A 140,199-nucleotide genomic window follows, 5' to 3' on the forward strand; every position below is an offset into this window, starting at 1 on the left:
AAGTCATTCTTCAGAATTTATACAAAATAATGATTCGCACATGCAAAAATCAGAAATTAAAAAATTTATAAATTTTTTTTAAAAAGGGTTTCCACTGAAAACATAATTAATAACACTAATAGCTAATAACATAGTGTAATAACATTATTCGTATAACTTTTTAAAAAATTATTGAAGGCAAATATTATTCGTGTATAGATTAGAAAGATGGGCTTACACAACTCTTCTCTATGTGTACAACACTTATCCACGTGTCGTAACATTTTTGGTCAAATAGTATCTTCCAGCATCGATGGAGTAGGTCCAGACCCAGTTAAACACTTGATTTCGAATTCTACATTATTTCTATTTGGAAATCACCACCACTCATAAGTATATCGAAATATATAGTAATTCAGTTTTAAATAAAAAATAAAACTAAGTAGAAATAACGTAAATAGTTTATATTTTCGAAAATATTTAAAATAATTGTATATTTTTTTTGAAATTTTAATTAAAAATTACCTTCATTTAAATTGATTTAAATTCATGATGTATTATGAAATATGATAAATCATACTATTAAACATAATATTCATATTTATTCTCAACATATATTTGAGTTAGTATTTTATGTCCACATAATATTATATCAATTCTAAATAATAATTAGATTCTCATTTTTTTCCAAATAATTTCAAAAACTTTTTCTAATTTTTATTTTAATCCGACATCTTCTGTAACTATTAAAAATAGTTTATATGGCCTTGATGCGTGTGCCATGAGAGACAAACAAAGCCCACGATCACAAATAATTGCACTCCTTTATAACATACAAAAATAATTGATACTCCGTCGTTCCTTAAATTTTGTCGCATTTTTCCATTTCCATTCATCTCACAAAATATTTTATATTTTAATTTATCATTTTTTTTATAGTGGATCTCATATTCTATTAACTCATTCTAATTCACATTTTATTACTCCCTCCTTCCACAAAAAATAGAACACATTCATTTATGGAAAATTTTCAATAAATAATAACCCTACACATCATTCCACTAACACTACTTCTCACTTACTTTTTCTCATTCATTCTTACTTTTTTCTCTTCTATCTTACTTTACCAATTCTACATTAAAATCCGTATCATATACAAATGACTCTATTTTTTTGTTGACGAAGGGAGTATAAAACTAATACTACTATACTATATAAAAGTAGGATTTGCTCTCCACTAACCTTTTCAACTCAATTTTCATTATATTTTAAAAAAAATGTGAATAGTTAATGACAAAATTTAAAGGATTGAAAGAAGTATCAGGATAAATTCGGACACAATTACAAATAGGAAGAACAATACAACAATATCAAAATCAATACATGCATCGAAACTTCGATGACCAATGGTTTATTTCTCTCAATCTATATTATGAAAATAAAATATCGGAGTTTATTAGGCGTAGATTTATTTAATTAAAAGTCAAAATATAGTTAAAAAGAAATAAGTTAGCGCCATAAACTGTTAATTGGAAATCGAGGTCCACTCATTTTCCCACCATACATATAAAATCAATCCAAATCACCAACCGCCAATTTTTGGGCTTCACAGAGCTCTCATCTGCAACTCACTGATTATTCACTTTCCTTTTCCGGAACTCATCAAAATTAGGTATGGTATCTCTGATCAATCGACGTGTGTTTTCATAGTGATTTTGATTGTAATTGGTTGTTTTTTGTTTTAGAGATATGTCTTCGATAGTGAAAGACATATTGATAAGATCGACAGCAGCGAGTGATCAGGTGCATGCACGGAACAAAATTAAAGAGAAATTGGGGGCTCGGATTCAGCTCAGGCCGCACCCTCGTCCCATCCGATGGGCTCGATCTGCCCGGTGCCATGGTTCGAGCATCGAGCCAGCTGGTTCCTCGCCCGGATCAAGATTACGGGCTGAGGCTCTTCTAACTCCTGTTTCGGACCCCACCTCGACTACTAATAAGGTTCGCATAGATGCACCCTATGTGTGTGTATTAGTGTGTGTATTATATGTGCATGTACAACTATACCTATTTCCAATATTAATTCACGCTAACGAATTATTCTAGTAGTAATAAAAAGCGTAACGAAATGAAACAATTTGGAGCTTTGAAATACTCAAAGTTACACTTACCTATGCAGACCATTCTTCTATCTAGCTAACGACAGCACAAAATGCATAGGACAAATTTGGTTTTTATTTTCTCTAAAATGATAAAAAAAAATTGTTATTTTTGATGGATAGATTCTAAATAAATGGATATAAAAAGATGATAGGTACAAATACGTGTTACTAAAAGCAACCTTATTTGTCCCCTCTCTCTCAAAAAGTATTAAAAAATCAACCTTATTTATTTAGCTCACAAACAATGATACATAGAAGTAATTCAGATGCATTTTAATTTGTGCAATTATCAAGTTAAAATTAAGTATGAGAGGTGAATTTATAAGGATGAGAACAAAGCAAGTCGTAGGAATAGGACAAAGATGTTAGAATCTATTGACGCTATATTTAAGACTAAATCACTTGGAAAATTTCGGCCATTTTCAACTAAATCTACGTCAAGACATAATATACACGTGGCTTCATGTCAATTAATTCTGTCACACTTGTTACCATACCACCTATATAATCACATATCAAATTGCATCCTTCCCAATCTCCATTTTGCCTTTGATCAATTCCCTTCTGCTTCACTTAATTGATCTCAGCCATCATGGTGCAGGTGCTTGCTTACACTCATTCTTGTTTATATATTTCTCTGTGATATTTGGGGTTTGATTTTAATGTGAGAATGAATATATGCTGATGAAATTTCATTTTTTATTATCAGAGGGTGTTCACTTTCGGCAAGGGAAGGAGTGAAGGAAACAAGGGTATGAAATCCTTGGTAAGTCTGTATAAATCATTCAAATGTATTTTCTTCATATATATATGTATTCATTCATGCTCCAAGCTATGTTTTTCTCTTTCCTAAGATAATCATGTTTTGTTATATATCATGATGGATGAAATATAGTACTTAGTATTTTGTTAATGGTGTGATCAGATGATTGTAGTAATAAATTACTCCTATTAATCATGAATTTAGTAAAAATGTATTGGTGTTGCTTGAATTGGTTGCTTTACATCATAGTCTGTGGATATAGCTGGATGAATTAGTAGTATTGTGTTAATTGTGAGATGAAAATGAATAGAAAATGATGGGATGGTGTTGTATCAGTTGGGGGGAAAGGGTGCAAACCTTGCTGAGATGGCGAGTATCGGGCTATCTGTGCCCCCGGGCCTCACCATCTCTACTGAGGCGTGCCAAGAGTATCAACAGGTAGGCAAGAAGCTGCCACCGGGGCTGTGGGAAGAGATAATGCAGGGCTTGAAGATAGTAGAGGCCGACATGGGAGCTTTCCTTGGTGACCCCTCCAGGCCTCTTCTCCTCTCCGTTAGATCTGGAGCCGCGGTAATTGCTTGTGAAAATGCAATTTTCCATGCTTTGAATGAGTGTTATAGGCTGCAAATTGACTGTTTTCACAGATCTCCATGCCTGGGATGATGGACACTGTGCTGAACCTCGGGCTCAATGATGAAGTAGTGGAGGGTTTGGCTGCAAAGAGCGGAGAGCGCTTTGCATACGACTCGTTTAGGCGTTTTCTTGACATGTTTGGAGATGTGGTAAGCTTTTAGGATGACTATCTCACTTTAGCTTTGTTTGCTTAAGAAATATGTATTTTGCTGATTGTTGGATTTTGGTTGAAGGTGATGGGCATTCCTCATGCACTATTCGAGGAAAAACTCGAATACATGAAAAGTGCCAAAGGCTACAAGCTCGACACTGAGCTAACCGCATCTGATCTCAAAGAGCTTGTTGAGGAATACAAGTCTGTATATGTCCAAACCAAGGGAGAGAAGTTTCCGTCAGGTACACTACTTTTGAACTTGCTTTCGTGTGGCGTTTTAGCATATAATGCTTTATTTGTCCATATACAGATCCAACGAAGCAGTTGGAGTTGGCTGTCAAGGCAGTTTTCGATTCTTGGGACAGCCCGAGGGCGAACAAGTATAGGAGCATAAACCAGATAACAGGACTCAAGGGAACTGCTGTCAACATCCAATGTATGGTGTTTGGAAACATGGGAAACACTTCTGGAACGGGCGTCCTCTTCACCAGGAACCCGAGCACTGGAGAGAAGAAGCTCTATGGGGAGTTTCTCATCAATGCTCAGGTCTTAATTATTTCTCAATATCCAAGTTGATTATGCACGTTTTCGTGGAGAATTTCCTAGCTCAATACTGTTTGTCACGTCTCTATTTAGGGAGAAGACGTCGTTGCTGGAATCAGAACGCCAGAGGATATCCAACTTATGGAGACTCATTTGCCAGAAGCTTACAAGGAGCTGGTGGAGAACTGTGAGATATTAGAGAGACACTACAAAGACATGATGGTTAGTAAATAATTATTCAAATTTATGTTGTAATGTTATGTAATTTTGTCCAACAAATCTGCATCCTCGTATGCAGGATATTGAGTTCACCGTGCAAGACAAAAGGCTGTGGATGTTGCAGTGTCGGGCAGGGAAGCGTACGGGCAAGGGTGCTGTGAAGATCGCGACAGAGATGGTGAAGGAGGGGCTTGTTGATACCCGACAGGCAATCAAGATGGTCGAGCCTCAGCATCTCGACCAGCTTCTTCATCCACAGGTGCATTAAGTTCCATTTTCTCTGTTACTACTTACAAGGATTGTGTGTTGTAATTTTTTTTTCTTGTAGTTCGAGGATGTGTCATTGTACAAGGGCAGTGTGATAGCCAAGGGGCTGCCTGCATCTCCGGGTGCAGCGGTTGGACAGGTCGTGTTCAGTGCTGAGGATGCTGAGACCTGGCATGCTCAAGGAAAGAGTGCCATTTTGGTAAGAACTGAAACGAGTCCAGAGGACGTGGGGGGCATGCACGCGGCTGTTGGAATTCTGACTGCTCGAGGTGGCATGACATCACACGCAGCTGTGGTAGCCCGTGGCTGGGGGAAATGCTGCGTCTCTGGCTGCTCAGATATACGTGTCAATGATTCTGAGAAGGTAGCAGAACTGGAAACTCATATGGTTGCATTTGGTAGGAAAATCTTACTTAAGTCTTGCTTATTGCTGATGCAGTTTGTCTCGGTCGGAGACAAAATAGTACGGGAAGGAGAGTGGATATCGCTTAATGGCTCCACAGGTGAGGTGATCTTGGGTAAGCAGCCGCTTGCTCCCCCAGCCCTGACCGGGGATTTGGAGACGTTCATGGCCTGGGCAGACGAGATCAGGCGTATCAAGGTGCCTTGGTTGATTTTTAATTGAAAAAGATATTATTGTTCTTCACTGATTTCTGTTATGAAACTGAAATAGGTCATGGCGAATGCGGACACACCGGAAGATGCACAAACAGCTCGGAACAATGGCGCTCAAGGGATCGGCTTATGTAGGACCGAGCACATGGTAAGTTGTGTACATGCTTGTATATTCTCAAATCTGTTTGTGACATTCTGTTTGTGTTGGTGTTAGTTCTTTGCCTCTGATGAGAGGATCAGGGCTGTCAGAAAGATGATAATGGCAGTGACAACTGAGGAGAGGAAGAATGCTCTTGACTTGTTGTTGCCTTACCAAAGAGCTGATTTCGAGGGTATTTTCCGTGCAATGGACGGTATGTTGATTAAACGTGCATTGGTGTTAGTCAAGCATTGTTCAGAACACTCATTTTGTGCAGTTCCATTTCTCAGGTCTGCCGGTCACAATCAGACTCCTTGACCCTCCGCTCCACGAGTTCCTTCCTGATGGCGATCTAGAGCAGATTGTTAGCGAGCTAACTTTTGACACAGGCACAACTGAGGAACAAGTCTACGCGAGGATTGAAAAGTTGTCTGAAGTGAACCCCATGCTTGGGTTCCGTGGATGCAGGCTTGGCATATCCTATCCCGAGCTATCAGAAATGCAAGTCCGCGCAATACTTCAGGCTGCTATCTCTTTGACAAACCAGGGTGTCACAGTGTTCCCGGAGATCATGGTGCCTCTAGTCGGAACACCTCAGGCATGCACACCGTGTTTACATTTCCACTTTTCTCTGTTTACGAACAATGTAGTTATAAAACAAGGCGTTTGCGTTGCAGGAATTAGGGCATCAGGTGCGTCTGATACGCGCTGTTGCAAAGACCGTGTTCTTGGAGATGGGGACGTCGGTGAACTACAAAGTAGGCACCATGATTGAAGTCCCTAGAGCTGCTCTGGTAGCAGATGAGGTATGTAACAAAACCAGAATTAGCTAGTGCGATCTTTTGTTGATTTTTCGACTCATTACTTGGTGGTTTTGGTGTTCAGATTGCCAAGGAAGCAGAGTTCTTCTCCTTTGGGACGAATGATCTTACTCAGATGACATTCGGGTATAGCAGAGACGACGTGGGCAAGTTCCTCCCTGTCTACTTGTCCAAGGGAATCCTCCAACACGATCCATTCGAGGTTTGTTGCTTTCTTTTGTAAGGCTGAGTTTGATCTCTTGTCTTCTGTGCTGAGGTGCTTCGTGTCGTGATATCAGGTGCTCGACCAGAAGGGCGTTGGCCAGCTTGTGAAGATGGCTACAGAGAGAGGCCGTGCTGCTAGGCCGAGCCTCAAGGTAATATCTATCTACCTAACCCTGAATGGGGACCTCTTTCTTAGACTAACGGACTAAAATGACAGATCGGGATATGTGGAGAGCACGGTGGGGAGCCTTCGTCCGTGGCCTTCTTTGCAGAGGCCGGACTAGACTATGTCTCCTGTTCGCCTTTCAGGTACACCATTTTCCAACTCTAACAAGAGCTTTGTTGTTTCCTGCTAAATTCTTAATGGAGAAATATTTATGAAATTTTGTATCCATTGCCATTGAAGGGTGCCTATTGCAAGGTTAGCTGCAGCTCAAGTTGTTGCTTGAGACAAGAATGTTTGAAGGAGGCAATCTTCTAGCATTTCCAGTTTAAATTGTGTATAAATAAAACTAGTGCTTTTTCAAAGTTTAATATTACATAATTATTTCCTCTCTATTTAGGAGAGGAAGCACATTCAAAGAAGGGAAAAAAGAAAGGTTCGATTGTACATGTAATCTCATAGTAACTTGTTTGCAAATAAAAGATGTAACTTGTTTGCAAATAAAAAATATACTAACTTGTTTGCAAATAAGAAAATAGTAGTACTATATGGTAGTATTTCTTCTTTACATGATCATATGTGGTATTGCTTCTTTACATGATCACTGTTTTAAGAATATTTATATTTTTCCAAGATCCTATTTTTCTTGTTTTACTGTAAATTCAGCAGGAGTTTTTGTGCAATATAGATTTAATAAATTGATCTTGCAGCAATATTGAAAGTTATAAAAGAGAATGGATTTGGCTTTTGGCTGTTTTTTTCTACTGAGCTGCTGTACTTTAATTTACAGTAAATTTTTTTTTTTTTACTTTAATATTGACAAAATATATTAACATTTGTTAAAGTATAATTGACTTAATTTTAACATCCATAAAAGCGTAAGATTCATTTTTTTAACACTGAAAAATAAGAGCCTGAATTACATAAATAAATTAACTACAGTGAAAGTAAAGTAAAGGGGAATTATTTTTTAGTCATGTTGTATTCTCTCTTTCACTAACAAGTTTTATAGTAGCACTAACTAATGAAATTGAAAACGATTTCAATTAAGAGGTTTGTGAGAATATCTACTTCTTTCTATCCAAAAAAGTGGCTACGAGATGTAATGAAAACGAGTTTCTTGAAATTGTTCTAGCACAGTAAGAAGTAGGATGGATTTGAAATTTGAATTAACGAGTAAAATTAACGAGATAGTTTACATCAAACCAGAAATCCACATTTTCCTATCAAAAAAGTAAAATAAAATAAAAAATTAAAACCATAAATCAGAAATCCACACGAACACACATAGGTTTACATGATTAAGACATGATGTGTTATGCTTGAGCAACTTGAGTTGGAGCTTGACTGTAAGGATAGCCTATTCCATGTCTGTTATTCGGAAACATAACAAAAACAGCAGTGGAGACGGCGCCTATGACAGGCGGCATTGCCATGAGCAGGGCCTTCTGCGTGGACTCGAACGACGGGTAGAAGCACTCGACCGTGTTAGGATCGAGCAGCGACACCACGGCAAACACCACCAACGAGAAAAATCCGTGCACAAAGTCTCCGAAACCGAGCTTGTATGAGGACAAGTCGACCGAGGAGTCAGGGGAGGGCCAGAGGCCGCTGGTGGTGGCGACGCCATAGTGCACGTTGCCCTCGCTGTCCGTGTAGCTATCGGTGAAGGAGGCGAAGCAGCAGGAGGCCCCACAGGCGGCGATGAGGAAGCTGGTGAGGTACTTGTGGATGAGGTGGCATTGGCCGTTGTTGGTGAGGACCGGGTTGAGGAATTGGAAGGCGAAGACCGTGCCCGTTGGGAGGAGCTTGATGAGGTTTCCGAAGCCGGCCAGGGTGGCTTGTGCGGTGGTTCTAGGGATGGTTGACATGGTGGTGTTCAAATGTTTGTTTTGTTGATGTTTTTGGATTGTGGAGAGTGGGGTTTATTTATATAGAACAAGTGTGTGTTTGTGGTTTGTGGAGTTGCTTGTACGTAAGATTAAGAAGTGATGAGCTTAAGCCATAAGTAGGGATTTTTGTTTTGTGTATGTTTTGCGTTTACTCTTCGGAAGGGTGATGATGAATGCTTCAAGGTTTATATGAGTTTCATCATCATGTGTTTGAAGAAGCTTTCAACTCATTTTTTTTTTCATTATTCAAACACTACTTAAATTGGATAATGCTACGGCGTAGAAGTAAAGTTTACAATAATAAAATTTGTTTTGAGAAATCTTTATAGACTAATTCTTGATCTTGTCTCTAAAATATACCGCACATGGATATAAAATAGTATAGAGAAGAGAGATGGGCTAGTACGACAAGCATAATAAAATTATACTAAAGTCATTCGAATTAGGGGACATTTGAATTCGTAATTATTAAGTACTCCATTCATTAATCCTATTTTAGGAATGGTTAAATTGACACACCATTCTATAAAACGTAGTACACAAAATGAAGTCGGATGGAGAGATGCAACTAATTGTAGTTATAATCTTTTTTATTCATCACTGATCATGGAGAAGTGGGAAACGGTTATTTGTTGGAAGAAGGAGACGTTTCTTGATAATGAAAATGGTGGATTGTCGGTTTTATTTAATCATGGAGAGAGTGGCAACTGCAGTCATTATTAGTGTACTAGTAATTATCATTTTCTCTACTATAAATTAACGATACCGTTGTTAAGTTGTTGAGGAGGTTAACATCGTTTATAGTATGAATTTAATTGAAAGGAAAATATCAATTATACGACTTTGGTATTTTTTTGGTTTGTCTCTAATATCGTGCACTTAATTTTGTAAATTGCACTCCAAGAAATAGAATAATCGTTCGTTGTAATATACTACTACACCCGTTTTATTACCTTATATAAAAGTTCAGTAAAAATATGATCAAACCTATTTTTGTCCATTTGCTTTATTTTTTTCTCAACGTTGTACACGTTCACTTCATTTGTCTTCCTTCTTGTATTAGTTTTTCGATTTGGGCTTACATATCTTAGATCAATTAATCCAGATTAAAATTTCGTATGTAAATCAACCAATTGCCAGTTTTATTGCGGGCTCAGTCACTGGGCTCTTTTGTCCCTGTATTTTTATTTTTTTGGAATTGCTTGTGTACTTGCTCATATTAATAAAGTACGCCATCCGTTTCATAGTAGTAGAATCATTTTGTAGTAGAGTCATTTTACTATTTTGGTACATTCCATGTAATGAAGTCTTTTTTCATTTTAGTAAAAATCAACACATTTCGTCTCACTTACTTTTCCCTCTCTCTTACTTTATTCTATCTGCTTTTTCCTCCTAATACTTTATTATATTTTTATCAAATATACATTAAACACTTTTTTCTTAATCTTCGCTAAAAAAAATGTCTCAACTACTATGGAACGGAGGGAGTACTAGTATGTTGCCAAAAAAGATTATACAATTAAGTAAAATTAACTATAGTATAATTATCGCCTCTTAACGTAATCATATTTATAACATTACCTTATTTCTAAAAAAAACATTATCATATTTAAGATAATATCCAATCGATCCTTGAATCTACTAATGCACTTATTAGTAATTAAATGTAAGCACGGATACCGAATCATTAGGACTAACTATTAAGGTCATCCACAATAGGGCGAATGATGCGGCGGACGAGGCGACGGACGATGCATCGTCCGTCCCTTAGTCCGCCATTGCAGCACCCCGCCCTAAGCCCACTCCTTAGTCCGCGGACTATGAACACATTTTTGCATTGTCCGGCCTATAGTCCGTCCTATAGTCCGTCCCATTGCAGGGAGGACGGACTATAGACTGGACTATGCACACATTTTTCATTTTTTTTTTGTATTTTCTTCTATATATATCACCAATTTTTTTACTTCATTTCACACCTTTCACTCCACTCTCTTCCCCATCTCAATTTCTCTCTAAATTCAATAATGAATTCCGACGATTTCCATATTTGCAAGCATAAAATATAAAAAATTAATACTGACAATAGGATATGTCTTTAATTTGTGGTGTTTTTATTTTTATTCTTGCTAATAATTGATATTATTTGCAAATGTAAAAAATAGGATTAATGAATTTTTGTAGTGTTTAAATATTCAAATAATAAATAAAATGCTTAGGGCGGGTTATAGTCCGCCCCATTGCAAGTGGAAGGGGCGGAAAATAAAATGCTAATGTAGCGGTGCATAGGGCGGGACTTAGGGCGTTGTATAGTCCGCCCCATTATGGATGCCCTTAGTTAGGAAAAATATTCAATAGGAACGGCTTTAGAAAATTCAATGCGACTTGAAAATATCCCAAATTCCAATTGATTTATAAGAGCATCTCCAATGCAAATAGGCCAGCCATAGGCCAGCCATTCTCTCTCCCTGCCACGTCAGCAGCACTAAAAATCCACCTGCCACATCAGATTTAGGCCAGCCATAGGCTAGCCGCAATAAAAATAATTCAAAAAAATACTACATTTACGGAATTAAAATTACGATTAAATTACAGAATTAAATTTACGAGACATATACGAGAAAATTCATTAATTGCATTAAAAAAGGTACATAGATAAAAAAAATTACATAATAAAGAAAAAAAACTATCGCTGTGTAGTCCTCCGTGCCCACAACTCTTCAATTATATCATTTTGGAGTTGAATATGAGCATCCACTTGGCGCATGTCGGCAATTTCCTTGAGGCGGTCGGCTTCATCGAGAGGTACCCCACGTCGTACGCTAGGGGTGGCCGTTCCGTGGCTTGGACCGGCTTCATCGTCATTGGCCCAACTAGTCAGTTGTACGCCTTCGTCTTCGACGATCATGTTGTGCAGGATAATGCAGGCGTACATTATTTGGGAAACGCATGTGACATCCCACAAATGCGTTGGACCCTTAATTGCCGCCCATCGAGACTGGAGCACACCAAATGCGCGCTCCACGTCCTTGCGCGCCGACTCTTGTCGTTCCGCAAAGTAGGCCTTCCTTTCATCACTTGCGTGCCTGATCGTCTTCACAAAGGCAGGCCACCTAGGGTATATCCCATCCGCCAAGTAGTAGCCAATATCATGCCGGTTGTCGTTGGCCACAAACGAGACGGCTGGACCGATGCCCTGACACTTCTCGTTGAAGAGGGGAGACGAGTTCAGGACGTTGAGGTCGTTGTTCGACCCGGCTACCCCAAAATACGCATGCCAGATCCACAGCCGGTAATCAGCTACGGCCTCGAGGATCATCGTGGGATTCTTTGACTTGTAGTCGGTCGTGTAGGCCCCCTTCCAGGTAGTCGGACAATTCTTCCACTCTCAATGCATACAGTCTATGCTGCCTAACATCCCGGAGAACCCATGCTTCTCCCCGTGCATCTGCATCAAATTCTGACAATCTTCGGGAGTAGGGCTTCGAAGGTACTGCTCACCGAAAATGTTCATCACGCCCTCACAGAAATACTTCAGACATTCCAGGGCTGTCGACTCACCGATGTGGAGGTACTCATTCCACATGTCTGTCGCGCCTCCGTAGGCCAACTGCCTGATTGCCGCCGTGCACTTTTGAATAGGGGTGTGGCTGGGTCTGCCAGCCGCATCGTGCCTGAAGCGGAAACACAGATATCGACGCTCTAAAGCGCCAACGATACGCATAAACAACTCCCTGCGCATTCTAAAACGCCGCCGGAACATGTTTGCGGGAAACCGCGGTTTCTCTGAAAAGTAGTTGTCGTACAGCCGCTGATGTGCAGCTACGTGATCCCGATCAATCACTGCTCGGCGGTGGATAACCCGTGGAGGGCGAGGTATCGCCTGCTGTTCCACCCTACGCATGTACCGCTCCATCTCGCGGTTCATGTAGGCATTCATAGCCTCGTTCATCCTCCGTTCGTACTCCTCAGCATCCCCACCACTACCGCCCGCGTTACTCATCGCTCGATGATGCTCTTGTACAGAAAGTTAGAGAGAGAGAAAACTCGTTAAAACAAGCTGTGCAAATGAAAATGAAACTAAAATCGCGTTTATATAGGTTTTAAAAAAAATAAAAAAAATTAAAAATCGTCGCTGGCCGATCGGGCCGCCACAATGGCGGCCAGCGCATCGGCTAGCCTGCTTCAATGGTTTGGCTAGCCGACCGGCTAGCCACGTGAATCGGCTAGCCGGTCGCTAGCCTACTATTGGAGATGCTTTAAGCAACGGTGACGACTGGTGAGGGGTGAACGAATCATATTAGCAAAGCAATAGGGCAGTACTGAATTTATTGTGCTTTCGTGTTTTCTTCACCTCTCCCAAAAGCATCATTCTTCAGTTTCTTCGACTTAAAAATTTAACTATTAAAATCAGGTTTAAAAAGCATATATGATCAAACTTCTTCTAGTTAAAGATTTAATTTGATAGTATAAGGTTTTTTTTGTAGAAGAACACATAAAATGAAGCAGAAAAGAGGGAGAAATACATAAGACATGATTTTTATTTATACTAAACCTAAAAAAGCAAACTAATTACTCTTATTACAGAAAAAGGGAAAAAAGAAAAAAGTAAGAAATATTACAGCTGAGCTAAAGCAATAGTAGCATTGAGCACAAATACATAACTTACCCAGATTCTTACAAACACACCCCAATTCTGCAAATTCCTCCAGATTTCAGCTAAGAATGATTTTTTTCTCAAAGAAGTCATAATCGTTAATCTCACTTTATTATATCTAAGTACATAACATAAATAGATTACATATTAATGATTAGGACCCAACCCCAAGAAAAACAAAAGATTTTTACGAAAACCCTAGAGATTTGATATTAATTAATCCATCCAATTCATCACCAAATCGCTTAAATTCTTTCAATCCAGATCGATCTAGAAAACCCCTTCGCCCGTATTGTGAAAAATATCTACGGGAGGATGAAGAAGAAATTCCGGCGGATTATCGATTTCAATCAAGACGAAGCAATCGGCGCAGATCCCTGGTGGCTGGATCATCGGAAGGATTGAGATTCTTGTTGAAAAAAGAAGGTAAAGGTAGAGATCGAGGAGATGGCGACAGCGAAAACGCAGATCCGGCATAAACTTCGAGAAGCGGCAGCGGCATCCTTTCCGGCCTCATCCGTCCCACCGTCATATCATCTGCCGCCGGCGGAGAAACAGATCTCGCATCGCCGCCGCTCAATTTGGCAGAAATGCAGCTCAGCGATTGGCCCCTCCGCATAATCCTCACCCCGCCGCCTTCCTTCCGCGCTCCTTTTGCTTCGTTAGATTTTCTCTTGTCGGATTGGGGAAACGTCTTCCTGTTGTTGTTGCTGCACGAGCGCCGATTGACGACCGAATTGGAGAAATTCGCCTGCGAGGAAAAATTTCTCCGGTGGTGGAAATGCGGCGGAGCGATGTGGAGGCGCTGGGCCAACAAATCTTGTGAGTACAAAACCTCCGTCCCCATTTTTAAGGAGGAAATCTAACGTTCAAAATAACGAATGAATGATCGAAAGAGGGAAGCTCGGAAGAAATAGACTTCCCAGATTGGGAAGAATAAAATGAAAACGAGCCCTCTTTTCGAAGTTTTTCCCCTTTATTTCGTGCCAACTCCTCGTCCTCAATAAGGAGGGAGGTTTTCCTTCTTATTTTCTTGTGTATTTTTAGTGCTATTGCTAATTTTCTACGATTTATATACAAAACCAAGTGTGTCTAACGATTTATAGAGAAAATGAAGGAGAGATAGAGAAATCAAAGGGGAGGCTTCAAAGTTCAAAACGACCTCCCTCGTATGCGTCAACAAATCTATGAAGAGAGAGAGAGAGAGAAAGTTATAATTAAAATTTTAAATTTTAAATTTTAAATAAATAACGAATGAGGATAAAACGGGGCAGTCGAGTGTGAATGTGTGATTACTTATTTTGGATCATATTATTGAGATTTGAGGACACTTTAATTAAAATAAATTGGAGTTTGATAAAATTTGGGTAATAGCTAACTGACCAATTCTTAATTTATTTTTAATTAATTATTTTTTTTTCAAAAATTAAATCCTATACGAAGGAAGAAATTACAACTGAACTCGACACCTAATACAATGTCTAAGCTCCTTGTCAGTAGGACAAAGGCTGTGGACTTAATTTGTTTTTTAATTACTTCATACTATGGTTGCTTAATCGGATCTCTAGTTCTCGGTTAACTGGAATCAGAACCGAAACCAACCGGTTAATTGAGGAACATGGAACTAGAAAACTATTTCTGGTTCTGAACTGGAATCAACCAGTTCTTAACTGGATGGTTCCAAATTGGAACCAACCGTTCCGGTCCCGGTTCCGTTTTTAGGATTTATGCAAAATTGAAACTGGTTAACCGGTCAACCGGTCCGTTAGAACCGAAACCGGCCAAATAAGCATGCCTACTCCACACCCTCGTACTTTCAATTTTCTCATTTTAATTTCATGCAATTTCTTCTTCATTTTTAATATAGAACCCATAATAGCAATTCAAACAACGAGAGAGTGAAACACCAATGAAGTTTTCTTCACCCGCTTTATCTGTTAGTTCCGTAAGCGCAAGGATGTATTATTCTTTCATTCTTTGTTCAACGAATGACAAGAATGACTGAAATGATTGTATATTTTGAGGGTGCCCACAACTTAAGAGGGCTACCGGTTGGAGTTTTGCCGTGGAGTTGCATGCTAGACCACATTTACATCACATAATAGAATTAAAATCCTGATATATGGTAACATACCCTTTAATTATTCAAAGAATTGGCGATTACTCAGTACGTTTCCGTGTGATATCTCTACACTCTGCAACAAATTTTCTAACTTGTTTCCCGAACTTTTTATTTGATAAAGCTCATGTATTTGTTGAAAAAAATCTTATTTGCAAATATCATACTCCTATTTTTTTTTATGTTGTAAAATTTTAAAATTATGTTATAAATAGAACAAAAAGAAAATTATGTGATTACTGGTTGCAATGACTTAGAAAAATAGAAATAAAAATCTATGCACTTACCATGGAATACAAAGCGAAAGCTACCCTCAATACAATACTTATCACAATAACAGGTTTGTCATATTTACTCCCCAACTCTTTTGTTTTCTTATATCCCAAATCACATACCTGTGGCCTCCATATATCCATACGCACACTGTGAAACCCGAAAGGAAAATAAAAACGAAGGCGATGTGAAAAAAGAAAAGAAAAGAAAAGTAGTTACGGAAAACATGGTGGCGACAGAATCGTCGAGGTTGGAGCTTCCCGAGGAATTGGTAGAGGTTTTGCCCCTGGATCCATTCGAGCAGCTCGATGTCGCCCGCAAAATCACCTCTATTGCGCTCTCCACGCGACTCGACTCCCTCGAATCGGAGATGTCGGAGCTTCGGCAGCATCTCGCCGACCGCGACGACATCATCACCGGCATGGAGTCGCAGCTCCAGTCACTCGACGTCTCCTTCGCCCAAGTTTCCGATAAGCTGGCCGCTGCGCAGCGGGAGAAGGTTACGTGCTGTTATTCCTAACGTGTGATGTAGATTTTATTTTTAGAATAATTAATAGTTTAAAATTAGCTGACCTGGGATTGTGGAAATTGAGAATATATTTTAATAGTGGAGGTGGGGTGGTGGACAATTTTCTAAACAAGTGAAGTTAAAGATGTACCAAACGCACTTAATCTAATTATTTCAAGTATTAATAGTTGAAAACTGTTATAGATAGTACTAATATTGTTTTAATAGATAGTGTGACACTTAGAATGGAAGTAGCAAAATGGGATATCTGTGACGAGTGAGAGAATATATGTTTGATTTTGAGGTTTTGTTTATGGCAGGAAAGCTTGCTGAAGGAGAATACGCAGCTGAGCAACACTGTGAAGAAGCTGAACAGGGATGTAACCAAGGTATGGTTGGTTCAATTCTTGGCTGATCACTGCTGTTGTGTATAAGTTGCATTGTGTTCATGTTGCCGAGCTTGATACATTTTTGGAACAAAGGATCTCTTGAGTTAAACTGAACTGCATCTTGTTAATAGGAATATAAGATAACTATGTTGTTTTCGTGTTACCACACATGAACCAGAGTTTCATCGCGGACAATTATTCAGGGCAACGTATATAATTAATAGGATTCTCAATGTCGAATGTATGATGGGAAAGTTCAAGTTTTCTTGCAATCGCTCAACATGTGAACAAGTCTTTCACTTTTCAAATGAGTTTTAAATGCTGATGCCAACTTTGTGTACATATAGAATCTCTCTAACAGATTGAGCTTTTGCAGTTGGGAGCCTTCAGAAAGACGTTGATGCGGTCTCTTCAAGATGATGATGACACCGTAAGAGAATGACTTTCCGTTCTTGCAGCATTATTCCACGATATCTCCATATTCTGCATTAGATTCATTTCAGTTTCTTGTTTGATAGGCAAGTGGTCCTAAGGCTAATCTAACAAATCCGTCAAGCAATCCCGGTTTGAATTCTGATCCCTCTATGATGCTTATGCGGATATGAGAAGTTTTACAAGATCATAATGTTTCTTTCAGAAGATGATTCTGATTTACCACCTAACCGAAATCAAAGCCAATTGTCCGATGCTGGAACTCTGAATTCTGTTGATACTAATGCTGAAGGTATGCATGACCCTTCTTCCCGCCTACCGTTTCTTGCATTAGCTGTTCTGACAATTATTTTCTCATCATAAAAGTTGTGAGGCCGCACGCACCATATAGCTTCTTACTAGCATCACAGAATAGCACGCCTCGTCTCACACCTCCAGGTTCCCCTCCGAGCCTGTCTGCATCTGTATCTCCATCTAGGACGCCCCAACCATTGTCTCCGAGGAGACAGAGACACTCGATTGCTATTACATCAACAAGAGGCCTTTATAACGATAGATCATCTGTATTTTCTTCATTGCCTCCAAGCCAGTTCAGTTCAATGTCAAGCATGGAATCGCGATCACAACCAGGTTAGTAATCTTAACTCAATTTCTGGGTCAGATTAGAGTGCACACTCAATGTGACCGCAGTTACCTACGTTTATTGGATTGAACAAACTAAGAACTGTTATTAGGTGGAATTTGCCGCATTTAACTCCCCTGCCTTTCATATATCAGGGAAAACGCGCGTTGATGGAAAAGAATTCTTTCGCCAAGTCAGGTACGAAACTACATCGCCACAAAACCCAAACCAAAACCACTTATACATATTTGCATGAAGAAGTTGACCATAAATTAACAAATGTGCCTCGTCTAAAATCTCCCTTACCTCCTCAGGTCTCGCCTATCCTACGAGCAGTTCAGCGCATTTCTTGCAAATGTGAAGGAACTTAACTCCCACAAGCAAACAAAAGAGGTATGTTATGCCATTAGCTCTATGAATCTATGATATAATTCTAAGTTGTAGTATAAGGGAAGTTGGTCATTTGTTTATGTGTGATAAACGGCTGTCATATCAAGTGTGCAAGAAGTTGGAAGTACGATATTTGGCACCGTGTCTTCTGTTTCGATACAAGTATAGTTACTCATGAAGAGACTATGTTGACGACTAATTTTATTTAATGATGGTTGTGTTAGGAAACCTTAGGGAAGGCGGATGAGATCTTCGGCCCCGATAATAAGGACCTCTACGCCATCTTTGAGGGGCTAATCACTCGTAATGTGCAGTGAATAGAACAAGCTTTTAACTTCGTGTAGAACCATCAAGCTCTTAGCTTTTACTATATAACATTGGCTGGGTGAAAATTTGCTGACGGCTGACGGCTCTGACCAATTCTTGTAAATACATGATTTCTTATTTCCACGAAGTTAGCCAAATTATAATTTTCTCAACAAAAAAGAAAAACATTTCTCATGAGTAATACATGATGGATTACAATGGCCTTTATTCCCCATTAATCCTAAAAAACAAGTTACATTTTTCAGTAGTATTTTTTTTCTATGTATTCTTTTTTCCAATTTTAGGGTTGTTACATATTTAAGTATTTAGCTGAGTATAATTTTTACTATTATTTTGTATACAACTATTATTATTATTATAATTATTATTGTTATTATTTTTTATAAATGCATAACTAATTAAGACAATCTTTATAAAAATTTTAAATTCTGAATTATAATATCAATAAATAGCTATAGTTATAATAGTACTATGTTATTATGATGTTATAAACAAAGAAAATCTCAATCTAATTATTTAAATAATCTATTATAATATAAATATAATAATATAATTATCAGCAAAATATTTTTAATTATTTGATTTTTATTATTATTAATTACTTAAAAACTTTTAATTATTATATTTTTAGTTTAGTATTTAAATTAAATGTAAAATTCAAATTTTGATAATTTTCCAAACATGGAAAGTTAAAATTATTAGAAATTATATTTGCTTGATTTATTTTGTGTGCCAACTTTATTTTCACATTAAACTAGCAAGCCCACCCACAGTCATGAATTAGTCTCTTGGAGGTTGGATAACAGAGATTTCTACTCTTGAGAATCCTTCATCTTGTGAAACCATTCCTTCATGATCTTTTTCACATGGAATGCTCCTGGTTGGACTCAATGCTGCTGAAACATCTCCAACTCCATGATCAGAAATCCGGTTTTCCTTTAGTGACAATGATTCATCTTTCTCCCACGTAAAAATTGTAGCAAGTTTGAGTAGCTTTTCCTTGATTGAAGCAGTAGATTCTAATAGACACCGATTTTCATACAAGAAATTAGATAAGAATATTGCCAGAGCTAGCGTTGACGACATCCCAGCAATGACGAAGAGCCCCCTGAAACTGTCTGGACTGAGCCTATGCGATGTGCTCAGAGCTCCATTGCCAATGGGGCAATCCTTCTCATCTCCTAGCCATTTCTTTGTGATCCTCACCAAATCCTTATCCTCTTTCAGCCTCAAGATCTCTTGTGAAACGTCAAAAACCAGCGGCGAACCCTTTGGAAATGCCTGCAGATTTTGTATGAGATGATGAATCAATCTTGAATGAATGGTGCATGGAAGAAATGGGACTTACGAAAGCAAAGCCAGAAGTCGGATATATTGGATCGATCATGGTATACTTGTCGCAGTGCTTGGAAAGGAGAACCCTAACGTAAGGGAGTTCATCAATAATCACGCCTACTCCTCCATTCCTGCTGCCTTTGGAGAGAGCTTCGTGGAACTGATCCATGGTGTTGTAGCTTTTCAGGCTCGCGGATTCAAGAATGTCGTTGTTTGTCAAGAATTCTCTAACAAAGGAGCCCATTCGGTATCCAACAAACTCTCTATTCTTTATCAGATCATTCAGATGCTTGGTCTTGGGCTGCAGTCGATCTACAGTAAGCATGGATGTCAAGTTTGCTGTGTAACTTGACGTCAAAACCAGCACCACGAACACCCACACGATCACCACAAATCTTGTCAAGTTGCTCCTTACTTTCTCCTCTGTCATGATTTATATGAACAAGTAGCCAGTTGAGCTCAGCTTCATAAACAAGAAGAGAATGAGATGTATCAAGACTTACTGTGTGCAAAAACAAGCGTTGAGAATGAGAACCAGAATATCATTCCAACTTGCTGCTTAGGTGGGCCCCGGAATGCTTTATTTACGCGATGCTCAAGAACCCAAACGACAAAACCAGTGTAGACAAAGAAGGCGCCAATGGTTAGCCAGAGGCCATATGTTAGAGGCTTCATAAATATCCAAGCACTCCTCCTCCCTTTTGGATTGATCGGGACAACAATGACAACTCCCGATTCTGAGTAAGGGAATGTGAAATCTACGTGCTTCGATCTATTAGCTGTCACCGTTACATCTCCCACCAATGCATCAAGTTCCTGTTGACAAACACATGAGTACTATATAGAAGTAGTAGTATAACAAAGTGGCTCATGCAGTTACCTCTTCGTCTAATTTCAATATGATATCATCATAACCCCTACCTCCTGTATTGATCAAGATATATTCGACTGGGACATGATACGGAATGTTTTGCCATACCTTCTCAAAAATATCAATGAAAAAACCAGTTGGTTTAAAAACACCTGTTTCTTCATTCTTTTTATTGAAACCCCTCATTGATGGAACTCCAACCCTCAACCTTTTCCCACTCCCAGAAACTTCCCATCCTTTTGGCACTTCACTTTCTTTTCCTGGCCATACAATGGGGTCAAGTTCCTTATCGATCGAGCAATTATCGTCTGCATTAATCTCCCGTACGATTCCGCATTGTTCACTCCAGAATCCAACTTGGATTTCTTTCCTGCGATTCACATTAACTATCTCGAATGCATACGCCTGCAGTTGGCCGTTACTTATGTTAAAATCGCCACTCACCCCTTTGGACACGTGCTGTCTCATCCAACCAATGAGTGATGGTCCAGCCAATGATGTTCCTATTGCTCCCAAATCTGTCAAATTTTCTCTATGATCAACCGATCTATTGAACCGCAGGGATGTCACACCAGCTCGTTCGATTGCCTCTGCCAAAAGTGTGATGCTGTCATAATAAAACAAACCAACAACATTGAGTTCTGTTCCATCCAACTCTGGATTCTCCAATCGAAACCTCCTTTTCCATCTCTTTTCAAACTCAACAAACTTAACGGATTTTGGAACGTAAGCCTTCACACCTACTACTCCTTGCATCGCCTCCATTGTCTCTGGCATAAAATCCAAAAGACTTGTTAGCACGTCCGCTATTAACCAAACATACCCCTTGTCCATCATCCCTGCTTCTTTCGCCACCTTAAAGAAACGGGATGCAAGGTCTGGCAGCATGTGAACCACGAATACCCTTGGCCTTATCTTCGCCAACTTAAAGAGCTCCTCTCGAATTAGATCCTCTGTCGCATCAGCGGAAATAACAGCCTGGTGTGAGACCAAAGCATTGCTCTCTAGCATATCAACAGTAATATAAGGCACTAATCCGCTTCCATAGTTGGTATCCTCGTACACAAAAACGACCTTCCTCCAACCAAATTTCTTCACAATTGCTGCAATTGCTTTAACTTGAGAAGAGGCACACCATGCTGATCTTATCAAGTATGATGAGCCTTTAGTCGATAAGTACGGGCTCGATGCTGGAGATATAATTGGAACTTTCACCTTGTCACCAATATCTATCACAAAGTCTGCTTGAACGGATTTTTGTGGCCCGATTATCGCCATCACTTCAGCGTTCTTTAACAGTTCTATAGCTACAAATTGAATCCAAATCAGAATTGTAGATACATTAGTAAAGACTTGAATTTAATGAAGTGTAACTATTAAACTATACCTGCAGAAGCTGCAGTAATAACATCATTCTCCGAGTCTCTGAAATGAGGCTCGATCATGGTGTTGTAATCGCGGTTGGAGTAGAAATCTTCGATTGCCATAGCAATGCAAGTTCTGCATATCTTTCCAAGAGCAGTGTCAAGATCAAGAATCACTCCTACATTAGCCTTTGCAGCAGTTGCATTGAAACCGGTCAAAGGGTCAACACAAAAGCACATAACCAAAAACATATGAAAGCAAAACAAGTATGGATTCTGCATTGCAAAAACAACACTGAGACCATTCATGGAAGTTAAGTATATATGTAAACAAAGCTGATTATGGAAAGGGTGCTCATGAAAGTGCTGCAGCGAACGCTTATATATACACAAACGACGCGTATTACTGAGTTTAAGATAAAAATATTAAAAGATATACTTCATTCGTCCACCATTAAATATCTTATTTTTCCTTTTTTATGCTAATAAATGTATCATTCACCTTATTATTTTTTTGACAAATGAACCTCACTTTAATTTACATTTTACCACAAAACAAATATATATAAATGTAAAAATTACATTTCACTAACTTTTTTTTAGCTCATTTTCGTTTACAAAGTCAAAAAATATTTATTGCCCTTTGCTATAAGACATTTATTATACATAAAATGTTGACTTGCATTCTACAATACAAACAACTTTTATCAGGTTTTGGTGCAGCGGATTACATATGTAATCTCGTGCACCATTTCCAGCTAGATGAAGGAGATGGCATAGATGATCCGTTCCGATACTTTGCGGACCCAGTCAAGCAAAGGTGGTGTGCATACTTAAATCCATACTACTTCCTACGTTCCATAGGAGTGAAGACATTTCTTTTCGGCACAGAGATTAAGAAAAAAAGTGTGTAATGTATTAAATAAAAAGATAAAAATTATGGAAGGAGGAAAAAATAGAGAGAAGAAAGTAAAAGAGGGAAAAATAAGTGAGAAGAAATGTGTTACTTTTATTAGAAAAGGAAATAACTTCACACTATGGAGCGTGCTAAAATGGTGAAAAATGACTCTACTACTATAAAATGGAGGGAGTAGAATTTATGGCTACAGTTTCTCTTATTATTGCATTTGAGCACATTATATAATCTTTGAAAATAACAAACCCATAATTTGACATGTGTTTGGTTTTTGAATCACATTGAAATTCCTCAAAAAAAAAATTCATTTTGTGAAAGATTAAACCGATTCCTCTCAATATTAAATAAATATTTTGCTTTTACTTTTGATGTTGAATTGTATGTTGCACTTTAATCTTTTTCAATTTCTTTATCTTCTTCGACTGTAATGTTCCATGTTGTATACATGACGCACCAGTTTCACATAATATGGAAATAAAATAAATAAAAAATGTGGAACTCTATACGTTGATATTTGAAGTTTATCACGTTAAAAAAAATGTAAACAAATTAGTGATACTTAACATAGGAAAACCGTATATTTAGCATGGATTGAGGAGAATTCATGTAAACCACAATTTTACATTTCTCATTTTCCCTCTCATTCTTAGCATCTTGTATTGTGCGTGTGTGTGTTTCTGTATCTGAATTGAAATTTGCAGACGTGAATAATCTTGGTTCCTGAAGCACCTCCTATTGCTGTCGCTAAGGAACCATGGAAATTGACGCTCAACATCCGTCTTCCCCTCCAAGGTTATCTCATTCATATAATTTCACTTCATTAAATTATTTCCAAACTATTAGCTGCATTTTGCCCCGTTTTGGATTCCATTTGTTAAAATGTTGTTCCATGCAATGCCAGTTTTGGCACAACTATCAATTTGTACGAATCTCAAAAAAAGGATTTGGGGAAATTCATAGAATCATCAATAATATGTAAACAGTAAACATGGCCTGGATTTATGAATTGTATCGATTGTTCAGTTTGCATAATTTTGGAGTAGGATTTTGGATTGTTGTGTAATTTTGTTGGGAATTGTTGAATTACAGGGAAAATGAGAATGCATGCGAGGTTGCTGATGAAAGTACCGATGGGCAGTTCATTGTAGTTGGACATAAGTTGCTCTATTCCACTTCCTCCATCGCACTCTCTGGTGAAGGTAGATGTCTCTACATGTTTCAACTGTTTTCAGATGATCACGATCCCGACTCTCTGAGATTTGAATTATGCCTTAGAGTTGAGAGGTTTAGACATGGATGCGGATGCGTTGGAAGGGTGCTCGTCCAGTGGAGATGATCAAGAAGAAGTGAGTGTCATCAAAACACTCGTGTCTGAGGAAGAAGCAGCTAAGGCAGCTGCCAAATCCGACTCCCAATGGAAAGGGTTCATCCGCAAGCTCAAAAAGGGCCCCAGTGTGCATTTTCAGACCTTTCATCCTTCCATACCCCACATTCTTTCAATAAAGAAGCTTTCTTCGAGAAAAAGAGCATCCCGGAGCACTCATAGTTTGCCAGAACTCAGTACCCAGCTAGATGGAGACTTGTATTATTGCTTCGAAACCTCTTGGAAATGCTTCACTCTCACAGACCTCAAAGAAGCAACAAACAATTTTAGCCCAGGTGATTCATACTCTTGTCTGTTGCGAATCAGAATCTTCAGGATGTTGAGGTTAAGATCAAGACTAACAAAAATTTTCACGTTCTTGTCCTTGTTCTGTCTTAGGAAACTTAATTGGAGAAGGCGGCTATTCTGAAGTTTACAAGGGACACTTGAATGATGGACAACTAATAGCAGTTAAGAGGTTGATTAGGGGATCACAAGAGGAGATGACAGCGGATTACTTAGCAGAGCTTGGCATTTTAGTTCATGTCAACCATCCAAACATTTCAAGAGTTATCGGGTATGGAGTTGAAGGAGGGATGCACCTTGTTCTTCCATTATCCGTTAATGGGAGCCTGTCATCTATGCTAAAAGGTTTGTCTTTCTTTTGTCGCTTTCAAACACTTAAGATTCTAAACTTTTTTTCTTCCTGTTTTTTGTTGTTTGTTCATATGCTGCTCAGGTGCAAAGGAGAATTTGCCGTGGAATGTCAGATATAATATTTCCTTAGGCATTGCTTCTGGTCTTTGTTATCTTCATGAGGGGTGCCAACGGAGAATTATCCACAGAGATATCAAGTCTGCCAACATTTTGCTAACTGAAGATCTTCAACCTCAGGTAGAGTTCAGAAAGTGCTAAAATTTTTGTTGAGTTCTGATGGATGGTTCACCTAGTTCTGTTATATGAATAAGTAGAGCAGTTTATTCTGATTTATGCCACAGGACCTGTAAGTCGCAACCTACATCAGATCACACATTTGAATTTACATGAAGTAACGTTCATCTGTGCAGATTTCGGATTTTGGGTTAGCAAAATGGCTTCCTGATCAGTGGACTCACCTTGATGTATCAAATGTCGAGGGCACATTTGGGTATGACAATGGAAACTTACTACTATTAGAATGAAAAATGGTGAAGTCCCTAAGTTCCACTCAACTTTCATTCTTAACATGATTGAATCATTCAATGGCAGCTATCTCCCTCCTGAGTTTTTCCTGCATGGTACAGTTGATGAGAAAACTGATGTTTATGCATATGGCGTGCTATTGCTGGAGCTCATTAGTGGTCGCCCAGCCATAGACGACAACAATAAAAGTGTTGTGATGTGGGTAAGTTGGTCGATACAGCTACACTCGTCTGCTGTAGCAACTCTGACTAATCCTTGAAAACAAATAACTTTGTAGGCCAAACCTTTGCTAGTTAACAACGGCATCGAAGAACTAGCTGATCCATCTCTAGATCGCGATTACTATTGGGAGCAGTTGAATCGAATGGTTATGGTTGCCTCAATATGCATTCATCAAAATTCGACGGATAGGCCTCAAATGAGCCAGGTATTTACTAACACCCCCCAGTGATTATTACATTCAATAATCAATTGTTGTAGCACTTGCAAAAGAGTTAGATTCCATTTTTACGAGTCCTTAATATTCAAAAACTATGAACACCATTCATATACAAATCTTCTTTCCATTTTACTGACCTCAATCTTTGTTTGAAGGCTTTGTATTAGCATGTCACACTGCATATATAAGAGTAAAAACATGATAATTCTTCTATTCACCAGGTTGTGAGGATGTTGAAAGGCGATGAAGGCATATTGCCGAACAAGAAAAGGTTCCAAAAAAGGCCTGCACTGAAGAGGGAATGCCCGTTGGAGAGGATTACGGAAGAAGAAAGCAACTCAGGTAAACCTTCGAGCCATAAAGCCCACCAAAGCGAGCCATGTTTGGAAGGAGTTGAGGAAAACTTGTAAACAACTGTGTAGTGACGAGAGCTGGCAATGTATAGTTCTCCTCCCCAGTTGCTCGACATACGCTTTTCATGGGGCGTAGTATGCTCGTGTTGTTGGTTATGAGGAAGTAGGTGGTGGCTGATAGTTCAAACTGAGAGTCGTGACAGTGAAACAGCTTGTGCATATGTAGTGTTCCATTGAATTATCAGCATTTGCATGTAATGAAAACATACCTAGCTAGGTAATTTTTTTTACTTTTATGTTTTAATTCTTGTGTTTAATTGTTGATGCATGCCAAATTGACATATGAGTATACTATTTCCACATGCTGCAACGGCGTCGTCAGAAGCAACTATGGCATTGGTGATGGAGGTAGCAAGAGAACAAATTAGACTATAGATACATGCAATGATTGTTGGTAGACTTAACATTGTGTTGAAAGAACAAGAACCAGTAGTGTCGAGAAAGCATTACTCACAATCTGACAACATCGTATAACCACTATTAATTATGCTATTCCTCAGTGATTGACTATTTTTTATATATATCTAAAATTAAAGTTATACTACTATAGTTTGTGGTATACCATGTATATAACGATGTCAATATCTACTGAAAATGATATATACCGTGAATAGATATATTTATGTAACGATATAACAGAATTGCGGTGTACCACAGTGAAATCTAATATGACGTAAAATTCTGGTATATCAAAAATACGATAAGGTTTACGATATGATAATTTTGGTAAGATATATCGTACCAAGACCCACCCGTGAGAGTAGTAATTTATTTATTGAGAAAATTATAAGTATTATTGACTAATAAAGTTGATCAATTGAATGTTGTTTTAGATTATTATTATAAATTGAGTGATTTTTAATATAATATGACAGTTAATGTTTTTTTGGCGCATATATATTTCCCGTCAACTCCAACGGAAACTAAATGATCTACCAAATCCGAAATCTCACTAAACGCTCAGATTCAAACATCCGAATCAAAAATTTCCGGGGAATATCGGTATGTATAGATTTTGTTATAAGTCCGTGTTTGTGGTGCTGTTAATCGCATCAATAGCGCGGAAATCTCGGTGCAATTCGATAGTCAATCCATCCAAAGTCAGAACTATCTCATGGAAACCTAGGTACTTATCGTTATGTTTGTAACATTCCGCCACCAGCTCCTCTTCTACCTTTTTCTGTGTGATTGATTTGCGTCCCGATTCAGAGCTTTTGTGTACGAAGGCTTTCTTACGGATGATGAATGCAATCATTTAATTTCTCTGGTGAGTTTGTGTATTCATTATTGTGATTCTCTTTTAAGGCGATTGCATTTGATTTGTGTGATTAAATTAGGCGAAATCGGAGCTGAAGAGGTCACAGGTGGTAGACAATGAGTCCGGGAAAAGTAAGCTGAGCGAGGTTCGGACTAGCTCTGGAATGTTTATTGATAAAGCCAAGGTATGGATTTTATGTTTGTTGACTGAATCCGAGTTTCAATGGTTGCAACTGTTTAATTATTTTGATTTAGATGGAACCTCTGCTAAAGATAGTGATGAAAACGTTTATGGATGCTTATGATAATTAGATCAGGTTAGATGCGATGCATCTCACCTTTTTGTCAATGATTTAGTGATTCCACTTAATATCTAACTTTAACTGATATACTGGTTTAGATGACGATCTTGTCTCATTTTGGGAGCCTTATTTAAATCTCATTTTACTGTGTTCCAAGTGTTTATGCATTTGAAAGGATTCATATAGTTATTGTAAAACTATAGGCACCGTGTTAGAAGCAACCAAATGTTTCTGAGTGTATTAACTGTAGGCACCGTGTTAGAAATATAAGGTGCTAAGAAAAGTAGGTTTTGTAAAACTTATTGTGCTGAAGCAACCAAATCATGATCAGATTGCTTGCCTTCTTTGAGAAATTTCTGAGTTCCACGATCTTAATTCTTTTCCCTGGCATGTGTTGCTACTGGGATCCTATTGTTGCTGGCATAGAAGACAAGATTGCAACGTGGACATTTTTACCAAAAGGTAACATTTTTTTCGAGGATGTGCAATAGAGTCATCACCACTGTCACCAGTTGATCATAACTCCTAGTTTGTTGATGATGTTTAGTACTATCTGTCTGAATCTATTTTGTTTTTGACTCTTATTTATGACATTGCAGTTCTTTTATACCTTTGTTCCATTGCAATTTTGAATGGTGTTTTTGTTAAATCTTGCAATTGTAGTCATATTCAAATTAATTGAATTATACCTTAATAGGAAATCAGGAACTTGGATTGATAGAACACATTATTAATACAGCCATATATACTTCATAGCCATAAATCTTATGATACTAAATTTTAACTAGTTTACCTTTCTCGTGTTGCTCTATATTTATCCATTATCTGCTTTCACTTTGTTCCTATTGTTCCTATCTTATCTAATCTACTGAGTAAATCCTTGAGTTTTTCTGTAATCTCTGTCATTATTTACTTTTAAATGGAAGCCTCTAGGTTTTATTTGAGGTCTTGTAGATTTATTATTTATTTTGGCATTCTTAAAGTTATGAGCTATGTGGTGGGCATTGAGAACTATGATTTGACTTACTACTGCTGCTGCTTGCAAGGCCTGATCTTTCATTTTTTCCATAGAAAATGGAGAAGACATACAAGTATTGCGTTATGAACCTGGACAGAAATATGATCCTCACTATGACTACTTTGCGGATAAGGAAAATATAGCTCGTGGTGGACACCGGATAGCAACTGTGCTTATGTATCTCTCTGATGTTGAAAAAGGTGGTGAAACTGTCTTCCCCTCCGCCGAGGTTAGTCATATCTCCACTTTCTGTTGTTCAAAATAATTGGTTTTCACAAACTCATGGCTGCTCAATCTTCAATTACTATATCATATGCTATAACCATGTACAATTGAACTCTTTGCTAGTTTTCTTTAACCATTATAGGACAGGAATTGTTCATAATAATAGGATATGATGGTTATGGATCAGAGAACTGTGAAGGATTGTTGCTGAAAAAAGCTGAGGGGTCCCTTTTTTTAGAAGAGCTTATTAGTTCTAGTTACTATATGAAGGCGTTTGGAGGCGTTACAAGATGTTAAAACTAGGTCGTCGAAATGATAACTTTTACTAATATTTATCAAGAGCCAAATGATTATGTTTTGATGATTAAGCTCCTAAAGGGACTTGAATTTTAGGAGTAAATACCAAACTCTGTTTAGGAGCTTAAAAATCTTAAAAAGCTGAGTGAAACTCAGCCAAACACTGTTAATAATATAATGCCATGTGGCAATCTGTTTTTCTACACTGAAGGTTCTCGTTTCTCACGAAATTGTGTCTTTCCTGATCACTATCCTTCCCTATTCATCCAAGTCCTTGATGCACTCACGCAGGAATCACCTCGTCGTAGGTCTGTTTCAACAGAGAAAGAGTTGTCCGAGTGTGGAAGACAAGGTCCTGCAGGTGAGACAATAAGTGAAGTCGTAATTGATTTAGTTAACGTTCTAGCTACGTGAGCACCAGTTTGAGCTCTTTGTTCATCTCCCTACATTTCCAGTGAAGCCACGCAAAGGGGATGCACTCCTGTTCTATAGTCTCTATCCAGATGCAACTCCAGATACCGCGAGTCTGCATGCTGGCTGCCCCGTGGATGAAGGCGAGAAGTGGTCTGCAACAAAGTGGATTCATGTCGATTCCTTTGATAAAGTCGTGGGCGGGCACTGCTCCGACTCAGATGCGAACTGCGAAAGATGGGCTTCCCTTGGAGAATGCAACAAGAATCCAGAATACATGATCGGCTCCTCGGATCTCCCAGGTTACTGTCGGAAGAGTTGCAAAGCATGTTAATTGTTTGACCTCCGTCTCACTAAAAATATAAACATGGATGAATTCTTGGTTCATACACATTTCTGTATCTTGAAAATGCCATTCCCTTGTACTATATTATTCTGGCTTGCTGTTGTTCACAAATTTTTGTAGCCTTAGTAAAAGAATGTCTCTTTGATCAATGTTAGGTGATATTCGGTTTCCTTAATAAAATAGTACCAAGATATAATATAGAATTGAATTGTGAGATTATTTTAGTTGGAGGGAGTAATTAATTATCATTATCCATCTAGGATTGAGTTGTGTGATTCAATCTCATGAACCAAACACACTACATATTTAATCATGAGATACAATCTTGTGAACCGAAAAGCCTCTTAATCTCTTATTATATACATAATCTGGGATAATTAAAGCCGTGATTATTAAGTTTTAGTCTATAAATTCATATTTATAATCTCCCGCCATTTTTGGCGCAAGATTAGTTAATAATGTGGATGATCCAAACAAAACACAAATTAAAGACAAACGCGAGAAATTACTTTTTAGCAAAACTTATAACCATTTGGATGTAATGTCATATTCATTTTAAAGTTCGTTAATCCCAGAGTTAGATTTATTAAAATCCATAATTAAGGTTTAATAATCACAATTAAAGACGAATGCATGGCATGTAGTACAAGACAAGAATGCCACCCCTTCCATTCGCCGTTCACCATTAGAGTATCCCCATCCGTGCTCTTAAATAAGAGCACAGAGATGGACCCGGACCCACTTTTACTCCTTGTCCTTAAGCAAGAGCACAACACCCACATCAATGCTCTTCCGCAAGGACAAGCTCAAGGATCTCACCATTCTATTATTCAATTTAAATACTTCAATTACTAAAAACATTTCTACAATATAAAAATACATTAAAATATAAAAATTACATAATTAAATCCTAAAAATAAAAATTACATAATTAAAAATCCTAAAAAATAAAAATACATAATTAAAATCCTAGAAAATAAAAAAATACATAATTAAAATCCTACAAATTAAAAATTACACATAATTAAAGACTAAAAAATATCCCCGTGGAAAACTAGTCATCTATCCCCAATGTTCTTCGGAGACCCCGTATAATTGGGAAAATTGAAAAATAAATTAAAAGTATGTAGAAAACGGATATAATTTATTGGGAAGTGGAAAAATATTTTTTTATTTAAAAACGATTTTTTTAATTAATTTTGATTTTTTTTAAAAAAAAGTAAAAAACAAAATCTATGTCGTTGGCCGATCGCAGCCAGCCACGTAAGCCTGCCCAGCGGCAAGGACGTGCTCTTATTTAAGAGCACCGCCCTACCGCTAGCAAGGACGGACAACGTGCATTGGTGAGCAGCGGCGTCCTTACCAGCGGCAAGGACGGACAACCTTACCGATGTGGATGCTCTTAGTTAGCTCAATTTGCCATATTTTGCTTGTCCTAGAATAATTGTCTTATTTACTTTTTACTATCATCTCCGATTCTCATTAGTTTTACCATTTTGCAATTTCGTCCGATTCCCATTAATTGTCCTTTTAATTTTTATTCCCTCCGTCCCCAAATAATATGCACTTTGGATTCAACACGAGTTTTAATGGAAAATTTATAAAGTAGGAGAGAGGTACAAAGAAAATTAATTAAAGTATTGTTAATGGAGAACGGGGATCTCACTTAATTAAAGAGAAAAGAGTTTCCAAAATTAGAAAGTGCATATTCATGTGGGACGGACTAAAAAGGAAATAGTGCATATTCTTGTGGGACGGAGGGAGTATTATATACTTTCTCCATCACACTCAAGATGTCTCATTTTCTTTTTTAGTTTGTCTCACTCAAAATGTTCACTTTTTATATTTAGAAATAAATCACTCTCTCATTAAAATATCCAACTACTTTTCTCTCTTTATTTATTCAACCTAACAGCTCCTCCTAAAATCCCACGTCATATAAAGCATTAGTTTTATATTGGATTGTGAGTGTAAAAAACTAGTGGAATGTGGGGTCCGCATACTAATAGTAGAATAATTGTAAATGGTTCTATTAATCGTGGACAATCCAAAATGACAAAAGGGTTGTTTAGATGGTGGGTAGAGGAATTATTATTTATTAAACATAACCGCCCTTGGATTTGGGCCGTCCCTCCCCCTTAGTGGGCCACTGCTGATTGAACACTCCCCACAATACTGTCAGACTGGGATGTTGGGTCCTTGGGGTTGGGATTTTACCCTTTTTGCAAGAATTTTTAAATTTCTACTCATCTCTATAGCAATTTTCACCCACTTCTCATTAAATATCGAAATGAGAAGTAAAAGTTGTCCACGGGGGCAACGCAGTTGGTTTCGGAGGGACAGAGTTGCAAGAATGAGCAAATTCTCACAATTACCGTGTAGTTGCGACACCTCTTAACTGCGTATCATAATTGAATGATTGAACACCTCTCACAATCCTGTCAAATTAAAATGTGAAGATACTTTGGATTGGGGTCTCAACCTTTATGCAATAATAAATTTAAGGATATTTTTGCAATAATAAATTAAAGGAGAGAGTAGAGAGAGTTGTTGAACAACCGCGGACATAAGGAAAAAAAAACGACAGCAGCTACTGTAGGATCTGATTCTCTGGTCCATGTTGTCGACTTAGGTGTCGAGAACTGGCAAAGGGACCAAATGGTACAATTATTGGTTTTCTTACATGTGCGGTTAATTCATCTAGATCAACCGTACAATCTTTGTCCTATGCAAATAATTCATTATATTTACACATTTTATAAACGTAAATCCAATTGTTTTCTAACTGGGGCCTCCAACAAACCTAAAATTTTCGTAGGCATCTATTTTTCAACTAACATCAAGGCTCCAGCATCATATCTGTATTCTCTGAAAAAGGATTCTGCAATCTTGTGATTGCTACTATTAAAATGTACTCCATTTATGTGTATATTTTAAATAAACCTATTGAGTACAAACCCATCCCACATCTCTTTTCGCTGTCACTATATACGAACCATACTAATGAAACTCTATTAGAAGAAATTCTATGTTCAATATCATTAGCAAGAATCCTTGTGTTTCCAAAAAAAATTATTCATGTAAAAAATTCAATCTTTTATGATTTGTGATGAATATATTATGATAATGAAGAGCAGAGAGCTGTACATCAGCTGACAAGTACAGATTCTCCCCCCTCCAAATTTAATATTCGCAAAAATATATGATGAGTATAATTGTAGGTGAGAACATGTAGAATTTTGCACTAATAAAATATAATAATGATGAAAAAAAAAGAATAGTTGGATAGAACATGGGGGTCATATTTGGAGGCTCAATTGTGATGCCATAGTAGCAAACTATATGTTGCTGATAGTCCAAAACTGTACTGCTAGCTATCACCATTTATATCTCTTCTAACTGTTCTTAAATGTCAAACCAAACCTGCCTTATTGTAGTAAAAATTAGTAGTACTATTTCTCTAGATCTTCATTTTTTGATCAAATGGAGGTTCAGTTGCAAAGGAGCTATATTGAATCTATTGAAGCCTTGTTTCGTGAGGTAACAACACAACACAACGTGGGGAAACTGCTGTCATAACTTGTTTTGATGTTTTTGTATTTGTTTGGTTGAAGGGAGTCTTGGATGCTCAGTTTGAACAGCTGCTGATGCTTCGGGATGAGAGCAATCCGGATATTGTGATGGAAGTGGTGACCCTTTTCTCTGAAGATTGTCAACGAATTCTCAATCAACTCTCCCAGACCTTGTCATTATTCCCTCTCTATCTCCCTCTATTATGATGTGTGTGTGTGTTTTACAGTTATAATAGTTGTTGGTTGCTGCATATGTGCAGGAATGAGCAGAGTGTGGACTTTAAGAAGGTTGATGCTAGTGTGCACCAACTGAAAGGTAGCACCTCAAGGTAATAACATGCTATCTGTGTTTGTTTGTGTGTGTATTTTGTAATCAAAGAAAAAAGCAAATTGTGTGATTTTGGAATTCTAATATAACTTTGATTTTTATGGTGAATGTACTACAACACTGGATTTCTTGATCTCAATTCCAAACATGGTTTGTTTGTACATTGTAGTATGATGTAATAAAACTATCAAGATAAAAATCAAAGGGACACTTGTATACTATAGTAGATAACATTGAGTAAGTCTTAACAACTGAATACCTGTTTACTCTTTTCTTTTACAGTATTGGGGCTGCGAGACTGAAAAATGCTTGTATTGCCTTCCTCAGCTTCTGTGACGCCCAAAATGTTGAAGGGTTTGTACGGCTTCTGGATCTTCGTCTTGAAACGTGATTGATGTCTAAATGTAGCATTTTTTTCCTGCAGGTGCCTTAGATGCTCGCAGCAAATCGAGCACGAGTACTTGCTACTGAAGAACAACCTGGAAGCTCTACTGAGGGTGCGTAAAGAACCTATTTTCAAGCATTGAATCTCATTCATTTGGTTGACTTTTAGTAGTTGTGCGATAATTTGTGTGCTCGATTTCAGTTAGAGCAGCAGATTGTGGCAGCTGGTGGAGTGGTTCCCGTGTTGAACGAATTCTAATGAGGCGAATGGGGCAGCTGTGTTGGTAGTGAGTTTTTTTGGTGGTACCAGTTTGCCGAGTTTAAGGTTACTTTGAGGTTTCTACTTGTGAAAACTGGTTGTTTTTTCTAAGTTTGGATACTCCTCTGTTAATAATGCATTATCTGGTCTTCAAAAAATGTTGTTGAATCTCTTACTATCCAATCACTCAAGTCTTTAACATTTGAAACCATGAAATATTATATCATACTCAGTTATCATCATAGAATGCAATAAACAATTTCATCATAGTAATCAACTCTTGACATTTCTGTAAGAAGATGACTGCTTTTTTGATGCTAGACCTCAATGAATTTTCTGTCTATGTTTGTTTACATTACTCTAAAAAACCCTCTAAGCGGGATCCATATTTACATTAAAGCTGATTGTAGGTGAAAATAATGTCAAAAGCATTTACTAGAGCTGTTAATGAACATTTATTGCAATGTTAAACATGGCCTCTATTGAGGCCATATCTCAGAGTCCGTTTGGTACACGGAATTGGAATTGGAATTGAATTGAAATTGGAATTCTATGGAATTGAATTGGAAGGAATTGAATTCTAATTCAATACCAAATCCTATGTTTGGTATAATTAAAGAATTGATATGGAATTGTATTATAATTCTAAATCCTTTGTTTGGTAACTCGAAACAAAGGATTTGGAATTGAATTAGAATTCAATTTAAAATTTTATTTTTTTTAAATTAATTATTTTTAATAATCATCACATTTCTACTTTTTTTTCTCATGCTTCAAAATTCAATTTTTTTTTATTAACATATCATAAAACTAGTACTGTTATCATAATTAAAATAATTAATTAACGATAATTAATTTATATTATCAACATACAATATACTCCGAGTTACATATATGTAGTGTGTGTGCTTATAGAATTTAAATACAAGATCAGCATTATACATAGAAAACTATGATCATGTTAATTATATACTCCCTCCGTCCACAAGCAATAGATCTATTGTTGTTCGGCACAGGTTTTAATGTATAATTGGTAAAGTAAGAGACATGAGGAGAAAAAGTAGATAAAGTAAGAGAGATGAGGAAAAAAAGTAGGTAAAGTAAGAGAGATAGGGAGAAAAATTGAGTAAAGTAAGAGAGAGGAAGAAAATGTGGGAAAAGTATGAGAGATAAACTTTCCATTTTTAGAAAGTGATCTATTTTTTGTGGACGTTCCAAAATGGCAAAAGTGATCTATTTTTTGTGGACGGAGGGAGTATATTATAACTAATAACATAATTATCAAAAATACATTTGCATCTAAAGAACATAATAAAAAAATATTTTTAATCACTTATTTGAATAAGTAAATGCAAACACACTGAATCAAATTACAAAAGATTAAGCTGCACATTTTTGTTGCAATGTGTAAATAAAATACTCCATAAACGCCTATGTCCCATAGGAACAGATCCAGCGGATTAGGAACAACAAATGGGTTCATTATTTCACCAAAATTCCCCCTTCTGAAGCACGAAAGTCTCGCTGCCCTCTCGATGAAACCAGAATCAGCTGGAAAGTTAGACAGCATACCAGAAACAGGCGGCATGAACGTACCCCCTCACAGCATTGCACTTGGGTTCCAACCCAAATCAGCCCTCACGGAATCAAGGTTACTAGAAGTGCTAACATCATTATGCACATTCGCTTACCCAAAATTTTGTCCATTAATCGAATGGTCCAATGAGGGTTGAAGGGTCGAAGGATCACTGATTAGATCACCCATCTAAACCTCCCAGTGGAGAAGCCTCTTGATCTCCCTGCACTTATCCAACGAAGTGCAGATCACCAAGATATCTCCACCACCTCACTCTCTGAGACCACCAAATCCCGGAACCCTTGAATCTTGGCCTCCCAAGCTCTCCTTCCTAAACGAGGCAATGGCACGAATAACATAGACAAACGAGGCAAAAGTTCCTCATACCCAGAACTAAAAGCTACTCCATAATTGCATGATTAAAAAAAAAAAAATAGGAAATAAAAGAGTAGCTCTCATAAATTGCCTTATGTTTTGTTTCTTTCCCACTTTAATTAAATGCAATAATTACATAAAAATCACGTCAACGACACCAACTATCTATTCTCAGCTTGAAATGTGATTGAATTCCAATCATCTAATGCAGTTTAAGAAATAGTTCTCAAAGCATGAACCTTTATGCTCAATTATAGCTTATAAACTGTATTTTGCACAAAAATAAGGTGAAAAATGTGAAATGCATCGAATGTGTTTACAACAAAACGATCAATTTTTTATCAGCAAAAATATGGAACAACTTAAATGTTAATACTGCAATCGTTAACGACCATCACAGTTCGCATACAATCAATAATTACAGCATTGAAAAAAAAGACATCGATTTACAGAGTGAAAGATGAAATTTAAATGGAAAAATGCGAAGAACTTTGGATTGTTACCTGATTATCAATCGATCATAAGAGATGAAACTGGGGTGCATCGCAGTTGCAGAGAGAGAAAGCGGCTAGGGCGTAAAGAAGAGGGAGAGAGAAAGCGGCTAGGGCAGAGGGAAAGGAGAAATGATCCAATTTTCTTCTTTTTTATACGACCCGTTTTTATTATTGACCCGTAAAGATCCGCGCGCGTTTTTTAAAAGTTGACCCGTTTTTTCATGGAATTGAATTAAAATTTGACCGTTTTTAGAATTTGAATTCAATTCCAAATCTACATATTTTTGTATTGTCAAACAACGGAATTGGAATTGGAGCTTCCAATTCCAACTTCACATCCCCAATTTCGTGGTATCAAACGGAGCCTCATTTCATTTCTGTGGAGAACTTCATATGCTTATCTGCTCTCCACATTCTTGTGAAGTGAATCTATAAAGGTTACAAATTCCTATTGTGAAAGTTTTGAATGGTGATGATAATGGATCATTCTTCCCAATTCTTTGAGGAGTAAATCATTCTTATTGCTTTTACCAAACAAAAATAAAGGTTAATGATCCTTTTTCTATGTCCATATTGTGTGTGTGAATCCACAATTATGTTGTTAAATTTTAGTTTTCATGGATCCTTAAGTTTTTTCATGAAAAGATAAAATTTTAGTATTTTTTTTTCTTCTAATTTTTATTGCAAGTGTACATTTATGCATATTTATTTTTTGCACATTTGATGTGCTAATTATAGGAGAAAATAGTGGGAAAAGAAAATCAAGAAAGCTGTAGATCAACTGAAAACATGACCTTGAAAAAAGCATGTCTTAATTAGATGCATTTTCATATCATTTAAGAGAAGAAGTCCACATTCTTCTCTGCATTTCAAAGCTTCCAATCACAGAAGATTGTTTCTCATCACCAAGTTGAGTAGCAAAAGTGTAATAACAGGCAAAAGGATAACACTTTAGCAGGGTTAATTCTATTTGTGTTCTAGGATACAATAGCCATTCCAAATTAATACTGGACTTTATTAATACTGGATCATGCGTCTTCCGTTAATGAAACGCATCACATTCATGCGTCTTAGGGAAAGACGCATGACCGTCATGCGTCTTTTAATTTTTTAATTTTTTTATTGAAAGACGCATGAGGGTCATGCGTCTTTCCCTAAGACGCATAAGGGTCATGCGTCTCTATTTTGAACATAAATCGCGACAGACAGAGGCAGAATACCATTCTGTGAAAGATGAGAGAAAAAAAAGCAGGCAGCGCGACTTTGAGCCAATTTCCGGCGATTTCGTTAATATTGCCAGCGATTTCTTCCATCTTGTCGTTATATTTAGGTAAGTTTATCTCTTACTCTTAATTATTGAATAATATTTTTAGATTAGGTTGGTTTTCCCTGATTTATTAAATTAGGGTTCATAGGAAAAAAAATTGTCCCTAATTTTTGTATTTGTTATATTTTCTTATGCAGAAATCATGCAAATATTTGTGAGTTTGTATTGGGGTGGTAAAATAGTTCAACTTCCACACTTGGGTATTTGTTATGATCCACCTCGGGCGAGAGGCTCCATTATATTGAATTCGTGCGTTTCGTATTCTGAATTAGTTGCAATGATATGTGGTGCAATGAAAATAGATATGAATCAACACGTCATTCAAATATCATGGAGACATTGTCTAGTCTTTGCATCCACTATGAGTTATATATGTACTGAGATTTACACTGATCAAAGTGTGGAGTTTATGTTCAACGATGCTCAAAATTCTACTCGTTGTATTGAATTGTTTGTTGAGTATTCACCTGTGAGAAGTTCAGAAATCACACCAGGTGTTGATTATGGCGTTGTTGATTGTGGTATTGGATCATCCGCGAGGGTTGAACATGTGAGCTCTGATCGTGATATGAGTGTTGCAGATGCTGTTAATGTTGGTATTGGAATAAATAACGACTTAGATGTTGCAGATACCCTTGATGATAATACTCGCATTGTACGAGATAATGATGAACCATTGTCGCCAGTAACATCTGAGGCAGATGCCAGTCTAAGTGAGGATTCTCTTGGTGATGCTTCTGATGATGAGATAGTAGTTTGTAAACCCGTTGTGCAAGGTGAACAACCACTTCCGAAATACGTTCCCAAGGGGATAAAATTCTTTCGCAGCTTACCAAGTGGTCCTTCTGAGGTACCTGATGAAGTTGGTAATGAACACAACAACATGTACTGGGATGAGAGACATCCATATCAGATTGGTATGGGAACAAAATTTGACTCCAAGCTGCATGTGAAGACGGCTATGACTATGTGGAGTTTGTGGCATCAAAGACAGTTTAAGGTCGTTGAGAGCAAGTTAAGAAGGTGGCATGCCGTATGCAAATTTCCAGCGGGAACGACAGAAGATGGGATAGCTATTATCAGCGAGACCGACGCTGAAAAAACGAATGAATGCTCGTGGGAAGTCTCTGTTACACAAAGGGCTCATGATGATCTTTGGGAAATTAGGAAGTGGGTGAGACGACATACTTGTGAAGGTCATCGTGTGAATAGAGGACATGCTAACTTTTCATCAGCGATGATTGCTCTGTGTATACGACATCAAATACAAGAAGATGTTTCTTTCAAGGCCTCGAACATAAAAACCTATATTCATGAAAGATTCAATGTGGTGATCAGTTACAAGAAGGCATGGTATGCACGGAGAAAGGCTTTAGAGATTGTCTTTGGTGGATGGGAGGAATCATTCAGACAGTTACCAAGCTACATGCTTGAACTGCAGTCACAGAATCCAGGCACAATTGTTGAGTGGAAGCACAACGAGCTGTTGAGTCACAGACGTAAAAAGGTGTTCAGTTATGTTTTTTGGGCATTTGGAGCTGCTATACATGCTTTTCAGCTGGCCCAACCGGTTTTAACAATTGACGGGACTCATCTCCGAGGAAGATTTAAAGGTAAATTGCTTGTTGCTTGTGGTGTTGATGCTAACAAAAAATGCTTACCTATTGCATATGCCGTTGTTGATGAGGAAACTGGCGACAGTTGGACATGGTTCTTGAAACATGTCAGAATTCATGTGGTGAAATACCAGAGGGAGGTGTGCATCCTATCGGATAGGCATAAAGGAATTTTCAAGGCTATGGATTCTGATGAATGGAAAAAGGAGCCAAAATGTCACCACAAATTTTGTTTGATCCATGTGAGGAAAAATATCTTGCAGATGTGCAAGGGTCCTACAGTGAAAGGCATAGGCATGGTGTGGGCATTGGGTGCTACAACTCAAGAGCGTAAATATAAGAGAAGACGGCGTGCACTGCATGAGGAAAGCCCTGATGCGATACGACAGCTGAATAGGGCCGGAAAAGAAAATTGGTCTCTTTGTTACGATGATGGACTTAGATGGGGGGTTACCTCAACAAACATGTCGGAGTGCTACAACAATGTTTTGAGGGGTGTAAGAGAGTTGCCAATTAGAGCTTTGATTAATCTCACATTTTGGAGAACAGTGGAATGGTGGGCACAAAAGAAGACAAAAATACAGCACACCGAAGGTCGTTTAACACCGTGGGCGAGGGACAAACTTGCTGAGAATGATGCCAATGGGCAAAAACATCACATTTCTGTACTTGACCGAGGATTAGGACATTACCAAATTCGAAGTCAGGCACGGTTAGAAGATGGGAAGCCAAAGGGCAACAATGTACAGAAGGTGCAGTTTGAAGATTCTAAGTGCACTTGTGGGAAGTGGCTGACGTGGAGAGTTCCTTGCTCACATGCTTGTGCAGTTGCTAGAGATAGAGGTATCGCTATGTTTGAGCTCATATCTACAAAATTCCACAAATCTACATGGGAAGCATAGTATTCTAGTCCTCATCCATGGGATGCACCAAGACACGAAGATTATTGGGCTAAACCTGGATGGAAATTGGACATCACCCCTGAGCAGTTGCTTCCTCGAAGGCGTGGCCGTGGTAGAAAGAAGAGGATACCTAATCAAATGGATGTCCGCGAGGAAGGTGAACCGAAAGCTCCCCGCCGTTGCAGGAATTGTGGGCAAGAGGAACATGATCGAAGAAATTGCTCAGTCGGTCGTGTTATGTAGTTTCTAGCAGCCTATATGCACAAGTAAGTTCTTATAATATTTCTTGCTTTAAGTAGATAATAATGTTGACATAATAACTACTTTCTTGCAGTGTCTTGAAGAAATGAAGGTTTATGCTGCTATGTGTGTCACAGTGTGTATTTATGTATTTGTTTTCTATAATTGTGAACTTTTGTAGACAAATTCCAGAAAACAGGGTCAAAAAAACTGCAGTAGCGTTATTAGTGTTGGACTACTTTTTCTATAATTGTGAACTACTTTTTTATTTTTATTTTTTTCTCACTATACCAAATCATATTAGTATTTCCTTAATTAATATGATTAGCTTATTTCCATCATAAAAAAGTATTCAATTAAACTATAACTAATCTCTACCATAAGCAACTTGATGTTGTTGCTGTTTATTTTTAAAACCACGTAATATGATGATTTTTATTTTTAAAAAATTTGGCAAGAATTCATCTTAAAATATAACACCATAAACCTGTTAATCACGTAACAAAACAACAATATATAATGAAAAACAAGTTCAAGAAAAAACCAATACAAAGTTTTAAAAAAAAAGACAGAAGTACACAAAATATACATAACATTACATCCTTCCATAAAGAGCTACTTATACGACGATGGTGTGTATTTCGACGGTTCAATCCCCTTGTTCTTCCTGGATGGAAATCTCTTCATCACTTTGCTCACATACTTCCCAACCCCGGTACGTGATGAACCCTCCGCAACTGGTCGAGGTTGTACGTGGATGTTCTGAACAATGAAGAACTGATGCATCTTTTCCCAATCAGTACCCTTCTTACCACGGCGATCATTTTTACCCAAATGATCGGCGTTTTTGAGCATCCTATCTATGGATTGAGGAATCCCCTGGTATCGACATACGACCAACATACCAAATAAGTGTCGCACATATAGCACTCATTCACATCATTGCAGTAGTCTGGCAATATGCGATCCACATATGGTGTCCATACAAACTACAAAAAAACCAGCAATGCACGCAAATTAACTTCATAATAAATTTATACATTACGTAATCAGAAGAGAAAGTCACCTGGCCAGGTTTAATCAAGGATATTTGATCACGGTAATGCTCCACCGAATATCTAGGAGCATTTCCTATCTGAGTAGTTCCTTTCCACCTATAAATAAAATTGGTGTAAAAAAAAACTCAAGATGCATAAACAAATAAATGTTTAAATATATCACCTGGCGCCACATGGCGTATACGGCTCGTGCACAGGCGCTACTACGAATGACGGCCTCAATGTAGGCATTCTTTCCCACGCCCAAAGCTGCAGAAGAATCATGGGCCCGCCCAACTCTTTCCTCTTGTCCATGGAAGCCTCGCACAGATAATGATACAAGTACGATAAAGCTGCACTTCCCCAACTAATATTTATCACATCGTCTTGATCCTCAAATGCATTTAGCCACATGAAAGGAACCTTACACCCAGTAGTGTCTGGTAGAATCAGTCCTCCTAACAAGATTAAGGCATGGATACGTGCCCTTTGGATGTAGACATAAGGAGGTAGGTCATCACCCAAAGGTATCCTTGTTTGGTTGATCAGAGCGGTCATCAGCATACCGCCTTGCTTTGTCTCTGATGCTGCATCGGGTATCCATCCCAACAAATCTCGGCACTTGTTGGGCCAATCAGTATATCTGGTATGATGGTCACGGCCTGTGAAAACACGACCGTCCGCTCTCAAGCCCCACAGGACTTGCACATCTTCTAGGGTGACTGTCGCCTCTCCAACCGGTAGATGGAAAGTATGTGTCTCCGGCCTCCAACGCTCAATCAAAGCAGTTATAAGCTCGTTGTCGACCTTCATCGACTTCCCATATTCGATCACGCCTCCAAAACCAAACATGTTAAGCCAATGCCTCACATTGGCATGAATATTCACATCCCATGTCTTACTTTCCGTCCGGCGAACTTTGAAAATATGTGATGTGCCTTCCGTCAGTAGTTTATTTGATATGTGTTGTTTCTGAAGATATAGAACTGACGGATCTTCAGGTCCATATAACAATTGCCCTCTAGAACTTGAAGTTGACATCTAATCCTACAAGATTTTCACAAAACAATAATTACAAACAAATAATTCACAAAACAATAACTACAAGATATCATTCTAGTGTGCCTGTTTAATACAGTTGCTCCAATAATAGACAAACTTTAGTAGAACTTTTATCTCATACTATGCAACTGAAGGCATAATGGTTAGGGGCCTAATGATGGTTAGGGGCCTATCCCACAAATAAATTAAGAATCCACCCAATTTAACAACCCAATGTAAGATGAATTTCTCACATTAATTTCTGAATTTCGTCCATAAATTGGAGACAAAAGACTTAACAAAAATCTCAAGATTCAACAATCATTCTTCACTAATTCGATGAATTTCACAACTTCAATAATTGGATAAATTTCACAAACATATAGAATCAATTGCTTGCATATCATCAACAAACACCCGTTACAATTAACAAAACAGCAAATTATCAGCCTAATTGAACAATTTCATCAAAAACCCTAATTTACAAAATCACCTAAAACCAAAACAAAAAAGCCAATAACCAACCAATAAGTGAAGAATGTTGAAGGATTGAAGAAAACTTACCAAAATAAAACGAAAAATTGGAAGAAGTCGCCGGAAATCGCCTAAAATCGCCAAGAATCGCCGCTGCCGTTTTTTTCCCCGCTGTACGTTCTGCGTCTGAGTTCTGGAGGTGTGTCTAAATTCAAATTAAAGACGCATGTGCGTTATGTGTCTTACCTATAGACGCATGTGCATCATGCGTCTTTTAAAAAATAAACACATGATTGTTATGCGTCTTTGGTTAAAACGCGTAACCCTGATGCGTTTCATTATAGAAAGACGCATGACGGACATGCGTTTCTCCCAAACTGGGAAGCTAAAAAAACGCAGTATTAAGATGGAATGGCTATTGTATCCTAGAACAAAAATAGAATTAACCCCACTTTAGCATGCCAAGATTCCTCACTGTATACATCGTCTTCAGGAACCACTCATTGCCTCCTAAGATCATTGCACCAAGAATTTCCCCCAAAAATATATCCTGCAGAAGGTAAACAGAGACATGAAGTAAAATTCACAATTAGAAACATAGGTGGCAATTTAAAGATGTTTCTACTATATATACCACATGTTGATATCTGGGATGAGTCCTTTTTAACTTGTGCAATCTTGAAAGCAGACGCCTTGCGAATATTGATTCAGGTGTCTTGTTTGTGAGGCAGAGGCTGGCTAAAACCCCATTGAATCGACTGACTCGTCGCTGTACATTGAGTGGGACTAGTGCGATTTTGTGTCCCGACTCAAAAACTGTCTTTGCAGCTAAAGGATCAAGAAACATGTTGAGCTCTGCAAATTTGTTTGTTGGAGTGTTGATGACATTTCCTTTATCTGTTTCACTATTGCCAATGTGCCCTCCAACTAACAATATCTCCTGCAGATTTAGTGAAAGAATCAACATAAATTATTACACAAACATTGTTGGATATTTTAGTGTAATTGGGTTAACTTGATTGATCAGTATTATCATAATGATACATCATATAAGTATGGAAGTGCAGAGTGCACGCTTATTTGAATTCATTATGATGGACGGGGGTCCGGGGGCAGCGCCCTCGGGTAGCGGGGTCCAAGGGGCGGAGCCCCTGGCTGGGGTCGAGTTGTGTAAGAAATTCATCCGGAAATGTAATTTCTGAAAGTCAAAGGTCTAATTTGCAATTTTGGAAACCTTTTGAAAATTAGTTATTTACGGTTTTCCCCCCAATAGATGCACTGGTTCATCTACAGATGCACTGGTTTATCTTCTTCTTAATCTGATCGATTCCTTTGGTTCGAAAAACTTCTCGAACATCAACATACATAAGCTCTGATTTCTCTGAATTGTATCCGATCAAATATTTTGGTAGAACCACCGAAATTGATTTGATCTGAAACTGATTTATCACGACTTTCAGATTATCCGTTTTTGTTCAATATTCAAAATCTCCATAACAAAGATCAAATCAATAGAAAATGTCGAACAAGGAAACGGTGAAGGAAGGAACGAAAGGTTTCGCGAACTTGGATAAATTTGCTGGCCAAGATTTCAGACGTTGGCAAAAGAAGATGCATTTCATGCTGACGAATCTCAAGGTTGTGTACGTTCTGAGTACTCCCATGCCCGAGGCTGTTGAAAATGAAACTCTGGAACAGACGAGGAGGCGGATGAAGTGGGAGAACGATGACTACATATGTCGTGGTCACATCTTACGGTATGTGTGATTCTCTATTTGATGTGTATCAAAATGTTGAGTCTGCTAAGGAATTGTGGGATTTTCTCGAAGCCAAATATATGGCAGAAGATGCCTCTAGCAAGAAATTTCTTGTTGGTAACTTTATTAACTATAAAATGGTTGATTCGAGGCCTATCATGGAACAGTACAACTAATTGTTGAGGATATTGAGACAGTTTTCCCAATATGATATGAAAATGGATGAATCCATTTCTGTCTCTAGTATTATTGATAAACTGCCACCTTCTTGGAAGGATTTTAAAAATAATCTGAAACGCAAGAAGGAGGAATTGAACTTGGTCGAACTTGGAAGTGATTTCCAAATTGAACAGTCCATACGTGATATGGAAAAGGGCTCTGTTGGTAATACTGAAAACATGGTTGGTTCTTCTGTGAACATGGTGGAAGAGGGTGAATCCTCAAAGGCTGGTAAAGAGAAACGTAAGTTTCAAGGAAAACGGAAGTTTCAACGGAATAACAATAAGGATGGGAATAAGAAGCCTAAACTGACTTGCTGGAAGTGTGGCAAATCCGGGCACTTCAAGAAGGATTGTAAGTCTGGAAAGGGTGGAGGAAAATGGAAAAACGAGTCTGGTACAAGTGGATCTAATGATCCTGAAAAGCAATCAGGTTCGTTTTCTGTACCTAGTGATCATTCTGTTGAGAATTATTATGCATCAATAATCTGTGAAGCATTTTATGTGCAAGATGATGATCTTTCATGGTGGATTGATTCGGGTGCAACATGTCATGTATGCAAGGATCATCAATGGTTCAAGGATTTTAAACCAATTGAAGATGGATCTTCTTTGAAGATGGGCAACGTTGCAACTGAAGCAATCAAATGAATAGGAACTTTTAGCCTAGTATTTACTTCTGGAAATTCCTTAGCATTAGATAATGTTGTATATGTACCAGGTATTTGTAAGAACTTAGTTTCTGGTATTATGTTGAATAATTGTGGCTATGGTATTATGTTGAATAATTGTGGCTATAAACAAGTGTTAGAAAGTGACAAATACATTCTGTCAAGACATGGTAATTTTATTGGTTTCGGTTATCTATGTGGTATGTTTAGGTTGAATCTAGATGTTTCTTTTATTAATAATTCTGTTTGCATGACTTCTACTACTTTGAGTAATCATGCTAGTAAATCAGAATTGTGGCATGCTAGACTTGGACATGTACATTATAGGAGATTGAAAGAGATGTCGAAAATGAGTTTAATACCAGCATTTGAGTTGAACAATGAAAAGTGTAAAACTTGCATGTTAACTAAAATAACTAGACAACCTTTCAATAAGAATGTCAATAAAGTTACTAAAGTATTAGAACTTATACACAGTGATTTGTGTGATTTTCATTCGACTCCATCACTTGGTAATAAAAAGTATGTAGTTACTTTTATTGATGATGCTACTAGATTTTGTTGTGTCTATTTATGCCATTCAAAAGATGAAGCTCTTGATAAATTTAAAATCTTTAAAGAAAGTGTAGAGCTTCATCATGGTGTGAAGATTAAAGTTCTTCGCACTGATAGGGGAGGTGAGTATTATGATCCAGCATATTTTGAATCTACTAGTATAATACATCAAACGACTACTCCATATACACCACAACAAAATGGTGTAGCTGAAAGAAAGGATAGAACGTTGAAAGAAATGATTAATTCAATGTTGTGCTATTCTGGCCTAAGTGGAGGATTTTGGGGTGAGGCTATATTAACAGCCTGTTATTTGTTGAATAGAGTTCCTAATAAAAGGAACAAGATAACCCGTTATGAACTTTGGCATAAGAAACCACCAAAACTGAGTTATCTCAGAGTTTGGGGTTGTCGAGCTGTGGTAAGACTAACTGACCCTAAAATGAAAACCATAGGTCAAAGAGGTATAGATTGTGTGTTTATTGGATATTCTGAAAATTCTGCTTGTTATAGGTTCTATGTCATAGAACCCAATGACTATGTATCCGTGCACTCTATTATTGAGTCAAGGGATGCTGATTTTGGTAATGAGGATAGATTCACATCTATATCCAAACCAGGAGACATGATTGCAAGGTCTAGTAACTCTGGTGTAACTGAAAAAGTGATTGATACACCTCCTAGTGCTAGGAGAAGTGGTAGAGTAAGAAAAGCTAAGTCTTTTGGAAACGATTTCCAATTGTACTTACCAGAAGGATCAAGAAATGAAATTAATTTTCAATATCAATATTGCTTTACTATTGGTGATGATCCAATGACCTACAAAGAAGCTATGGCTTCAAGGGATTCTGCATTTTGGAAAGAGGCAATCCAAGAGGAGATGTATTCTATAATCCAAAATGGTACTTGGAAACTGACTAATTTACCACCTAGCTGTATAGCTTTGAATAGTAAATGGATCTTCAAAACGAAGATGAAGGTGGATGGAAGCATAGACAAATATAAAGCCAGATTGGTTATCCAAGGCTTTAGACAAAAGGAAGGAATTGACTATTTCGACACCTATGCTCCTGTTGCTAGGATTGCCACAATTAGATTATTGTTAGCCCTTGCTGTAATACATAATCTTGTAATTCACCAAATGAATGTTAAGACTGCCTTCTTGAATGGTGAATTAAATGAAGAGATTTATATCAAACAACCAGAAGGCTTTGTCATGCCTGGTAATGAACATAAGGTTTGTAAGTTGGTAAAATCTCTTTATGGACTAAAGCAAACCCCCAAGTAATGGCATCAAAAGTTTGATGACGTGGTGTTGTCCAATGGTTTTGTATTAAACCAAGCAGACAAGTGTGTATATAGCAAATTTGATGCTACCGGTAAAGGGGTTATCATTTGCCTATATGTGGATGACATGTTGATCTTTGGTACTGACCAAGATCAAGTTGATAAAACAAAGGAATTTTTGTCATCTAAATTTGAGATGAAAGACATGGGGAAGACTGATGTGATTCTTGAAATTAAGATCACACATGGAGAACAAGGAATCTCCATTTCTCAATCACATTATATTGAGAAGGTGTTGGAAAAGTTTAACTTCAAAGATTGTTCTTCAGTTAAGACTCCTTTTGATCCTAGTGCAAAACTCGTGCCTAATAAAGGAGTTGTTGTGAATCAGCTTGAATATTCAAAGGTTATTGGATCACTAATGTATGCTATGATTAGTACTAGACCCGATATAGCCTTTGCGGTTGGAAAATTGAGTCGATATACTCATAATCCAAGTTTAATCCATTGGCAAGCAATGAATTGAGTATTTAAATACTTAAAAGGTACCATGGATTATAGGTTGACTTATTCTGGATTTCCTTATGTTCTTGAAGGTTATTCGGATGCAAGTTGGATCACCAATATGGAAGATCATTCTTCCACAAGTGGTTGGGTATTCCGTCTTGCAGGTGGTGCTATATGTTGGGCATCAAAGAAACAAACTTGTATCACGAATTCAACAATGGAATCGGAGTTTGTGGCATTAGCAGCAGCTGGTAAAGAAGCTGAATGGCTAAGAAATCTAATTTATGAAATTCCATTGTGGCCTAAACCGATATCACCTATATCTATCAGATGTGATAGTGCAGCTACCTTGGCTAAGGCATATAGTCAAGTGTATAATGGAAAGTCTAGACACTTAGGTGTTAGACATAGCATGATTCGTGAACTCATTATGGATGGTGTGATATCTGTGGAGTTTGTGAGAACTCATGATAACTTAGCCGATCATTTAACCAAATGGTTAAGTAGAGATTTTGTGCACAAATCGGTTATATGGATGGGATTAAAGTCCACTACAAATCTATGATATTAAGATACTCAATTCCCATTTAGTATGACACTAGATGCAGAATTCAATGTGGAAGACTTAATATTTGGAGATTGGAACACATTTGAAAATCGTCCCAAGGTATGTGTTCGGACCTACAAGTTAAGGAGGTTGAATGTATATATTCTTAATAGTTCTTTTGAAAAAATTGCAAATGTAGGTGCAAGAATAAAGAGGCTGGGACTTGGTTTCGACATGTTTATGAAGGATAAGGACGTAGGCTAGTAAAATATAGTGTCAAGATAGAACATATTCGTATGTAAACTTTTGTGTACATTATCTTCGTGTATTCAATGTGAGTTCCCAGGGTTCAATCCTTAGAGACACCCGGGGTATTCGAATATTTGGAATGTGTAATGTACTAAGGTGGAATTCAATCGTTACGATATTTCATTTATGCAAAAGTTTGAACGTGTTAAGATGACTTGCTTTAGTTAATCAAGGATTGCACTAATATAGGGGAGGAATGTTGGATATTTTAATGAAATTGGATTAACTTGATTGATCAGTATTATCATAATGATACATCATATAAGTATGGAAGTGCGGAGTGCATGCTTATTTGAATTCATTATGATGGACGGGGGTCCGGGGGCAGCGCCCCCGGGTAGCGGGGTCCAAGGGGCGGCAGCCCCTGGCTGGGGACCAGGTCAGCTTGGAAATTTTTTATTTCCAACGAAGTTGCTGTGTAAGAAATTCATCCGGAAATGTAATTTCTGAAAGTCAAAGGACTAATTTGCAATTTCGGAAACCTTTTGAAAATTAGTTATTTTCGGTTTCCCCCCAACAGATGCACTGGTTCATCTACAGATGCATTGGTTCATCTTCTTCTTAATCTGATCGATTCTTTTAGTTCGAAAAACTTCTCGAACATCAACATACAGAAGCTCTGATTTCTCTGAATTGTATCCGATCAAATATTTTGGTAGAACCACCGAAATTGATTTGATCTGAAAGTTATTTATCACGACTTTCAGATTATCCGTTTTTGTTCAATATTCAAAATCTCCTTAACAAACATAACACAAATCTTATCTTATTCTTGCTTTTTGTCCACATACCTCAATGGCAGAACTCGACTACTTGTCCGAAAGAATAATCTTTGCAACATTTGTCAATGGCCCATTTGTCAAAATAGTAACTTTTGATCCGGGCTTGAGAGAATCTACTACTGACTGCCATATCTCAAGAGCTAGGGGCTGTCTTAGTTCAGGGTGTTCAGTATCTCTAGGAGCTCCAAATTTCACTGAATTTTCTGCTGTATACCTCCGAGGGCTACGTGGCAAATCCCGAGCAAGTCCATAAAGGGTGTCCGAGTCAAGAAAGCCGCCACTACCATGCGGAATGGCCTTGATGTACTTGCAGTCTCCAACAGCTGAGAAAATGGGATCAGACTGGTTGACTGCAAACACATCTCCTAGACCAACGGGGATGTCATCGCGTCCCATCATGTGTAAAATGTCATAAACAACATCAATCGTTGCTGCATTCGCCCATCCTGTAGGACTCACTATGATTGCCTACATGCAAATTATGTGCTTATTAGAAACTACTAATGGAGAGAGAGATAAAAAAGTAAAGGATTCAAAGGATTCTAACTACGTGAGCACCAGTTTGAGCTCTTTGTTCATCTCCCTACATTTCCAGTGAAGCCACGCAAAGGGGATGCACTCCTGTTCTATAGTCTCTATCCAGATGCAACTCCAGATACCGCGAGTCTGCATGCTGGCTGCCCCGTGGATGAAGGCGAGAAGTGGTCTGCAACAAAGTGGATTCATGTCGATTCCTTTGATAAAGTCGTGGGCGGGCACTGCTCCGACTCAGATGCGAACTGCGAAAGATGGGCTTCCCTTGGAGAATGCAACAAGAATCCAGAATACATGATCGGCTCCTCGGATCTCCCAGGTTACTGTCGGAAGAGTTGCAAAGCATGTTAATTGTTTGACCTCCGTCTCACTAAAAATATAAACATGGATGAATTCTTGGTTCATACACATTTCTGTATCTTGAAAATGCCATTCCCTTGTACTACATTATTCTGGCTAGCTGTTATTCACAGAGTTTTGTAGTCTTGGTAAAAGAATGTCTCTTTAATCATGTTATTCATCTTTATAATCATAAACTCCCCGCCGTTTTTTGCGTAAAATTAGTGAATGATTAGTGTGATGTGACACTGATCCAAACAAAAAGAACAAATTATAGACCTATATCTAAGCAACCGCGAAAATTTACTTGTTTTAGCAAACTATAACCATTTGGATGTAATTGTCTCATTTATTTGTTATTGTCACTTTGGTTAATCACACATTTTACTAATCTGATCTCAGTTGCATTTCATTGTAAAACGGAGTAGTATAAAAGTAGAATTCATCTTTCGCTACTATTTTCCACCAAACTTTTTATCACATTTTGTAAAATTTGAGCCGAATTAAATGAGACAATTAATGACGGAGATGCAACCACCTATATCACATGGCGTCGCTTGAATTCTTTCATAGAACTAATTTGATGTAGTACAATAAAGGGGGAGAGAGAAAGCTGTTGATCAACAGCGGACATAAGGAACATAAAGCGACAGCAGCTTCTGTAGGATCTGATTCTCTGGTCCATGCGGAGTTAGGTGTCGATAAATGGTGAGTTTGTATTTTTTTTAATAAAACCTAACAAACTGTGTAGTCACCTGTAGTTTGTCCTATGTAAACAATTCATTATATTTACACGTTTTATAAACTTAATATCCAATAATTTGTATTTAAACTGGGGCCTCCAACAAACCTATTGCACATCTATACAGGCACTACAAATGTGGCAGGGCATCTATTTTTCAACAAACATCAAGCATCTTATCTGTATTCTCTGAAATGGATTCTGCAATCTTGTGATTGCTACCATTAATATATAGTAGTACTACTAGTATTTAAGTTAAGCTCCATTAACCTTGCAACTCATTGGATATGTTTAAATTAAGTAAGCTTCAGTACTTTTTTATTCTAAAGAGATGTGAATTTCATTGTCTTGGTAAATTTTGATCCAATAGGAACTTTAGACTCATCAACTTGATTGATTCTTGCGACAAGGTAAATTCGCTGTCATTATATACGAACCATACTAATGAAACTTTATTAGCAAGAATCCTTGTGTTTCCAAAAAAACCATTCATGTAAAAAATTCAATCTTTTATGATTTGTGATGAATAGATTAGTATTGTATGATAATGAAGAGCTGTACATCAGCTGACAAGTACAGATTTTGCCCCCCTCCAAATTTAATATTCACAATAATATACTGTGTGAGTAAAATTGGAGGTGACAACATGTAGAATTTGCAATAATAAAATATTATAATGATAAAAAAAAGAGTTGGATAGAACAGGAGGGCCGTATTTGAAGCTCAATTTTGATGTTGGGGGCTGTAAATTTTGCGTGGTGTGTGTGAATTGTGAAATACACATACACAGAGAGAGAGATAGTCCAAAACTGTACTAGCTAGCAAACACCATAAAGCAGGCAAAATTTTGGATCTTTACTAGTACAACACTAAATTCACCAAATCCTCTTTGAAAGCATTTATATCACTTGTATTATTGTACTAAGAACTTATTCTTCAAGATCTGCCAGTCCCAACCCCTCTAAACAGCTATCTTGCACTCATACCTTTGATCAAATGGAGGTTCAGTTGCAAAGGAGCTATCTTGAATATAGTAAAGCCTTGTTTCGTGAGGTAACACCACAACACAACGTGGGGAAAAACTGCTGTCATAATTTGTCTTGATGTTTTTGTGTTTGTTTGGTTGAAGGGAGTCTTGGATGCTCAGTTTGTTGAGCTGCAGATGCTTCGAGATGAGAGCAATCCTGATTTTGTGATGGAAGTGGTCACCCTTTTCTTTGAGGATTCTCAACGAATTCTCAATCAACTCTCCAATACCTTGTCATTATACCCTCTCTATGATTCTATCTATCTATATATGTGTGTGTGTGTGTTTGTTTTACAGTTATCATAGTAGTTGCTGCATGAGTGCAGGAATGAGCAGAGTGTGGACTTTAAGAAGGTTGATGCTAATGTGCACCAACTGAAAGGTAGCAGCTCAAGGTAATAACATGCTATCTGTGTTTGTTTGTGTGTGTGTTTTGTAATGAAAGAAAAAAGCAAATTGTGTGATTTTTGGAATTCTAATCTAACTTTGATTTTTATGGTGAATGTACTACAACACTGGATTTCTTTATCTCAATACCAAGCATGGTCTGTTTGTATGATGTAATAAAACTAGCAAGATAAAAATCAAAGGATAACTTGTAGATAACATTGAGCAAGTCATAACAACTTAATATCTGTTTACTCTTTTCTTTTACAGTATTGGGGCTCTGAGAGTGAGAAATGCTTGCATTGCCTTCCGCAGCTTCTGTGACGCCCAAAACGTTGAAGGGTATGTACGGCTTCTGGATCTTCGTCTTGAAACGTGATTGATGTCTAAATGTAGCATTTTTTTTTCTGCAGGTGCCTTAGATTCTTGCAGCAAATTAAGCAAGAGTACTTGCTAGTGAAGAACAAGCTGGAAGCTCTACTAAGGGTGCGTAAACAACCTATTTTCAAGCATTGAATCTCACTCATTTGGTTGAATTTTGGTAATTGTGAGATAATTCGTGCGCTTGATTTCAGTTGGAGCAGCAGATTGTGGCAGCCGGTGGAGTGGTTCCCGTGTTGAACGACTTCTCCTGAGGCGATTGAGGCAGCTGTGTCGGTAGTGAGTTTTTTGGTGGTACCAGTTTGCTGAGGTTTAAGGTTACCTACTTGTGAAAATTGGTTGTAGTTTGGAAACTCCTCTGTTAATAATGCATTATCTGGTCATCAAAAAATGTTGCTGAATCTCTTACTCTTTCCAATAACTATAGTCTCCACATTGAAACCATGAATCATTTTATCATCATAGAATGCACCAAACAATTTCATCATAGTAATCAAGTCTTGATATTTCTGTAAGAACTAAGAAGATTGCCGCTTTGTTGATGCCAATCCTCAATGAATTTTCTGTCTATGTTTGTTTACATAACTCTAGAAACCCTCTTAGCAGGGCTCCATATTTACCTTTTTCAAGCTGGTTATAGGAGAACATTTTCTTACAATGTTAAACATGGCTTCTTTTGAGGCCATATTTCATTTCATTTCTGTGGAGAACTCCATATGCTTATCTGCTCTCCAAAGCTCTCAATCACAGAAGATTGCTCATTTCCAGTTAGGCAAGCCACGAACGAGTCATCGCAGGACAATGCATCTACTACTCTAACTGAACCTATCTTCAGACAACACAAACTCACATGCTTGTGAAATGAATCTATAAAGGTTACAAATTGTTACTGTGAAAGTTTTGAATAGTGATGATATTGGACCATTCTTCCCAATTCTTTGAGAAGTAAATCATATTGCTTTTACCAAACAAAAATAAAGGTTAAACTTCCTTATGTTATTCTTATGTCCATGTTGTGTGTGGATCCACAGTTATGTTTTCAAAATTTAATTTGATCTTTTTTCTGATTTTTATCACAAGTGTACATTTATGCATATTTATGATTTTTCACATTTGATGTGCTGATTATAGGAGAAAATAGTGGGAAAAGAAAATCAAGAAAGCTGTTGATCAACTGAAAACATGAACTTAAAAAAGGCATGTCTTAATTGGATGCATTTTCATACTCTCATTTATGAGGAGAATTCCACATTCTTCTCTGCATTTCAAAGCTTCCAATGACAGAAGATTGCTTCTCATCACCAAGTTGAGTAGCAAAAGTGTAATAACAAGCCAAAGGATCAACACTTTCCAACACTCTTACCAAACCTCCTCTATTCTCATCTATAGTTATCTGTCCGTCTTTGGACAGCATGCCCGTTGCTTGCACACCAAGATTCCTCACTGTATACATCGTCTTCAGGAACCACTCATTTCCTCCTAAGATCACTGCACCAAGAATTTCCCCCAAAAACATATCCTGCAAAAGGTAAACGGAGACATGAAGTAAAATTCACAATTAGAAACATATGTAGCAATTTTAAGATGTTTCTACTATACCACATGTTCATATCTGGGATGAGTCCTTTTTAACATGTGCAATCTTGAAAGCAGACGCCTTGCGAATATTGATTCAGGTGTCTTGTTTGTGAGGCGGAGGCTGGCTAAAACCCCATTGAATCGACTGACTCGTCGCTGTACATTGAGTGGGACTAGTGTGATTTTGTGTCCTGACTCAAAAACTGTCTTTGCAGCTAAAGGATCAAGAAACATGTTGAGCTCTGCAAATTTGTTTGTTGGAGTGTTGATGACATTTCCTTTATCTGTTTCACTATTGCCAATGTGCCCTCCAACTAACAATATCTCCTGCAGATTTAGTGAAAGAATCAACAGAAATTATTACACAAACATAACATTAATCTTATCTTTTTCTTGCTTTTTGTCCACATACCTCAATGGAAGAAGTCGAATTCTTGCCCGAAAGAATAATCTTTGCAACATTTGTCAATGGCCCATTTGTCAAAATAGTAACTTTTGATCCGGGCTTGAGAGACTCTACTACTGACTGCCATATCTCAAGAGCTAGGGGCTGCCTTAGTTCAGGGTGTTCAGTATCTCTAGGAGCTCCAAATTTCACTGAATTTTCTGCTGTATACCTCCGAGGGCTACGTGGCAAATCACGAGCAAGTCCATAAAGGGTGTCCGAGTCAAGAAAGCCACCACTACCATGTGGGATGGCCTTGATGTACTTGCAGTCTCCAACAGCTGAGAAAATGGGATCAGTCTGATTGACTGCAAACACATCTCCTAGACCAACGGGGATGTCATCGCGTCCCATCATGTGTAAAAGGTCATAAACAACATCAATCGTTGCTGCATTCGCCCATCCTGTAGGACTCACTATGATTGCCTACATGCAAATTATGTGCTTAGTAGAAACTACTAATGGAGAGAGAAAGAGAAAAAGTGAAGGACACAAAGAAGGATTCACCTTGAGATCTACAACTTCAACAGGTATTTTTAGGAGATAAAAGAGTGCTAGAAAATCTCCAGCACTCATATCCATGTCGAAAACGACCTTCTTTCCCAGCTGCCTTCCTTTGAGGTCTGGCCTGTACAGGACTTCTTTGTAGTGAGGAAATTGCTTTGTGAAATTGAACTTTCCAGATTGTTCTTTTTTGTTCAAAACCTGAAACATTATCACATCATTCTTAACTTCTCATGATCTCATGAAGCAAGAGATGTGAGATTATGGAAAAAACTCACATTTAGAAAGTTCCCAAAAAATTCTCTGTTCAATTTGTTGTTTCTGTCGCGATTAGGCTTAGCTCTCACGGCTACAAGAACAGGTATGCCTCCAGCTCCTTCACCAGTCACTTCTGCAGTATATCCATCCTAAATAATATAGCAGCACATCAGAACTATGCTCTAGGCTCATCTAGCTACAAATTAATTAGGTAAGACTTAAGAGAGGTCGTAAGATGAATAACCTTGCACCTGCCCTTCCCATTCTTCACAATGCAAAATGGATCGCGCAGTCCAGTCTGAACATGGCCGCTGTGAACGCCATCTCTTCTTAAACCAAACTTTGGTTTTTGGACTCCATTGAATAGTGGGTTCGAGCCATCAGATGCACCATATGGCTCGTTCGAGGTGATCACCGTGATATTCATGTACTCCATATCAGCAAACTCATTCTCCCCATTAACGTTGTTTTCCGTGAGCATGATGGAAGCTGCCACACCGGATAGGAATGAATCCCACATGAAATAACTCTGCACTAAGTGATGTTTTTTCACACAGTTGTAATTCTACTTCAATCTCTTAAAACCAACTGATGTTTCTGCAACTACGTACCGTGAAGAACTGATCATCAAACCATGTGTCACGGGCCATTTTCAAGGACTTGAAGCAGTACTGCGCCTCGTAGGTGTGCTGATTCTTCTCAAACTCCTCAAAGAAGTCCACAGTTATGGGGATGGTGTTCGTGGCATCTAATGGCACAAGAGTGATTGGGATCCCAGAATGTATCACCTGCTCACACAAACAAATGGCCCCCAGCCCGGGTTAACACATCTAGAAGCTTCTGGAAATGTAATATCACTTCACCTGATATGCAGCAAAAGGGTCCCCAAACAAGTTGAACTCTGCATAAGGATTGGAGGTGTAGTCAGTGTACAGATTCCCCCTATCACCGCACTGGCGAGGCTGGCACGTTGAGCTAGAGTTCTTGGGGCAGCAACCGGTAGGGTTACTAGACCTCACACCTCCACCCATCATGTATATGTGCTTAATGTTTTTCTTCAAATGTGGATTAGACATTAGGAATATACCAAAATTAGTGGATGCCCCTATTATAAATACAGTGATTGGCCCTGCAGAAATCTTATCAATGAGCACTTGCTGAGATGTGGGCTGATGCAGAGGTGTATATCTCCTTCTTCCCTACAATATACGAATGCAGTTATTTAACAGACACACAAATCTTCACACGGATCGCGAAACACCAACAATATACCTGTGGAAGGAAGCTCTTTCGAAAGCCTAAATTTGTGTCAATGTCTAATCTTCCACCAAGGCCTACCGGAATAGCTTGTCTATATCTGCAATATGCAGCTGTGGTATTTCCCTGCTAGCACGATCCATCGCTGATCATGAATATGGAATGGAAATAACGGTCTAAGGCTATACGAGGCTGAGACATCATCTAACCTGTTCAATGATGGGGTGATATCCACCAACATTAGGCAATATTGTACCATTTTCTAGTATTCCACCTTCGCCCCCAACACCGACTGCGACATCATCTCTTCCCATCATGTAAAGTATGTCGTAGATCTGATTTACAGCGTGTCCTGCATTGGTCCAAGCATTGGTGTTTATAGTAACTGCCTGCACCAAGGTAACAACACCATATCAATATTGCCTACAAAGCCTTGTAATGCAATAGTTACTATGATTTCTTTGTAGAAGTTAGAAATTATGTTAACTTTAATAGCAATAAAGCCACAAAAGGATGAATCATAGTCCAACTATGGTAATAAATCACAAGATCAACAAAAGTAAAACTTATTCCAGAGAACTAGTAAATAGTATGATAAAGATATAATGATGCCATCACTTTAGCATAAAGATGCAGTGAATTTTGACTTAACCAGTATCATCACAAATTTACAGCAAGAACATATCTAATTAAAACTTCACAAATTTCAATGCAACTTTATTCATCAACCGAATTAACAGTAAACAGAAAAAAAAATCAGCCTCAGACAGTTACATCATTCAGAAATTATCAAGCAAAATTTGTCCCAACATGACAGCAAATATACACACACAAAGATAAACACATATATAGTATGCATGAATACATACATACATGTATGTATATATGCAGGGTAGGGAGCTTACCTCCAAATGAAAGTCTGATGTATTAAGCTTCAAAATGTATAACAGAGCAAATAAATCATCGGTATCGACATCTGTATCCAAGATAATCCGGCGAGGCAGCCCCTCCACACAGTCTTTGCTACTACCAATCAATCCAACCATCACAACAATGCATAAATACATACTTACACATCTCTGTATCTTCATCTTCACCCCCTGATAAGAATAAAAACAAAAAGATACCAAATTTATCAGATTCAGAACTGCTGCATCAATCCCATTTCATGAAAGGACTTGAAGATCCTTAAAAACTAAAACTTGACTACATAAATGTGGATTCACACAAACAGACTGTACCTATTTTTTCACCAGCTGAAGGGTGAAGATAGTAAACTGAAATGATGATTCTTGTGTTTGTATGAGTGTGAAAGTATGTGCTTTTTGTGTCTGAGACTAAGAGAAGTAGGAAGCTGCCAATATGCAGCAAAAGGAAGTAGCAGACTGATTCTAAATTTAACATTAAATAGAAAGATTGCCAACTGAAATTTATACACTATTATTTCATTTTTGGTTAGCTCAAAACGGAACTTTGGGATTGATGAATTATCAACAAAAAAGAATCCATTTTAAATACAGTGTCATAAAAATAAAAAATTATTCTATTTTATTTTTATCTTTATTGGATGGGAAGTGTGGGTTGATTTCAATATAGAATTGTTTATTTGTTAAAAAAACTTTTTTTATTCATTAAAATCGGTTTTTAAAATATATACTAAAATTTTAAAATGGCTCACACCTAAAACTTTAAAGTCTAAGTTCCTTAATTGGTAAACAGTTAGACTTTGTGGCATATACTTACGTATCCTAAATGAACACTTAAGTTTTATGTATGCATATTAGTACTATTAGAGTAAATCTATTCAGAGGTTTATATAAGATGTATGGCTATTTTATTTGTTTGTGCAGTTGATGTCTGATATATGATTCGTATTTGAGTAATTTTTTTATTAATTTATATATAAATGTATTTGGTTTAAATACTAGTATAAAATAAAAATATAGTTCAGTGCACGATGTAGAGATTATGCACAATAAAACAAATACTTGTAATTATTTTACTAGTATTGTGGTCAACTTCAACACCATACCTCATTCCCATGCCTACACGCATGTGGCCATACGGTTACAACTAAACATTAAATAATCAAATTTGTTAAACTTTCTTAACATTTTGCAGCATTTTGCAGATTTATGTGGATGTATATTGAAGTTTTCCATAAATCGGATTATTAGCTGTATTTCATTTTTATTAGATGACTGAGGTTAGGTGATACATGATAAGTGTGTTTTCTGCAATGAGGAGGAATTTGTTAAGCATCTCATTTCGATTGCAAAATTTTTTCCAGTGTGGATTTTAGACAATTTAACAAAAAGATGTGGATTTTCATTTTCTATGTCACAAAGTGGTCATAGTTCATGTATTTAACAATTTAGGCACCCCTAACCCTAAAATTAAAAAAGATCGATTACAATTATTTAGAGTTAATTTGTAATTTCTAATATAAATAGTTTGACATTTGAGGATCTAATGTAAAGGTAAGGGACCATCACTGTAGGTTGCCGACATTGGGGCCTAGTGTAAATTTACAAAATCCACGATTTAATAAAATCTTGTTTGACTATGAAAGAATCCTTTATTGTTTTCTCTTTTCAGAAAAATAAAATTTTGATATAGTATGAAATAAAATAATTTGATAAATCCATTGATGGAACATTCATGTGATTCTTGTCCTCTTATTTGAAAACCATATGAGCTCAAATAATTCCTTTCCTTAGTCGGATTGTCGTTACTTTTTTACTATTTATACTTTCACACTGTATTCTTTTCTTTGAAATTTGATTGCATCACTTGCATATATAAAATAAGAAAACACAATTAAAACGTTAGTACTTCATCATTTTAAATTTCAACCTAAATTAATCATATGTAAAATAAAATTGACTACTAAAATGAGTAATCCTTTTGTTTCTTGATAATTGAGTCATTTTTCCATTTCAGTAAGTTTCTTCATAGTTGAGTCATTTCTATATAAGGTAACTTTTTTCTCTTTCTTACTTTACTCTATCTTACTTTTATTCTCTCTATTTTATTCACTTTATACTTTATTCTCTCTCCTTTTTCATCTCTCTTACTTTTTTATCTATTTATTTAACACACCCAATATTTCTTTCTAAAATTCCGTGCTGAAAAATTTCGCCTCAACAATGGAAGTACTAATTAAAATCATGAACTGTCAATTACTTATTGAAAATACTTCGAGATTCATTCTCTTAACTTAATAAAAACACGAGTACTAAGTCCACAATAACATCAGATGAGTCGCATCAATATTTTTCAGAGTAGAAAAATGAATTTCAGAACATTTTCGTTGAATTAATGATAGTTTGAAACTTTGTCTTTGAACAATATGCCTTTTGATCGATTTTTCAGTATTTCGATAGCGCAATAGTTATTGGTTACTACTATTACACGTACTAGTAAAAGCAAAATGATTAAAATGTGAGATGCATATCTAAGACTCCCCCGGTCCCTTTAAAAGTACGAACATTTAGTTGACATAGATTTAAATGTAGAATTGATAGAGTAAGAAAGAGATCGACAGAAAAAGTTTTTAAAGTATTATTAATGGAGAATGGGTCGCATTCATTAGAGCATCCACAGTGCCAGCTAGCCGAACCATTGCAATCGGCCAGCGGCGAATTGGCTAGAAAATCGGCGTGGGCTAGCCGGTCGAGGGGCGCTGGCCGATGCGCTGGCCGCCATTGTGGCGTGCCGATCGGCCAGCGCCTATTTTTTTTTTTTTTTTGAAAACCTATATATACGCGATTTTAGTTTCATTTTCATTTGCACCAATTGTTTTAACGAGTTTTCTCTCTCTCTAACTTTCTGCACAAGAGCATCATCGAGGGATGAGTCACGCGGGTGGTAGTGGTGGGGATGCTGAGGAGTACGAACGGCAGATGAACGAGGCTATGGAGGCCTACATGAACCGCGAGATGGAGCGGTACATGCGAAGGGTGGAACAGCAGGCGGTCCCTCGCCCTCCACCGGTTGTCCACCGCCGAGCAGTGATTGATCGGGATCACGTAGCTGCACATCAGCGGCTATATGACGACTACTTCGCTCCGGACCCGCGGTTTCCAGCAACCATGTTCAGGCGGCGTTTTAGAATGCGCAGGGAGTTGTTTATGCGTATCGTTGACGCTTTGGAGCGTCGATATCTTTATTTCCGCTTCAGGCACGATGCGGCTGGCAGACCCGGCCACACCCATATCCAAAAGTGCACGGCGGCAATCAGACAGTTGGCCTACGGAGGCACGGCAGACATGTGGGATGAGTACCTCCACATCGGTGGGACGACTTCTCTGCAATGTCTGAAGTATTTCTGTTTGGGCGTGATAAACATTTTCGGTGAGCAGTACCTTCGAAGCCCTACTCCCCAAGATTGTCAGAATTTGATGCAGATGCACGGGGAGCAACATGGGTTCTCCGGGATGTTAGGAAGCATAGATTGTATGCATTGGGAGTGGAAGAACTGTCCGACTGCCTGGAAGGGGGCCTACACGACCGGCTACAAGGGAAAGAATCTCACGATGATCCTCGAGGCCGTAGCTGATTATCGGCTGTGGATCTAGCATGCGTATTTTGGGGTAGCCGGGTCGAACAACGACCTCAACGTCCTCAACTCGTCGCCCCTCTTCAACGAGAAGTGTCAGGGCATCGGTCCAGCCGTCTCATTTGTGGCCAACGGCAACCGGCATGATATGGGCTACTACTTGGCGGATGGGATATACCCTAGGTGGCCTGTCTTTGTGAAGACGATCAGGCACGCAAGTGATGAAAGGAAGGCCTACTTTGCGGAACGACAGGAGTCGGCGCGCAAGGATGTGGAGCGCGCATTTGGTGTACTCCAGTCTCGATTGGCGGCAATTAAGGGTCCAACGCGTATGTGGGATGTCAAATGCGTTTCCCACATAATGTACGCCTGCATTATCATGCACAACATGATCGTCGAAGACGAAGGCGTACAACGGACTAGTTGGGCCAATGACGATGAATGTAATTTTTCTAATGCATGTAATTTTTTTAATGTAATTAATGAATTTTCCCGTATATGTCTCGTACATTTAATTCCGTAAATGTAGTTATTTTTTAATTATTTTTATTGCGGCTGGCCTATGGCTGGCCTAAATCTGATGTGGCAGGTGAATTTTTAGTGCTGCTGACGTGGTAAGGAGAGAGAGTGGCTGGCCTATGGCTGGCTGATTTCTATTGTGGATGCTCTTATAGTGAAAAGAATTTTTAAAATTAAAATATTTATACATTTCAAGAATAGACTATAGTTCATACTTTTCATAAATTGATGGAGTATTATTAATGAACATGAGAGATAAATTGTGGACGGATGGAGGCATGTGATAGAAAAAGATTTCCGCACTAACTCTTGAATTTTAAAATTTAAAAAAGGTTATGTTATATCCTCTCTTAGTTGTGACTTTTTACTTAACAAAAATATTCTGAATAATTAAGTTATAATTATAGTTGAAAACTAGATTATTCCCATTCTCAGAATCTTAATTGTAACCAATGTATGTGCACTGGCTTTATGAAAGGATTAAGGCCCACCCTATTTTATATAAAAAATAAACGAGAAATTCCAAATTCCCCAAAAATGCAGTGAGTGGTTCAAGCATATGGATAGAGAAAGATTGGAAATTGAAATTGATGAGGTTAAGATAAAGGAATCCTAATAAATAATACGCCATTAACATAATTTGGATGGAAGTAGATGCTAGGAAAGGAGGTCCCCTTTTCTACCACAAGTACAAATATTTTATTTTAGTCAAATACTAACTTTTCCTTAATATTTAAAGCTATTAATAATTGTTTAGGCACGTACAAAACTGGTTTATGCATATTTAAATCGACTGTTACACGATGGAAGTGCGATATATATTGATTGATAATGTAAATTATTGATATTTCTGTAAATGTAATATTCCTTTCTATAAAACAATTTGTAATTAGGTATATTCCTTTATATATAAACAATTTGTATTTACTTCCTATTGCTTTGGAACAGACAAGTCATGTCCATTCCTTTGAAATAAAATTAGGAAACGAAATAAAATGTACAAAATTAATTAATTTGTGACTTAAAGAAGAGAATTAATTAAAGATAGAAACTCAACCTATAGACCATCTAGCGACTAGCTAGCAGGAACGTGGATATAAGATCATATAACTGACATATTTACCTTTTTTCTATGAAAAATAATTTTTTAAGAGAAGAGGTATTTGAAAAGGTATTATATTTTTTCCCATTTGAAGATGTATCTTTACCTCTTTATCAATGGAGAAGGTAAAATTATATAATCACCATATTTACCTTCTTTTAATGAAAAATCATTGTCTAAGGAGGAAGTATTTGAGAAGGCATTACACTTTATGTTTTTAATGCATTTTGTACTATTATTTATTTTTTTTAAATGATATACCTTTCTATATACCTTTTTCCTTGGAATGTACTTCCTCCATCCCATAATAGATGTCATACTTTGCTTTTTAGTTTGTCCTACAAAAGATGTTACATTTCTTTTTTTGGAAAAAATTTCCACTCACATTAATATAAATATATAATTTTCTCTTTCCACTTAACACACAAAACAACACCTCCTAAAATCTCGTGTCAATCCCCAAGTGTGATATCTACTATGGAACAGAGGGAGTATTACTTTTTGGAAGAGTATATTTTACTTTTTGAAAAGGTAAATAGATGATATATCTCTTTCATTTATCTTTCCTTGTTGAAGATGCTCTGATACTTTCGACGTCCCATAATTTCAGTTTATTCAAGATAGTACTTATAACTACAATAATTTGTGTTAGGTCTATTCATAAAATTATAGCAAAGGACTTCATATTTATAATTACTACTAATATTTATATTCATGCCATTCTTATTATGATCACTCTAAATTAATTTGTACTAATACCACAAAAAAATACATGACTTTTTTCATAAAACATTTATAAGGAGCATTATTTTACAATGGACTAACAAAAGTTGATTTTCCACTCTTTTATTTTCTTTGTTTTTCCCTTCAATGTTCCTTTTTGTTCTGTTTATCATATTCTATTTATTGTTTTAATAATTTTGATGCAATTTTTTCCATTTATTATTTTATCGATTTCTTTTTTTTATATATATAGTACTATGCCTCAAATGCTTTTCGATAATTTTTTTTTTTTTTGTCTAATTTTTAGATGGCTGCCCCCTTGGGCCTTGGTTAGCGACTCACGCTATCGGTATTTGGGTAGCAGCAAATTCTTCAGTCGTTCAGTAGTATTTCGCCTGCTGGCATCGTTGATTATTAATTTATTGCTATTAAAAATTGAAATTGAAAAAGACAAAAAAAAAGTGAACAATATGAATAGGAATAATCTCGTCGGACACGCACAATTATTTCATGAAAACTATTAGTAGTTGCCAATCTACTACTTACTATACTATAATTTACTGAAAAATGATTTAATAGTTCTTTATAATTTTCTAATAACTGTAATATAATAGTAATAAAAATCTTATCTGGATCTTTTATTGTAGTAATGGAGTTATCGAAATGAAAATACTTACTATTTAAAAAAAAATGGAGTATGCTAGTTCTTACATAATAAATAAATAAAACAAAATTTGAGATAATTTGATTTGAAGTGATATTATTAATTTAATTGCTAGGAGGCCAACTATCAAATTAGGAAAAGAACTTTGTTAGTATACTTAAGTAGTTTTGGCCTTTTAGGAAATGAGGAAAATGTAAGGAGTTATCTACAGCCCATAAGAAGAAGCAAGCAAGCTTAGGCCACAAAAAGGAATTAGCAAAATTTCATAATAGCACTACTCCATTCCAATTATTTGCTTGCACTTGCACATATAAATGAATGGATTCATACAAACATCGAAAAAATTCAGTAAGAAGGTGACATATTTTTTATAACCAAACTTATTAAAAACGAAGCTCAAGCTGCAGGATCAAAAATTTATATGCACAAAAATGTTGAGGGAGAGGGATGTGAATGTTATGTAACATGTAGTGACTGTAATCTGCAACTAATTATAAAGATGTTGAAAACAGGAATCATACAACAACACTGTGATAGCTGAATATATGCACATTCTTGATTGCCACCATTACTATTAAAACCGTCTTCTTCTGACTGGTCTAGCCGGTGCCGTGCTTTCCCTGTTATCAGGGAACTCCCAACGAGCAATCGTCCCATCCCAGGATGAGGTCACCAGCATAGGGTAGAACGGGTGCCAGTTGCAATCACGTACAGGATCCTCATGGAAATCAAGTTTCGCAACTTGATTGCCACTCAACTGTGGAACAGAAATCAAACATAAAGACCGACACAAATGCAAGAGTCAAGATCCGTTACACGGTTCAAACATCAGTTTTTAAGCCCATATTGATATTGACTAGTATGACCGCCTTCCGCAAGACGTACAGAGAAAATAGTCCTCACAAACAACATTTTCATTAAGATGTCATTAGTATCTCAAGATATGCAGCTTGTTATCATATCAAACTTCAGATGCATTTTTCATAGGCCATTGTTGTCTACCACCACTGTTTAATGCCTTCTTTTGGAAACTAACTGGAAATTAAAACGGAATTCAACTCAGCATGCACGAAAACATAGTCTAGAAGGGATATAATACTTACCACATCATAAATATAAACACAGCCATCAGTTGATCCCGTATATATATACCTTTGCCCGGTGCTGCAGATTTTAACAATCAAATGACAAAATAAGTAGACAGCGAGAATATGGCCCATCACGAGTCTAAATTTTTAACAAGATACAGACGAGATTATTAGTTCCACAACAAGAAGAAAATAAATGACATCATTGCCATGCACTGTTCATTAGCTAGGTTGATAGTAATCACTGTTGAAAATGCTATATAGCGATGATGGTCTGCCCAAAAACCGCAACAGGGATATGGTGGATCAGTATGACGGGATAAGACGGTCGATAAATAAATCAATCTTACTAATATAAATAAACTAAAGCAAAAAGTCACAAATAAAATTATATAATGTCTAATAAAGTAATAATGAAAGTCATAGTTCAACAATTATAAGATAAAGTCATCATAATTGATGATACATAATGTCTAAATAAATACTCCCTTCATCCTACTCTAAGTGACACATTTTTCCTTTTGGGATGTCACACTCTAAACGACACATTTATAAAATTAGAAATATCACTCTCTCTTACTTTATTCTTTTAACTTTATTACTCATAAAACAACACTACATAAAATCCCATGTCGAATAAAAAATGCTCCACTAAGAGTGGGTCAGAGGAAGTGTTATCAACAATAGTCACCAAACCCAACATGGTCATCTTCATCCTCAACGTTATCAGTGGTACATGAGGCTGTTGGCGGGGCTGAATGAAGGCAGGGGGCGCGGGGCGGTGCTGGAATCGGTGGCAACAACAGACGAAGGTAGGCAGCGGACATGGGTGAGGGATGGAGAGAGAGATTTAGAGTTTAGTCCCAATTTGGATTTGGAGGTTTTCTGATTTTTCACCTAAAAATCTCTTTTTAGTTAAAATGTGGGTCGGATTATGTGGGTAAACGGGTAAGGTTAAGGGAAAAATGCGCTGAAATCACAAAAACGACCTCCATGTCGGATACGGCGGCCGCAAAAAAAAGTCAAAATCGTCAGACATAGCGACATGGAGGATTTTAATTTGTTCGACATTAGTTTCTTGACTGGCATCGTTAGCTTAAAAACTTGATGCGAATGCATTTTTTTTACGGTTAAATGAACATAAATTTAAATGCTGCGCCACAGAGGACTCGAACCCCCTCAGGCATTATTAAATGGTGTTTAATCAAGTGTATCAATGCATTTATTGATACGCTTGAAAGTGGTGATTAAATGGTGTTTAATCTAGGAATAACTGGGCATCAGTTACAAGATAATGGGAAAACTGGGCTTCGGTTCTTTGGGTAGACGAGGAGTTTGTTAATGCCGTCAGAGCATCTCCAAAGAAAATAGGTAAATTGATGAGTTATATCTCTAATTTAACTTTTCAAAAATGCAAATATATCTTCTTGAAGAGTATCATAATTGGAAAGCCAATATCATGGAATTGACCATGAGGAATTAGAAATGGAGCATTCGATTCCAAATCCAATGTTTGGTACCGAAAAATATTTTGATTTGAAATTGAATTACAATTCCAATTCCTCTTAAATCCATGATTTGAATTCCGTATCAAAAAAGTAGATAATTAAAATTTCAAATAGTTATAAAATTGGGCACTTTCACATGCTACACAATCTGCACACGCAATGCACCCACTGCACATGCACACACACTATACACATAATGCGCGCGCGCACACACTACGCACACTACACACACAATGCGCGCGCACACACTTCATATCAATTTGATCATTTTCACCGAACAAAGGATTTGAAATTGCATTATAATTCAATTCCGTAGAATTTTATTTCCAATTCAGTTACAATTTCGTGTACCGAATGAGCCTTAAGATACCTTTCCAATAGGAGAATAAGATTCAACTATGATACTTTACCTCTTCAAGGGAAATAGCTTTCCCATTGGAGAATGATTTTTTATGAAGGTATATTAACATAAGTATGCAATTCCATGTAGCAGAGTTTTATATAATTGTCCTTTCAGGTTAGAACAGGATCATAGTTGAATTATTGTATGAAAGACTTTGTCAAGGCCAAGGCAGGACCTTATTTTCAAGAAGTTATAATTAATTTCAATCATATTTCCAATTTCAATCATATGGTATTAAACATTACCTATCGTTATGTCAAGGGTAAAAGTGTGTATGCTCTGTAGACCTTATATATTACCAACTGAACATTAAGATAGAACCGAACCACATAACTATAATATACAAGCACATCTTATTACCTGTATGCTGGCGAGAAATAACAGCGTATCAGCGTGCGCAAGACAGTGTGTCCTTTATATGTAGCTATTGACAGATCATCCCGAAGCCTCATATTTCTAGCCTTTTCTGGAAATTCCATCCATCTATAATTCCATTCCAGATATCGACTTCTTGGCACGCTGAAGCAAGAATACACAAATGCTCGTCAATATTATAAAAAAGGCTAGAGCCTAAAAACCATTTTGATAACTGCATTTAAACTCAAAAAAGGGTAATTGAGATATGGCATTAGCAGTTGGAATATCAAATATAGACGTACTAATTAGACGACATCTTCCTTATATCCCAAAGTTTGATAGATTGATCTTTTCCATTTGAGATGAAGTAGCGACCATCTCCACGGGTATCAATGAAAGTGATGCCTTCTATATGTCCCATCAGGACTCCAGCAGCTTTCCCTTCGGTTGCAAGGCAACGCCTGTCCCAAACCTGAAAGGAGCCAAACATAGATCAGAAGATATTGCATTGTGTATGAATTATGATAAATAGCATAGGATAAGTAAATGAAGAAAACATTAGGTTTCGATATTCAAGGTCTAGAGCTAGAACCGGTCGAAAAGGTGTTGATATATATTATCATATATGAAGACGGTGCACTATCTGTGCATGGAGGCCCTACAAGATAAATTTCACATGAAGGAGACAACTACAAACAAGATTTGAGGACAAGACATAATTTTTAAAAATAAAGTGCATGTTGAACATATCATTTACGTTGCCTGTAAAAAACAAAAGACAAAAAAAAATCATCTTGTGGTGGAAAAGGACTACATATGTATATAACTTCAAATAAAGAATAAACATTACTTTGCACAAGTTATCATCGCTGCCCGAATATATGATGTTACCACTTTCATCAGCAAAGCACACGGAATTGACATCTGCCTGCACAAAAAGTTGTTTGTATAATAAGTTATTTTGCATATCAAGTATGAGGGACGAAAACAGAAAAATATCCACAAACTCTTGAAACTTCACGTAAATTTAAAATGCTGCACCAATTACTTCCTGAAAACAATGCTTAGAGTTGTGACTAGAAAACTTAGACATAATACCCGATGAGCTTCAATTCGGAGGCTTGGCTTTCTGGCTTCGAGATCATAAACATATATAGCATCGTCACTGCTAGCAGCGACAATTTCTCGCCCATCAGAAGAAAACTTCACCGAGAAGATGCCAAGAGAGTAGTCGTGATAATCATCATCGTTGGATGAAAGTTCTAGACCTTCATGAATCTCCTGAATGAAGAAACAAATTGTTGCATAATAAATGTCATCAACAAAACATTTAATCAACAAAGTCTATTGTAATGTATTTAGAAGAAAAATGTTAAGTAAGTCAGACACAAACCGTCACGTTTGCATGAGACTCTTTTGTAGCAGATCCAACATCTACGATATGGACAATTGGAGAGATGCTGGAATATATCTGCGATTATAACATAAAAGCAAGATAAATAAGGAATATCCTCATTCATCAGCTGTGTCGGAAAAGGAAAGGCAATATTTCACATATGATGAACACAGTCCATAACACGTGGCCAACCGGCACTGTAGATGTGGTGCAATGCAGACTCAAAATAGTGCAAAACCAGTGCATTAGTCTTCAAGAAAACGACAATCTGGTGACACGTGAAACGTTGTACATGAATGAATATAGTATCTTACGAGAAAACGACGATCTGGTGACAGACAAGTATCAGTAATATTCTTCAAGCTCCAAGCACGAATGTCTTTATGAACTTTCCATCCACGATCAACATCATATATTTTGATATGGCTTTTCTGTCGAAGAAACATGGAAATGCTCATCACTAATCAAATTTATTACCTACAACTTCATATAAATAGTCAAATTAGATACCTGAAATCCAGCAACGAAAAGAGAACCATCGTCAGAAAATTGGGACACATATGCGCGGCTCTTCATCTTATCGACTACAGAGGGAGTACGACGGACAGGCAAAAAACGGCTCAAAACATGACAAGAATCCGACAGAGAAAATCTCCCTCTCCCACTATAGTTGCACTCTCTACCCAACATCATATGCACTGGCGAGACTAGTGATGTTGTCTCTTCAGGCAAGACCCGCCTCACATGCTTGTGTGGCACGGTCCTTAACTTCGTCACCTGTGCAAATTCATCATCCTTACAACCTGGTGGCACATAGGCACCCGATATTATATTCTCGTCTAAGAATTCTATATCCTCGGCCAAGTATTCAGGATTCATATATCTCATTCTCCAAACTTCTTTTGTTTTTGTCCAAACCTCAACTGAATCACTCTTTTTCCACGAAACAAACTCGATTCCCAGTCCCGTAGAATCAAAAACCTTCAAACATCAAAGCTATAATCACTCATCATTTCTTGAAATAACCATAATAATAATAAAAAAATACTACAAAACACAAGCTGATAGATTAATACACAAATTTCATCAAAACAAAAACGTAAAAGAAGAGTGAACCAAACACAAACTTCAAAACAATAATAAACGCATTGATTCATGAATGAAATATAAATCAAATGCACCTGATTACAGAGAGAAAACACGAACAAAGGCCTCAATCAAACGAGTAAGCTGAGATTTTAATCACACAAATTCTATATCGAAATCAGTAGCACATGAAAGAGAGTCATCACAACTTTACAGTAATAAGGAAGAAAGATTAATCAAACAAGTGAGATAACATAAATTGAAAAAAATGAAAGCAGTGAGGTCTCACCAAAGATTCCAGCTCCAGTCACTGCTGTCACTAAAATTCAACTAAAAAAAGCAAGAGCAAATAATGAGTAATGTGAAAATATTTCGACGGAGCATCAAGAATATATTATTGGTGAAATGAAAAATTGTATGCAACAAAAATTTCACTTCCTAAAAAAGCAAAGCCGACTCAAATTTGTAAGACTGATTTTTGGAGCCGAGAATGGCAAAATTTCTGCTCTTAGCGGTTGGCATTCTTCGGTATCAATATTAATACTCCTACAAGTGTCGCACGTGGGTGGCACGAGATTTGAGTATTGTATAAGTAAATTAGAGAAATGTAATTTAATGTGTTGGTGAAAATTTAAAATGTAATTGTACTATTGGAATAATAATAAAAAAATTAAATGTATTAGTGATCCTGATAGTTTATTTTGAAAAGAATAAAATTACAGTAACATGCATCTTTTTTTAGGATAAACGATATAAAAGAAATTGTGACACCTATTTTGAGTAAATATCATTTATTATCAATTGCCTAAAAAGTTCCTTCTTAATACAAGTAACCAATTATCAATTTAATGACCTTTCATTCAATTTTAAAATCTGATTTTTCACAATTTTCATGTGTTTTTACACAATTGTACTTGTGGATATTCATTTTATGTCTGTGGAAGATGAAAGAATAGAAATTTTTTTCTTTAATATTACATATGGAATTGAAAAGGTATAATTCTATTATATTATATCTCATTCCCTCTCTAATTTGCACGTATAGAATAAAAAGATGAAGAAATATTTCCCTTTTTTGTTATTTTAAAGTATAAAGGGATGAGAAGTAACAAATGAGAACCTATTAAATTTACCTTTGGAAACAACATAATACTATCCTCCTGTACTAACAAATATCACACTTGGGCTGCACGAATGAAGAAAATTAAAAAACAATTAAATTTATTTAGATATAGTGTATTTTGGAAAGAATAACAGTATAACATTTTTTTAGGATAAATAATAGTAGTAAAAGAAATTTTGACATTTATTTTGAGGAAATATCATTTATTATCAATTGCCTAATAATTCTTTCTTCATACCAGTAACCAATTATCCATTTAATGCCTTTCATCCGATTTTAAAGCCTTGAATTTTCAAAATCTTCATTTGTCTTTATACAATTGTAATTATAGCTCAAACATGTAAAACAATTTGAGTTAGTTGGAAATCCAATTTATGCCCGTTGAGTTTGTACCACTTAAAAAGTCAACTTTCTATATTGGAAAATAAATTTTCTCTTCTCTCCTTATTACAATATTTAATAATTTTCTGTATTATTTTAATCACATTTAACTACTTTATCTAAATTTTTATGTCATTCGAAAATATGATATTTTAAATGGAACGGATAAAGTATTTGATATGTGAAAGGTTCTTTTAGAAAATATGGAATAGATTAGGTTGAATTCAATAATTCTCCATCTTATTCTCTTTATAAAACGAAAGGATGAAGAAATATTTATCTTTATGTAATCTTAAATTGTAAAGTAGAGACTAGTAACAACTAATCAGTGCAGATCTATTAAATTTTTATTTTTTGGGGGAGAGTTTCTTGTGAAAGACGTAAGCTCCTTAATAGCGACAAGCACACAACGTTCTTTAGTAAGAGGTAAATGTTTTCGCATCTAACGCGCAGCTGCGTGATCTATAATTAATCGTGATTCAGTTTCCTAACTATTTCTTTTAAATTTTAGTGTTACACATAAATAGTCAATAAATCAATTTCAAAATTAAATATTTTAATAATATTAAAGCTAAGCATACACTATATAAAACAGTACTGCCATTTATTGCATGACCTCATTTCATGGTTACAAAAATAAATAATGGGGATAGAAAGAAAAATCAATGATCATTACATAATACTAATAACTAAATCTACCATTGAGGAATCTTGAAAATCTAGGAGCTGCTTTGGAGCATGAATTTGTTCAGAGTTCGAACTCTGAAGCCAATAAACAGATCAAATTAATGAAATGTTGTTGGCTCTGTTTTGTGTGAAGAATAAATATTGGTAGAATTGATATTCATGAGCTGAGAGAGGCCTGAATTTCTTCCAAAGTTTTTCCTTTCGTCTCAGGCATGATCTTCGCCACAAACACTATCGTCAGCGCGCAAAATGCAGCATAGATCGAAAACGTACCTAAAAATTATAATTTCAAAGACATTAGAGATTGATGAAATTTTTTTTGAGAGTGAAGTGAGGAATGATGTTTCTTACCAGCAGAACTCCAGGCCATCATGTAGTTGAAGGTGAAGGAAATTAACCATGCACCTAACCAGTTCACTAAAACTACAAGACTCCCTGCTACACCTTTTATATGAATTGGGAAAATCTGATAAAAAAATTTTAATGTCAACACCACAACATGTATGTGTATTTTGTGTTTGGTGGTAATGAAAAATGTGAGTACCTCTGACATGACCACCCAGGGAACTGGTCCTGTCCCTATAGAGAAGGCTGATATGTATACCTTTTTCATAAATAAAATAAAAACATAAATCAGCCCATTACTTTAACACTAATATTTACTTCTATACAAATTCATTAAGCTCAGTTTTACCAGTACTCCAGAGACAGCAAGAAATGGGACACATCCAGCCAAGAGATCTTGCTCCTGATTTACAAATCCAAACAAAATAAACATTTCTTCAATTTTACAAAAATCATATACTAATGCTATGTTTGTGCATTGCAATTTGCTTCAAACCTTAAGGAAAAATGAAGCCCCTGTCAGGATGCATCCGAGGCATGTTCCTGCTGAGGATATCTGAAAAACGAAAAAAAAATCGAATAAATTTTGTGATTCTTGTTTCTGCAAAGGATTTAAATGAAGAGCACTCACCATGAGAAGAGGCCTTCTTCCTGATTTATCCATTAGTACTGCTCCAACTATAGTTATAGGAACCTGTCACAAATATTTCTCACTTTAACAATCATCATAATTATGTAAGTACTACAAAATTGATTATTTAATTTGTAGCAAATACCTGAATTATGGCATATGCAATAGTCCCAGCTTTTCCTGAAGAAAAACCTGCAGCTACAAATGTTTCACTAGAGTAGAAACCAATCCCATTTATTCCTCCAAACTGCTGAAAAACCATCAATCCCACACCAACCTAAACATACACACAAACCTCGGTTACATCAAACAAACAAAATTTGCATTTAACTAATACACATGAATGGTGTTGATCCTTACAATCACCGGACGAATGTATTTGGGGTCGAACAAGTCCGCTATTCTAACTTTAGGTTGATCTAGTAGAACATCAATGCTGGCCTAAATACACAATAATGTCAAGATAAACGCGTTATGTTAAACCAGTCTCAACTAAAAAAAACAAAATGAGCACAAAGGAGATATATGTAGTACCTGAATTTCATTGGCTTCTTGCATTATATCAGCATTCTTGCCGCGAAGTCTGTGCAATGCTGATTCGAACTCTTTCTTCCGCCCAACTTTCGCCTGCAAGAAGCACAGTTTATGGATCCGAATGTATAGTTTGAATTGTATTCCTTGATCAAATTATTGGGGTGAATCTCACCAGCCATCTAGGGGATTCCGGGATGAAGAATAGGCCAACGAGAATTAAAAGACAAGGGATCAGCCCTGCATATATCAAAACATGGCAAATTAGAAACAGAAATCAGCTATAGCAGAGATTTATGATGATATCTTGAATCTAAATTTAATTTTTTGAACTAACCAGTTAAAGCTAATGTTCTCCATGTTACAACTGATCCAACAATATATGCAGTTGATGCTCCACAGACAATCATAAGCTGAAAAAAAACGTCAGAAAAACCACTTCTTTAACATGTGATTCTATCTCTCTCCCTCTATCTCATCATAAACAAATTGGGGCCTTTCCCTGACCTGATTCAACGTTGCAAGTCCCCCGCGAAGATTCTTAGGTGCAATTTCAGCAATGAAGACAGGAACCTGTTTGAATAAACAATTGTTTAACACTGGTTCATTTCAGACATGTTTGTTGGATTAAGACAAGAAAAAAGCTTACCACATAGGAGAATATTCCTATGCCGTAGCCAGTGCAGAACCTTCCAACATCAAGAAACAGAGCTTCCTGCATTGAAATAAACATTTTACCAAAGAATTAGAGAAAATTTAGTATAAAAATTTAAGAAATCACTAGAGATTATGGTTGAAAAACACACTAACCATGGCAAAATAGACAGCAAGCCACCCTGTTATGCAGAACACAGCTGACATTCTCATTGCCTGTCCCATGAAAATAACCAAGAAATTTTTGTAAACAGATCAAAATCTGAAGTTTGTAACATCTAAAAAACTCATGTTATTAGTACCCCTTTTCGACCAATGTAATCTGCGAGTCTACCGCTTGTAACCGCTCCAATCATAGCACCAATGGTGATTATGGATCCAAACATAGAGAACTGCATGAATAATTGGTTAAAGATCCCACCTTTCAATCTTTTACATTATCAAGAATATTAGAAAAAAAAGAACTCATTAGTACCTCAGATATAGATAGATTTAAGTCCTGTCTTATAGCTGATTGAGTAGGTGAAGAATATCCCACCTGCAAAGAAATTAACTTGAGCTAAACATTCCCTTTTTTTTTTTTGGGGGGGGGGGGGGGGGGGGGGGTTTGATCCCTTTTGTGTTACATATTTGATCCTCACAAGCAACAAAACAATAAAGCAAACATTTTTCTCAAAAAAAAATAAAAAAACAATAGGACTTACACATGATCCAAACTGAAATGATCCACAAACAGCAACACAAGTACTCAACAAAACCATCGAAATTGATCCGTTTTGTTGGTCCGAATCGAGGCAGTTGGCCTTGTGTATAAATGGCTTCTCCAGGCCATGTTCAACATCTTGGTGTTGATCAATAGCCATATCTATCTTACGTGTGATTAAGAAAAATTAAAAAGGTGCATGCAATAATGGGAAATGGAGTCGAAAATTTATAGTACTTGATGAGTTAGGCGTGTGTGTACAAGCAGCTATGGATTAGTAGGATTCGATAAAAAGTGAATTGAATTGAGTTGTGCAATCTTAATGATTAGGTACTAAAATAATATTAAGATGGGTGTTTTTATTAGAATTCATGTGAATTTGAAGCTGTCACTGACGTGGGATCCTTGTCTTGATTTCATATGGAGGGGTCAGATTTTACTCTGCAAATTGTAACAAAATAAATCTACTCTGCAAAAGGCATGTGAGTATGCATGTATATATTGATATGTGCACTGTGATGAAGTGAAATCAAACTAAAGCCTTGTTGCAAATAAAACTCAGAAACGCAATGTATTAAAAATATCAATATAATAATATTAAAATGACCATACGGTATACTGAAATGTCAAAAAAATTATGTATTAACATTTATCGTGTTAACATTTTTAATACACTGTGTTGATGAGTTAATAGAGTTGACAACTTAAAACAATTGATTATGTCATGATTTTCTGATATTGAACCCATGGTTTTCAACTTCTAATAAAAATTTATTGAATGGGAGATTGCAAAATGGAAATTAATTCAATTTCTATTTGCTAAGTATGGTCTCAATATAAAAAGGGTAAATGCAAACTAGGAAAATAGTCAAAAACAGATAGTTTTCTGCAAATCGTGTTGACCTGCATAACTAAAATTCAAACTATTACTTAAATAATAGCAACACAGCTCAGTGCTAGAGAGAATGTCTTTAATTTTCTGTAAATTTGATTCAGATCTTAAATTGGTTAGTGGGAAATCAAGAATCTTTATTTACGAGTATAATCTGTTTTAGTTTTGCTCATTCTCGGGGCCGGGTTAATTGCTTTTTACTGTAGATATAATTCATATTAAAAAAAATTGAGCCGATCCATCTCCTGATAATTGATTATTGGCAAAACACATATGGAGGTTCTTATACTAGTATAATTTGTTTCATCATGCACTTTTATAAATTTTTGTTTCATCATGTCTTTGTATGAATGCATCATGTTTTATTAAAATCTTTTATAATTTTTTATTTAATTAAGTCTTTATACCAATACATTTTAATTTAAAAGGTTATATATTATTTTTAATTTAGTTAGATCTTTATTTGACATACTTCATAATTTAATTAATATTTTTATTTAATTTATTTAATTTTTTCTCTTATTTATTTTGATATTAATTTAGTTGCAATATCGAACTCATTATTTATTAAAAAAAATTATTGATAGTACTGATATTAACTTATAATATATTCAGTTTTTCAATAATTCACGAGTTCATATTGCAACTGAATATTTTCAAACAATATTAATACTAATAAAAAAGTGTTCATATACTACTTGCGATTGAGTTGAACAAATTTTAGTTAATATACCAGAAATGAACAGGCTATCAACCTAAACTATTAATGCTATTCACGGCACATATTATCAATTCATATTCAAAACGCAACATCCAATTATTAATTTCATAATTATGCAAGAACTAATTAATAATAATTTCATAATTATGCAAGAACTAATTAATAAAGGGGCAAAATATTAGAAAAGTTTTCTTTAATTAAAAAACTTGTTTTATCCCATATTATTAACCCAATAAACAAAATATATTAAGACGAAGAAAACGTAATACCAACGAAGTTGCACTTTATAATATTTTTTTTTGCTTTCTTCATTTAAAGATATAAAACGATAAACACGCCTATTTTCATATACTTATACACCCAGATTTATTTAAAATTTATCAGTTATAATCAATTCAAATAAAAATATTCAAAATACAATATGCATAAGATCGCCGTGTACGGACGAGAAATTAGCTATCATTATATCATACTATCAATTTTGATTTTATTATATAGTATTAAAAAAAGAAAATATTTTTTTAATATCGGTGATGATCATGATTGCTGTAATCAACAAAATCAGTTGACACTTACATTTTGTTGGTTGGATTCCTAATTAAAACTAATACTATATGAGAATTCAACATAATCTTGCAAGTTGCACCATGAATACAAATTATTGTTAAATTAATTACACCTTACCTTGTTTCCTGGCTGCTGGTTTCCAAGATTCATAAAAAAAAAAAAACCATTTACATTAATACCGCTTTAGTTATTTATTTATTTATTATTATACTCCATATCCAAAACCATCATTTTCATACTCCAAATTATAGACGATTCATCCGTTTTTTAAGTGCTAGTAGTATTTGTTTTAGTCACATTTTTAATGTCATATGACAAATATTAAAGATTAATATTTGGCCATTAATATTTCATATTTGTATAATTTATTATTTCTATGAAAAAGCATTATTGTAATGCATAAATAGCATTAATGGTATTGTTATCATATAAAAAAATAAAGCGATGTGGCATATTGTGAATAGTTATGTATGAAAGAGTTATTTTGTAAATTTTTAGTAATAAAAATACTAAATTAATGATCGTGAAATATTTATTATCCATTTCTTTTAATTACAGAGAGATAATAATTTGATTCAAAATTTCAAATAAATGGTAACATCAGTAAAAAAAAAAGTTAGGTTTTGGACTAAATTATACTACTACCAATTAACTCAGTTTCTATTTAAACTGAAATCATAACATGCCACATCATAACTGAATAACATCGTATAAAAAATCTATATTATCACGTTATGAATGAATTTTACAAGATCTAAAATTTATATATATAGTTAGGAAACTCACAAGTCTTGTCTTTCAATTTTTAAAGACTAATCTCCACCGTAGAACGTGTTACATGCTCAACCGGGAAATTACTTAAGCTTGTCCAAAGGCCTAGAAAAAATACTATTCCTATCAAACAAAAAAAAAATGAATAAAAAAGTTTATCAATTTGCAGTGAGGCTGATTTGGGCTGTTTATTTTATTAGAGAATCATAACTATCTTTGTTTTCTTTATTCGTGTTGCGTGACTCCTTCCTGAAAATATCTCCCTAAAATACTGGATATTTTTGGCATGACATGAATATTATAGTATTTATCTATTTTGGACTATTGTATTGTGTGATTTGCCACAATGGGAACCAATCATTTCGTAAATAATCAAGGAGTGGAGGCCTTCTTTATAAGCACAAAAATTTACAAACAAAATCCAAAGAAATAGAATTGCTAAAGATCCATCCATATCACCAAAATATAATTAAAATGTTTGATTGTTGACAACAAGATTATTAAGTGCAAGCATGCTGCATATGACATCAAGTAAAGGCTCTTCAATTAAATAGGATGGCTGCTGCCAGTGCCTTTATATGTTGAATTTGGTGTGATCTTCTGGCATAGGATGATTTTGTATAACCATCAAATCCAAGTCTTCAAGAATTTAGGAAGCTAACCAAAATGAAAGCTATAGCAATTAGTTAATCATGGATAAGAAATTGCAAGAGGTTCGTTCTTCTATAATAAACTAACCACAGATCCACAGTAGTAGGAAATGTTTTGTAATGCACAAGAGTTAAGGCCACCTAAGGCTGAAGATGGAGAAGCAGAGGATGAAGTTTGCAAGGGAGTTGGAGTTGCAGAGAATGCAGTGCGAACTCTCGCAGCTCAAGAATAGGCTGTGCGGGACTAACAAAAGCCACCACCACAGCGATAGGATCATCAGCAATAACGACAATGCCAAGAATAACAGTAATAGCAGTGATTGAGGATGTGAGTAGCACAATTAGGGTATGTATTTGTACAAGTATAATTGTTTAGTATTTGAATCTCCTAGGTTGTTTTTCTTACTTATCTCCTTTGTAATACTGCCATTGCCATTGCTGCTGCATGGTAAAAAGGTTGAATCTTGTGCATTTAGAGTTATTCTACAATTAGAGTTATTCTAGTTGTCATTTTTCATGCCCTCACTTCTTGCTGTTTATCAGGCAGAATCATGAATGAATCTATCTCAATATTTTAAGAACTTGTGTACATGAATGGCTCTGCTTTCCATAGATCGTGTTGTTTCGTAGCAAACACTGAAACTTGTGCATAAGCTATGGTTGAGTTGATTTATTTAATGCTTCAATTTATTGGGATAATGTGTTGTGGAACTAAGTAATCCCATTCATCTGATTATACCAATGTTTGATCTTCTGAAAGATAATGCTTTTCCAGGAACTTTTCTTTGATACAAAAATGATTTTTAAGGGTGATGGTTTCATTTTGTGATGCTTTTCACAATAAAAAATATCATCTTGATCACAAGGATTTAATGCATTGGTCTTGATCTTGATCATAGATTTGCTTTGCTGCCCAGAAAATACTGATATTTAAAACGAAAGTTCATGCAGTAACTGCGAAACCGTGTCAAATTTACAAACTAAAACAGAAGCAGCATTTAATTAATAGATCAAATGATCAATGCAAGTGAGTCCTCAACAATGTCAAAATATTAAAAGATCCACAAATTACTAGTAAATTCCAGGTATAATCCGGCTAGGGACCTTGTCGCAATACAGCTTCCAGTACTTGCCATACCTGCAACAAACAGAAAAAAATTCCAATCAAAATGTTACAATCAATGAACACGTGATCTGTAATCTTACCACATTCATAAATCAAAGATGTAATGCAATACCAACCCAGTCTATGATATGCGGGAGTTGTGCTACAATGAGATTCACGGAGATATACTTCTATTAATGGCTAAAAGCAATTGGCTGGGATCATTCAATACAACGCTATGAACACGATACCAAGGCAAACCCATAGAAAATACCCCTTTAGCGAAGAAAAATAGACACTAGGTAACTTTATTGCATTGGAAAGGTTATACTAGGACTACCCTATAGACTTCCTCTGTTCAGTAGATTACTTCCTAACAAAGCTTAGGATTCTATATTCTCTTCGTAATAATGGAAGAATTATGTTCGTAAGAACAATGAGAAGCAAATTCATTCTTTACTCGATAAGTACCAATATGCAATGGTGGATTGATATGACATCTACACGTGAAGATAATGATGTGTGCTTACTTTGTTTTGCATCTGTCATCATCCCTCTTAGCTCGGTCAAAAAGAAGAATTGTAAGGAACACCACATAAAAGTATGGGAGAAACTGCAAGTTAGATGAGAGGAGACCAGGGTTAGGAAGGTGTTAAGTTCAAAACATAAAATTGTCGGTGAGAAGCTTACATGGTCGAACAGAGCTGGTAAGGTCCAGAAGAAGGCTCCCAGGATTTCCGGCACATAATGGAAGTGACGAGCTAAGCCCCACCTGTCGAAGCATAATTTACTTTTGTTATTTCTTTACATATTAAGTTTTGATCAACCCATGTTCCAGATCATCATGTAGTGAAATATTTTGAGCTGATGATTGTGTAGCCTGAAGCTAATGTGGAAAGGTGATATGAAGCAATACACCGCAACCAACATTAAGTGTACAATGATAGGTCTTTGTATGACCGGTAGTCGTTGTGTTTGGAACCTACTTTTACATGTAATGTATTTGGAGCATGACTTACCATCCTGATGTCAGTAAAAGGCTGGACTTTGTCTGACCGGTAGTAGTTGTGTATGAGGCAACAATCTACATCAAATTTGAAAAGACAAACTAACAATTTAATAACTCTTTCATCAATACGATAATTAAAACAGTGGATCACAGATCATTATCACTACCTTGGATGGTGCTTTTCCCCAGACCAGGCATTTCCCATTCGTCCTCCTAAATTCTTGCCTTTGCCTGTCACAATCATAGTTTATGTATATGCAGAGTATGCCTGCTACAAGAATGAAGATTGCAAGCTGCAAAACAAAGTTAATTAAGGGCAAGTTAGAGATAAGAAACTGATATAAGGTTGAGCGAGATCTCAGTTAAAGAGTACTGGCCCATGCCGTAAGTCTACTATCATTGAGAATTTTCAGCCACATGATGATTACTAATTTGTTGTATATGTAAATTGTGGTTTTATTGTTTTTACTTTCGTATAAGGAACCTGAAAAAAGATCTTCACACCTATGCAAAAGGTAGTAGGGAGGGATCTAAAGAAGCCAAAATCTTGCATATTGCATGATCACTACTTTACTAATTACTACTAAGTAACTGAAAAAATACCTTAACCCCAAGATTCACCGGGTGATTGACAAGGTACATGCCAGGAGATGTATATATAGATGGGACCCACACCAAACATCCCCAACAAATGTAAAAGCCAGCTGAAAATGAATTAAGTAATTTGGAGTTATGGAAACAACAATCACCAATCATGAGGAAACTTGAAATACAATCAATATAGTTCAAATGCAAAAACCAGACCTCTATCATGAGCTATATCCATTGTGTTCCAATATCCGGCTTCCCACCAAAAGAATTTGGTTACATATACCAACATTAATATTGTGTTGACCAACATAGAATCGGATAGCTTTCCATATGTTTCGTACTGCAGGGGGACAGCATAGAGTGGCCAATTACCATCATAAGCAAATTGTGGCATTTTGAGATAATTAAAGACTACGAGTGAAGACAGAGTTTCCATGAAAAACAATTTCAGGAAGCATTACCTGCTTTATGCAATAGGTAACAGCAAGAACAGCCCAAGACATCATCCCAAATCTGCAATTTGTGAACACTTTGATATCGAAGTTCTCGCCAATGCGAGGATAAAGCTCCATTCCCTAAAAAAAGATAACGCATCAATCTTTGACCTCCGGTTAAGTGGTTATTGTATTCCACAATTTATGTACAAAGATTCCATCTTTCATTAAGTTACTGTGTTTTTGTGCTACACGGCTGTAGGGAAGGAAACAAAGATACAATGAGGATATAACCAAATTTCTCACCCAATAGAAATCAATAATTAAGTTTCCAGATGATCCAGAATCAGTTGAAGATGGCGCAACATGACCCTTGGGAAAATTAGAGTAAGTGTCAGATAAAAACATGTACAACTGAGAACAAATGGAATATTAGAGGTATCTACATACCCATGAATACTTACTTTGATGTACAAGAATATACAAAAGACGAAGCTCCCGAAAATTAATGCAGAAAATATCTCTCCCAAATGGTCATAAACTATTGTAGGGTTGAAAATTCCAAACCTGCAAAAAATTACAAAGATATCCATAAACCACCTTGGCTTAAAACATTAACCACATCTAACCACTTGTGGAATATATATCAAGAAACAGTGCTTGAGAGATTTTGAGCAAGAACTACACCTTCGTGTCAACAAGCACTAAGCAACTAACGGCACAATGCTCAGTTTCAATGAGAGTGCAGAAATGAACAATTATGATAGTACTTACTTCAGAAATCTAAGAAATAAAGCATGCCAATTTGTGAGAAAACTCTTCAAAGATCCTTACCACCAGAGGCCAAGATACGTAACCAGCGTCACCACATATGCTAGAACTCCATTAGCCTGCGATAACAATATGGGAAAATATCACAAAAGAAACCCAAATACAGAAAGCTATATATTGTTTTCACCATAGCGGCACAGACAGACTTACTACCTTATACACAGGCTTATTCCCAGCAGGCGAAACCGGGCCCTCGACCCTTTTCCCGGGGAGCAGAAGCTGGAGGGCAGCCTCAAATGCGGCATAACAAGCAATGATCTTCCATGCAGTGGCAGTGGGCTTTGGCCAGATATCGATCAATCCCTGCTGGCCATGCTGCCTTAAGTAATCCCATGTTTGCAACACGGATCCATCAGCATGCACCATCGTATACCATCTGCATGAACATCATTCAATGCACACTGTGAATAATCGCATCTAATAAAGTCAGTCAACCCCAATGATGTGTTTAGGTCAAGTCGCAGCAAAATCCAATCCAATTACATAAATCTAGCACTTAAAAATCAATAAAAACAACCGAATTGAGAACCGATCTAGCCACAAAACCTTCAATTGGGATTCGATAATCGAATGGATCGAGCGAAAACAAAACAGAGAAGGGAAAGGGGAGAACTTACAGTAGAATGACAAAAGGCGGACAGAGAGAGAGGAGAGAGAGCATAGAGGCATAAGTGAGCAAGGGCGCGTGCACCAAATCGGCTTCTGCCCCCATTTTTCTTCGTCTTCGAGAGTGAAGTGAGTAGCTCTGGACTGCAGATTTAAACCAGACGCCAAAAAACTGTTATGGATTTATATATGGAAAAATAAGACACACACTGTGGTAAAGGAAATTTTCCCAATTAGATATTTCGGTGGTCACGTGACATTTACATGTGCCTACCCATTATCATATTCTCTATTTTTCAAATATAAAGTCATACCTGAGCAAAAATTAGGAATCTGAGATTTGATTCTAGGTCCTACTAACTCGGCTTCTAATCTAGATCCAGGCTACTTCCGGCGGAGAATAACGGAGTGAGAGTGAGTGGGATGCGTGTTGAGTTAGGAGCACAGCCACGGAACAAAATTAAAACAAAATGAAAGACTAAATAAAAAGTTGGGGTCGGGATCCTCAGCATATATGCAAGTTAACTTATGTTGTTACATCCATATAAATCAAATAATCAAATCAAATAAATCTAATAAATATATTATTTATTTGATTGATTAGGTTAGCATTATAATTAAAAAAAATGAATTTACATTTGAAAAAAAGACAAGAGAGAATTAATTAGATTAAAAACACAATAATAAAAAGTAAAATGTGATTCACTCATGTGGACGACAATGCGAACCGGCTCCGGACCTACTCGTAACGGCATTGGAACTATCCAAATGAGCTCCATCGAGCTGGATTCGACCTTGTCCTCACCTTGGTCAGCTTGCAACCTCGACCGATTGGAGGTGAAGTCTGAAGGATTGGTACCACCCGCCCACTTATCTAGATGGCGAACCTTCTCTCACGTACTAACATGCTTGAAGGGCCTATGCATGTTCTCTTGGAAGAACAACATGGTCGCAATCATAACGTCGGCTATGCTCGTTCCGCATCCGCTCGTCCTCATCTCGTTGATGTACCACCTGTTGAAATTTTAAATTTCCTCGCTTGCTCGGGCGAAATAATTTCGCAGCATACTTACGTTGCGTTGCACATAGCTTTGGGTGACCAACTCCTAAAACCTCTTTCTGCTTTGTTAACTTGAAAATTAAAATGATATACTCCACTACAATACTACTATTCCTTACTATTATTACGGAGTACTTGAGACCAGTGGCGGACTCAGAAATTTCATATTGGGGGTGCGATAAATAATTATATTCACTTTAAAAATATAAAATTAAATTGATATTTTTTTAGGTTATGTCAATTTTCTATCAAGTCATTCTATTAAATAAAAATAATTATTTTAGGGTTATTACTTGAAAACTTTTCAATATTAAATTATGATTTTTTAGATATTTATATAACAAATAATTTATATTAGTTTATACAAAGTTCAAAATATTTAAACTAAAAATACAATGCATCATATTTTCTATATAATCTAAAATATGAGCACGGTAGTGATCATAAATACAATAAAGATTATATTCCACTGTTAGCTTTATTATGTACGATAGTGATCATCTATATGGAGGAATCGATCCCAGGTCGATGCAGCGGAAGGCTAATGCATATACCACTAGGCTACTTTCATATTTTGGGGATACAATAATATCCCCTTGTCCTTAATTGAATCCTTCAGTGGTTGCGGAAGGCTAATGCATATACCACTATGCTACTTTCATATTTTGGGATACAATAATATCCCCTTATCCTTAATTGAATCCTTCGGTGCTTGAGACATGATAAAGAATAATAATTCGTAATAATATAAGGAATAGATTCCTAGTATGTGTATGGGTTCAAAAATGAAGTAAGATAGTAGTATAATATTTAAGTTAGTTATCTATTTTTAATGTTCAATGATTATACAATTTTAATATACTTTTACAAAGAAAAATGAGTAGTTGAGAAGATAGTAATATAATATATACAAGAACAGACACAAAACTTTAGTTTTCAAAAGTTCAATTTTACTGAAGAATTAAAGAAAAAAATAGTGTAATAGTTTGATGTAATGGGATAAAAATATAACAAAAGCACAACAAATTTTTATCGCCAAAATATTCCAAGCCATACACATGAAAAGAAAATATAAAAAAATCCAAATCATATATAGTACATTGTAATTTAAAATACAACCCATAATAAATACTCCCATATTACAAAACACAGTATTTACTTATGTTGCGCCTGTGGCTAAGACCTCATCTATATGCTATCTTTTTTATATTCCTAACTCCACCTCCTCCGATTAAAATTAGAAGCATATAGGAATGTATTCATATCATTATACTAAATATTTGTAAAACAGAAAATAAATGTTTACCTTTGGATTAATCTGATGGCTATGATTAAAATTAATGGCGTACATTGTTGTATCATTTTCGTACATTAAAGGGTAAAAATGGTAAAGCACAATTGTGCATGACTTCGCTACATGATGTAGTTATATTTGTACATCATGTTCTATTAGTACATGATGTTAATGTATGAAAATGGTATTTTAATGTACGGGTCTCACACATTAATGTGCGCAGGTGACTGAATAATGTACACATTATCACGGGTATATCGTACATTACTATCCGACTCATGCTTTTGTGGATGGAAATTATACTATATAGCATCTACAAAATCACAAAAGCATGAGTCGAAAAGTAATGTACGATATACCCATGATAATATACGATACTATACATTATCATGGGTATATCGTACATCAATTATCCACTTATGTAGCATCGCATTAATTCCCTTAGGGCCGAAAGTTAACATCATTCACCAAGGGTTTAGTAGTCCATGAGGCTAGGGTGTAGTACCATAACCGGAGTAAGTTAGATCCAGTCCCCTAGGGTTAACTTATCCATAGGGCTAGGGTATGGTATCCACACGATTACCCTAGTGAACGTTGTATTATTGAGTCGTTACTACACCCTAGCCTCATGGATTGCTAAACCCGTAGGGAATGGATATAACTTTCGCCATTACGTATATATTAAAATGCATTAATGTTACATTAATGATAAAATTAATGTATACATTAAGTTAATGTACTTATCCATATAAATGATGTAACAGTAATATACCCAACAAATTGACCTTTAATGTACGAAAATGATATAATAATGTACGGCGATGCTTTTAATCATAGTCATTAGATTCATAGATACAAGGGTTGATATTAATGTTATGTTTAAGACTAAGGGGGTGTAAGGACCTTAATACATCTCTATAGGTATATACACAAAAATATATATAGAATAAAGATAAATATACATAAAATTGTACACTGATAAGGCTAATTTCATGCATTGGTTACGTGGTAAAATTCTGTGATTTCCTGGGCCTAACAAGGTTTTATAAGCCAGGTGTGTAGAGAAATCGCTAGCCCCATGAAGAAGACGAAGATTGCCTGGGAGAAGAAGCTAACGGGAAAAATGAGCGGAAGAAGGAAAAGGTACTAGACTGAGGAGCATCAAATTGGAGGGAAAAATGGGGATCATATGAACAGTCTAGAAGCTCTATCCACTATAAATAAGAGCATGCGCTCAACATGAAGAACACACGTTCCATCACTTTTCGGCTCTTAGCTTAGTTTTCCACTTCTCTACACACACTATCACGGGGAATTGGTACGGGGGTTCACGTTCTAGCTTGATTGTGGAGCAACACCGTCTCTACGGAGGCGAAGAAACAATTATCATTTGCTTTCCAGTTTACTTTTCGTGCTTTCCGAGTCCTCGCTGTTCGAGGCTCAGCTCTGTTTCGTTATTGTCGTTGAATACTTCGTATTTTGCAATGGATGTCGCTACTTTTGTTTCGTTTACCTTATTGCTGTGTTGTGGGTTTGATTTGCTGATTATTGTTGGTTGATTTGAGTTGGAGTTGGATTGTGAGAAATTTGTTGTTGATTGGTTGAATCTACGTAAACTTGTGAGGATCGGAGATGGAAATGATGTTTGATTGTTGTGGATGGCTTGGATCCGGAGTGGATCGAACGTCCCGTGGGTGGATCTACTTATTTTTGCTTGATTTTGTTGTTTAAATTCTGCATTCTTGTTTGCCTCGTCTAGTAGTCGTAGATCCGCATTAGTTTTACATGTTCTTCGTTTCTATCGGTTTAATTTTGTTCACCTTGTTTCGATCTTCGTTTTGCTCTGTTTTTCACTGGTTGTTTCATAATAAAAGTTGGAGAAGATGATGTCGCTGTTAGTTAGTCCTTAGGTTAGTTATTTTGCAGCTTTTCAGTCGTACTATGCCATTTTGAGGAATGGTCCCCACGTCTAATTTTTCCCAAGTCTAGGTTAGTCTAATTTTTCCCAAGTCTAGGTTAGTTTAGGAAGCTGTTCGCTCGGTCCAGTAATTGTCTTGCTTTATTCTGGTTTATGCATGCTTTAAAGATCCCGTCTAGATCTAGCTGTTAGGATAAGTTCTTTAAATTTCTAAGTCTAGGAAGTAAGTCTCAACCCCAAAAAATTGCGTGGCAGCAGCCAAAAATAGTTTACAGGTCTTTGAACATGTTTACTTACACATCCATCTCTGTGGATTTGATCCCTGCTTCACTGTACTAATCTTTTTGTCACGACCGCACTTTGCTAAGGATAGCAAAGATCAAGAATCATGACAATAAAGGGGAAATAAGAGGGAAAATAAAGGAAACCAGTCGTCAATCAAATTCATTTTATTTCGAAAGATATTAGGATTTCACAAGGGATTTACATGGTCATACAAACTAAAAAAAAAGAGTTCATCAACTTGTACTTCACATTCCTATCATAGTTCTCATTGATAAGTCTATCACAAGACAAGGATAAAATACACAGCGGAAGAAGGTTTGAACGCGACAATATGTATGGAGACATATGTCTTCGAGGGTCCTACAAAGATACGTAAATCACCAATCTCACTCAGCACCACTTCATCCACGGCTCAACCTGCACATTTAGAAATACATGCAGGGCTGAGTACGAGAGTACTCAGTGGACACTTTGCCAAAAGATACACATATACATATAAGAATTATTGTCATGCCATCACAGTAACACTCAGGGGTTTTATCTTAAAAGGCCTGAGCTTACTAAGTTTTCAGTGAGCTTAAAGTTCGACCATAGTCTAAGTTCTTTCTATCAATCTGTCATATCTGTACATTCCTTTAGTGACGAGAAGGCGGTCACCTTCCACGACACATTGACCGGCCAACCCCCTCGATGACTCACGGTCCATTCCTTTTGTGCACGCTACTCGATTAGGATTTTCAGTCCTATTGGAGTTCGTAATCATTCCATTCATTCATTCATTTTGGCATAGCCAAACAGATAGGCATCTCGACAAAACAAAAATATTTATGGCATTGACAATCTTTTAAAAGACAAGAAAGTGCGATTTTAAATAAACATCATTTCATAAATCCATCATAGCTTTTGACAAATTCATCCGCATAAAAAAAATGTAGGATAGTAAAGCTCACACATAACATCATTATCACTATAAAATAGACTTGAAACGTAATTCACAAAGCCATATTAATACATAGGTTAGAAAGCCCACCTCGTCCGCTTAAAGTTCCTTAACTTGAGTTTTTCTCACACCGCCATTAACTTGCGAAATAAAAGCCTTTTGAAAACAAACAACGTACTAATGAGACTCAAGAAATTCTTATACTTTAATATGAATGCATGCCCCTAATTAATCCTTTTATCCTTCGTTCACTCTTAGGAAAAATTCTTGAAACTTGCATGTTAATTAATCGAGAAATTTAATTAATAGTATTTCTTTGAAATTAATTATTTCGGGAAGTCTTAATTAAATTCCGTGAACGTTGGACGTCGTCTCTATCTTCCTTCGATCTTTTGTGTCCCCGAAAAATTTTAAGTCTCATTCTTAGTAAGATTAGAGTGGCCCACCTCTTCTACGGGCCCAATCTAATTAAACAATTGTTAGACCCAAAACTAATCCTAATTACTTAAATTATTTTTATGGCCCAGTAAATTAAATAGAACAAAGGCCCCATTCATATCTTTCTCTCTGTCTCATCTCCTTCAATCTCTCTTCCTGACCGCCACCCTTGTCATTCTCTCTCTCTCTCTCGGTCTCACGCTCTCCCTCTCTATATGCCAAAGTTCTCGGACACTCTTCTATCCGTCTACACACTAGCCGCTGGCGACCAACGCCAGCTCTGGTCGAGCTCTCTCTCTCCCATGATTTCAACTCTTCTTCTCTCTCTCTCGGCTGCTCTCTCTCGATCTCAACCGCCGGCTTGCAGCGGTGCCCAGTCACGTGTGGCTGCCGAGCGCAGCAGCGGCGCGGGTGTGGGTGGCTGCCGGAGACGGCAGCAGCGGCGGTTTCTGCCGAGTGACAGCAACAGCAGCGGTGGCTGCCCCGGGTGACAGCAGCGGTGGCTGCACCGACAGAGGCAGCAGCGGCGCCGTTTGGCCAGCCCGATGCTTTTCTTAGTACCCTTAAAAGCTAAATCTTCGTTCTCAAGCTCAACATTATATTCGTGGTTATCAAAAGTTCATACTTTCATGCTTTTCTTGATTGATTAAACTAAATAAGAGAAATATGTTGGATTCTTGGTACTAAGATAAGAAAGTTTTGTTCATAAACTAATTGATCATAAGCATTGGTGTTTCCTAAGTTGATGGCATTCAACAATGTGATGGTGTTGGGCATGTTAAACTCTAAATGCCCATGCTTTGAATGTGGAAAGACAAAAGCTATGAAGTAAAAGAAGTTTTGGAAAGATAATACCTTGGAGAAAAGAGGAAAGAAAGGTGGAGATGAAATTTGGATCTTCCTCTAGCACTCTCGTGAAACCTCACATTGAGATAATTTATTTGGAGATTTTGTGGTGGATCCAAAGATTAAAGAGTGGAGTGGGTGTAGTATTTATAGAGAAAATAGGTGCATGGAAATGCATGGTCAATAGCTTGATTCATGAAGGAAAATTATTGTCCAAAGTGCAGGGATTTTTTACCATTTGGGGTAAGTTATCACATCTATCATTCACACTACCATTTTTGGAAAGAATCTTATGTCTCGTCATCCAAAATGACGGCTAACAAGTACAATCGTCATTTGGAAAACGTGTGCCGTCGTTTGGTAAACGTGTTTGATGTGATGTGATTTTGTCAAAAGTCTTGTCTTGATTTGAAAGATGTGATGATGATGCGACTAATATTTATCTATCTTTTGTAGGTTGCGGAAGTGTGCGATGTAACAATCGATAGGAGCACGAAATGAAGGTGGGGGTCCGGGATGTGCACAACCAACGAGGCTCGGGGCGCGTCTCCTCTTTTGCTATATTCTCGATATTCAAATTGTAATAGCTTAGGACTTTGCAAAATTCTACTTGAACTTGTATTGAACGAACTCATAGATTTTTCTTTTATTTAGCAAAACTATTAAACGTCTTCTTTATGAATATCGAGATCGTACACATTTTAAAACCCGAACAAACAAGAAATAAAAACCATTACAAGGTGATATTGGCTCGACTATGGTTCAAAAAGGGCGGGTGTTACACTTTTAGCTAAAGCGGGTTGAGGGTTTTGAAGGGGGGGTTAAGGTAGTGATTGTGTGCCCAACGACAGGTAGCTCAAAATTCTCTGAGTTTCTAGACCCAGCGTCTAGAGGATTTTCTAGATCGAGGGATTTTAATTTTGAACACTCTTTCGCTGACCATTGAACTCTCAGCTCTTCATACACATATATAATATGCTTAACTTTTAGATTAATTGAGTTTAATTAAATATTAATTTTTTTATTTGTTATATTATTATGTAGCAATAAGAAAGGAATGATATAAAATTTATTTCAAATTATAACATGATTTTGAGCTTGATTCGAATTAATACACGTTATTTAGTAAAAAATATATTTTTTTAAATATGCAAATATTTAAGTTAAAATTCTAATTTTTTTAAATTGTTGCAACATAATTAGTATATCATTTATTTTAAATCAATTAATATTTATAAATTGATTTTCAATAAAAAAAATCTTAAAAAAAAAGTTTGATTAAGTATATACAGTTATGTACATTTATCACTACCCTTTCATAAAAAAAAAATACAATCAGACACAAGTCCAAATTGCCAGCGGTGAATCGACCATTCACAATAACTAGATAGTTATGTACATTTATCACTGGCCTTTCAATTATGATATATACTTTGTGTCATTACCATTAGTGTAATCTACATGCGGATAAGTGTCAATCTTACATCTCTCTCCATAAATTATGAATCTTATTTATTTATTGTTATTGAAAATGTTGAGTATATATGTTTTTAAGATATAAATAATTTAACTTGAAATGGTGATAATATTTATTAAAACATTCAAATGATATTTCTAATATTGTTCGAATATTAGATGTTATAATGTTGACTGCTCCGTCTTAAGTTAAATTACAAAACTATTCTAATCAACATGTGGCTATGTTATTTAAATTTTCAACTTATTTAATTTATGTATTTAGTTGTCTAACAATAGGTTATTATATGGAGTAATGAACTTTAAGGTAGTGCACATGATAATATTATTTCTCATTTCTATGTAACATTTATTTGGTCCGTGCATCGCACGGATATACACACAAAAAAAGCATTTTTCATAAATAAAAATATATTCGAATACAATTTCATATTGACAGCGGTGAATCGACCAATCGCAGAATCTTGGCAGTTAGAGGAAAATATAATTATAAGACCATGAATTAATTATAGGTTGTTCGAATTAATTATAAGCCAAATTGTAACATGATTTCGAGCCTGATTCAAATTAATTATACGTTATTTAGTACAAAAATATTTTTTTAACATATACAAATATTTGAGTTAAAATTTCTTTTTTTTTAAATTGTTGCAAAGTAATTAGTATATCATTTATTTTAAATCAAATTTTCATGAAAAATATTTAAAAAGTTTGATTAAGTACGTACAGATATGTACTTTTATTACTTCCCTTTCATAAATAAAGAAATATTCGGACACAAGTCCAAATTGCCAGCGGTGAATCGACCATTTGCAATAACTAGGCAGTTATTTACATTTGTCACTGGCCTTTCAATTATTTGGTCCGTGCATCACGCGGGTATATACACATAAAGTATTTTTCATAAATAAAAATATATTCGAATAAAATTTCAGATTGACAGCGGTGAATCAAACAATCGCATAATCTAGGCAGTTAGAGGAAAATATAATTATAAGACCATGAATTAATTAAGTGCTATTCGAATTAATTATAAGCCAAATTGAAACATGATTTCGAGCTTGATTCGAATTAATTATACGCTATTTAATAAAAAAATACTCTCTCCGTCCCATTGAAGATGACCCACTTTCCATTTTGGTTTGTCCCAATCAAGATGACCCATTACTTAAAATGGAAATATCTTTATCTCTACTTTATTCCCTCTCTCTTACTTTACTCTCTCCATTTAACACACAAAATAAAGTTGCATAAAATCTCGTGTCGCCCAAGAAAGGGGTCATCTTCCTTGGGACGGAGGGAGAGTATTTTTTTAAAATATGCAAATATTTAAGTTCAAAATTTCTATTTTTTTTAAATTGTTGCAACATAATTAGTAAATCATTTATTTTTAATCAATTAATATTTATAAATCGATTTTCAACGAAAAATCTTATAAAAAAGTTTGATTACGTATGTACAGTTATGTACTTTTATCACTGTCCTTTAATAAATAAAGATATATTCGGACACAAGTCCATATTGCCAGCGGTGAATCGACCATTCGCAATAACTAGGCAGTTATTTACATTTATCACTGGCTTTTCAATTATTTGGTCCGTACATCACACGGGTATACACACATAAAGTATTTTTCATAAATAAAAATTTATTATAATAAAATTTCAGATTGACAGCGGTGAATCAAACAATCGCATAATCTAGACAGTCAAAGGAAAATATAATTATAAGACCATAAATTAATTATACGTTGTTCGAATTAATTATAAGCCAAATTGTAAAATGATTTCGAGCCTGATTCAAATTAATTATACGCTATTTAGTGAAAAAATATTTTTTTAAAATATACAAACATTTAAGTTAATTTTTTTAAAAAAAAATTGTCACAAAACAAGTAGTATATCATTTATTTTAAATCAATTAATGTTTATAAATCGATTTTCAATGGAAATATCTTTTAAAAAGTTTGATTACGTATGTATAGATATGTACTTTTATTACTGCCCTTTCATAAATAAAGAAATATCCGGACACAATTCCATATTGCCAGCGGTGAATCGACCATTCGCAATAACTAGACAGTTATTTACATTTATCACTGGCCTTTTAATTATTTGGTCCGTGCATCGCACGAGTATACATACCAAAAAAAAGTATTTTTCATAAATAAAAATATATTCGAATACAATTTCATATTGACAGCGGTGAATCAACCAATCGCAAGATCTAGGCAGTTAGAGGAAAATATAATTATAACTACATGAATTAATTAAGTGCTATTCGTATTAATTATAAGCCAAATTGTAAAATGATTTCGAGCCTGATTCAGATTAATTATACGGTATTTAGTGAAAAAATATTTTTTTTAAATATACAAACATTTAAGTTAATTTTTTTTAAAAAAAATTGTCACAAAACAAGTAGTATATCATTTATTTTAAATCAATTAATGTTTATAAATCGATTTTCAATGGAAATATCTTTAAAAAAGTTTGATTACGTATGTATAGATATGTACTTTTATTACTGCCCTTTCATAAAGAAAGAAATATTCGGACACAATTCCATATTGCCAGCGGTGAATCGAACATTCGCAATAACTAGACAGTTATTTACATTTATCACTGGCCTTTTAATTATTTGGTCCGTGCATCGCACGAGTATACATACCAAAAAAAAAGTATTTTTCATAAATAAAAATATATTCGAATACAATTTCATATTGACAGCGGTGAATCAACCAATCGCAAGATCTAAGCAGTTAGAGGAAAATATAATTATAACTACATGAATTAATTAAGTGCTATTCGAATTAATTATAAGCCAAATTGTAAAATGATTTCGAGCCTGATTCAGATTAATTATACGGTATTTAGTAAAAAAATATTTTTTTAAATATGCAAATATTTAAGTTAATTTTTATTTAAAATTGTCGCAAAAAAGTAGTATATCATTTATTTTAAATCACTTAATGTTTATAAATCAATTTTCAATGAAAAATCTTTTAAAAAGTTTGATTACGTATGTATAGATATGTACTTTTATTACTGCCCTTTCATAAATAAAGAAATATTTGGATACAAGTCCATATTGCCAGCGGTGAATCGACCATTCGCAATAACTAAACAGTTATTTACATTTATCACTGGTCTTTCAATTATTTGGTCCGTGCATCGCACGAGTATACACACCAAAAAAAAAGTATTTTTCATAAATAAAAATATATTCGAATACTATTTCATATTGACAGCGGTGAATCAACCAATCGCAGAATCTAGGCAGTTAGAGGAAAATATAATTATAAGACCATGAATTAATTAAGTGCTATTCGAATTAATTATAAGCCAAATTGTAAAATGATTTCGAGCCTGATTCAGATTAATTATACGGTATTTAGTAAAAAAATATTTTTTTTAAATATGCAAATATTTAAGTTAATTTTTTTAAAAAAATTGTCGCAAAATAAGTAGTATATCATTTATTTTAAATCAATTAATGTTTTTAAATCGATTTTTAATGGAAATGTCTTTAAAAAAGTTTGATTAAGTATGTATAGATATGTAATTTTATTACTGCCCTTTCATAAATAAAGAAATATTCAGACACAAGTCCGAATTGCCAGCGGTGAATCGACCATTCGCAATAACTAGGCAGTTATTTACATTTGTCACTGGCCTTTCAATTATTCGGTCCGTGCATCGCACGAGTATACACACCAAAAAAAGTATTTTTCATAAATAAAAATATATTCGAATACAATTTCATACTGACAGCGGTGAATCAACCAATCGCAAGATCTAGGCAGTTAGAGGAAAATATAATTATAACTACATGAATTAATTAAGTGCTATTCGAATTAATTATAAGCCAAATTGTAAAATGATTTCGAGCCTAATTCAGATTAATTATACTGTATTTAGTGAAAAAATATTTTTTTAAATATGCAAATATTTAAGTTATTTTTTTAAAAAAATTGTCGCAAAATAAGTAGTATATCATTTATTTTAAATCAATTAATGTTTATAAATCGGTTTCAATGGAAATATATTTTAAAAAGTTTGATTACGTATGTATAGATATGTACTTTTATTACTGCCCTTTCATAAATAAAGAAATATTGAGACACAAGTCCAAATTGCCGGCGGTGAATCGAACATTCGCACTAACTAGGCAGTTATTTACATTTATCACTGGCCTTTCAATTATTTGGTCCGTGCATCACACAAGTATACACACCAAATAAAAAGTATTTTTCATAAATAAAAATGTATTCAAATACAATTTCATATTGACAGCGGTGAATCAACCAATCGCAGAATCTAGGCAGTTAGAGGAAAATTTGATTATAAGACCATGAATTAATTAAGTGCTATTCGAATTAATTATAAGCCAAATTGTAAAATAATTTCGAGCCTGATTCAGATTAATTATACGGTATTTAGTAAAAAAATATTTTTTTTAAATATGCAAATATTTAAGTTAATTGTTTTTTTAAATTGTCGCAAAATAAGTAGTATATCATTTATTTTAAATCAATTAATGTTTATAAATCGATTTTCAATGGAAATATCTTTAAAAAAGTTTGATTACGTATGTATAGATATGTACTTTTATTACTGCCCTTTCATAAATAAAGAAATATTCGGACACAAGTCCATATTGCCAGCGGTGAATCGACCATTCGCAATAACTAGACAGTTATTTACATTTATCACTGGCCTTTCAATTATTCGGTCCGTGCATCGCACGAGTATGCACACAAAAAAAATAATTTTTTATAAATAAAAATATATTCGTATACAATTTCATATTGACAGCGGTGAATCAACCAATTGCAGAATCTAGGCAGTTAGAGGAAAATATAATTATAAGACCATGAATTAATTACATGATATTCGAATTAATTATAAGCCAAATTGAAACATGATTTCGAGCTTGATTCGAATTAATTATACGCTATTTAATAAAAAAAATATTTTTATTTAAATATGCAAATATTTAAGTTCAAAATTTCTATTTTTTTTTAAATTGTTGAAACATAATTAGTAAATCATTTATTTTTAATCAATTAATATTTATAAATCGATTTTCAACAAAAAATCTTATAAAAAAGTTCGATTACGTATGTACAGTTATGTAGTTTTATCATTGTTCTTTAATAATTAAAGAGATATTCGGACATAAGTCCATATTGCCAGTGGTGAATCGACCATTCACAATAACTAGGCAGTTATGTACATTTATCACCGGCCTTTCAATTATTTGGTCCGTGCATCACACGGGTATACACACAAAGAATTTTTCATAAATAAAAATATCTTCGAATAACATTTCAGATTGACAACGGTGAATCAAACAACCGCATAATCTAGGAAGTTAGAGGAAAATATAATTATAAGACCATAAATTAATTATATGATATTCGAATTAATTATAAGCCAAATTGTAACGAAATGGATTTCGAGCCTGATTCAAATTAATTATACGGTATTTAGTAAAAAAATATTTTTTTTAAATATGCAAATATTTAAGTTAATTTCTTTTTTAAATTGCCGCAAAACAAGTAGTATATCATTTATTTTAAATCAATTCATGTTTATAAATCGATTTTCAATGAAAATTTTTTTGAAAAAGTTTGATTACGTATGAATAGATTTGTACTTTTATTACTGCCCTTTCATAAATAAAGAAATATTCAGACACGAGTCCAAATTGCCAATCGACCATTCGCAATAACTAGGCAGTTATTTACATTTATCACTGGCCTTTCAATTATTTGGTCCGTGCATCGCGCGTGTATACAAACAAAAAAAAAGTATTTTTTATAAATAAAAATATATTCGAATACTATTTCATATTGACAGCGGTGAATCAACCAATCGCAGAATCTAGGCAGTTAGAGGAAAATATAATTATAAGACCATGAATTAATTAATTGCTATTCGAATTGATTATAAGCCAAATTGTAACACGATTTCAAGTCTGATTCAAATTAATTATATGGTATTTAGTAAAAAAAATATTTTTTTTAAATATGCAAATATTTAAGTTTATTTATTTTTAAATTGTCGCAAAATAAGTAGTATATCATTTATTTTAAATCAATTAATGTTTATAAATCGATTTTCAATGGAAATATCTTTAAAAAAGTTTGATTACGTATGTATAGATTTGTACTTTTATTGCTGCCCTTTCATAAATAAAGAAATATTCAGACACAAGTCCAAATTGGCAGCGGTGAATCGACCATTCGCAATAACTAGGCAGTTATTTACATTTATCACTGGCCTTTCAATTATTTGGTCCGTGCATCGCACGAGTATGCACACAAAAAAAATAATTTTTTATAAATAAAAATATATTCGTATACAATTTCATATTGACAGCGGTGAATCAACCAATTGCAGAATCTAGGCAGTTAGAGGAAAGTATAATTATAAGACCATGAATTAATTACATGATATTCGAATTAATTATAAGCCAAATTGAAACATGATTTCGAGCTTGATTCGAATTAATTATACGCTATTTAATAAAATAAATATTTTTTTTAAATATGCAAATATTTAAGTTAATTTTTTAAAAATTGTCGCAAAATAAGTAGTATATCATTTATTTTAAATCAATTAATGTTTATAAATCGATTTTCAATGGAAATATTTTTAAAAAAGTTTGATTACTTATGTATAGATATGTACTTTTATTACTGCCCTTTCATAAATAAAGAAATATTCAGACACAAATCCAAATTGCCAGCAGTGAATCGACCATTCGCAATAACTAGGCAGTTATTTACATTTGTCACTGGCCTTTCAATTATTTGGTCCGTGCATCGCACGAGTATACACACAAAAAAAATTATTTTCTATAAATAAAAATATATTCGAATACGATTTCATACTGACAGCGGTGAATCAACGAATCGCAGAATCTAGGCATTTAGAGGAAAATATAATTATAAGACCATGAATTAATTATACGTTGTTCGAATTAATTATAAGCCAAAATGTAACATGATTTCGAGCCTGATTCAAATTAATTATACGGTATTTAGTTAAAAAATATTTTTTTTAAATATGCAAATATTTAAGTTAATTTTTTTTTAAAAAAAATGTCACAAAATAAGTAGTATATCATTTATTTTAAATCAATTAATGTTAATAAATCGATTTTCAATGGAAATATCTTTAAAAAAGTTTGATTACATATGTATAGATATGTACTTTTATTACTGCCCTTTCATAAATAAAGAAATATTCAGACACAAATCCAAATTGCCAGCGGTGAATCGACCATTCTCAATAACTAGGCAGTTATTTACATTTGTCACTGGCCTTTCAATTATTTGGTCCGTGCATTGCACGAGTATACACACAAAAAAAATTATTTTTTATAAATAAAAATATATTCGAATACAATTTCATATTGACAGCGGTGAATCAACCAATCGCAGAATCTAGGCAGTTACAGGAAAATATAATTATAAGACCATGAATTAATTAAGTGCTATTCGAATTAATTATAAGCCAAAATTGAAACATGATTTCGAGCTTGATTCGAATTAATTATACGCTATTTAATAAAAAAAAATATTTTTTTAAATATGCAAATATTTCAGTTAATTTTTTTAAAAAAATTGTCGCAAAATAAGTAGTATATCATTTATTTTAAATCAATTAATGTTTATAAATCGATTTTCAATGGAAATATCTTTAAAAAAGTTTGATTACGTATGTATAGATTTGTACTTTTATTACTGCCCTTTCAAAAATAAAGAAATATTCAGACACAAGTCCAAATTGTCAGCGGTGAATCGACCATTCGCAATAACTAGGCAGTTATTTACATTTATCACTGGCCTTTCAATTATTTGGTATGTGCATCGCACGAGTATACACACAAAAAAAAAGTATTTTTTATAAATAAAAATTTATTCGAATACAATTTCATATTGACAACGGTGAATCAACCAATCGCAGAATCTATGCAGTTAGAGGAAAATATAATTATAAGAACATGAATTAATTAAGTGCTATTCGAATTAATTATAAGCCAAATTGAAACATGATCTCGAGCTTGATTCGAATTAATTATACGCTATTTAATAAATAAAATATTTTTTTTAAATATGCAAATATTTCAGTTAATTGTTTTTAAAAAAATTGTCGCAAAATAAGTAGTATATCATTTATTTTAAATCAATCAATGTTTATAAATCGATTTTCAATGTAAATATCTTTAAAAAAATTTGATTACATATGTATAGATATGTACTTTTATTACTGTCCTTTCATAAATAAAGAAATATTCAGACACAAATCCAAATTGCCAGCGGTGAATCGACCATTCGCAATAACTAGACAGTTATTTACATTTGTCACTGGCCTTTCAATTATTTGGTCTGTGCATCGTACAAGTATACACACAAAAAAAAATTATTTTTTATAAATAAAAATATATTCGAATACAATTTCATATTGACAGCGGTGAATCAACCAATCGCAGAATCTAGGCAGTTAGAGGAAAATATAATTATAAGACCATGAATTAATTACATGCTATTCGAATTAATTATAAGCCAAATTGAAACATGATTTCGAGCTAAAAAATATTTTTATTTAAATATGCAAATATTTAAGTTCAAAATTTCTATTTTTTTTATGAAACATAATTAGTAAATCATTTATTTTTAATCAATTAATATTTATAAATCGATTTTCAACGAAAAATCTTATAAAAAAAGTTTGATTACGTATGTACAGTTATGTAGTTTTATCACTTTCCTTTAATAAATAAAGAGATATTCGGACACAAGTCCATATTGCCAGTGGTGAATCGACCATTCACAATAACTAGGCAGTTATGGCCTTTCAATTATTTGGTCCGTGCATCACACGGGTATACACACATAAAGTATTTTTCAAAAATAAAAATATCTTCGAATAAAATTTTAGATTGACAGCGGTGAATCAACCAATCGCAGAATCTAGGCAGTTATAGGAAAATATAATTATAAGACCATGAATTAATTACACGCTATTTGAATTAATTATAAGCCAAATTGTAACATGATTTCGAGCTTGATTCGGATTAATTATACGCTATTTAATAAAAAAATATTTTTATTTAAATATGCAAATATTTAAGTTAACATTTCAATTTTTTTTAAATTGTTGCAACTTAATTAGTATATCATTTATTTTAAATTAGTTAATATTTATAAATCAATTTTCAATTAAAAATCTATAAAAAAGTTTGATTACATATGTACAGTTATGTACATTTATCACTGCCCTTTCATAAATAAAGAGATATTCGGACACAAGTCCAAATTGCCAGCGGTGAATCGACTATTCACAATAACTAGGCAGTTATGTACATTTATCACTGGTCTTTCAATTATGACATATACTTTGTGTCCTTACCATTAGTATAATCCACATGCGGATTAGTGTCATTCTTACATCTCTCCATAAATTATGAATCTTATTTGTTTATTGTTATTTAAAATTTTGAGTATATATGTTTTTAAGATATTAATAATTTAACTTGAAATGGTGATAATATTTATTAAAACATGCAAATGATATTTCTAATATTGTTCGAATATTAGATGTTATAATGTTGACCGCTCCGTTTTAAGTTAAGATACAAAACTATTCTAATCAACATGTGTCCATGTTATTTAAATTTTCAACTTATTTAATTTATGTTTTTTGTTGTCTAATAATATGTTATTGTATGGAGTAATGAAATTTAAGATAGTGCACATAATAATGTTATTTCTCATTTCTATATAACAATTATTTGGTTCGTGCATCGCACGGGTATACACACCAAACAAGTATTTTTCATATATAAAAATATATTCGAATACAATTTCATATTGACAACGGTGAATCGGCCAATCACTGAATCTAGACTAGACAGTTAGAGAATAATATAATTATAAGACCATGAATAGTTTATAAGTGCATACATACATTACTAACAAATACTCATCCTACTACAAACCATACAAAGAGGGAGAAAGAGCAAAACTGAGTGAAGAAAATGGGAGAAAACATTGTTGTGTGTTGCTCTTGACCAACACAAAATTGTGATTTCCATCAAGTCTAAGGTTCTTCTTCTTTATCTTCTCTCTTTCTCTGATTATGTGTGTTATTCATATGATTATATTTAGAATGGAATATTAATGAAGGTTTTTGTGATTTATAGGGTGGAGACACTACATTTTTTAGGGTGGAAAAGGAAAAGAAAATGCGAAATTTGCTAAAAATCTATTGCAAAGAAAAGAATTTCTTATACAGTGAAATGTCAATTATTCACAATGGTGATCGAGTTCAACCTTCACTAGATCTCTTTCAGGTAACTTTTATCATCTATTTTTTATTCCAATTACTTTTTAGGGGCATGATAGATTATTTCGATGTTATAATGGAAGAATTGTCATTTTAATTGCTAATTTTGATATAATTTGATTTTTTGTTTAGAACAAGTATACATTTTAAAAAATCTTTTTGCAATTCCGGCGGCTCAAACTTCTTTTTAGTTGAGATATTGGTACAGAGAATCAAAGGCTTAGCTTTGAAAGACTTAGTCCCTTATTGATATGATTGAATGAATTTGCCTACTTGCATTCCATTTTTTCATTTGTATAATAGAATAGAATGCGTTGAAAGACTTAGTCCCTTATTGATATGATTGAATGAATTTGCCTACTTGCATTCCATTTATTTCATTTGTATAATAGAATAGAATGTTCATGTGATGTAATGGACCTTTGTATAATAAAATAAAATGTTCATGTGATGGAATGGAGTAGAAAATGAAATGGAAATACATAGTAATTGTCTTCTTATCGCTATTTTTATTTCGTTCCTATCTTCATTTCATCTCGTCATTAATAACGGCTTTAGGGACAAAAATATATTTGAATACATGTCCAATATTTACTAATAACGTATGAGCCGGCGTCCAATACTTATTAGTAATTGTGAGTGTAACTGTCACAAATATCAAAATCCATTATTGTCAATACCTGGCAACCCATTTATCAAAACTCTGAAACATATTTATTATATTTGAAAAGTTACATCAAACAACAAAATCAAAGATTGTGATTTAAATGATAATATTACATTAAAATGAAGAATATATAGATCAAAATTGTTTATTATGTTCGAAATAATGATTTAGTAGCGAAGCATAGTTAATTAGACATAACATGACGGGATGTAGCCTCCAAATCATATTCTATATAATTAATAAAATGCATGTTACGTTACGTTATTACCCGATTTTACACATGCTAACTTTTTTCATTTAAATTGGTAGGTTGGAATAGAAGATGGAGATGAGATTGCTGCCATGAAACATCAGAGTGGAGGTGACAATTCAGCAGTCTTTGCATGAGTTTAACAACATATCTTTTTAATACGTCGTTTATTATTTAGAGTGAATTACATAAATGGTACCTGATCTTTTACTTTCGTACATAAATGGTATCTGATCTTTATTTTATATCGTTTTTGGTAACTATAAATCACATTTTTGGTACCTGATGCAATTTTCATCCCAAAATACCCTCAAAACAAATTCATTTTTCCATTTGTGTCATAAAGGATATTTTAGGCATTGACAAAATTTGAACCAAAAGTGATATTATTATATCTTCTCTCATTCTTCTCACTCTTTATACTATTATTATTAAAAAAAATATTAATATTAATATTTTTATGTTATAAATTAATAACTAATTTATTTTTAATATCATTTAAATATACTTAATCATAATTGTAGTTATAATTATATTTAATTATTATAATAATATTATTGTTATAATAGTAAAAAATAGTAGTAATTAATAAATGATTATTATTATTTTATATTAAATCAATAACTAATTAATATAGTCTTAATCAAAATTTAAAATTGTGAATGGTATTTATAATGATAAAGAGTTGAATATTTTTAGTTAGGTGTTTCAACCCTAAAATGAGTATAAATAATTTAATTAAAAATATTTAATTGATTTAATTACTTTAAATAATTAATTTAATTGGGTGTTTTGTTATTAATTTATATTATGAATCCATTTAGATGTATATATAATATACTAAAAAGAAAGAAGAAAAAGAAGAGTAAAGAAAAAAAGAAGAGGAAATACTAGAAAGAAAGAAGAAAAAGAAGAAAAAGAAAAAAAAAAGAATAAACTAAAGAAGAAAAAAGAAAGAAGAATAAACTAAAGAAGAAAAAAGAAAAAAGAAATCACATATATGGTTCTATTTAATTAGAATTTCCAAAAATATCCTCCATAACAAAAATATCACATGTTTGGTACCTAGGATTATTTCTGTCACGGGATACCAAAAACGATATAAAATAAAGATCAGGTACCATTTATGTGCAAAAGTGAAAGATCAGGTACCATTTATGTAGTTCACTCTATTTATAGCGAATGATTTTTAATAACTTATTGTTTCTCTAAATTTTTTTGTACTATAATTAGTAGTTTTATCAAAAAAAAATTTAGTATGTGCATCTAAACAATTTGCTTTACTTATGAAAAACTTAACTTTATTAGTAGGTAAAGTTCTTTTTAAGGTCATCACAAAGTGCTTATACCAATTATTCTAGATTAGATTAAATTTTCTTGATATGCACTTATTTCTTGTGTACTAAATATCTGAAAACATTCCTTTAAGATCTTCTAATTCTAAATGATGGAAAAAAGGTAAAACATAAAAGGGTTTCTACGACTAATTTTGATGAAAAAATCATTAAGAGATACCTATAACAATTAACAATGAATGCTAAAATTTTTCTTCTTCTTGGACCCCATACCGTAAAATTTCTGGCTCCACCATGCAACTTTGAAATTCATCCAATACTTACGAATAATGGTGAGTGCAACTGTGAGCAACTTTGAAATTCATTGTTTTCGATTAGTGGCAACCCATATAGCAAAACCTTGAAACCTCTTTATTACATTTGAAAAGTTACGTTAAAATAGCAATATCAAAAATTGTGATTTAAATAATAGTAATAATCTAAAAATAATTTCATTGGTTGGACGACATGACTTTAAATGCAAAATTGATAACATATAAGATAGCAATAGATAAAGTGGGTAATGTAGGAGAGAAAGAGAAAACATTCATTTAATAAAAAAACCATCAAAGTAGTTACATTTAATAAAGAAAATAGTTATAATTGAAAAATAAATAAAAAAGAGAAACATCATCCGTCAAGTTTCAAGATTCAAGTCGCTTTAATTATTTGTTGTACTGCAAATTAAAATTCTCAAATATGAAATGATAAATGGATATAGTATAAACTAGTAGTGATGGAAATTGCAGGCTGAGGATGAAATGTATATCAGAGTTAAGGTCGAGACAGAAATAAAGAAGTTGCTACTTAATGTTATTGTAACGAAAAACAAGTGGAGTATATATGAATTGTGGATATCTACCTTGATGGTAATCGTGTTCCTTGTAGTAGAACTGTTGCACAGGTTATTTATTCCTAACTAAATACTCAAATCTTTGTGTCTTGCTCTAACTTTTTTTTTTAGAAAATAGTTGTACTAATAATTAACTTGTTTGACTTGTATTATCAAGGCTGGATTGAAGGATGAGTATTTAATTGAGGTTTTTTTTTTTTTTTTTTAATTGAGGTTGTGGCACCAGTCTATGGAGGTGGGCCGTCAAATCCAAGCTGTTGAATTTGCTATCTGGGATGATTTGCATATTAAGGTTGTGTTTAATTAAGACTGAACTACAAAATTGGCCTCTACGTATGACAAGTCGAACGCTAGAGGTACCCATATTTAAAAAAATGTATTGTAAGCCTCTATGTATGGGTATAATATCTTTTCAGACCCTTTTTCACTATTTTGAATCTTTTATACCATTTTCCTCTCACTTTTAACTTAAATGAAATACCAAGGATGTTTTAGTCTTTTTTATTTTTATTACTAGGTGCTATGTTTATTTTATATTAAAATATTATTTTCATTTAATCCATAAATATTGTAAATTTAATTAGATTGATAAATTAAAATACTTATAATAAACTAAAATAAAAACATAAATCATTCTTTAATAACTATTGTAAAGAAGTAAAATATTTTAGTTAAACTAAAATAAATCCTAATTTTTCAATTAGGTTAGTATTAAAATTAAATAGAAGATGTTTAACTAAAATATTAAACATAAATCCTAATATTTCGACAATCCATCTTCTATTTAATTTAACTAAAATAAAAACATAAATATTCTTATGATAACTATTGATAAGTATTTTAATTTATCAATCTAATTAAATTTACAATATTTATGGATTAAATGAAAACAATATTTTAATATAAAAAAATACATAGTAATAAAAATGAGAAAGACTTAAACATCCTTGGTATTTTATTTATGTTAAAAGTGAGGGGAAAAGGGTATAAAAGTCTCAAAATAGTGAAAAGGGGTCTGAAATAATATTATACTCATACGTAGAGGCTTACAATGCATTTTTTTAAACATGGGTACCTCTAACGTTCGACTTGTCATACGTAGAGGCCAATTTTGTAGTTCACTCTTAATTTTAATGTGGACATCTTGATTGGGACGGGGGGAGTTTTTTTATATATTGATGTGAGAGAAAACTTTTTTAAAAAAAGAGTGAACTACATAAATGATACATGATCTTTCACTTTCGCACGTAAATGGTACATGATCTTTATTTTATATCGTTTTTGGTATCTATAAATCACATTTTTGGTACCTGATACAATTTTCTTCGCAAATTGCCCTTCAAACAAATATATTTTCCCATTTATGTCATAGAGGGTATTTTGGGCATACATAAAATTAGTATCAAAAGTGATATTATAATATCTTCTTTCATTCTTCTCATTCTTTATACTCATACTATTATTATTAATCAATATTAATATTATTATTTTGATTTTATAAATTAATAATTAATTCATTTTTAATATCATTCAAAAGTACTTAAATATAATTACAGTTATAATTATATTTAATTATTATAATAATATTATTGTTATAATACTAAAAACTGATAGTAATTAATAAATAATTGTAGTATAATTATATAAATTATGAATCACATAATATTATGTTATTATTATTATTATTATTATTTTACGTTAAATTAGTAACTAATAAGTATAGCCTTAATAAAAATTTAACATTTTAAATTGTAATGATAGAAAGAGTTGAATATTTTTAGTTTGGTGTTTCAATCTTAAAATGGTATAAAATAATTTAATAAAAAATATTCAATTAATTTAATTAGGTATTTTATTTTTTTTATTTATATTATGAATGCAATTAGATGTATGTATAAAACACTAAAAAGAAAGAAGAAAAAGAAGAAAAAAGAAAAAAGAAGGAAGAAGAAAAAAGAAAAAAGAAAAAAGAAGAAAAAAAGAAAAAAGAAAGGAAGATAAAATACTAAAGAAAAGAAGGAAATGAGAAAAAAAAAGAAGCAACTAAAATAGAAAAAGAGAAATAAGAAAGGAAGAGAAAATAATCACATATTTGGTACTATTTAATTGAAATTTCTAAAAATATCATCCATGAAAAAAAAAATCACATATTTGGTACCTAGGGTTATTTTTGTCACTGGGTACCAAAAACGATATAAAATAAAGATCAGGTATCGTTTACGTGCGAAAGTGAAAGATCAGGTACCATTTATGTAGTTCACTCATTTTAAAATACTATTACAAACTAAAAAGATAAATGTGTAATCTATTTTGGGCAGAAGTTATATATATACTCCCTCCATCCACGAAAAATAGTCTCATTTTATCATTTTAGGATGTCACAAAAAATAGTCTTTCTCTTAGTTTATCAATTTTTCATCAAAACCCGTGTCTCCATAAATGAGAATATTTTTATGGACAGTAATTCTATAGGAAAAAGAAGTTGCTCACTTGCAGCAAGAGGGAAGAAGTAAGTTTTTTTAGTAGTAGTGTGACTAGAATTAAAATTGCATTTGAAAATTATTATACTGAAACGTCTGGTTTGGTATCACTCTCGGATGTAAATATAAATCGCACTATCAAACTAGGTAAATTATTCTTGTATTCATTTATTTTACATTTGTGATTATCTATCCAACAGATTCTTCTGAATTTATGAGATTATGAGATTTTAGATGAGGGCAGCTATGACTATGACATTATGCACTTATAGTTGCCCCAAAAAAAATTGTTTTGATAAAAAAACTTATCCTTAAGGATCAAGCAAATGAGAAATCGCACAGCTAAGGAATACTGAATTAGCTTGGCAAAAACCTTACAAGAAGAAAGTTCACAAGGTACACCATTATCATGACCAACTGAGTTACAAAAAAACCCTAAGATTACAACTATCTTCAAGGCTATATGGCAAGATGCACAATCAAGATCCACGTGCAACGTGCTGTACATTCGACTACAGAGTAGCCAAGACAGACGGCCGTACCTATTTAGGGTTGTCGAACAAGCACCTCCGGATAGTAGTGGCGATCTGGTCGACCTTTTGAGGGTGGAAGAGGGCAACACAGACTCCCAAACAGATGCAAACGGCAGCAACAGCCGTCATGAGGGGCCGCGAAGTTAGAAATGTTCGTGATGACATGAGACTGGGTGATTTTTGTGGCCGATAATGAATGTTGACATTCATGACCACCTCTTTGTTGATGAGAGGAGCTGTTGCAGCAACGGCATCTAGTGATGAAGCCTCTCTGCCCCAGGGATTGTTGTCTAGCTTTTCCTGCAAAGTTTAAAATGGCACCGCAACATCAAATGCCAGTTGCATTTAGCTTTTCTGCTATAAGTGATACCAAGAATTGCTCAATTGCCTCTTATTCAGATTTGGGTCTTTTTTGAAATTCATGTACATGAACTTCTAAGAATATGTTTTACTTTAGGTAAATATCTATTATTGATAAACTGAATATGCAACAAACCTAGGAAATTTGGTGACCATACCGTTTTAGTAGCACTAGCTTGCACAACGAAACGACCATCTTTGCTTTGATGTTGAACATTTCCATCCAATGCAGATGTCGCTGCAGAACCTCTATCCTGTGTTCTGTGGTCAAGCATAAGCCGTACAATCCCCATTTTTGTCTGTAATGACCTCATATCGGAATTAGATACTTCAGCAACGTCAGTTTTATGTATTGAAGATTCCAACGAGCGAAATACTCTCTCCAAAATTACAGAAGGCCCTCTCTCTATCAGAAAGTCTAATAAATAGTTGAATCTTTGTGCGTCTGAAGATGTCAACGGTTTCCCTGACACTGGTTTCTTCAACGACCATCCTAAATCTAAAAGAAACCCTGAGAAACGTGTTTGTCTAGACGCCAGGACTCTGCATGCAGGCCTTGAAAGTGACGCAGGTTGTTCTTGGGAGGATGTTGAGGTATCAAAGGTTCGTTGCAAGATCTCCATTTCTTCGCAAGTTTCTTTATCGCCAAAAAAGATTGGAATGAAGTTTGATAGACCAGACTGGTTCTCGACCTGTACAAGCAGGTCAATCAAGGAATAAGGAAATGCAACTATGCCAGTGTTTTATCATTCCAATTCGTATGATTTTTTATCCTTAATCTGAAACAACCGCATAATTAGTTTATACTTTAACAAAGAAGGAGCAAAGGTGAGTCAACCACAGTTCTCACCTCAATGAATGCCGGCCCAGAGAGATTCATGTCGGTTTCAGGAACAGATATCTTAACCAGTTGATGGTTAAAATAGTTGGTCTCTCCTTTCTTACAGCACAGAGACGAGACACAAATTTTGTACGCCAAGTACCGTCCATCACAAGAAACTAGAAATCTGCCAGAGGCAATCAAAGAAACAACTTGTCACCTTGAACAAATCCATATTAATATGAAATCGAAATATTACATGAAGATCGGAAAAGGTAAAGCCATACGAAAGACAGGTATTCTCAGAAAAAAGAAGAAACCTTAAGAAATAAAGTCAAGCAATATCTTATCAGGAGTAGAATCCATATATACCGAAACTTAGGTTGGAGCAGGTCACTTCCACAAGCTACAAACTCCATCTGCCTGCCGGCCTCAAAGCAAGTCGGGTAGATATAATGAAGCTTAGGAGATTTATCCTTTATGCTGATTGGTACTACTGAATGTGCATCTGTTTACACAAGAATCCAGCAAGATATTGGAAGGTAAATAGAGATAATTTTTTCTTCTCAGTGTATCAAAATAGTCCATAACTCCGGGGAAAAAACTGTTCCACTTATTCCCACCCACTCAAAATATCATAATCTTGTGCTTAAATGTTGACAAATATTCTTAAAGAATCTTAACTCTTATGTCATTGGCATACATTATTAATTGAAAATGGTCGGCATGCATTATTGACTGAAAATACGAACAATTTAAGGATAACAAAAGTTTTTAATTTTGTGCCTGCTGTTAATTCAAAGTTGATTTATTCATCTTTAGTCAGAAAATGTAAAACACGGTTTACTTCCGTACACGTTAAGACAACTGCAACCGCAAAATAAATTCGAAGAACATATCCAAAAACAATTGTAAGAGCTTCAAGCTCAATCCAGAAACAGAGCAATCTATTCCTTGTCAGTTTACAAAATCTGTGAAGGTAACGTTCATGAATCGATAGAACTAAACTACAATAAACTTTGAAGGTAGTTTATACAACTAAATCTTTGCAACTGACAAAATAAACAAATAAATTGATGGGTGATCACAGATGTCAACAAACCAAGACCATTAATCATACAGTAGAACTCAAACCAACCTTTTGTGACACGGAATATCATATCATTGACATAAACAAGCATTGTCCCTTTTCCAGATAGCATGCTCCCAGGCGAGCCGATGAGTTCTTTTATGCATGAAGCTGGTTTATCCAATAACTGCTCGAGGCAAGAATACAGAATAGCTAAGAATAAGATATCTGTAAGGCCTGTAATTAACAATAAAATGACCATACCATGACTAGATACATTATTCAAGAAGGGGCGTGCATGGATCATAACTATTTATGAACTACCATATCATACAAGAAGACGTGTATGAATCCTGATTATTTAGAGGAGTTATATCCAATTGATGTAATCAACGTATTTGTAAACAGCAACACGGAAGTATTTAACTAGCATTGTTAGTTTCTCAGACACTACATTTAGAGTGCAGCCTCCCTATATATAACGTTTGTCATTAGCTCAACTTATGCTGTATGGATGAGGACTAAAACTTTACAAGTGTCCATATTTGCAAGATATGAAGAATATAGATCCGGGATTACCTTAAGCCACATTGGCTTTGGCATTGCTATGAAAGCTGTCAAAATTGTACAACCTGGACGGATATACCCCTCCAACTCAACAGGCATGCTAGCCAACCATTCAAATATCTAACAAAAAAAAGTAAGAAAAATGTTAAACCCGTCACATCACTGACAGAGATAATATAGATTTATCTCCCTCATATACTAAACTGCAATAAGAATCTGTTGAATACTTGCAGTCTCAGCCGTCGAGGAAACTCAGCAGGGTTCCAGTCATACAGCTTAAAGGATATTCGACCAGTTGGACACTGAGAGGAGTTTAGAAGCAAAAGGGATAAACTCAGCTAGAGTGAAAAATAAATAAAAGACGGATGAATAAGATAATTGGTTACCACGGAGGAAAAATTGTCACTGTAAGATGCAGCGCGTTTAGAGTTTGGACTGTGCTTATGCCCGTTAGTATGAATTTCACCGGGTACAGGAAACGGTGCAACCCTCTCACCCAGAAAACTCTGGGAATCTGGATCGGAAGATACTGCCGTGACATGTCCATCTGATTTCAGCAATATTTCCTTTTCTTCAATCTGACTGCTCGGACTCGCGCCATCTGGAGCATCAACAATTCATTTAGGATGGCCAAGAACATACAATATGCTAGCTAATGCCCCCATAACCGTTTAAGAAAAAACATATGGTGGAGCAATATTTCCTCATAATTTTTCAATCTCTAGCGCTATGTAATCTTAGGTTCCTTCTAAGATTTAAGTATCTAAAGACTGGGAAGCATTCCCCAAATTATCATCTACACCATATACAACTGTCATACCTTTTCCTCCATCATCATCTTCCTTGACATCATCAACCAAGACAACCTGTTGAGGTTCCTTATCTGTGCCTCCTCTAGACTCATTAGATTTTCTTCGACGTCTGTCATTGTGTTTTTCTAATTTTCTCCGGCAACTTCGTTTACCCTCATCAAAATTGGACAAGAGATGAAACCTGCCAGCATCATGACATATTGACATGTAAGCAAAAATTGCCTGGGGGGGGTAAGTTAACTTCAGCAAGAAAGATAGTACTACAAAACTTCTGCTAACTCTATTACACTTGAGTTGAATTATGATTTGCTTCAATGAAACAAGTGATTCATTTCCTCACTACTCTTACTCAGGCATATATAAGCCTCAATTCAACTTGCATATCGAAATCTGCATCCCCATTCGAAGGAGCATTACCATGAACGACAATCTTTTAGTTCAGTGCAGAAAATGAAATACCAATATCTTGTAATTTGAAAACCTAATATCCCAAGTGAGATGGAAGCAAGATCCAATTGACAAAGGAATCAACATAAGCAATACACACCCAATGTTCTATTACTAAATGCACTGGATAACAAAGGGAACCAGGTGACCAACTTCCAATAACCATCATGAAACTCGATGAAGAAAACCACTTCCACCCAAATCCATTTTCTCACTTAACTGATGAAATCGATCCTCACAAAATCAAAATCAACAGGAAAAAAACTTACTTTCCACACTGCTGGCAGTATCTCTTGCTCTCCCCATCGAGCACCACGACGGCGGCGTGAGCGCACTGGAGGCAGACGCGGTGGCGCTTGTGATAGCCTTTGAGCTCACTGATGTCGGCCTCGCAGCCCGGCACCTGGCAGAGGAGCGGGCCGGCGGCGGGGGCCCGGACCGCGCGGGTCCGCTTCTTCCCCGGGAGAGCGGATTCCTCCTCCTCCTCCAATTTCTTGTCCAATTCGGGGCACGCGCACGGGACCACGCCCGCCACGAAATTGGGGCACAGCAATCTCGGGTCCCGCTTCCTGACCCGGCCCAGGCTCTCCGACTGCTGGCTTTGGTCGGATCCGGGCTCCTGCTCCGGCCCTGACCCGGGCTCGGAAATGGCGAAAGGGGTGTTGAGGGCTTCGTCGATGTCGAAATCCAGGAAATCGGACCAGTCGAAGAGGGCCGATTCCGTGGGGTCGGCGGCCGTGGATGGGAGATAGACTGGGCTAGGGATTGGCGGCGGCGAGTTGTGCTCCATTTCTTGACGGCGGCGGAATGCGGGAATTTGGCGGAGTGGGAGAGGAGGGATTACGAAAAAATTTGATCTTGATGATTTATCTATGATTTATAAAGCAAGGTAGACTTGGTTGCAGGTGATGGCGGTAGGTGTGTAGATGGTTAACCGAAGACCTTTACTGTCTGAGAAATTTCAACTAGTGATGACAGAATAATGTTGCCATTGAAAATTCAATCTCTCTAATATCTCTAATTACTTCACATTTTTCGTAGCATATTTTCTGCTGTATTATTGTATTTGTATTTATGTAAAATATAAATTAAATAATGGCGATGTATATTTGTCTTTAGCTCTATTAATGAATGGCTTACACTTTTCTTAATGATTGGGATATAAATCTATCTTAGTATTAAATAGTTTTGAATATAGGATACAACAACTTTTTCTCTACGAGTAGATGAGTTCACACGAAATAATGGTTTTAGTAATTCTTTCTATATACAATAATTTTTCTTTTATGATTCTAATATTCTACTTACAGTAGTATAAAGTAGCTTTTAATGAAATTTAATTAGAGATATGGGTTAATTTAACTTTATAGGGCTTTTTCTTTTCTTATATGTGTGATATCCCCAATATGAATGTTTGCATATTACAAGTTGTTACTACTTAATAATTTGAGCTAAAATAACTCGGATGGTGAGTGATTGGAGAACAATCTTCTCACATTCAAAGCTTTTTAGGTTTTACTATTATGAAACCACAAATATCGACCTCATATAAAAACTTTACTTTTGTCAACTTCACCTACTACAATGATTAACTCCTAAGAGCATTCCCAATGGGTTCCCTTAAAACTCCCTTATTTCTCCCTTATTTCTGCCACATCAGCGCCACATCAGCACCATAATTTATCCCCAGTTTTTAGCCAACTTTTAGCCAACTGCTCCAATGGTTTCTCCCTTATTTCTCCCTTATTTCTCCCTAACTCAACATTTCATTTTTACAAATTTAGCCGTTAAAAATAAAAAAACGTCGAATTATCGCCGAATCGCGCCCACAGTGGGCGGCGATGATTCGGCGATTTTTCGGCGATGAATCGCCGGATGGCGTTAAATCGGGAGAAAAATCGCCGATTTTTCGCCGAATTCCTTTCATTGGTCGGCGAAAACTCGGCGATTTTCGGCGAAAAGTCGCCGAGTTTTCGCCGACGCCATTGGGAGTGCTCTAAGGCAGCTTGTAAATGTGGAATCTTGATTTGAGTGTTGACAGTGATATATAAACAAAAGCATAAACAAGCTAGCATAACCTAACTACGATTATGTTTAGCAATTTGCCACTATTCTTGGACGATATTTTTCTCTTAATATTTTAAATACAGATTAATTATTATCCTCAAACTTTTCAATCATAATTATTACCCATGAGGACTGAAGAATCACGTATCTTTATCCCGATGAATATTTCATACTTCCTCCTTCCTTATAAATTGAAATCGGTTGACTTAGCCCAAATTTTAAGAAATATAGTAAAAATTGGATGGAAAAAGATAGTGAAATCTGAATTATACTTGTAGGGGAGTGTTATATTGCTAACTCATAACTTAATTGCTAACTACAACTAAATAATAGCCATTACATATTCAAATTGAGGACTTAGATCATTAATCCATAAATGTCAATATGATCAACGAAAAACGTCAATAAGGCCATATGATTAATTCCAAAAAATATCAATAGGGGTATTAATGTCAATTAACTACATGTTTAGTTATAACTAACTTTTAAAAGAAATCCCAAAACTTTAAATTCATATAATATATATCAAATTAAAGATAATTTCATAAGGATTCCAACGATATCATACATGCATATGTTCCGACATTAAAATTAAAAAAAAAATCGAAAATTTTTAATTTTTTCGTACAAGCAGAAATGTCAACATACTATATAAAATAATGTCAATATAATACATGTAGAATGTCAATATAAGCAATGGGTTAACATTTTTAAAGCATTGTGTTGACATTCTCAAAGCATTTAGTTGATATTTTCGGAACACTATATTGACATTTTCCTCCAAAACCCTGATTTGGAGTTTTTTTTTATCTTTTTCGATTTAATTAATAAAAACGAAAATTACACGTGGCAAATTATAGACCACACGTTTTCTAAAATCCTATGGCCTTAAATTAATTGTAGTTAGCAATTAAATGATGAGTTAGCAATTGATCACTCACCTATACTTGTATATATTAGTTTTATACTGTAATAAAATATGAGTATGATGATTTAGTGAAATATGAGATTCATTATCAAAAATAGTAAAAGTAAAATTGTTAATTAATAAGGGGCGGAGGGAGTAAAATTTATAGGCGAACATAATGTGAATAAAATAAATAAGTGTTGTTTGGTAGCTAAAATTAACTATCATGCAATTATTATTTTATTTTAGAATTAAGTTGTGATATAATTTTAAATGGATGAGATGATTATGACTCATTATTATATTATTATCAAGTCGTGAAATTCAATCTTATGAACCAAACATAATAATTTGTGACTCTGACTCATTATTATATGATTATCAACTCGTGAGATTATGAACCAAATGTTACGATGTTGATTGCCATTACTTATTATTATATATGATTATCCATCTATGATTAAATTATAAGATTAATTAGTTTAGGCAAAGACGGTGACTATGAGTTATTATCATGCCATATAGGATTAAGTTGTGAGATCAAATTTCATAAACCAAACATAATGTATTTTCAATCATGAGATATATATATTTTTAAAACTGAACATGCCCAATATATATTCAATTACGAGATATCATCTTTAAAATCAAACATGGCCATATATATTCAATCATGAGATATAATTTTTCAAACCGAACGGACTAATAATCAATAATTAATCTCTTTTACTAGATAATTAAACCAAAAATATGGAGCACTATTTGCCAAAAAGTGAACTTAGAGAGACACATGATTGCACTCGTTCATTAATTAAGAAATTGTTTTTAAGCATAATTTATAGGGGCTCCTTAGTCCTATAATCGTATGATCTCATATAAAGATATTTTAATTTTCTGCTTCACGGAAAGGTGCCGATATATATATTTTTTCATAATCATGATTTCCACATGTTCGACTTTTGGAGTAAATCAAACACATTAATTTAATTGAATGATTCCCTTACTTTTGTAATATTCTCTGTAATGTTGATGAGCTTTTAAGTTAAAGTCTCACGACTAGTGTGTCTGTTTTATCAAGCTATGTGAAGGTCGACCTGGTAAGTTATTTAACTTATTGTTCACATATATATTAATGAGTCTTTTATGTTAATTTTTATTAAGATAATATATTGTTTATGATAATAAATTGATAAAATTTAATTGAGGACAATAATTTGTAAATATATAAAAATCATGATTGGAATAAATCAAAATAAAAAATACGTACTTATTTAGTGCTCAATTTCAGCTGTCTACAAGTTGTTGCATTTTAAGTTATATACTCGTACTTATCAATGTCACAATTTATCATTAAACAAATAAAAAATCAAACTTTTGAAATATATATTGACATATCAACCACATCCATCTCTTCACGTCAAACTTAAGCAAGGCATAAAGGGTCAAAACCCCCAAAACCATTATCTTATTGCAGATTTAACCATAATTTTATTAATTAATGTTAAATTTTATAAGGGTACATTGAAGGTCGTTGGACAGTTGCACCAAATTATTAGGAGAGTCGTTGCACTCAAATGATCATATTGCGTACGACTTAAGTGATCACATATAGTACTACTATTATTTATTTTTGGTTTAGTTTTCCCCAATCTAAGTTAAACAATTATTATAAACATTACTACTAATTTCTATGCCTTCAATAATTTTGGTCGGCCATTTTTATAATATTATTATGATATGTACATCAAAGTCAAAACAAGCTTTGAAATTATAGAATTTCATTAGATTCCACTCAACTTTTCATTAATCTTAATAATTTTGTTGAAATTGGGCTCAAACTTATGGGCCTTGAAATTAAATTAAAAAAATGGTCTTGTTTAGCTATTAAGTGAACATTGGGCTGAAAATACTTGTTTCAACTGCTTTATTTGAGTCGTCACCTCCGGCTCCGCTGCAATCGAGTTGACGCGCCGCCGCGCCTCCTCCACTACCCGCCACAACCTCCGGTCCTCGCCTCATCCCGTCAGCCTCCGCCACTGACCCTGCTTGAGGTTGGTTGTTTGACTCAAATTTGGGGATTAGAGCTCAATTTTTTTTGTGTAATGTAGGGCTCGAATTTCTTTCTGTTTTGTTTTTGTTTGCGTGATTGTGACGGTGTGTGTGATGCTGAAATTGATTGGTGAGGTTGTTGGCTGTTTTATGCACTGTTATATGAGAATTCATTTACATGAAGTTCATTGCATACAAAATGTTCGATGAAATGCTCGTTCAATGTATATATTTTTAATTATTTTTATTTTAATTTCGATTATGTGATTGACCTATCCATTTAGCCGGACCTGAAATCGAATAACTGAATAACCCGATAGGTGTCGGCTAGAGCTGCACCAAATCATGTAGAGAGCGTTGCATTCAAATCAGTTAAATGATTATAATGCGTGATCACTTATAAATTTTTTTTTGGGTTTAGGCTATACCATTTCAAATGAGATTGCAAAGAATAATTTATGTCTTCAATGATTTTGGTCGGCAATTTTTCTTAATTGTATGAATATTTATTGTTTGTTTTTAACTATGGTAGTTTTTTTTCTTATGAAATGCAAACGGAAAATTCGATTAAGTATATCATCTGATCAATATAGTTTCCTATTTGGGAAGTATTAGAGACTATAGAGAAACTAGAGGCAAATATGTATGGAAGGATACAAGAATTCCGTGATAAAAGTGTTATCTTTAGTATCAGAGTTTTGCTCATCTTGAGATGCTTCAAATTTTGGCTGCTGAAGTTAATTTCCTAATTTCTGGCTGCCCTAAAATCTGAACAGTGATTTTGAGCTATAAAAATGGGAGAGAAGAAGAAGGCAGGTGCTATGTTGGTTCGCCTTGTGTCGGCAGCTGGAACTGGATTCTTCTATGTCGTGAAGAAGACGAAGAGGCTCCATAGCAACAATATCAAGCTGGAATTCAGAAAGTATGATCCTCGCGTCAATCGCCATGTTTTGTTCACGGAGGCAAAGATGAAGTGAGTATGAGCTCCTATATGCAGGCACCATGTGCGTTTCTGCTTGCCTTTTGCTGTGAACCGATAATGCTGTTAGTTTTGAATAGAATAATGTTGGATTGATAATGCTATTTGTTTGGATAGAAAGTCTTGGAACGTGTTTCCTATAATACCGTATGAAGTTTAAATTTCAACGTGATACATTGATTAGGTTGGAATCTAATGTGGCATCCGCTGGCTTTGATATTGGCTTTTAAAGATTTTGCTCGGTTTTAAATTTTTAATGCAATGCTGCTTCCCAATCTCATTGATACTATCGGCTGTAAATATTTTAGTCGACTCAATACACTAGTTGGTTCCTAGTTGCTTTAGCCTTTAGGAGAAGTTGCCTGATCAACGAAGAAACTTGCTTGAAAAACACTTGTTAAACTATACTTACCAACAATAGACACTGTGTTGCCCTTATCGTGCTTTGTTTCTTTGTTCATATTTTTCTGATGTTCATGCTCACGAGTCAAATCTGAAAGCTATGCCTTCCCATTCATCTATCCAAACTTTTATTTCCCTTACATGTGAAAATAGGTTTAATTGCAAGTTAATAAGAGGATAGCCAAAATGCAAAAACAATTACGCTTTGATTGATACCCATGTCCACCATCGGTTCTAGATGCTTAGAGTATCCACTATCCACAGAGGGAGGGCCGCGGCCCTTGGCCCGGATTCGGCCCAGGCGCGACCCCCCACTACCGAGGCGCAAGGTGGACGAGGGCCAGGGGGGTGGACGAGAGAGGGCCGAGCTCTCGGCCAGGCCGAGGCCCTTGGGCACGCGACTCGGCTCGCCACTGCAGGGGCCGAGAGCCGTGGCCCTTGGACCTCTTAATTTTATTTTATTTTTAATTTCGAAAATTGTTTTATAAATATTACTTCCTCCCATTTTTTTGTTTATATATACTCTTTCATCCATTTTTCACTTCACATTCATTTTTACACCCTAAATTTTATTCTCTACAATTTTCATACTATAATGATTCAAGGCATCCTAACAAGTGTTTTTAAAAAAATTTCGTTGTATAATTTTCCCCTATCTATAATAGGACAATAATTTGATTTCAATTCACTCAATTTTAAAGTATGCATTTTTTTTTAATTATTATAGGCATATAATTTTTATTCTAGCTAAATTAAAACATGACAAAAAATGTACTCCCTCCGTCCCAAGATAAGTGACTTATATTCCTTTTTGGGCTGTCCCACTATAAGTGACATATTTCCATTTTTAGCAAAAAGTCATCTCTCTTACTTTATTCTCCATCTACTTTATTCTCTCTTCTCTCCTCCACTTTTCCCTCTCTTATACTTTACTCTCTCCACTTTAACCTATTTAAATACCATTCCTTAAATCTCGTGCCCAAAAGAAGTAGGTCACTTATCTTGTGATGACCAAGTTTTCATGGGGAGGGTCAAGTTTATTGAGCATGCCTAAAAAATGGTAGCTTGGGTATGCCCAAGAGGACCACCACTATGGACACTCTTGGGCCTTTCAATCCCATTTGTTGTATCCATGTGAAATTTCTAGTCAATTCGTGCATTGTGATTTGGCCCAACTTCTACTAATATCACTGTTGATGATAGGAGTGTCGAAACGGATACCCAAACCCGAAACAATCACTTTTTAAGTACCCGAACCCGACCCACAAGGCTAAACGGGTATCCCAAATACCCGCATCAGATACCCGAACCCGCCGCTGCGGGTATCTGCACCCGCTGTGTGCTGCTAGATGCAATGGACCACTACAATTTTTATATAGATTTTGTCTAATTCATTCTTTTATACATGACCGATGTGGGATTAACATTATGGGATTAGCATGCATTCCATACAAGTTAACATTAAATATTTAATATTTAATACTTGAATACTTTATTTAATACTGGATGATAAAAGTTAGCTTTACTTATTTTTTATTTAAATATTACTATTAATTAATTAATATATGGACAAGTAATGGTGAAATAATTTCTTTATTTTAGCACTATAGTCTATACCTCCAGTAATAATGATAACAAGTAGAAATCCTTGAATAAAAATGATTGTAAATCTTGTTTACAAAAGGAAATTTCATCAAGTATTTTCAAATAGATATGTAAATATTTTACTAATTTTATAGCTACTGTCACGACTTTTTTTTGTTTCTTTATTTTCATTTAGAGAACTAATAACCTTAAATAACCCTTTTTTTGTTTCTATATAATTCAGTTGGTTGATTGGTTGTACAATTTTCATCACAAAAATATGTATACATATATACATAGGGTTTTGTATATAAGCATTTGTTTTGTGTATCATAGAAATGAACAATGTTTATAGTTAAAACATTCAACCATCAATTTTTCTAGTAAACGTTGTGTTTATAATAATCTCTTCCAAAGATGTTTCATTCTTGCATGAATTTTTAGTAGTCCCACATCGGAGGTGGAATGGATGGTTGGTTGAGTTTGTGTAGTTATAAGTATTGGGTAAAAAGGCATTAAACAATAATTAATCGGGTATTGCGGGTATTTCGTGTATACCCGATACCCGATATTACCATGCCTAGATTACCCGATCCCGAACCCGTATCCGATTTTTTCGGGTAGCGGGTATTTGATACCTGGCAGGTATCGGGTCGGGTTTAAAATTACCCGATGCCCGCTATCTGTTTGGACACCCTAGTTGATGATGGCACTTCCAACCAAATTTGTTGGCTTGGATCCTTATGATTTGGTTATTTCTATGTCCATAGTCAACAACATAGAGTTTAATGTTTTGAACAAATGAAAGCTGAGTCATCATCCTTCATTTTCTTCTAGCGCGACTTTGCAAAAATCAAATTGCTTGTAGATAAATACTCCGTATAAAGCCCCAAAGAGATTTGAATTAGTTTACAAATACAAGTTTTAATGCTTTGATTTTTATGATGATAAGGAAAACTTGCAGCCGCCGCCCCATTTGCGTTATACAATTGCCATTTTTTGCATGTTTCTTACATCATACCACTTCAGCCAAGCAACATTATCTTAGAATTTCATTAAAATTTTTTAAAAAATACATTATCAAAAAATTTAAAACTACTAGTATATAATTAAATAATTGGAAATAGAGACGATGTATATGATCATTAAATCATTTAACACTTAATCTAACAACTAATTACATTTATTCCTATAGAATTCATTATTGGCAGAATTTTTTATTTGGGGTGCGACAAAAATTACTTTAATAAGTGAATTTGAAATCACACATTAAGTAAGAAACATAAGTTCGAATAACAATTATCCCTTATATTTCTGTAAAATTTTAACTAAATTAATGGGAAAAAACTAAAATATGATAACAAAGACAATATACAAGGGCATGTTTACATAAATCACAACTTAATATCCGTTGGATTTTAATATATTGAAAGTGAAATCTAGTCAAAATTAAATTACGAGTGCCTAAACGATAATTACTGAATTGGATTATACTTCAAAAGGTGAAATCAAGTCCAAATTATGAGTGCTATCCCTACAGAAAACATCAATAATGATAATTATTAAAATGGAAGTCCATATCTAAAATTTATAAGAACAAAAAATGGTAATATGAAGATAACATGCCATTTCCAGAAATGATGATAGTGATAGTAAAAGATAGTAAATGCAAAACTGAAAGGATGAGAGAAAGGCTAGTAATAAATATTTTTTGTAATTCAGCACCACTTACACCAACAAATAATATCTCCGTTTTTTTAGATGGTACAAAAGAAGAAACGTTATATGGTTGGTGCATGTTTATATATTATGCGATGCACATAACAAATTCCAAATTTAAGATGAAATTCAGCATGATTGAATAAAAGCATTAACCAGCTTTTATTTGTGTGGAGACACAAACAGAGATGATGCGTAAATACTAAAAATAGACACCCTCATCTCTTATTTTCTTCCCCAATGGGAATATAGATCTGTTATCAATCTCTCTCTCTCTCTCTCTCTCTCTCTCTCTCTCTCTCCCTTCATACATTCCCATCATTTTCACACACCTAGACACACTGGCTAGTGTTCATTGAGAGAAGCTCAAAAACAGAGACAAGAAGTGTGCATGAATAGAAAGTAAAGTTGATAAATCTGCAATCTTTGATTGTTTGAAGAAGTGAAATTTTGAGCTGTCTATACACACAAAAGATGGCTTTATGCCCATTTACATTTTCTGGGAATATGTGCAAAGGATTAGTAGCTGCAGATGATCAAAAGCACACCAATGCTGCAGATTTACCCTTTCACCCTTTCTGCGACAATAATAAGGTCCCAAGTATTTTCTTATTGGAGTATATAAATGAGTATTTGACTATGTTGATAATCTTGTGTGCTATCATTGTTAAACTATTGACTACTTTATTTTATTTCTTGGGTGTATAATAGGAATAGGCTGCATTTATCTTTAGCTGGAAGCTTAGGATTGCAACAATTGATTGAAATGTTTGTTTTCTACTGGTTTTTTAATGGTTGAAGGATAGGAAGAGTTCAACAGGAATGTGTGCAACACTTGTCACAAAAGCCTCCAACTCCCCTTTTAGATACCATCAACTATCCAATTCACATGAAAAAAAGGTTCTTACTATACAATATATTTCCAATTGACATGACGCGGACATGATCGTTATTCTTAATGACAACAAGCAAGTTTCCTTACCAACTGCTCCTGTGGGATCCTTGACAGTGCTTTGAGTAGGTTGCAGTAAAACCGGCCACTCAGAGAGCTAAGGGAAGTCGCTAAGGTTAGCATCAGTAGAATGGTGTTGACATTTGTTGAGGTTGTTGTTTGCAGATTGGAGGGCCTATGCACGAGCTGGCTGCAGAAGTCGATGAGTATGCTCGTTGGCTGATCATCGACACTCTTTGAAGAGCTCGGACTTGTCCAACCTTGATGACCTGAGAAAACGACAGGTCCAGTGTTGATCCATGTTGTAACTGAGAAAGGCAGGGAGAAAGCCGCAGATAAATACCATGGTAAATTATTAGTATTAGTACTACTTATTAAGACTATGTAAACGAACAGCATTTCAGAGGTGTTTGGGTGCAGCTGGCTTGGTAGAAACTTAGCGGATGCTCGTTTCTGTAAGCAATAGGATCATGGTCTTATACGAAGCTTGGCCAAATTGCACGAGGTCTTAATCACTGTGGAAGAAGGGTGAATTGGTGGATTTGGATCACATGTAGCTCAGTTCATGGCTGTTTGATGGAAACTTAAAGGTATATATCCTCATTGTCTATGTCAAATCAAATGATCAAGACTTACTAACACTTAATATTTTTGTAAATGAAATTTGGGTGCACTGGAGACCATTGGTTCTTCCTGATAGATACATCGCCCCGTTGAAAATCGAAGGGTCACTGGATAAACAAATAATGTAGCTAGGGTGATCGGAATTTGAATTTGATCGCCTTCAAAATTAGTTCTGTAGCAAGAGAATCTTTTGGCTTTGATATTATTCACATAGTGTTCTTTTGGGTATCCCACATCGAGTTGACAGACAAACTGAAAGGGGGTATAAAAGGAGTGAAATGGGAGGGTGCAAGCATGGGTTGTGGGGCCGGGATACACGCGCCATCGATCTCAACCCTAAACTCATCTCTGTGACCAGAGACAGTTGTGGGAGAAGGTTGTTTCGCCGAGAGTTCTCCTCTTGAAAAAAGAAACCGTCGATGCCCTAGGTGCGTGTAGACCCGGAGTGGTTAATCTTCTTCCCCTCCGGTTGGTGACTAAGGTGGTGCTGCTTGTCCTTCGGAATGGATGGATTTGTGGTCACTAGTTCCTCACCGCCTGGTACACCCCTCTTTTTCGCTACTACTTATATGTGTCGTAGTCATGGAAAACTACTAGTCCACTAAAATCCCTAGCATCTTCTGTTAGTTTGTTGCCGTCACAGTCATAGCCATGGAAGAAGTTGAGAAGATTATGTAACTATGTTATACTCCACTATGGTTACTAAGTTGAGAAGATTATAGAAGATTATATATATAACTATGTTATCTGGGGATGGATGGTGAAGTAGAACCAAGTGCTGACAAATTACTAAGTTGGCTTTTCAAATGCTATTTTTTTGGAACTCATGTCTTAGGTCTGATTAAATGTTCTATATTTCCTTATATATTCCTTAATAAATTTTTCATTTCACTTTTACTGTAAATAGACCATACTTTCCACTAGCTAATTCATTATCAAACTAAGGTCTACATTCCATTAACTTTTTCTATCCACTTTCCTTCACAAAGTCAAACAATTTTTCAAAATTTGTACCGATCAAATATGAGACATTTAATGGGACGGTAGGGAATAAGTGATTTATGTACTCCTACCTTCCAACAAAGCAAAAGCAATGTTGAAATGTATGCAGATATGTTCATTCCACAGCTAAGTAGAGTATATAAATGGCCATGAAGGCTACGACAAAATTTAGTGCACCGTTGGTCTATTTTGCTAAAGCTGTAATTAAATTGCTGTGAGCAATACATGGAGAAACATCATGAGTTGCTTGACTTTTTTGTTGTTTGGTATGAGCATATGTAAATGTCCTCTTCGTTGGATTACACTACCAAACATATTCTAATTTTTAAAGTCTGAAATTATTTTTTAGAAATAATAATAACAAGGAAATGTGTAATTTTCAAATTAAAATCATGCATCTAAACTTTTTGTGTCTCCATTAAAAAGCATCGGAAATTGTAAAACCTAACATCCCTTGAGAATGTGGAAATTGTATATATGTACCCTGACTGAAATAAATGATTTTATATTTTCAGTTCTTTGGCTATATAAAAAGTTATTGACATCTGCTAACTATGTGACCAGAAGGAATTATTTGAAGGTCAGTTCTTTCATATGTTGACCTGCCTTCTTTTTTGCAATATCTTGTTTTGCATTTGCATTTTATGTTTTGCGAACTTCAGCTCCTGTAGGCATTTCTTCTTGAATCTCCATTTACTTTGTATCCTTCATTTTTTAGTATCTAATCTTTGCACTTATTTTTTCCATTCTAAGCACTATGAGAAGCAACTAACAAAGAAACAAATCATTGAACTTTCGATTTCACATTTCTAGCATTGTAGGCTTATTTTGAAAATTAAAAGACCAGTAGCATATCATTGGAACAACTCAAAATCTAATTTAACATTGCCCTCTATAACTGACATCTACTGCACATTTTTTAAAAACGTTTCACTCAAAAGTTACATTTATATAAATAAAAATATACTAGTAAGTGGAGTACTATTCAACATTAAATAAATTTGACGCAAAATATATGTTTCGCTATTGATTTACAGTAGTGGGTCGCCAATATATATATTAAATTGCAAAAAACAAAAATTGTAGGAGTAAAATATAAATCACACGCCTGTATATATACACATCGACGATCTGTATCTATCACCTTCTTCCCAATAAACCATCGCTAAACCAATTTGTTCCCTTTCTACTCCGATGGACTTCTTCAAATCAGTCTTCTCGGAGCCCACCCCCTCCCTTTCCCCACCTACAACCCCCACCTCCCCAAACCCTTCTCCCGCCCCATCTTGGGGAATCGGATCCTCCCTCCTCAAAACCATAGCCTCAAAATCCGAATCCTTAATCGACAACTACTACAAAGATCTCCAGGAATTCAGCTCCGGCATAAAAAAGGAGACCTCCGTCATCCGCCAAGCCGCCACCCGCGCCGTCCAAGACCTCCCCGCCCGCCTCGAGTCCGGCGCCGCCATCGCCCAGGAGTCGCTCGAGGCCGTGGGTCAGGCGATTGACAACGTGGGCTCCACAGTCTCCGACATAATCGGTAAGGATTTGAACTTTGCCTCGAATGATAGTCATTTGGATCAGGGCGATGATGACAATAGCGTAGGAATTAGTGCTAGCCGTGATGCGGAATTGGGTTTTAGTGCTAGTGTTAAGCCCTATAGTAGGATTGATGCCATGGTCCGCGCCGTGCAATGTGATATCCGTACTTATATTGATGAAGTGGAGGAGAGTGGCTTTGCCGATTGGAGGTTGGGGTTTGTGTTGGAGGAGAGGAGGGGGGAGATTGAGGGGCTGCTCGGGGAGGAGGGCGCGGTCGCTGAGATTTACGGTGAGGTTGTGCCGGTTAAGGTTGATGAGGAGACGTTTTGGTGCAGGTACTTTTATCGGGTTGATAGGGTTGTGAGAGCGGAGGAGGCCAGATTGAGGATGGTGAAGAGGGCCATTTCCGGGGAGGAAGAGGAGGAATTGAGTTGGGATGTCGATGACGATGATGCTGAGGAGGATAATGGTGAATGTGAGTTGAAGGAGGATGGGGAGGGGGAGAAGGGAAAAGGGGTGGAAGGTTTGGGGGATGGAGATGAAGAAAAGGAACGAGGAAGGGATGACGAAGGTGGTGGTGTGTCGGGTGTGAAGGATGAAAATGAGAGTTTGGGGGGGAGATCAGTGTGCAATGAGAAGGAGGCTTCATCTGATGGGAAGCTTGGGAGTGATATCTCGATTATCTCAAGCCAACGGTCATCGCACGCAGACGATCTTGGATGGGATGAGATTGAAGATATTAGGAGTGGTGATGAGAGCAATGTTGATATTAGGAAGAAGTTGGTTGCTGCGGAGGAAGATGATGAAGAGCTCACTTGGGATATTGAAGATGATGATGACCACCATGTTTAACCTGTCATGTGAATGATATAGTAATGTATTCTGCCAAATGTTGATAACACTATGCAGTCTAGCTCTTTATGCACCTTTTAATGCTTCCATTCTATTCTTAACATTGTGTATATCCCATTTTGGAACAATTGTATCGTGTCAGGATTCGAACCGTGACTCATTTCTTGATTATATATCATGTTAAATCTTTCTACCTATGTTTTTGTTGCTAGTATTCAGATGATGCACTGAATATAACTTCTTACTGTTGATTGACATATTAATGTGCAATTTCATGCGCGAAAAAGGAGTTTCCTTTATCTATTCATGTTACCACATGCTATAATTTGAAGGGAGTCTTATGTAATATCAATAGATTGATCAAAGGTCGGATTGAAATATTAATTACACCTTCCAAATTGTAAATTGAGCCACTCTTGTGTGTGCGGTGTTCTCAATGAAGGCAAGATAAGAGGTTGCAGCACAGGGGGCGGAAGACGGAGGAGAACGGGGGGAGGTGATCGGCAGAGGAGGGGGAAAGAAGGTGAGGAGAAGGGTTGACGTACTCCCTCTCTAATAAGCATTTCCAGTAGTAAAAACAAAAGTTATTGATAATGTGGTAAATTAAAGAACTTAGATTACAGGCAAGGGTGAAATGATAAAATTGACACCATTTTTAATATAAAGTTCTGCAATGAAACGCATGCAATCTATGAAGTATTTGGAAACTGTGATAGAGTTTCCGAGTTGTATGCAAGATAAGGGGCATATGATGCATCATTTATCCAGTGACAGTGGATTCTAAAGTATATCATTTGCTTCATAAATTTCTAAGGAATAACAAAAAATAGAGTCAAATTGTGAATTCTTTATTGACACATGTAAGTTGGGATAATATTTTGTTCGAGCACACAACTCAAGTGCAGTGACGTTAACATTTTCACAGTTTCCACATCAACCAAAATAAAACACTTCAATTATCTAAACACATAGCAGAGTCTATGCACTAGTAATTAGAGTGTGGCCTCAGTTATCTTGTTTCAGCATCCGCAGAATGGTGAGGAACAGGTTGAGAACGTCCAGATAAAGGGTGACCGACGCCCAGATGTACTCGTCGTATGTGAAACGCTTGATTAGGTTCTCAGTATCATAAACAATGTATCCTGAGAAGATTATGGCACTGATCGCACTGTAGACAGCGACAGAGGTAGATCCCAATGGGTATACCATCTGCATTTACGACATGGAATACAATTAAACAGCTAATTCCAACATATGGAAAGAAAGATAGAGCGAAAGAGAGGAAGTACCTGAATAAAACCGGTCAAGATCAAGATGAACAGGCTAGTAAACAAGATTGGTCCCAGAAAGCTGAAGTCTTTTCCTTTCTTAGCAGCCCAGAAGGTGTAGCCAGTCAGTGCTGAAACTACAGCTGAGGTCAATATCAAAGCTTCAAGCACAAGTCTTCCTGTACATGATGGCAGAGTAGGAAGGATTAGACAAACAAACACCCTGTGTCGAACTCTGCCGATTTTCTAGTAAGCTACCAACCTTCAGTGTTAGCGCAGCTCACTCCAACAGTTAGACTCATAGAAGCAGTGAAGAGCCCGAGGAAAACCAAGTTCAATGGATGCTTCTGGCGATAGATATGGAGTGGCCACAACACTGTCATACAAATCAAATGTCTGTTAAATGCTCCGAACCCTAAACCCTGAACATATTAAAATCAATATTGTTTGATGCAACTGCTCCTCTGTACTTGATAGACATCATATAGGAACAATCATATTTGTAAGTTAGAATGTTCCAATCAGATAGAGAAATGCACAACATAAACCTCATGTAAATTGAAGAAACAGTCACTTAATCGTAGTTATCAGTAAATAACACAGCATGTGTAGCTAACAGTTTGCAACATGCATCAAGATACTCATGTTAACTTCCTACACATTCTATCAATCTAACAAAACACAATACATTGGTAGAGAAAATCATGATTTGTGAACTATAGCCCACAGGTGAAGGAAAAATCATAATTCAGTACAGATACTGTGAATAATTAGATATTCCATTATCAGGAGAATCATCGAACACTTTAAGATGAACCATATCATATATACTCCACGGTCAGACTTGAATGTATGATAGACCACATTCAGATGATATCTATCAACATATGCACCTATTAATCAGCTTCACATCTGCAAATTTAACCTACCTCATGCGAGTCAGTTCCCAGATCTATCAACATAGGTCAATACGAGGTGTAATCAAAAAATTTCTATGACAAATGTGACCAATTCATCAAATTGACCAATCATTGGAGGAAATAGTCAATCCTTGCGCAATTAACATTGATCGCACTCACAGATGAAGGGAGTGAAGACGAGGAAAAGAAGGAAGCCAGAATTGGCGCGAAGGAGGTCGTTAATCGGCGTGTAGAGAACAGTAGCGGCAGTGACAGCGGTGGTTACTAGGATCTGCGCGGCCAGTATGCCGTAGACTTTGCGTATGAATCCCCATCGCAGAAGATTCTCACCGTGGCCGATTCCGGGGTAGAGGCGCTCCCCGGACTCTATGTCAATGTCTCCGACCTTGTAGGCATCGGCAGTACTGACGGCGGTGAAGGTGTGCATCTTTCAGATCTGACCGTTGGATGATTCTCGCCGGTTTTTCCTTCTCTCTCTACAAATTTCGATTGCTTAGATTTTAGAAATGGAATGCGATGCGCTTTTTTATTCGATTCGTGGTAATTCGCTTCCCTATCCCCATCCACTTGTTAATTATTGAATTATAAATTAATTTTAATTTTGCAACTAATCATATTATTTGGATTACAGGATGTCAACTAGTAAAATGTATTGGATTATATGATCTTGCAACTGATCAAATTTTTAATATTGACATAACTTGATAATTTAATTTCGCCACGTTATTGGACGTCAACAATAACAACGTCACATTACATGCAGTGAAACGATATTGTATTATACAAACTAAAATAATTTTTTATGATTTATATCAAGAAAAAATGAGCTGGAAGTGGGAAACGAGAAACATGAATACAACTTATGAAATGAATTAATTTTTCATGGTACGACATTATTTTGCAGCCTTTGATATGACACAGTTTGGTTGACGTCTATTAGTGTCATGTAAATAAGTCATTAATTTATGCCAACGTGGAAATTTGGATGAGTGGTAAAATAAGAACAAATCGATAGTTTGATCATTTACAAGCAGATTTTAAAACTGGTATGTCGCATGCAGAATCAAAAATTGGCGAAAGTTAAGAATTTACAAGCAAATAGTATAACATTCATTTAATATCGATTATCGGATGGTTGAAGTCATGGTTCGCGTTCGAGCTGCGTCATATAAACATAAAGTTTTTCCCCCAACCATACAATTCCTAAACATACAAGATTTAAGAGGGCGTAGATGAGCGCAAGGTGTATAAGCACTACATTGAGTGCGCACACATGTTGCAAAATGCCCATCGTTCGAGGCAGGGGGTGATGACTCGAGCTTTGCCCTCAGCCCATGCGCCATGAGAAGAAGTACAATGTTCAAAGTGTTCCTAAAGGAGCTTTTGGATTGTCATGTCATTAATTAGAACCCTTTTTTCTGTATCTGTTAACATATGGTATTAGTATATTATACATTTCAATCGGTCTTTAATCTAATAGGTCTCTAACAAGTAGAGGTCATTCTTCCTAGTCTAACATTTTCTCCACACGATGATGTTTCACATTATTGTACAAGAATTTGTGTTTTCATCATTGAACATCATGTGGGTTTCACCGTCTCCATAATAGTGATCTCGCCAATAACTCATAGTACCTTCTTCCCCGCTGCAATTCATCTCTTCTTCATCATCCTCATTCACCACAAGCTCTACTTTCTTCCCTGTCTTCTTCTTCAATTTCTTCAATACCTTGTGCGGATTGATCTTTCCTATAACTACCACCCTATCCTCCGCCATGTCAGTCATCACCGTCTCCACGCCTGTGGATCGGAACAACTTGTTCATAATTATATATATAGTATTTTTTTTGGAAATGTTTTGGTCTTATTATAAATTGCCTATAAAGATAAATGGATATATATGATGAAACCTTTGAGTTTGGAAATTGCTCTGCCAACTCTTCTTTCACAGGCATTGCAATGCATAGGAACTCTGTATTCTGCCTCCACAACCTGTTCATGGAAATCAGTTTGTTGCTTTTATTATATAATAACCACATATCAAAATTTTTAAAGCACACATATATATGTAATATTTGAATGTATGTATCTTACACTGTCTGCTTTCTTGTAGCAATCCATTGAGATATTCATTGGAATTGAAGAAAGAAATGAATTATTGTAGGCAGAAATCTGGAGGATGTTGTAGGTGGATACACTTTTTTTTGTTTTCTTTTTTCCACTTTTCTAGGAAAGGAGAAATATAGTTAGTTATTTCAGTTATTTAGATGGCCCTATGGTAGTATTAAGAATTTTCTTGCTCTCTCTGTTTTGGTATATGTTCTCCAACTAGTTTGGTCTGATTTAGAAGTCAAATCTTGTGGTGAATTAATGTTGTCAAAAGTAAATTCACATTTTACATTAATCATTTAAGGATTAAAATCACAAATATGTAAAATAATTTAAATGTACAACCCCAAAACATATAGTTAAGCACCTTGATATAATCAATCAAATGCATATTTACATTTAATATAATTGTATGCAATTTGCATTATTTATAAAATTAATCAAAACTTCTTTCTTATCTCTACCACAAAAACAACAATCATAATTTTTTATATTGTATTAATGGACAGGATAAGCACTTCAATATTGTTCACATTAAATAATTAATACACAATAATAATCATTAATACTAAAGAGTCAAACAAGTACACAGATACAATAGCTAAGTAAGCATTACACAACAAATTTAAACTATAACAATAGTTCACAAGTTTTGAAAAATAAATTATAAGCAATATTAATATTGGAATTACAAATATAATCAACCTAAACAAAACCTCATAGTTACAGGTTAAATATTTTAATAAAGAAAATAGATCAAATAGATTGAAATACCCTTTGTTTGGTTACCAGGATTCTGTCTGGGAAAGTAATCTCATTCCTTAAATTTTAAATTCTTGTGTTTGTTTCGGTTTTTAATCAAACTGGGAAAGTAATCAGAATCCGAGAACAAGGAAAGTCAGTACAACTTTCCAGGATTCTGAATCCTAACTTTTCTTAGGTATTCTTTTTCCCAGTTTCAAGATTCTTACATATTTAAGCAATATAGTATAGTTTTATTATTATTATTATTATTATTATTATTATTAATTACTATGTTTTAAAAATAATTTAAAAGTATAAATTATACTTAATTTCACTGTAATAAATAACTATAATTAAAATTATCATAATTATAACTATATTTTATAATAATTCATAATATTAATTAATAATTTATTAATAATTAAAATATAATTATATAATATAAATTGTATAATGAATAATAATTATTATATTTTATAAATTAATAATTAATCAATAAAGTCACAATGCAATTTTAATTTATAAAATTTATTCAATTATAATATATGTAAATATTATCATTATAATATAATAATTATTATATTTATTATGATGGATAATCCATATTTAAACTATCCATCGTAATGATAAATATAATAATATAATTATTATTATTTATAACAATAATTTATTAAAATTTACAATATTATTCTTTTTTATAAATAAAAAAATAATAAGTATATTTTTAGTCCGTTTAAATTAAGTATAAATTTAAAATCTTGATATTCTCCAAACACAGGAAAGTAAAGTTACTAGGAATTATATTCCCGGGATTCATTTTTCCAGTAATCATTTTCCTTGTCAACTTTACTTTCCCGCCAACCAAACATGACCTTTATGGGTTTGAGAGTATTTTCATCTAAAAAAATTTGATATATTGAAAAGGTATTACATTGAAGTAATGGTCCTTAAAAGATATTTCAAATGTTACTTATCAAAATTGATACCCTGATAAAGTTCGCGAACCCAAATCCTGAGATCTTTGGCCAACGCACACATACTAAAATAATAATAATAATAATAATAATAATAATAATAATAATAATAATAATAATAATAATAATAATAATAATAATATGAACCTTGGATTCACACATTGATTCGTGAATCGTTAACATAAACCGGACTTACCCCCATTTCCTCGATGTATGTCACTCTTTATATACGATATAAAGTATGTAAACGTAGTAAGATTTATGTTGCAAGTATTATTGAGAACCAAGTATGATTTGATTCTAATATCTTTTCCTTTTCTAACCTAGATCAAATAAAATAATTCATAAAATTCACGCAATTAAAATCAGAAGAACTAAACTTAGAACGTGTAACACCAGTAAAATTGTTACAGAAGCTAAGATTTACTCCTATATTAAAAAAAAAAAAAAAAAAAAAAAAGCTAACGAGTACAAGCCCTCAATCTTTAAATTATAGAATTAGGTCGTTCGATTAAATCATAAATTCGGTTTTTGCTTAGGCCGAATTGAAATACAACGACAAGTTGATGTATTGGGCCATAAAATACTAAACTACTACTAAAGGTGTGTAATTAATCATTACAATTTTCAAACCTAATTTAATATCCATTTGTTTAATGCTGGTCAGACTTAAATTATTCTACTCATATTAACTAAACTTATAAACTTTTACTCGGAAGGCCCTTCAAGATCTTGAATTATCTACTCATGAATTCATTAAATTTAGTAATTTACAATCTTGTTTTGCCACTATACAGATAGACGGTAGATATACACCCAAAAATTAAAAAAAAAAAATTAATTAAAAAATATGATGCCATTAATTAAAGGATTAATTTGACATTTTAGTGACACTGGTATTAAAAAAACTAGTAATAAAAATTATGACATGTTGATTTATGGCAGGTGTTGAATTAATAGCCAAGCAACTAAACATACAATCAGAGATTGTTGTAGGCGACATTCTCTTGCAATTTTGGGACCATTTTTAGAAGTTTACAGCAACATCCCTTTTGAACTTTCAATTTTGAAACCCTAGTTTATTTCCCAGCAATTAACACTTGTATCACCCATTTAGTGTTTACAAACACAATAACAACCACTCGATCACATTCTTTTTTTCTTCCAAAACTCATAACTTGTAGTATTATTTTTATTAAGTTATTTATACTTTACTATATAAAAAGCGGCATTTATTAAATTTATTAGCTACTGAAATGAATGAGAATGCTAAAACCGAATAAAATGAAAGTTCTATTTTAATAAATGAAGAAATAGAATGTGGCGTGCAAAATAAATAAAACATTTATGGCTTAATGTAGGAGTAATTTACAAAGGGATATATTTAATGAGAAATGCATTTGTGATATTTCGTTGACGTATACACAAACTACACAGATAACACTGTTAAATATAAATAAAAACATTAATTAAATATTATATTAGTTGGATTATAATTATCCATTAATTAATTATGAGACTGTAAATTAATCCAATCCAAAATTATCATAAAGAACTACTGAATATGATATCAAAATTTAATTTTCATCAGACCAGAAATTTTAATGACAGTTAAAAAAAGGAAAAATAAATATTGTACTTGAAACATATATTAACACAACTTGCAAGGTCAAAGTGTAATTTCCTAAAAGTTTCCTGCTTTTTCTTTTTCTTTCTTCTGATTTCAGAAATCAACAACAAAAAAACAAAATCAGAAGAGCCAGATTCCAGTTCGAATCTCTCTCTGCCTCTCTCTTCTGAGAAGAAATAGAAACGTCATACTATAAGAAACTGTGCTGCTTTTTGAGCCCTTTTCTAATATGTGACGATACACACATACATACTTGTATATCACGATTTATGTTTCGATTGCATGATTTATTTCGTATATTGTTTTCTATAATTCGTGAAAAGGAGTGAAGGGGTGGTCAGGAAAGATCTTGATTGCTTGAATCTCTAATGGAACAGCTCATCAACTTCATTATTAGACCGCCCAGGTGAGATAAATCAAATCTGAAAATTCTACAGTAATATTTGTGTTTGTTTAATGATTTGAAGTTTCAATCTTTTGCAAAGTCTGATGTGAATTTTGCCTATTTTCATGTGTGTGTGAGAGCTTGGATTTACTATCGGAATTGTGTGTGCATTTTTGGTAGTGGGAATTGTATATACCCCGCCTTTATGTGAATTTTATTTCTTTCTAACTAATTTTTACTAATATTGATTTGATCTCACAATTGTTTGTATTCGGTGCAATCGGTGGTTAGGTATTTGCGAAAATCATGTATCTGAATTTGGGTTGTGAGTTCTACTTCTAGTATACAAATGCTGCTGAAGTATTTTTTATTTCTTTTTCTTGGCTGAATTTTACTTTCTTGTAAAATTGATTCTCTGGTTAATATATTGAGTATTGTCAGCGAAAGTTTGGAATCTTGATCTTGTAGTTATTATTGAGTAAGAATTATTTTTAGGGCAGGTTGCCGGCTAGATTGAAACCTTTAATTGGTATTAAAATTTTAATCTCACTCTTGATTAACGAAGAATCCTTTCCTTGCATAGTTGATGCCCTTTTAGCATAGGCGAGCATAGTTTTATTTATTTCATGAGATTAATTAATTAGTGAACTCTGATATACTCCCTAACTTAGATTTGCATGAAGGAGCAATCAAATGTGTTTTTTTCCTGTGAGCATTGTTTTAGCCAGAATTATTCAAAATTATGTAGGGATACTCTTAAACATAATGCAGTCTGTTTCAGTTGAAGGATAAGAAATAACACATATAGGAGGTGTTCGGTTTGCAAGATTGTATCCGGGATTAAATTTTTAGTGTGTTTGGTTCATGATATTCAACCCCACAACTCAATCCTAGATGGGTAATCATGGGATAATTAGTCATAGCTAACCCCCTATGACTAAAATAATCTCACAATTCAATCCTAGATTGTATCTTGGTATTATTTTATCTTGCAAACCGAACACCACATAATGTAAATAATATATGTAAATGTTGACTCAACTGGCTCTAAATGTAACGACTGCAGAATCATTATGGCCGAGCTAGTTTTTCTATTTTCTTTGGTTCATATGACGGAATAACCAACTGACTCAGCTTCCTTTATCTGGATTGCAGAGCTGAATACAATCCAAAAAATGATTTGTTAGACCAAGAATTTTTGCTGAAAGGCAAGTGGTACCAGAGGAAAGATCTGGAGGTAAGCAGTTCTTATATATAACCATCATTACACAGCAGTTTCCTCGCTTCCTGCATTGCATTTGTCACCACTAGTTCTAATACTTTCATATACTTCCTTTATAGTATTGATTATCTGTGACTTACTTGGCTATATTTATACATGTTATATCTGCTGCTACTGTACTGTCTTACTGTTTCTAGATGTCATGCCAATGGCTTGATATCGGGTATAAAAAGTTGTTTTCCAGCTGTTTTTCTTGTAACATGACATGAGCTCACACTTAGATTTGTTATTCTTCCTCATTTTTTTTTGGGGGGGGGGGGTTAGAAGGAAACCTATGATCAAATAAAATATTTTGTGGAAGTGGATCCTGTTTTTTCTTGAATAAAACCATATTGTTAGCCTTCACTTTTCTCGTTAGTCATTTATCAATGTCTTTTGTTTTTTCACATCTTCCTCGTCAGCTTGAAATATAAGGTTCTTATATTAATTAACTGTTATTTTAGGTCGTGTTTCATAGGCAAATATTGGGTCTGACTTTCGATGTTTTTCCTCCCAATCTAGAAACATTTAGTGAGATAAAGTGATATGTTTGACCTGCAGGTTAAAAATAGCCGAGGAGATGTTCTGCAATGTAGCCATTACATGCCCGTTGTCCCTCCTGAAGGAAGTACACTACCCTGTGTAATCTATTGTCATGGAAATAGGTTAGTTATTCTGATAACTGGAGAAGTATTAGTTCCGGAACCCTTTCATCAGCGTGATTGAGTTTGTTTGAATTGGGTTCCAACTTCCAATTACTGTTCCGTCTTCCATCAGCTCTGCCTGCTCTTGGACTTTAGCTATTGAGGTTTCTTTGCTTTATGTTATACTCGGATTTTATATTTTCTGATTTGTTGAAACTTTGTTCTTGTAAGCTTGAATGTGATGGGGGGAGGGGGACTGGAGGCACAATTAACACTATATTGATTGGTTACGAGTTATGACTAACATTTATTGGATTGTCACATACCTTGATGAATCAGTTCTCCCTTTATATTTGAAACCGTGCATATCATGTGGAAGCTTCATGTTTAGTTTGTCCCTTTATTCCAATTCTGTTCACAAAGTAGCTCTTTGTCTTGGTCTTTCTGCAGTGGCTGCCGTACAGATGCCAGCGAAGCTGCTGTTATATTGTTACCATCAAACATCACAGTTTTTACTCTGGACTTCTCTGGTTCTGGACTCTCTGGTGGGGAGCATGTTACTTTGGGTTGGAATGAAGTAAGTGGCCTGAAAGTCATCTCATCTTTGCTTGCTTTCTTTGACCTCTTTCTAGTGCCAATAGTCTGGAAGAAATATAATGGAGGTGGTCTAAACATAGCATGTTTTCCAATTTTTCTTACTCTGGCTATAATCTTCAGGGATTTGTTTATCTCAGTTATAGGACCAATTTCTTGAAAGTGACTTTTATTCTTCGACTTTTGTAACATTTAAATGTTTAGTTTGAGATTGATTACACCAGCTACTGAAATTTTCCAGCCATATTAGCCACTTTTAAGTATTATGTCCATTTTATTTTTATGAAAAATAGATAAGTTTTAAGCAGGCTTATCTATCTGGAATTTTGTGATGTACGATTTTGAGAGATTGTGGATCCTCATTATCTATGAGGAAGAGAGATGATAATGCATCCAAGAACAATGAGAGAACTTAAGGTGAATACTGTCTGTGGATGCAATGGAAAAGTCTTAACATATTGTTGGACATATATATAATGACCAATATTGGGAGAATATGGAGTAGCATTTTTGGACATCAAAGATTTAATACAAAATGTTTCTAATTATTTTCTTGTTCTATGGCTCTACTAGTCAAGTTAGATATAGCGTGTCTGAGTTTCATGTTAATTTGGTCTTGTTTTTGCAGAAAGATGATCTCAAAGCTGTGGTTGATTATCTACGTGCAGATGGAAATGTTTCTTTGATTGGATTGTGGGGTCGCTCCATGGGTGCTGTTACTAGGTCATTATGCTGTTTCTTTTTCTAGAGATGCTTATTTATGAGTATCTTATGTATTCTCATGCATACATTGGTCAGTCCCGAGGGTTCGATTTCTGGAAGAATTTTTATGTTCCTCAACTATCTATTTTTGTTTTTACTCTCTCCTTTTCTGGGGTTGGGGAGGTGTGGTTTACATGCGCTTCTTTACATTTACCTGATGTATGAAACTTTACTATGCTCAAAAGTTTGAAGATATTATGGTTACTTAAGAAAAGACTAATCAAAATAAGATAACTTGGAATGTGATAGTTGTATGCCAAAAGCTCCTTAATATATTTGCTTTATAACTACTGCTATTGAATACGAAAGAATATGGACAGCATATCTGGCTGTCTAGTTAAATTCCGTATTTTGGTCATTTAAAATATGTCAAGTCTAAATATTGTTCCTTCACTTTTTGCTCTAGCTTTCATCTTGTTAACATAGAAATATTTACTTCTTTCAGCTTGATGTATGGAGCCGAGGATCCTTCAATTGCAGGAATGGTTTTGGATAGCCCCTTCTCTGATTTGGTAGATTTGATGATGGAACTGGTTGATACATACAAAGTTCGGCTCCCCAAATTCACTGTAAGCCGACCAGTAAATTTTCAGCGAGAGCTCCATCCTTTCACTAATCACTAATCAGGTTGCTCTTTATCTTTTCTCTAACTGTAGGTTAAGTTTGCTATCCAGTATATGAGAAAAGCTATCCAGAAGAAGGCAAAATTCGATATTATGGAGTTAAACACAATTAAGGTATCTTATCTGAACATTCATTTCATATTGCTTATGTCTTATGCCATCGTAATTCTGAACTCTGTAACGTTCACATTTTTTTTATCAAGTACTATGTTGTATCAGTTATACTCCCTCCGTTCCATAGTAATGGAGGCGTTTCTTTTCGGTACAGAGATTAAGAAAAATTGTGTTAGGTAAGTTAAGTAAAGGGAGAATAAAGTGGAAAATGATAAAGGTAGAGAGATGAAGAGAGAAAAAAGTAAGAGAGAGTAAAGTAGGTGTGAAAAAATGTGTTGACTTTTACTAAAAAGGGAAATGACTCTATTACTATGGAACGTACTAAAA

General features: G+C 35.0%; 18 protein-coding genes, 2 long non-coding RNA genes and 2 pseudogenes across 24 annotated transcripts in view; 11 read left to right on the forward strand and 11 right to left on the reverse strand.

Annotated features, from left to right (window-relative positions):
* Positions 1-1,505: 1,505 nt before the first annotated feature.
* PPDK (pyruvate orthophosphate dikinase) lies at positions 1,506-7,238 on the forward strand. 2 transcript variants are annotated; one of them, XM_048092019.2, is made up of 19 exons: positions 1,506-1,651; positions 1,725-1,980; positions 2,851-2,907; positions 3,241-3,474; positions 3,549-3,686; positions 3,771-3,933; positions 4,002-4,237; positions 4,328-4,456; positions 4,533-4,712; positions 4,782-5,084; positions 5,160-5,321; positions 5,394-5,483; positions 5,550-5,688; positions 5,765-6,072; positions 6,152-6,280; positions 6,360-6,497; positions 6,574-6,651; positions 6,717-6,808; positions 6,906-7,238. In XM_048092019.2, exons 2-19 carry the CDS (start codon positions 1,729-1,731, stop codon positions 6,946-6,948), a joined length of 2,871 nt encoding a protein of 956 aa, XP_047947976.1. In that variant the 5' UTR covers positions 1,506-1,651; positions 1,725-1,728; the 3' UTR covers positions 6,949-7,238. The 2 variants fall into 2 exon arrangements, with proteins under 2 accessions (XP_047947976.1, XP_047947977.1); XM_048092020.2 differs by lacking the exons at positions 1,506-1,651; positions 1,725-1,980 and adding an exon at positions 2,626-2,742.
* Positions 7,239-7,809: 571 nt separating this feature from the next.
* DMP2 (transmembrane protein, putative (DUF679 domain membrane protein 2)) lies at positions 7,810-8,595 on the reverse strand. The gene has a single exon (XM_048092021.2). The coding sequence runs from the start codon at positions 8,531-8,533 to the stop codon at positions 7,979-7,981; it is 555 nt and encodes a 184-aa protein (XP_047947978.1). The 5' UTR covers positions 8,534-8,595; the 3' UTR covers positions 7,810-7,978.
* A 4,479-nt stretch (positions 8,596-13,074) lies between these two features.
* On the reverse strand, positions 13,075-14,381 carry LOC125194589 (uncharacterized). The gene has a single exon (XM_048092846.2). It carries the CDS (start codon positions 14,053-14,055, stop codon positions 13,555-13,557), a length of 501 nt encoding a protein of 166 aa, XP_047948803.1. The 5' UTR covers positions 14,056-14,381; the 3' UTR covers positions 13,075-13,554.
* A 1,337-nt stretch (positions 14,382-15,718) lies between these two features.
* On the forward strand, positions 15,719-18,391 carry LOC125193252 (uncharacterized protein At4g15545-like). 2 transcript variants are annotated; one of them, XM_048091020.2, is made up of 9 exons: positions 15,719-16,099; positions 16,429-16,497; positions 16,874-16,927; positions 17,016-17,061; positions 17,138-17,221; positions 17,296-17,559; positions 17,707-17,749; positions 17,866-17,944; positions 18,166-18,391. In XM_048091020.2, exons 1-9 carry the CDS (start codon positions 15,827-15,829, stop codon positions 18,256-18,258), a joined length of 1,005 nt encoding a protein of 334 aa, XP_047946977.1. In that variant the 5' UTR covers positions 15,719-15,826; the 3' UTR covers positions 18,259-18,391. The 2 variants fall into 2 exon arrangements, with proteins under 2 accessions (XP_047946977.1, XP_047946976.1); XM_048091019.2 differs by having other exon boundaries at positions 15,720-16,099; positions 17,135-17,221.
* A 657-nt stretch (positions 18,392-19,048) lies between these two features.
* On the reverse strand, positions 19,049-22,120 carry LOC125194590 (glutamate receptor 2.7-like). The gene is made up of 5 exons (XM_048092847.2): positions 21,862-22,120; positions 20,484-21,781; positions 20,107-20,419; positions 19,617-20,026; positions 19,049-19,549 (listed from the first exon to the last, which is right to left on the reverse strand). Exons 1-5 carry the CDS (start codon positions 22,118-22,120, stop codon positions 19,049-19,051), a joined length of 2,781 nt encoding a protein of 926 aa, XP_047948804.2.
* Positions 22,121-23,156: 1,036 nt separating this feature from the next.
* LOC125191637 (receptor-like cytosolic serine/threonine-protein kinase RBK2) lies at positions 23,157-26,381 on the forward strand. Its single transcript, XM_048089032.2, has 9 exons — positions 23,157-23,546; positions 23,844-23,953; positions 24,030-24,413; positions 24,517-24,768; positions 24,857-25,011; positions 25,185-25,264; positions 25,366-25,501; positions 25,577-25,726; positions 25,960-26,381. Exons 1-9 carry the CDS (start codon positions 23,509-23,511, stop codon positions 26,146-26,148), a joined length of 1,494 nt encoding a protein of 497 aa, XP_047944989.1. The 5' UTR covers positions 23,157-23,508; the 3' UTR covers positions 26,149-26,381.
* A 699-nt stretch (positions 26,382-27,080) lies between these two features.
* LOC125191638 (putative prolyl 4-hydroxylase 4) lies at positions 27,081-30,156 on the forward strand. The gene is made up of 7 exons (XM_089057426.1): positions 27,081-27,277; positions 27,361-27,418; positions 27,489-27,592; positions 28,114-28,172; positions 28,782-28,957; positions 29,542-29,611; positions 29,706-30,156. The coding sequence occupies exons 1-7, from the start codon at positions 27,156-27,158 to the stop codon at positions 29,993-29,995; spliced, it is 879 nt and encodes a 292-aa protein (XP_088913552.1). The 5' UTR covers positions 27,081-27,155; the 3' UTR covers positions 29,996-30,156.
* Positions 30,157-33,031: 2,875 nt separating this feature from the next.
* On the forward strand, positions 33,032-34,817 carry LOC125197204 (histidine-containing phosphotransfer protein 1-like). The gene is made up of 6 exons (XM_089057696.1): positions 33,032-33,547; positions 33,622-33,752; positions 33,840-33,908; positions 34,190-34,261; positions 34,332-34,404; positions 34,494-34,817. The coding sequence occupies exons 1-6, from the start codon at positions 33,491-33,493 to the stop codon at positions 34,548-34,550; spliced, it is 459 nt and encodes a 152-aa protein (XP_088913822.1). The 5' UTR covers positions 33,032-33,490; the 3' UTR covers positions 34,551-34,817.
* A 1,042-nt stretch (positions 34,818-35,859) lies between these two features.
* On the reverse strand, positions 35,860-37,125 carry LOC125193430 (uncharacterized). The gene is made up of 2 exons (XR_007171579.2): positions 37,005-37,125; positions 35,860-36,457 (listed from the first exon to the last, which is right to left on the reverse strand). It is a non-coding gene; the product is annotated as an uncharacterized LOC125193430 (long non-coding RNA).
* A 1,339-nt stretch (positions 37,126-38,464) lies between these two features.
* On the forward strand, positions 38,465-41,083 carry LOC125220701 (uncharacterized; annotated as a pseudogene).
* An 11,465-nt stretch (positions 41,084-52,548) lies between these two features.
* On the forward strand, positions 52,549-54,168 carry LOC125195755 (histidine-containing phosphotransfer protein 1-like). Its single transcript, XM_048093959.2, has 6 exons — positions 52,549-52,933; positions 53,010-53,140; positions 53,234-53,302; positions 53,565-53,636; positions 53,708-53,780; positions 53,870-54,168. Exons 1-6 carry the CDS (start codon positions 52,877-52,879, stop codon positions 53,927-53,929), a joined length of 462 nt encoding a protein of 153 aa, XP_047949916.1. The 5' UTR covers positions 52,549-52,876; the 3' UTR covers positions 53,930-54,168.
* A 661-nt stretch (positions 54,169-54,829) lies between these two features.
* LOC125195752 (nucleoside hydrolase 3-like) lies at positions 54,830-59,167 on the reverse strand. Its single transcript, XM_048093952.2, has 12 exons — positions 58,959-59,167; positions 58,623-58,817; positions 57,927-58,106; positions 57,733-57,843; positions 57,324-57,659; positions 57,072-57,248; positions 56,705-56,989; positions 56,481-56,609; positions 56,206-56,403; positions 55,666-56,124; positions 55,275-55,580; positions 54,830-55,194 (listed from the first exon to the last, which is right to left on the reverse strand). The coding sequence occupies exons 2-12, from the start codon at positions 58,806-58,808 to the stop codon at positions 54,904-54,906; spliced, it is 2,658 nt and encodes an 885-aa protein (XP_047949909.1). The 5' UTR covers positions 58,809-58,817; positions 58,959-59,167; the 3' UTR covers positions 54,830-54,903.
* A 6,590-nt stretch (positions 59,168-65,757) lies between these two features.
* LOC125195753 (LEC14B homolog) lies at positions 65,758-71,431 on the reverse strand (the record flags this gene model as incomplete). The annotated part of the gene is made up of 11 exons (XM_089056516.1): positions 65,758-66,043; positions 66,390-66,450; positions 68,646-68,804; positions 68,945-69,114; positions 69,493-69,570; positions 69,741-69,923; positions 70,036-70,113; positions 70,353-70,469; positions 70,549-70,815; positions 70,957-71,019; positions 71,414-71,431. Coding segments are annotated over 11 exons (1,377 nt in total), but the record flags the coding sequence as incomplete, so codon positions are not given.
* A 1,780-nt stretch (positions 71,432-73,211) lies between these two features.
* LOC125196128 (Major facilitator superfamily protein) lies at positions 73,212-76,413 on the reverse strand. The gene is made up of 17 exons (XM_048094507.2): positions 76,181-76,413; positions 75,952-76,014; positions 75,779-75,868; positions 75,633-75,692; positions 75,472-75,537; positions 75,330-75,395; positions 75,160-75,235; positions 74,998-75,062; positions 74,826-74,918; positions 74,652-74,732; positions 74,437-74,568; positions 74,292-74,354; positions 74,157-74,216; positions 74,010-74,063; positions 73,860-73,919; positions 73,667-73,781; positions 73,212-73,588 (listed from the first exon to the last, which is right to left on the reverse strand). The coding sequence occupies exons 1-17, from the start codon at positions 76,337-76,339 to the stop codon at positions 73,473-73,475; spliced, it is 1,419 nt and encodes a 472-aa protein (XP_047950464.1). The 5' UTR covers positions 76,340-76,413; the 3' UTR covers positions 73,212-73,472.
* Positions 76,414-80,709: 4,296 nt separating this feature from the next.
* On the reverse strand, positions 80,710-84,531 carry DWF5 (Ergosterol biosynthesis ERG4/ERG24 family). The gene is made up of 13 exons (XM_048089496.2): positions 84,368-84,531; positions 83,904-84,126; positions 83,754-83,809; positions 83,384-83,486; positions 83,226-83,291; positions 82,947-83,060; positions 82,699-82,825; positions 82,498-82,598; positions 82,062-82,187; positions 81,905-81,969; positions 81,576-81,657; positions 81,416-81,498; positions 80,710-80,918 (listed from the first exon to the last, which is right to left on the reverse strand). Exons 1-13 carry the CDS (start codon positions 84,460-84,462, stop codon positions 80,852-80,854), a joined length of 1,308 nt encoding a protein of 435 aa, XP_047945453.1. The 5' UTR covers positions 84,463-84,531; the 3' UTR covers positions 80,710-80,851.
* A 24,354-nt stretch (positions 84,532-108,885) lies between these two features.
* Positions 108,886-114,164, reverse strand: LOC125192338 (squamosa promoter-binding-like protein 7). Its single transcript, XM_089057239.1, has 10 exons — positions 113,436-114,164; positions 112,728-112,900; positions 112,294-112,508; positions 112,135-112,209; positions 111,920-112,027; positions 111,410-111,527; positions 110,644-110,779; positions 110,302-110,458; positions 109,610-110,143; positions 108,886-109,391 (listed from the first exon to the last, which is right to left on the reverse strand). The coding sequence occupies exons 1-10, from the start codon at positions 113,954-113,956 to the stop codon at positions 109,101-109,103; spliced, it is 2,328 nt and encodes a 775-aa protein (XP_088913365.1). The 5' UTR covers positions 113,957-114,164; the 3' UTR covers positions 108,886-109,100.
* A 3,866-nt stretch (positions 114,165-118,030) lies between these two features.
* LOC148927195 (uncharacterized) lies at positions 118,031-119,399 on the forward strand (annotated as a pseudogene). The gene is made up of 2 exons (XR_016128731.1): positions 118,031-118,191; positions 118,966-119,399. The product of XR_016128731.1 is annotated as an uncharacterized LOC148927195 (transcript).
* Positions 119,400-123,683: 4,284 nt separating this feature from the next.
* LOC148927196 (uncharacterized) lies at positions 123,684-125,276 on the forward strand. Its single transcript, XR_016137660.1, has 2 exons — positions 123,684-124,172; positions 124,246-125,276. It is a non-coding gene; the product is annotated as an uncharacterized LOC148927196 (long non-coding RNA).
* A 1,268-nt stretch (positions 125,277-126,544) lies between these two features.
* Positions 126,545-128,042, forward strand: LOC148927197 (BSD domain-containing protein). The gene has a single exon (XM_089069813.1). The coding sequence runs from the start codon at positions 126,646-126,648 to the stop codon at positions 127,843-127,845; it is 1,200 nt and encodes a 399-aa protein (XP_088925939.1). The 5' UTR covers positions 126,545-126,645; the 3' UTR covers positions 127,846-128,042.
* Positions 128,043-128,672: 630 nt separating this feature from the next.
* Positions 128,673-130,535, reverse strand: LOC125223094 (BI1-like protein). Its single transcript, XM_089069952.1, has 4 exons — positions 130,193-130,535; positions 129,376-129,489; positions 129,135-129,292; positions 128,673-129,054 (listed from the first exon to the last, which is right to left on the reverse strand). The coding sequence occupies exons 1-4, from the start codon at positions 130,458-130,460 to the stop codon at positions 128,851-128,853; spliced, it is 744 nt and encodes a 247-aa protein (XP_088926078.1). The 5' UTR covers positions 130,461-130,535; the 3' UTR covers positions 128,673-128,850.
* A 791-nt stretch (positions 130,536-131,326) lies between these two features.
* LOC148927198 (Heavy metal transport/detoxification superfamily protein) lies at positions 131,327-132,012 on the reverse strand. Its single transcript, XM_089069898.1, has 2 exons — positions 131,943-132,012; positions 131,327-131,832 (listed from the first exon to the last, which is right to left on the reverse strand). The coding sequence occupies exons 1-2, from the start codon at positions 131,995-131,997 to the stop codon at positions 131,573-131,575; spliced, it is 315 nt and encodes a 104-aa protein (XP_088926024.1). The 5' UTR covers positions 131,998-132,012; the 3' UTR covers positions 131,327-131,572.
* Positions 132,013-135,589: 3,577 nt separating this feature from the next.
* The window catches only part of LOC148927199 (uncharacterized), a 7,549-nt gene continuing 2,939 nt past the window's right edge, over positions 135,590-140,199 (forward strand). For both annotated transcript variants that reach the window (XM_089057361.1, XM_089057362.1), the window contains exons 1-7: positions 135,590-135,895; positions 137,030-137,111; positions 137,697-137,800; positions 138,230-138,356; positions 139,002-139,096; positions 139,581-139,704; positions 139,792-139,872. In XM_089057361.1, the coding sequence (XP_088913487.1) occupies positions 135,858-135,895; positions 137,030-137,111; positions 137,697-137,800; positions 138,230-138,356; positions 139,002-139,096; positions 139,581-139,704; positions 139,792-139,872 (651 nt within the window). In that variant the 5' untranslated portion in view covers positions 135,590-135,857. The remainder of the gene's footprint in view (positions 135,896-137,029; positions 137,112-137,696; positions 137,801-138,229; positions 138,357-139,001; positions 139,097-139,580; positions 139,705-139,791; positions 139,873-140,199) is intronic.

Source organism: Salvia hispanica, chromosome 4 (assembly GCF_029641045.1).
Source record: "Salvia hispanica isolate PSC_SH4W2 chromosome 4, Shi_PSC_v1, whole genome shotgun sequence".
In the NCBI taxonomy this organism is placed as follows: domain Eukaryota; kingdom Viridiplantae; phylum Streptophyta; class Magnoliopsida; order Lamiales; family Lamiaceae; genus Salvia; species Salvia hispanica.

Bases quoted from the DNA above. Each gene is read 5' to 3' on its own strand.
- PPDK (XM_048092019.2), top strand. From the start codon at position 1,729: ATGTCTTCGATAGTGAAAGACATATTGATAAGATCGACAGCAGCGAGT. The intron at 3,475-3,548 runs GTAATTGCTTGT...CTGTTTTCACAG, and splicing joins CCGTTAGATCTGGAGCCGCG to ATCTCCATGCCTGGGATGAT. The intron at 5,085-5,159 runs GTAGCAGAACTG...TTGCTGATGCAG, and splicing joins GTGTCAATGATTCTGAGAAG to TTTGTCTCGGTCGGAGACAA.
- DMP2 (XM_048092021.2), bottom strand. From the start codon at position 8,533: ATGTCAACCATCCCTAGAACCACCGCACAAGCCACCCTGGCCGGCTTC.
- LOC125194589 (XM_048092846.2), bottom strand. From the start codon at position 14,055: ATGGGGACGGAGGTTTTGTACTCACAAGATTTGTTGGCCCAGCGCCTC.
- LOC125193252 (XM_048091019.2), top strand. From the start codon at position 15,827: ATGGTGGCGACAGAATCGTCGAGGTTGGAGCTTCCCGAGGAATTGGTA. The intron at 16,100-16,428 runs GTTACGTGCTGT...TGTTTATGGCAG, and splicing joins CCGCTGCGCAGCGGGAGAAG to GAAAGCTTGCTGAAGGAGAA. The intron at 16,928-17,015 runs GTAAGAGAATGA...CTTGTTTGATAG, and splicing joins TTCAAGATGATGATGACACC to GCAAGTGGTCCTAAGGCTAA.
- LOC125194590 (XM_048092847.2), bottom strand. From the start codon at position 22,120: ATGCAGAATCCATACTTGTTTTGCTTTCATATGTTTTTGGTTATGTGC. The intron at 20,027-20,106 runs GTAAGTCTTGAT...AAATCATGACAG, and splicing joins AACGCTTGTTTTTGCACACA to AGGAGAAAGTAAGGAGCAAC. The intron at 19,550-19,616 runs GTAAGTCCCATT...CAAAATCTGCAG, and splicing joins CGACTTCTGGCTTTGCTTTC to GCATTTCCAAAGGGTTCGCC.
- LOC125191637 (XM_048089032.2), top strand. From the start codon at position 23,509: ATGGAAATTGACGCTCAACATCCGTCTTCCCCTCCAAG. The intron at 24,414-24,516 runs GTGATTCATACT...GTTCTGTCTTAG, and splicing joins AACAAACAATTTTAGCCCAG to GAAACTTAATTGGAGAAGGC. The intron at 25,265-25,365 runs GTATGACAATGG...ATTCAATGGCAG, and splicing joins AATGTCGAGGGCACATTTGG to CTATCTCCCTCCTGAGTTTT.
- LOC125191638 (XM_089057426.1), top strand. From the start codon at position 27,156: ATGTATAGATTTTGTTATAAGTCCGTGTTTGTGGTGCTGTTAATCGCA. The intron at 27,419-27,488 runs GTGAGTTTGTGT...TGATTAAATTAG, and splicing joins GCAATCATTTAATTTCTCTG to GCGAAATCGGAGCTGAAGAG. The intron at 27,593-28,113 runs GGTATGGATTTT...GTGTTGCTACTG, and splicing joins ATGTTTATTGATAAAGCCAA to GGATCCTATTGTTGCTGGCA.
- LOC125197204 (XM_089057696.1), top strand. From the start codon at position 33,491: ATGGAGGTTCAGTTGCAAAGGAGCTATATTGAATCTATTGAAGCCTTG. The intron at 33,753-33,839 runs GTCATTATTCCC...GCATATGTGCAG, and splicing joins AATCAACTCTCCCAGACCTT to GAATGAGCAGAGTGTGGACT. The intron at 34,405-34,493 runs GTGCGTAAAGAA...GCTCGATTTCAG, and splicing joins ACCTGGAAGCTCTACTGAGG to TTAGAGCAGCAGATTGTGGC.
- LOC125195755 (XM_048093959.2), top strand. From the start codon at position 52,877: ATGGAGGTTCAGTTGCAAAGGAGCTATCTTGAATATAGTAAAGCCTTG. The intron at 52,934-53,009 runs GTAACACCACAA...GTTTGGTTGAAG, and splicing joins GTAAAGCCTTGTTTCGTGAG to GGAGTCTTGGATGCTCAGTT. The intron at 53,141-53,233 runs GTCATTATACCC...GCATGAGTGCAG, and splicing joins AATCAACTCTCCAATACCTT to GAATGAGCAGAGTGTGGACT.
- LOC125195752 (XM_048093952.2), bottom strand. From the start codon at position 58,808: ATGAAGATACAGAGATGTGTAAGTATGTATTTATGCATTGTTGTGATG. The intron at 56,990-57,071 runs GTACGTAGTTGC...CACTTAGTGCAG, and splicing joins TTGATGATCAGTTCTTCACG to AGTTATTTCATGTGGGATTC. The intron at 55,581-55,665 runs GTATGTGGACAA...CTAAATCTGCAG, and splicing joins ATTCGACTTCTTCCATTGAG to GAGATATTGTTAGTTGGAGG.
- LOC125196128 (XM_048094507.2), bottom strand. From the start codon at position 76,339: ATGGCTATTGATCAACACCAAGATGTTGAACATGGCCTGGAGAAGCCA. The intron at 75,236-75,329 runs GTCAGGGAAAGG...GTTTTTTTTCAG, and splicing joins GACTTGCAACGTTGAATCAG to CTTATGATTGTCTGTGGAGC. The intron at 74,919-74,997 runs GTGAGATTCACC...TGCTTCTTGCAG, and splicing joins CGGAATCCCCTAGATGGCTG to GCGAAAGTTGGGCGGAAGAA.
- DWF5 (XM_048089496.2), bottom strand. From the start codon at position 84,462: ATGGGGGCAGAAGCCGATTTGGTGCACGCGCCCTTGCTCACTTATGCC. The intron at 83,487-83,753 runs GTAAGGATCTTT...AATTTTTTGCAG, and splicing joins ACGTATCTTGGCCTCTGGTG to GTTTGGAATTTTCAACCCTA. The intron at 82,599-82,698 runs GTCTGGTTTTTG...ATTCATTTTCAG, and splicing joins GGATATAGCTCATGATAGAG to CTGGCTTTTACATTTGTTGG.
- LOC125192338 (XM_089057239.1), bottom strand. From the start codon at position 113,956: ATGGAGCACAACTCGCCGCCGCCAATCCCTAGCCCAGTCTATCTCCCA. The intron at 112,901-113,435 runs GTAAGTTTTTTT...TGATGCTGGCAG, and splicing joins TACTGCCAGCAGTGTGGAAA to GTTTCATCTCTTGTCCAATT. The intron at 112,509-112,727 runs GTATGACAGTTG...TTGATGCTCCAG, and splicing joins AGATGATGATGGAGGAAAAG to ATGGCGCGAGTCCGAGCAGT.
- LOC148927197 (XM_089069813.1), top strand. From the start codon at position 126,646: ATGGACTTCTTCAAATCAGTCTTCTCGGAGCCCACCCCCTCCCTTTCC.
- LOC125223094 (XM_089069952.1), bottom strand. From the start codon at position 130,460: ATGCACACCTTCACCGCCGTCAGTACTGCCGATGCCTACAAGGTCGGA. The intron at 129,490-130,192 runs GTGAGTGCGATC...TTTGTATGACAG, and splicing joins CGTCTTCACTCCCTTCATCT to TGTTGTGGCCACTCCATATC. The intron at 129,293-129,375 runs GTTGGTAGCTTA...CATCATGTACAG, and splicing joins GAGCTGCGCTAACACTGAAG to GAAGACTTGTGCTTGAAGCT.
- LOC148927198 (XM_089069898.1), bottom strand. From the start codon at position 131,997: ATGCATTGCAATGCCTGTGAAAGAAGAGTTGGCAGAGCAATTTCCAAA. The intron at 131,833-131,942 runs GTTTCATCATAT...TCCGATCCACAG, and splicing joins AGCAATTTCCAAACTCAAAG to GCGTGGAGACGGTGATGACT.